Consider the following 128,639-nt stretch of genomic DNA (forward strand, 5'->3'; position numbering starts at 1 on the left):
GAACTTAAACTTTTCCCACGATCCCTCGAAAATCTATTGTTTTGCTGAAATCCCTGAAAAATGCTGAGACATTCTGGAAAGAACATAATTGGAAGACCATAGAAAGACCATCGAAATATCATTTGTCGCTCGAAAGATCTCTGAAAGAACGCCAGTCTGAATTCAACCGGACAAGACAAGTATCAGTCTTTCAGAATTCTCGGAGGGGGGGGGGTCTTGGTCATTTTAAGAGATCTTTATTGACCTTTCAAATATCTCTGACAGTGTGCCACATGATCACTTAACGGTCTTATTGGTCTCACAGTAAAATGTCCGCTGCCTTCGAGGTCCAAATTTGAAAAACTAGGAAAGTTGTTTTTTAGTCTTTCAGTAGTGTTTCAGGGGTTTCCAGAGTCATTCAACATAGACTACAAGTCGATTTTGGAAACTGCTAAAGTTCAAGGCCAATGGTTTGTCTTTCATTGGTCTATATCCATTCTGTGGAATGGGTCTTAAACCACAATTTTTATGGGTTCATGTCATTTTGGTGTAAGAAAACAAACAAACTTACCAACCATGATCGCAAAACCAACCATGCCTTGTAGAACTATCATTCCCAACTGAATCCTGACGAAGCCATCTTTCTCTGACGTGAATACTTTTACACCAGCGGTCAGGTTTTCCCATATGGCGGCACCGATGCCCTGTGACTGATCTTCCTGATGGGGTGTGGTATCCTTGGACTTGTCAGTGGTTGGTTTAGACTCCTTAAGGTGGAAGGTAACCAGGTAGAGCACTACTAACATTAAGATAAAGTCTATGAAATAGGCCGCTGACACCCCGAGTTGTTGGGTAAGGATACCAGAGGAGATAAGCCCTACGATGACACCTAACCCCATGAACGGTAAAGTTTTACTCAGTGTCTCAGTCCGTTGTTCTTCAGGGGTGATGTCCGTGATATAGTTAGTGACTGTGCTCATGAAGGTACCTATTCCACCACTGATACCTAAAGCAACAGAACTGGCCATTATGAAGACTATGGACGTCGTATGTATCATTGAACCTAGTAGCAGGATCACAAGCAGAAGTGTCACGCCCATTATTGGAAGGAGCATGATCCGTTTTCGTCCAACCTTGTCACTTTGCGCCCCTAGAATAAGGGACGCCACTGCTCCAGGAATATCACAGAAGACAGATTGGTATGTCATGATGGTAGAGGCTTGGCCCTGTACAGCGTGTTCAGCGTCCGTGTGATTGCCAAGATCGGAGCAAACATAATCTGAATAGCCCAAGCGATGACAAGCCATGTCAAAGATTAGATGCTGGGTGATGGGCCATTGCATGGCCAGACCACCCATGAAAATGAAAAGGACAACTCGTAAAACAACCCCGGACATCGTATAGCTTCCAATGACTGGCGATTAAATCTTCAGATGCTGTGGGTTAAAATATGAAAATTAAAGAAACAAAAAATGTTTTAGGTCAAAAGGCAATAATAATGCGATAAGATACCTGACCCTATAGCTATTTGGATTTAATACGTTTCACATTTAAAAACCCACCAACGATATGAAATGAGTTAAATACCATGAGCAGGGGCATCTCTAGGAAAATTTGATCGGGAAGGGGGGGGGGTGGGGTGGCTATAGTGATGACTCAAAGTGTCGACATACTTTTCGATGGTACCGAAAGTACATCCATTACATTTTAAGTCTCATATCCCATTCTTATTTGCATCCAAGTTGAATCATTACTACTGCGATAGAATACATTTGGTCATTTTATATTATTTATATGTCTTATTCATGAGTCAGCAAAGTGATCAAGCGAAAACCCGCATTATAATGATGATAATGATGCTATGAAAAAAGTGGGATTTTTAAGAAAAAAAAAATCAAACGACATGGAGGACCTCAGTATTTGGTCACTGCAACTTGTCTATAAACTTTGATTCTGTTTTCGGCTCCTGACTTTTAAAATAGGCCTAACTACTGGATGACTGGAAATTATTTTATTTGGATTTTACGACAAAGTAAAGCCAGTAAAGAAAATTATTCTCCTACACTGTTACCCCCCCCCCCCCGATTTTACAGAAAAAAAGATTTTGCAGAAAGCAATAACAGAATTATTCTTTAAATTCATAAAACAGGAATTTTCCTGCAATTTATCAGAACAGGTCTGCTTAAAGAGGGGAACAGGCTGTTATATTTAAAGGCACTGGCGTAAATCCCGGGGGGGGGATGGCCTGTACAATCATCCCCCCACTTTTTACGAAAGAAATGAGAAAAAAAATCAAAGAGATAATTGTTTTATTGGTGAAAATTCTTCATGAAATACCGCTTAACAAATAAAACAATATTATTGAATCATACAATGCAAATAAAGAGCCAGTTCACCATTTCCAAACGAAATACTTATGTCCTTATTATAACATTGAAGGGAAACCCCATTCATCAATGTTGGGGTCTTTGGGAAGGGATTAAAATGGAATGTCATTTTTTTTTCATGTAATCTCTAATAAAACCATTAAACCATCATGGGGTAAAAAAGACAACAATATTGGAGGGGTATTTGCAATATGGACATACAGTGGCGTAACTACGGGGGGTGGGAGCACGTTCCCCCCCCCCCCAATCGTCTGACACACAAAAAAAAACGGGGAAAAGGAGAAAAGAGGGAGAAAGGAAGAGAAACGTAGTGGGAAAAAAGAAAATATTATTCATTATAATGTTATATTATATTATAATTATGTTATGTTGCATTACATAAGAAACATTTTTATCATAACTTCATGAAACATAATTTGCCCAGGGCCTACGTCTTCATTGTTCCTGGTGCTCGCATTTTCTGTTTACGAGATATATAATCCCGTTGTACTAAAACATCCCGTTTTCAAGTCAATATAAACCAAATATATTTCATATATTTCCTAGCACTTGAGTTATCATTGTTTTATGTAGTGACATACGCTTCTTTTTCATGACTCAAAAAGTGATTGCCCCATGTGAAGATCTTCGTACATGTGAAACATTTCCTGTCCGTGATTACGTTCGCATTAATGGATTGTTGAGATATGTCTGCTCTTCATGAATTCCTAAAATCAGTCCTCAAAATGTCCCTTCTTCTAATCTGAATATAAAAAATTTCAGCTCGCGTTTCGCGCTCGCATCATTTTGTTAATGAAATACGTATGGTCCTAGTTAATTCCTACAAAGAAACCTTAGAATGCTCCACTTCTGGTCTGAATTATCTAAATTTTCAGCTCGCGCTTCGCGCTCGCAATATTTGATTAATGAGATGGTATGATAATCATGATTGCAATGACTACAAAAAGTGTTTCATGTGTTCAGATGTAATTCTAATAACATCAGCAAGCGCTTGGCACTCGCATTAGATGACTATGGTGAGATATGCATACTCTTAATGGATTCCTAAATTATATTCCTTAAAATATCGCTGTTTGGGGTAAAAATATACGAAAACTTCAGCTCGCGCTTCGCGCTCGCATTGTTTCTGTTTCTGTTTAGCGAGACAGGTACCTATCATGATTACACAAATTTGATTATATTGTCCCTTTTCAGGTGTAAATATATAAAAAAATCAGCTCGCGCTTCGCGCTCGCATTATATGATCAGTGAGATGCATATCCCTTTAATGACATTGTCCTTAAAATGTCTCTATTAGGTCAGTATACCTGGCAACTGAGCGCGCTCACTCATGCAGTGATTTAAAAATTTTGTTGGCCCCCCCCCATGCCGTGACCCACGTCGACGGTACGCCACTGTGGACATATCAATGACAATTCCTTGCATATCTAAAAGCATGATTGCAAAAAAAATGCCAAAGTATTTCAGTCATCCCCCACCCATCAACACGGATTTACGCCAGTGTTTAAAGGTCAAGTCCACCTCAGAAAAATGTTGATTTGAATCAATGGAGAAAAATCAGACAAGCACAATGCTGAAAATTTCATCAAAATCGGATGTATAATAAGAAAGTTATGACATTTTAAAGTTTCGCTTATTTTTAACAAATATGAACGAGCCAGTTACATCCAAATGAGAGAGTTGTGACGATTAGGACCTCCTTGCCTGAAGCAAAAAATGTTAAAATAATGGAATTCCACGTGTTCAGGGAGTAATGAAACTTCATTTCACATGACAATGACGAGAAAATAACAATATTTCATATTTCATATAATAAAATACAAAAGAAATAGTGAATGATGTCATCATTAACTAATTTGCATACCGACCGAGATGTGCATATAACTGTTTTGTGAAATGAAGCGAAACTTGAAAATGCCATAACTTTTTTATTTTACATCTGATTTTGATGAAATTTTCAGTGTTATGCTTGTTGAACTTTTCTCTTTTTATTCAAATCAAGTTTTTGTTTGGGTGGACTTGTCCTTTAAGGAAATTTGTAAGATTCCATACACCAAGTTTTCCTGTAAGATGACGCACTCTGGTAAGATTATTGGTGTTTTCGAGACTCTGCTGCAGGAACTTTTTTTATTTTTAGGATAAATTTTCTAACAGTGTAATCACATGAATAAAAGAAGAACTTTTATTCTGTCATCTTATTCACAGACAATATAGACCAGGACAACTAAAAGCATTAAGTATAGATAAGCTCGATCATTTTGCTCACTGGATATGTCTTCTTTACCAGGGGCCACCAGTTTTCAAAGTGGGGGGGGGGGGGCTGACCATGCAAAAAATCACAATCATATATATATGGTCATTTTTTTAAACGTTTTTGTATACTGTTTTGGAACAAAGTGGGAGGGGGTGTTTGGTGCTATAACCCATGCCCCCAAGACATGCACCAAAACCTCTTATTTGTATCCTTTGGGTAAATTATTTTGGCATTGTTGTTATATAATCTAAATTATTGGTAATTAGGACTTAATTCTCATCGCATTCCTTTATGCTCCAAAACAAATTTGTATACAGTATCATGACTTTTGAATGCCACTGCATTCATAAGACACATTGACCCACCCCTTCAATATATTCAGATGTTTATCTATATCTCTTCCGTCTCTCTCTCGACCCCCCCCCCCCCGCCCCTCTCACTCTCTCGATAGCTGCAAGAGCTACTACTACACCAGCTATAAGCAGGCTTCCTGTACCGGCCTTGGAGAGGACTGGTAGACTGGATTGATGAACTGTAGGTGTTTAGAAGAATGTGGAGATAATACTTACCAATCTGCGGGCCAAGTCTTGTTACACGCCCGATGCAAGCCGGGTCGACAGTAATGGTAGCTATATCGGGATGACTGTACTGTGTATCAGGTTGTCAGTGATGCACTGAGCATATAAAGGATCCTGGAATTCGATATTCAACTTCACTTATATGTCAGATAGATGCAAAGCTCACACTCACTTGAACAGCAAGTAATGCAATATATATTCACGTGCAGACGAGACCGTTCGGTGAATACTGTAGTTTCTTCTGTTGATTCAGTTCCCCGGTTCAGTTCAGAGCCGACCACACGATTTGTGTATATTATAGAGGTTGATCCAGGGGGCATAGTCCATTTCAGATCACAATTAGGCCTATCCTTTGTGATATAATATTTCAAAGGATGTCAAAATATCACATATGATGTCGAAATATCACTGACTGGATCATACCAACGAGCTGCATTGCGAGACGGCGTTCATTGTATGATTCCCTTATATATACTAAAAAGCTTTTGAGAGGGTTTACCATGCATGCATGCACTTCAAATGTAATAATTAAGAAGAATAGGCCTACTCGATCGCCACGATAAGATTCGCTTCAGAAGAAGCTAAGAATATATTAATCGCAAACTGATCAAATAAATAATCTAACCACAAGATTGTCCATTCCGATCAACGAACCGAAATTCAGATAAAGCATTTGATTAGAATATGTTTAAAGTATTGGATTGGGACTCAAATTCGCTCAAATTACATTACCCGTGTTATGTCATCTACTCTTGAAAAGGCATTGGAAATTTTACAAATGAAAATCATCAGTGGCGTAACTACGGGGGGCACGTGCCCCCCCCCCCCCAATCGGCTGGCCAAAAAAAAAAAAAACGGGGAAAAGGAGAAAAAGAGGGGAAAAGGAAAAGAAACGTAGTGGAGGAAAGAAGAAATTGTTGTTTATTGTAGTCTTATATTATTTATATTATGTTATATAACCTAAGAAGCATTTTTTCATAACTTTATGAAACATTATTTGCTTAATTGGATCATTGTTGGTGCTCGCATAGATATATAATCCTGCTGTACTAAAGCCTCCCGTTTTCAAATCAATATACAACAAAATAATATATTTCCTCGCCGAGAGTTATTATATTGTCTTAAGTAGTGATATATTCTTTTTCATGACTACTGAAAGCTGTTGCCCTATTTAAAGGTCTTAAAATAAAACATTTCCTGTCCGTGCTAACGTTCGCATTAGTGGATTGGTGAGATTTCTGCTCTTCATGAACTCCTAAAATCAGTCCTTAAAATGTCAATTTTTCTGATCTGAATATCAAAAAAATTCAGCTCGCGCTTCGCGCTCGCATCATTTGGTTAGTCACGGTGAAATACGTGGGGTCTTAGTGAATTCCTACAAACAACCCTTAGAATGCCCCTCTTCATGTCTGAATTTCCTACATTTTCAGCTCGCGCTTCGCGCTCGCAGTATTTCATTAGTGAGATGCGTATGATAATCATGATTACAATGACTTCAAAAAGTGCTCCATGTATTTAGATGTAATTCTAATAAAATCAGCAAGCGCTTGGCACTCGCATTAGATGACTATGGTGAGATATGTATACTCTGACTTAACGAATTCCTAACTATAGTCCTTAAAATATCCATGTTTAGGGTCAATATAAACAAAAATTTCAGCTCGCGCTTCGCGCTCGCATCATTTGGTTAGTCAAATACGTAGGGTCTTAGAGAATTCCCACAAACAACCCGTAGAATGCCCCTCTTCAGGTCTATATTTCCTAAATTTTCAGCTCGCGCTTTTGTGCTTGCAGTATTTGATTAGTAAGATGCGTATGATAATCATGATTACATGACTACAAAAGGTGCTTCATGACTGTGTTTAGATGTAATTCTAACAAATCAGCAAAGGATGGCAACAGCATTAGATGACTATGGTGGATATTTATACTCTTAATGGATTCTAAAATATAATCCTTAATATTTCCTTGTTTAGGGTCAGTATATACAAAAATTTTAGCTCGCGCTTCGCGCTCGCATTGTTTGTTTAGCGAGACAGTTAAGTATCATGATTACAAAACAAGTTGCTTATAATGACCATTTTTAGCCCTCAATATAAAAAAATTTCAGCTCGCGCTTCGTGCTCGCATTATTTAATCAATGAGATACATAGCCGTTTAATGGCACTGCATGCCTTAAAATATTTCTATTAGGTCAGAATACCTGACAACTGAGCGCGCTTCGCGCGCTCCCTACGTCACCCGAATGATTTTTGCTGGTGCCCCCCCAATGCCATGACCCACGGTACGCCACTGAAAATCATTGAGCTAAATAATAGTTTTTCATCATCGACGGAGGTGTCCACTTTTAGAAATTAATTATTTTACATTCATGCAAGCTCACCCTCCGACAATTTTCGCTCCATTATTGAATTTTGATCCTTTCATACGAAAACAAACAAACACCTGATTTAATTACTTGAGAAATGTGACAATTCCCCAAATAAGATTTGTAGGCCTAGTAAAGCAATTTGGGAGTTGTATAAATGTGATATTTGATATCAAACATGTTTGCTGCATTGTCAATGGATGTCCACATCACTATACATATAACTTTTCAGTTCTCAATATTTCTTTAATGTTTCTGTTTTCATGCAAACAAACTAACTTGTTCCCAGAGTTTCATCTTCCTTTAATCTTTAAGCGTGATATTTTGTAACTGTCAGGATGCCATTTCAACAAACTGGAAGTGAATCATTCTTTGTGAAGGCGTCTCAAGGCGTACGATATACTTTTGATTGCGTGTCATCGTATTCGTCGATGCCTTGTTTGATTCCGTGCTTACCAATATGAATTCACCGAGTAAGTACTATTTGCAAATATCATAACCTCCTCTTTAGAAACCGCGTAATTTGATTTGCCCTCCACTCGACGTCATCGTAGATATTCTACTCTTTCTTACCCCTCGATCTTCTTTATTTCCCATAACCTATTCTCTCCCTCCGTTACACATCTCAAGTCTTTATTGGTTTAGCTATCCACATACTATTTTCCTTATCTCCATTCATTCTTGCCATTTTGTCTCTTCCTCACTCCTTCCTCGATATTCTCCATATCCCATCACTCTCTTTCTGTTACCCATCTCACTCCCTCTCTCATTCTGTAACTATCCAGGTCATTCCACCTTCAGTATCTTTTCTCTCATCGGTTTAGCTATCCACACAGTTTTCAATATCTCCACTCTTTTCTTTCAAACATTTGTTTTCTCTTCCTCTTGATGCCCATCCCTCATATTCTTTTAAATCTTTTATTCGTCATGTATCTTAAAATGTTTTGAGCTAATCATCTTAGAAGCATGGAAAGTTGTATAATGTGCACAATTGAATATGCATTATTAAAAAAGAAAAAAAAATATACCTCTCTCAAAAAAAATAGAGAAAACAATGTGGAAATACACCCTACTCCCCTTTTGTCTCCTGCTCCCTGCTTTCTCACTATATATATATATTCCTCCCTGTTTGTTTCCCACCCTCTCTGCCTCTTCTCATCCTCCCTCACACACACACACACACACACACACCCACCCACCCACCCACACCCTCATCATCCTGTTTAGGGGATACAATGTTCAATGCAACCATCAATCAAAATGATAACACGTATGGCATACAAAAGACTTTATTTACAAACTTACAATGGGATATTTAATGATAAACTCGGTATAATCAAATATATATTTTACAAAATGCTACACACAAAGTAGACTTTATTACATTAATAAAACACAATTCATCTGACATGAGCCAGAGTGGCATCCACAAGTAATTCTTTCTCAAAGTGAATCAACAAAAAATAATCTATTGTTAAGGAGTAGAGATTTGTTAAACATAAGAAGCAAAAGTTTCTTATTTATCATGCATTAGATTAGCTTAAATTAGAATAAGAAGATATAAGACATTCAGTTTTACTGCAAAGCATAATTCTTGGTAAAAATATGAACTGAATTATTTGTAGTTTGTTAAAATATAAGTTTTTTACCTCATGATTTGTCATTCATTCTCGGTCATAATCATACCAGTCATTTTCCAATTGTTTGTCACTTTATGCATGACTTTAAAATGACAACATAAAACATTCTCAAGAACGGATTCCAACTTTTTGGTTTAATAGTGCATGAGAAACCAAATATGACTTGATAAGAATAATGTGGACTGAAGAGTCTGAAACTCAATGTATCAATCACATCGATTCAATTTCTATTTGGTGAAATTTTCTCTACCAAGAAATACTGGTAAAGTTAATATTTTTTCATAAATATAAACACTATGCTATACACATTTACACAAAAATGAGATATTGAATAGTTTAGTCAGTATCAAAATAGCAATATCATTGTAATCGACTGTATCAAGGAAATAGAAGCAAAGATTTTTGATGAATAATTCAATACCACTTGTAAATATACCTGGTATAAGACCAAAGTTCCAGGCAAATGTCATACCCCCAATATTATATTTCCCCATTTCCACAAATTGTATGTGAGCACAGCATAACATTGTTTATATTCATTCCTTGGGGACTATATATCACTATATCGTGGTTGTTACAGCTGTAGGTAATTGAATACCTAGATATGCAATATCATGCAGTCATACTAATGTGTAGCAGGTAATTTCCATGTGCCCTAACTTGCTACATCGGAACAATAGGAATTACAGGGCTCTCTTTAAAGTTTTTGCTGGGTTTATAAGGGCATTTAAGAGGTCAACTTCACCCAAGGCGGGCAAATTGTTTCCCTAGGATGTTTTTAAGCTGAGACCTGCTTTGTGAAATAGACCTCTCAAGGACTCCATGTATTAGGGTTAAGATGGCTGTAGAGGTTATATTCACTTGATACGGTAGAGCATCTTTCGTTGCATTCGATACTGGACCTCACCTCTGCGCATCATAAGGTATATCACCTTCTGGATGGAACGTTCCGGGTATTTCTAGGAATGAAATGAACGAATATAAAAAGATGGAAGAAGGTTAACATCCAGGATTTAACCACATTCTTATTACACACTGATATGAAACAACTTTTGGGCTTGAATTCTTTCTATGGTAGGATTCATTTGTTATTTGGACAAGAGTTCATCTAAATTAAAGACTTCTTTTAGACACTGTATGGTATTCGGATTGGTTGTGGGCCATACATGTCGTAAGAATCATTGATGTCAGTTATAAATGGGTTTTAATGGTGACAGCAGTCAGACGGCTAATATTAATGGTAGTAGATTCTATTTTTTCTAATGAGCTCTTTTAAGTATAACATGATTAAAATCTTTGAGATTAATACTCCCTTCATGTAAGAGTTAAGAAGTTTGTGGATTTCTCTTAAATAATATAGAATGTCCTAATGTGAGAAAGTGGATTCTCATTAAAAAGACATCCTGTCACCATTTAAGCAGTCTCACAAACAGTTGTCAATGGAATACAAGGTGTCAAAAAATATCACAAAGGCAACTGACAATTTTTGTCCCAGGGCTGTAAAAAGCTGTGGACTGGCTGCAATCCTCAGTAAATATGTACAAATATGTACAAAATACATCATAAATTGAAACATGAAATAAACTTTTATCAAACAATCATATTTTGAACTTTACCTTTTTCTATGTGTTTATGTTATTAAAGTTAAATTTATTTGTAACTGAATGTTTTCTGTAAAGCAATGAGAGATTGTTTTAATATAAGTGATATATAAGCTTAAAGTGATTGGTTAACATTGGTTTGACTTTTAAAAAATCTGAGCTAGAAGGTCACACTTGTCACCTGTGACTGTGATATGTTACAAAAATGAAGCCCTGAAAAAATTGCGTTCAAAAATGATTTAGTGCTTCAAAAATAGAAATATAAAGTGACCAGAAACACCATCTTAATTTCATCCCATACAATTATGTGTACTATTTATGCGTCTATAAGACGCCTATTTACAAAATCGGGGTTTGCCTTGTAGTTTTAGCTTTTCATTCTCAATAATGGTTGTTTTCAGGGTTTATAAGTTCTAATGCATGCACTTGTACACATGTTTCATCTTGGTTTGAGAATTTTTTAAATCGGCTGGTCACAAAGTTAAACAATACCTTTAACATATTATCATTATTCAATTTCAAGTGTCCAACTAATGGCAAAAATCATACAATAATGTGTGTTCATAAGCACAAGTGTGCCTATTTATATCATTATGTCTGAACAAGCCCCAAGATTGATGGATAAGATCCCTTACCTGTCTAAGGAAGTCTTGGATGATACAATGTTCTGAAACCTGAGAGCCAATGGCAAACCTCCTCTTCAGCTGTCTTTCAATATGATTCAACTCATCTTGATCCTCTTGGGTTGTAAAACCTTCAACACCTACAAATAACACAAATATTTGATTGAAATCATATTCTCAATCATCAAATTGAAAATATAACTCTTTTTAAAAATACAGCATACATACAAAGATTACCAAAGCCACAGAATCACAGTTTCTGGATTAAGATGATGTTGCACTGTGTAAGGGGATATCCACCTGGATTTCTTCGCAATCGTGTGCCGATGTACTGTACATGTGGCTAGCTGCTTTTCCCATATCCCAATTCTTGATATTAAGCAATAAACATTCCATTCTTGACATTTTGTTTACGGTATACTGCACAATATCAAGAACTCAAAATTATTTATACAAAGAAACAAACCCCTCCCAGCTGTGAGATGGGTCCAAATAACCCGGCTCTTTTAGGGTTAAACCTAATTAAAATTAACTAATCACATTCTAGAAATAAAATAAGGGGAAATTAATAACTGATTACTCATCTTGAAAATCATGCCTTGAAAAATATATATGCTATATATACTGGTATATATAAATACAAATATACATAGTACCGATGTTAACCACATTAGCATTTACCCTTAGTGTATCCTCATGATAATGACCAGTGATATCAACAAATATACCAAATTAAAAAGAGGAAAATTTGAAGGCTGACAAGTAGCCAATCAGAGTCAAAATTTCAGTAAAGGCAAGGATACCATGAGAGTAAGTCTGAATGACACTGGACTCATAAGGACCAATTGTTAACTGAAGGGGGTTTCATAGGCTGATGGTGACATTGGTGAAGACAAGAGGAGAATGCTTATTAATAATCAAGGGATGAATAATTACCAGATAGGTTTCCAGTCCTAGCAGCATCTAGTGTAGAAACCTGGAAGAGTCTTAACGCTTCATCTACATCTTCCTCACTGGCAAAAGGTTTCAGCTTCATCTTAGCAAGGGATTCTGATATACGGATGATGGCTTCAAGTTGCCTAGCAACAAATTCAAGTAAACAAAACATTTAAAATCAATGACTGACCATCAATTATAAACTTAAGAATATCTACTTATATGTATTTCCTGAAATACATCAATTATATTTTTGCTTTTACTACAAGACATCAGAAATTCACCAATAAATCTTGTAAAATAAGTAGTTTCTACATTTCCAAATATAAAGGTAGGTTATTATAAAATCTTGTTCATCAGTTTCTATTGGCTTCTGAATTTCAAATCAGCCTGCTTTCCAAAATTCTTTGGTCTGGTCAATGGAAAATGAATTGGAAACTAAATTTTGTATGTTCAACCCTGAAACCAGAGACTGATAATATTAGGAAATTCTCATACACAGAGGGTCAGGCATACATACTTTATGGAAATGTTACTTAATGCATAAAGGAAACAAGTCAGCTAAGATATACCAAATCCCTTAAATGTAAAGGACATATCTTTTATCGAAAATTGAAGAGTTAATGCTCACCTGACAGTGATTGGTATGCTTGTCTTCTTATCAGTCTCCATCTCATGATCTCTAGCTCCACTTCTCATCAAGACGTAACGATTCTTCAGTTTGTCAGCAGCAGCATTAGATATGCGTGGTCCACATTTGCTGCAATGTAAACAGATATTGAACTGCAATTAATTTTGGTGTCTGCACAATTTTAAACTTAAATCAAATTCTTCACACAGCTTTCTATATGAATGCTGATAAATTTATTTGCTACAATCTGGTAAACTGGTTTAGAAAATAGTGCTGTCGACATATCTATAAAACATTAGAGAAACATTTAAAGTCACACTTTCTTTATATTTTAATTGTTCATTAAGTAAAATGCAGCTTTATAAAACTACAGATATGCTTATGAATGCATTTCTTAAGGAAGTTTTTATAATTTTTTCATAAAGTAGAATGCTACTTTCCATATGCTTTATGAAATAAAAATACCAAAGTGCCAATTAATTATCATGATCCATAAAAAAATGACCATGAGACTACATACTTGCGAATGAATCCAATGTATTTCTTGAGGAAATTGAGGCTTAATTCTCCCTCTTGAGCCTGAGCAGTAACCTGTGCATTCATGTGTACACCCATCACATGCTTGGCTAGTCTCTGTTTCAATACAATGATAACAAGTAACATGAACAAGTTAATGTTATTAGAATCATTCTATGCATTGATCAGTGATTTCAAACCATCTTAAAAAGCAAAAGAAAAAAAAAAACGAATTAGGTTTATAACATAGTGACTCCTACAAATTTGCTGAGATCAAGGCTTTAAAAAGAGTGATTTCTTTCTTACCATACATATTCTTTCCAAATGAATTGTCATGACTGGCAAAAATCATTTGAAGGTTGCACTTGTTTTTCATTTAATGTATAGGTCAATGAAACACATTGACATCAGAACATATTAACATAAGCACTCCATATCAACAAATTAACTGGCCTGTAAATATTTCAAAATACAAAAGTAACCACAAACGTACCATATCTCTAGCTTCATCATGCTCATCTTTTACAATGAAGATCATGTCAAAACGAGACAGGATGGTAGGCATGAAGTCTATGTTCTGTAGAGGAAACAATATAAGAATTTGCTTCAAATGAACAAGAATAAATGGATAGGGAAAGCAGTATTATACAGTATTGTCTACCCTCTAGACTTGATTACATTCACATTACTACATCATAAGAGATCCTGGTTAGGTGGTTAATCAATTATCATATATCTATTCAATACTTGACTTGGCTATTTTCAGAAAATACACAAGGATTCATGAAGATTGCCTACACATTTTAAGAACTGCAACATCAATTTCAGAAAAGAACTAGAAAGACAAGACGATACAATGGAAACTATTTCATCAACATACCTCATCCCCTTTAGTATCATCCCATCTTCCAAACACTGAGTTGGCTGCTGCAAGAACCGATGCCCTTGAGTTCAATGTAGTGGTAATCCCTGCCTTGGCAATGGATATAGTTTGTTGTTCCATAGCCTCATGAATAGCTACACGATCATCCTCTCTCATCTTGTCAAACTCGTCAATACAAACGACACCGCCGTCTGCCAACACCATAGCACCACCTTCCATGATGAAGTTTCGCTGATGAATGAAATGATTTATGATATATATCCTTAAAAGAACACTTCTTAATGTGTGACAGGCAAGTGAGATATTACATTTATATGTATCTATCAAAATATCTTCCATTGTACAAAAAGAAACATTGTTATATACTTCTTATGCACCACATTTTTGTTGCCATTTCTTTATGATTTAGTAAAAAAAATATTCCTGATAAACTTCTTATGCTTTTCTCATATTGTTTTTAAATATATTCACTTTTATCAAGAACATTGCATATTAAGATCAGAGCCTGTTTTGAAGGGTTGTAGCCATTGTAACTTTGTCACTATGGCAACTAACCATGGAGACACAGAGCAGCAGGCAATCACAATTGAGGTTTCCATGGTAGTTAAACGATGGAAAAGTTATGAAACGGACCCCATGTATCAAACCAGCAAATACTTGCAATGACAGCTTAATTTAATAATCAAAATCATTTTCCAGGTAAGAATGGTCAAATCATTTAACTCACTGTTGCTGGATCCCTCATAACTGATGCAGTAAGACCAGCAGCACTGCTTCCTTTGCCCGATGTGTAAACCTACATAAAAAATACCACAAACTCTCATCATAAAAGTATTTATCACCTATATGAAACTATATCGCCTGCAGCCAAAGGGCAGAGAGAATAATAAAATGATCCAAATCTGTATTTTTGTTCATTTGTTCCAAAGCAATTTTATGAGTATTTCATTTCATGTCTATTTCGAAAAATAAAATATGGATTTTCATTGGATTTCACCCAAATACAATACACAGAATCTGTTGGACATAGATAGGACCGTATTGAGAATTAGCACCTTGAGCACCCAGTGGATACAAGTGCTGAACTGGTAGCACTAATTATCATGATCATATCCCATATTTCTGATTATTATCAAGTGAAATGGTCAACAAAACGTTTGCATTCCAAGAAATAATCATGAATACATCCTTTTGTGGACAGAATGATTTGAACAGCATGAGATTGGTAGTCCAGCTTCACACAAGGTCTAATATGGTTCATGCTTAATGATTATATATTATTGACTCACCCCAATAGGAGAGACCTTCTCTACAAACTTGAGAAGCTGACTCTTAGCTGTACCAGGGTCACCTAGCAACAGGAGATTGATGTCACCACGGCGTATCAGACCATCAGGAAGACGCTTACGGGATCCGCCAAACAAGAGACACGAGATTGCCTTCTTTACATCTGTGAATGAAAGAAAGTCAGGATTGTAGAGTCAATTGGTGCATACAACAAAAACCATCAACAAGTAAAAAATCTCAGTCTGTCTCGCTACAAATAGGTGAAAAACATGGATCAAAATGCAACTATTTACACTAAAATCATCCATTGTAATTAAATTTTTCTTTGTGTTCAGGCTTAAATTGTCAAAAGACTCTTTCTTGGTATAGAAAAAGCAAAAAACTCAAAGATTATGAGGCGATCTAAAAAGATTTCTTCTAACAAACACAATGACATATCAATAATCTTTATTTTCTCAATTTCCAAGTCTTCTCAATGACTATCACCCACAAACTCTTAAACTTACCTATACTTCCATAGATAGAGGGTGCAATACTACGAGCGATGATGTCATAGATATTAGGATTGGCAGAAAGACGTCTGAACTCTTCTTCTTCTTGAGGAGTAACCTGATGGGCAGCACTAGTCCTTCCTAACCCTTCCTGATCAACTTCAATACCAACAACACGAATGTAAGGGTTACGGATTCCTACTGCTACCTTGTTCTTACGTGTACGCTGTAAATAAAAAAGGAATTTTACATAATAGAAATTTTATATTTTAACTAATTTTCAATAGAATTCATATTTGATCTTCTACACACAGGATATCAGAGTTCAAAAATTCAATTGAGTTTTAACTTCATTGTAAAATGTAAGGTCACATCAAAGTGCTAGTACAAGTATATGCTGGCAGGGCCCTGTTGGAAGATATTTACTATGATGGTAACTCGTCATCCGATCATACCTTCCATGGTAACCTTGGTTTCAATTGGACCTAGAGTATTGTTACCATGGTAATTATCATTGGATGGCAAAGCGACCATCACATCAACAGGGCCCCAGCTCTTTACTTATATTCTGATAATTTATTTCAATACCAGCATGTATTAGCAAAAATCAAAATTTTTGAAATAGCTTTTCAAATGATGTTCATATCTGAATTACCTTGGAAACTGGTCCAGCCTTCTTAATGGAATAGACTCCAATGATGGTCACTCTGTTACCAGGAACGACCTTCTCACACAAATACCTAACAATCATGAAAATGAATAGTGAAACATGCCTATTAGTATTCTATGGCTCAGAAAATTAGGTAATTTTATTCAACTTGGCAGGCAAGCCCATCTAAAAGTTTGATATTTAATTTCCATTGAAACTGGGGGTTTGGATAGTATTACAATACAATATCCCCCCCCTCAATATAAGAATAACCAGGAGCCTCTCCCTACTACATGTACCTCTGTCATTGTAACACAAAGAAAACTGTTTTGGTGTTAGCTGTATGGGTTTTGGTATTACATCATTCAATATCCCATCATTGCAGTGTTTCTTTAAACCACACAAATGCATGTTTTTCATATTCTAACGTAAACTTGTAATTCAGATGATAATCCCTCAAAGCACAACCTTACTATCTGTTTTGAGGAATTACGAGTGAATACCCTAGTTTTGATATACCCACCTGTCACAGAATAGTTGTAAATGTCTTGGCATCTCACCGTTGGGTACATCCTCAGGAGCCTCCTGAAGCTTCAAAATCTGAAAGTCAACACACTTACACTTGTCTGGTACAATAAAGAATGGATCCAATGGGCACTTTGGTCTTCCTGCCTGGTCACTGAAAACAAATAATATGAGAACAAATTTGATAGATCAAACTTTGCTTTGTTTGTTTCACATAAATCAGTTTATCACTTATCAGAATGAATCACAATATTTTGCTTTTCCGAAATGACGCTTTGAATATTGCAAGCAAGTCTTTATCCCAACAATTCTGTTTAATTCAAATTTCATCTTCCAAATGTGGAAATTTGTTTGTTTTGCCTATAAAAAGAATTCAATTTTTTTTCCGAATTCAGATTGTATAATCAAAATTACAAGTCTTTTGCCCCCAAATATGGAAAGGACTAAGTACCACTTAAATTGAATACATCTAGGCATTACATAGGTCTTAAAAATACATAATTTACTTAATAAAAAACAACAACCTTCGTACGAATTTGATAGTTTGTATCGTAACAAAAACTCAAACTCACGTGTTGCATTTACGAGGCATGGTGTAACCCTCTAGCCCGGGCTTTAGAGTTAGATTAGGTACATAGTTCCTGCAGCTACGACACTGGATGGTGATGCGGGTCGCCTTAGCACGTATTGCTGATGCAGCAATTACAATACCTGGAATCTTGATAAGCTTTGAAACCTCTTCAGACTTTTAAAGAAAAAGAGCATTTTACAAGTTATTTTGTACTACATGACATGCAGCTGCTTGCATGTACATCATAAAAGAAAAATGTTCAAGTTTTATTTCTGTTATTCTGTGATGGACTTTCATCAAATCTATAATCTTATTTCTTTGCTGTTCTTAAAAATCAACTTGATAATCATGGTGAACTTCCCCTTCAAAATAAGATATTAAAAGTTTCCAGGCTGTAAGTCCACTAATGAAATTGTCAAATAGCTATATGTTTTGAAAGCACTGTCCCAGGATGTTTTGCCCCCAGAATCTTTGTAAGTCATTTAACACTCACTTTCAGGTTCCTGATTGGGATGGGGTTTGCTTCAGATTTGAGCATGATCTGAATATCTTGGACATCTTCATCTTCTTCAGGCCTGGGTCTTGTCACTTCATCAGCGGTTTCTTTAGCTGCTTCCTCAAACTGTTTGTACAAAGAGAAAATATTAAATGATAAAGATCTAGTCTCTCACTTCAAAAGGTTTCATCTTTAACACTGAAATACAATCTAGCTGATTCAGCCCATCAATGTTTCAGGAGTAGATCTACATCAACAGTAAAAACTATACAATTTACACATAGAGGCTACATTCTATTTTGGAGGAAGATGCACCCAAGCAGCTTGCGCACATAATCTTCTAGATGGCAAATCTCTCACAAATATATAATAGCTACTAACATAATCTATCCACGAGAAAAAGCAAAATGAACATTCCTTCATACAGTGTACATGTATCTTCTATATGGCATGTTCACTTTTTTTTAAAGAAATTTCTTTAGATTTAGGATTTAAAATTACAAAAAAAGAGAAACTCTGTTCTTACCAATGGAAGGTATTCAGCTGGTTGTTTTTGTAATTGGTCAGCCAAATCTTCATCAAAGCTTGCCAAATCATCAAGGCTGATCTCCAAGAAGTAGTGACCCAAGTTGTAATGTCGCTTAAGCTCATCTCTGCAAATCAGGGGAAAGAGTTTGAGTTAAAAGTGCTGATTTTATTTTAAGTGCAAACAGATTCTATAAGGTTTTAGTAGACAGTAGAGCTGGTCAGAAAATTGGGATCGTTCTAGTCTTGAGGACTCTATGTTTTTTAAAAATATTTTGACATATATTTTTTCATCATGGAGTCTTGATTCCCCATCCATCCATAGTTAGAGGGTGAAATCGGTTTGTATTGTCAAATTTTATTTATCTATGAACCTTCAGGCGCCTAATGCGTACAAAGGGATAAAAATTATTTAACTGTAAATGGTAAAAATGAGACGTTTCTTACCAGACTCGATCTCCCGTAGACCTCGATCCGTTTGTCAACAAAGCAAAGACAATAGACCTGACCATTGACTAGCGATGCCGTTTTGAAGAATATGTAGATAAAAATTATTATTTCACAAATACTAAAACTAAATGTGTGATTATAAATAATTAGTAAATTAATATATAGTGAAATTTGAAACTTGATTAGAAATTATTATAATCTATAATCACGTATTAGATTTTATTATTTGTTTAATGATATTTATCAATAAATTGTTCTTTGAAACGGCATTTTGTAACATCGCAAATCAAAGGTATGTCATAACGAAGTGGTTCAAGAGTAAAGCCTATTGTATTTGCTTTGTTGACAAACGGATTGAGGGATCTACACGAGATCGGTCTGGTAAGATACCTCTCATTTTTCAACTTCATAGTGAAATAATTTTTATCCCTTCATAAGCATTAGGCGTATGAAGGGTCATAGATAAATACATATAGGTCTACAAACCTATTCCACCCTCCAGGAAATATGGATTTTCCTAGGGAAATGGATTTAAGGCGTATGGATTTCCTAGGGCTAGGGAAATCCATACGCCATGTCCGGGTGTGTGTAGGTCTCGCTTATGCATCTATGGGAAGAGTTTCAAGGCTTTGTGATAAAAAAGTATAGTCATGTATTGTATTACCGGACACTATCATGAATCCAGACGAGCATATAATTGCCTAAAAAAAAAAACAATTTCCTACCGTAGGACTTCTGCAGTTAAATTTCACAAAGCAATTTATAGAAATTTATATTTATTTTGCATTAACAAACAATTGATATATTTTCTGATGGAAATATGGGCCTGATTTGCAAAATTTCAATCTCCTGCACTCCTTCGATTGAATGTTAAGGTTTGGTGTTGTGGGTGATCCTCGACGACTAGTTCTCCAGGTACCGTGGGCGAGGTTTACCGTGATTAGAGCTGTCGACGGTCGACAGCGCATCGATAGAACTAAATACAACGTGCGTCACAAGCACAATACGAACGAGCATAATATTGGAAAGTGCCATGGAACATGCAGAACTTAAAAAAAAAAATTTAGTTAGCAAACACAAATTTATTACCAAAATCTGCTTAGATTTGATATAAAAAAAGCAAACAAATAACTTACAATTTACTCATGATATGATAAAAAAATTCACACCAATTAATTCTTACTTCATCATAAAAAGAATAGATAGGGCCTAAGGCCTACATGGACAAAAATAATTGTTTTTCGTTGGGGGGTATGCAGCAAGTGAAGTGCGAGGCAAAGAAAACGGTTGGTAAATAGAAAATAATTTTATCATATTCATAATTTTTATATTTGGAATAGCAAGTGCAAATTTTTCTTGATTGAATTTCCTCTAGGCCTAGGCCCTGCCCCTAGTCATTTTTAAAGCACTGAAATAGATCTAAAGGTGTCCGGCAATACAGGATACACTGCCATAAACTGATACAGATGCAAGGGTTCATTACATGCCGCTGCGCACAGAAAAATCAAGCCATATCACAGTTAGAAGTCATGTGTTGTGGACACCAGGATCGCAGCACGTGTGACTCACAGCACTATAGAAATCCACTGCCAATCGCGGCCGGTTCATGGTGCGAGGTTGGCTACATTGATAACCTCGTAATACATGTAACAGTAGAGGCGCACGGCCAATATGGGAGACTCTCCAATGTGGGAGATAATCTCCCATATACTTGCTTTGCTAAAGAACAAAAGAAACACCACCAACAAAAGCATAACTTTTTCCACCCCAAATTTTGTCTCGCTGAGATCAGAAGCCCATTCGTTTTGTGCGTGGATGACAACAAAAATCCTTATCAAAACAAAAGTAGACGGTCAATTTTTAAAGTAGACGGTGAAAAGGGGTAATTTTTCATGAGGAATCTGCTTATCTCAGTTTTATTTGCCGCCACGGTAATCCTTTTAAAGCAAATGTAAACAAAGGAAATTGGTCTCCCAAACTGGAGACCGTCTCTGATTCTGAAATTGGATACCCAGATTCTTTACATACCTTGTAACATACCTTGTTGCGGGCGTAAAGTTTTACCTATGAAAAACTTGTTTGCCCCTCTCCTCCTTCCAATTTCCTGATTTCTTGATTTCATAAAGTCGGTACAGTGGAACAAAACTGAAACTAGTTGTATGGCAATGTGTGGTTTCAGCAAGTTATTAATGAAAACATGGGCATGTAAAAGATAGGTTTGGGTTAAACTTATCCTTATTCGGCTTCCAAGATTTCTGCAAGTTTGATTTGAAGGAGTTTATGGAAGTACTCTTCACTACTTGGCTTGGCAAGTTATTCCACTCGGATACTACTCGATGTGAGAAAGAATTTTGTCTCTTTCGAGTATTTGCTCTAGGTTTCTCGATCTTATATATATGTCCTCTAGTTCTGGAGTCTTCATTGAATTTGAAGAATTTAGAAGTCTCTAAATCGTCAGTCCCTTGAGTTATTCGGAAAACTTGGATAAGATCTGCTCTGTGACGTCGGTAAGATAATGAAGGTAACTTCAATTGGGCCAATCTTTCCGGGTAACTCTTGTCGTGTAAACTCGGAACTGCTTTTGTAGCTCTTCGTTGAACTCTTTCGAGTTTCGTCTGATCCTTCTTTAAGTATGGATGCCAAATCTGAGAACAATACTCCAAAGCAGGTCGAACTATGGACTTATAAAGTAGCTTGAAGCTCTTAGGTTCAAGGAAAGAGAAAGATCTCTTGATAATCCCCATCTTCTTATTTCCTGCCTTTGCTATCTGATCTATATGCTGAGAAAAACTTAGCTGATCGTCGAAAATGACTCCTAGGTCCTTTTCACTGTGGCTCGTTTCGATGGTCGGGCCATTCAAACTTAACTTATAGTCATAGTGCAGGTTCTTTCTGCCATAGTGAAGGACTTTACACTTTCCTGTATTGAAGGGAAGTTGCCATCTGATTGCCCAATTTTGAATCCTCAGTAAATCAGCTTGAAGGAATTCCCATTCTTGATCGTTGTTAACTTCAGCAAATAATTTGGTATCATCAGCAAATAACTTAATAACACTTGCTTGAGAAGTTAGGACATCTGGTAAATCATTTATGAAAATCAGAAATAGCTCAGGACCGATAACACTTCCTTGGGGAATTCCACTACTGACTCCAACAGAATTCGAGAAAACTCCATTAACAACCACCCGTTGCTCTCTGTTCTTTAAGAAGGATCTGATCCAGTTCAAGACACTACCTCTGATTCCATATGAATGAAGCTTAAGCAGAAGTCTTCGATGGGGGACACTATCAAATGCTTTTTTGTAGTCCAAATAGATACAGTCAATTGACTTTCCTTTATCCAAATCCTTAGTCCATTCCTCAATAACTTCCAGAAGTTGAGTAGCACATGATTTACCTTTTCTGAATCCATGTTGATGTGAGCTATACAGCTGGTTTGTAACCATGTGATTAATAATCTTTTCTCGAATAATCTGTTCCATAACTTTGCCAATTGTACTTGTTAAACTCACTGGTCTATAATTGTTGGGATTACGTTTATCTCCTCTTTTAAATAGTGGAGTTACATTCGCCATCTTCCAAGCTACAGGAACGGAACCACTCCTCAAGGATTCATTGAAGAGATCGGCAAGTGGTTGGGCTAATTCATCTGCAAGTTCTTTCAATATCCGATTTGGAATCTCGTCCGGCCCTGGAGACTTAGTTTTGTCCAGCATCAATAATCTTTCCAGAACCATATCTCTTGTAATGACAATATCATTAAGAATAGAGTCAAAGGGTCTCTCAAGAAATGAAGGAAGATTACTGATATCTTCTTGCGTAAATATTGATGCAAAGAAATCATTTAACACCTCAGCTTTATCGAAGTCATCATCTACAGTTGTGCCATCTGGCCGAGTCAACTCTCCTAGACAGGATTTGGATTTTGTCTTATTTTGTACATATTGCCAAAAACTTTTTGGATTTGTTTTGACCTCAGATGCCAGTTTATTTTCAAAGTTCTTTTTAGCCTGCTTGATAATACTTGTAGCTTTATTTCTGGTTTTGTTGTAATCCAATCTATTAGAGATAATTCTATTCTTCTGATAGCGATTCCATGCTTTGTGTTTCTCATGAACTGCCTCACTTGCTTTCCTATCCAACCATGCAGACCTTCTACGTGATGGTTTGATCTTAGGGACGAAGAGATCTGTCACTTCTCTCAAAGCCTGTACTATCTGTACATATCTGGTGTTTACATCAGAGTTAGATGGTACTGCAAAACTATTGTTTTCCTTTACATAACTCTTCATCTCTTCATAATTGCCACGAAAGTATGCATAACGAGGACCTGGTTTAACTCTAACTGGATACATCTCAATTTCAAAAGAAAGTACAAGATGGTCACTTTTTCCAAGTGGAGAACTCAAAATCCAGTATTCAATTATTTCTTCATGGTTTGTAATTACAATAATACAAACATGACAAAAGTCTCTGGTATTGGAGATAATCTCTCTCATGGGAGACAGTCTCCAATATTGGCCGTGCGCCTCTACTGTGTAAGTGTGATACAGATATACGTCAAAATATTCAAAAATATCATCACGAAACTCTCAACTCGAACAAAGGCAATCGGCAAAGTGCGAGAAATTGAAAAAAAAATGTTTAGGGCCTAATAAAAAAATTCCTCAAACTTAAGGCAGACGGCTGCCAGCTGTCTACATGGAGATTAACCTACGTAGTAAATTAATTAATCTCTAACTTAGGAGCCTCCTGGCTACTCCCATCTTCGATCGGCTGGCCATAGGCCTAACGTTATGCTTTTTACCTTTAAAATTTAAATGTCCCCAAAATATGCACAGACACACCGCACGGCCAACCGCACTAGTGCAGTGCAGTGCCCAGTCTCTTTCTTACCGGTATTTGTAGGAAAAGTTTGCATCATGAAACTTTCGAAGAAAGTCTTTGAAACGACGTTGCAAGGCTGCTCGATTAATCCTGCCATCATCAGGTTGATCTTCTGATCCAAAATTGTCAGAGAAAAAGATTCCTGGATCATCAAATCCTGCCATTTTGGAGCACAATCAGTCAGAGAGCATGTATTCTTTATGATCCAAATCCAAATCTTTGTTATGAACTTCGCGGGAAGACTAAACCACGTGCATTAAAGCTGGCGCGAAACTGCGACTTCCGGGATTTGAAGACACAACTCATTTCTTTTTAATAACTTGCGTTTCTCGTTGTTAAAAGTGAAGGAGTATACTGAAAAAACATAGTTTTGTCTTTAACTTCTACTAGGATTGATACATTATCGAGAAGGGAATCATTGTTTCGTGCAAAGAAATATAAATCCCTTTTTTGATAAAAAAATAGACATTCATGTAGTCTCCACAAAGAGGAGATACAACTTATTACAATCTTTGACAAATTAATCCTAGTATTTGAAGAATAATCCAAAGTATATTCCTTGCTTTTAATTTGAGATATTCTTTGTTAGAATCCATTTAATATAATTACCTTCTAATGAAATGGACTTTTCTACTTTGTTTTCATAATCTTCACAAAATTGTTCATTACATCATCACCCCGCATCGCACGTTAGTGGGGTTTGTGGGTTTGTGTGCAGGAAAGATCAAGACTGAGCACTGTAATCTGAGATGTTTAGCTGCCTTCTCCACTGGCCCAGCAAATTACGACACGCCGGTGGAAATTTTGGAAGTGGAACTCGCAGGTGAGCCCATTTAACTCTGATTTCGAAACGTTAATGCAATAATTTACCAATAACAGAGCTAACCATGACAATACGATAGTCCGAAATAAACATTATTAAAGCATCTGCCGATGGCTATGGCCTAAGTTAACGTTAGAAAATTGAGAATATTGGTTGGTCTCTGTCTCTCCTAAGGCTAAGGCTAGCCTAGACAGCTGGCAGCCGTCTGTTTCGAGGAGTTTTTTGACATTTTTTTTATTTCTCCTCGTACACAGACGGCTCGCTATCGTGCAGCCACCATTAGGGGACTTGCAATGCAAAATCCCCCCGTCGGGGCTTTTCAATTTTTGTCTTTAATGAATAAAAATTTCGAAAATTATAGTGACCAGAGAGTGCAAATTTATATTCCCTCTTGGCATCAATTGCCAAAAAACGGAGAAAAATGAAGTTAAAAGGAACAAAAACAGTGACTTACCTCGGCTGTCGCGCAAATTCACTTCCCCGTTTTATCCGATCTTAAGTACATAAACATATGGCCATTGAGTCCCCTGTACAGATCGCGCTAGAACTTCGGTCTCTGTATTTGGTGAATGAAGCCAACGAAGTTCAGCTGAACAACCAACAAAACAGAGAACAAAGATTTTGGTCTAAGGCTAGCCCTAACACAGGGAGCGCCGGAATGGTCCGGCGCCCAGGAGCTTACCGTGTATTAGACAGCTGGCAGCCGTCAGTTTCGAGGAGTTTTTTAACATTTTATTTTTTTTAATTTCTCGCTATCTCGCTATCGTGCAGCCACCATTATTTAGGGGACTTGCAATGCAAAATCCCCCCGGCCCCGTCGGGGCTCTTCAATTTATGTCTTTATAATGAATAAAAATTTTGAAAGTTAACACTACCAAAATCAGAAAATGCAAATTAATACTCCCTCTACATGTTGCTCTTGGCATTAATTGCCAAAAACGGAGAAAAATCAAGTTAAAAGGAACAAAAACAGTGACTTACCTCGGCTGTCGCGCGAATTCACTTCCCCGTTTTATCCGATCTTAAGTAGGCCTGGCCATTGAGTCCCCTGTACAGATCGCGCTAGAGTAGAACTTCGGTCTCTGTAATCCTGTATTTGGTGAGTGAAGCCAACGGAGTTCAGCTGAACAACCAACATAGAGACCAAAGCTTTTGGTCTAACCGTGTATTTACCCATACTCACGGGACAAGGGTAGATTATGGTAAAAATATCTAGAAAGATTAATTGTGAAAAGAGAAATTATGCACTTACCACGATTATATGGATGAAGGTCTAACGAGTGGAAGAATCCTGGCATCGATTTTTTGAGGTTCCAGTCTGTGCTTCGACGTCAGGATTCTACCATTCGTTAGACCTTCTAGAGAGTAACGTAAGCTTACTCTCATACGAAGCCAGGTTTACCTTGCTTCATATTGTTCTTCTCCAACATTACCCGACACACGCATCTGTAACGTTGGCGAAGAACAATAGGAAGCAAGATGGCGGCGTAAACATCGCCATCGGGCAAGTCTCTTCCGTCTTTTCACAATATTTTTCTCATTTTTTTTGATGAATTCTTGTTCAAAAAATAACAACGAGAGTGTTGAAATATCGGACATGAAGTTTTATCCCATGTACATGATTTAGGGCTAGATCTTTTAGAAGGAAAGTAGAAATCTTGGGGGTGAAATTTTCAGGTTTTGGCTTCTGTCGTGTGGGTCAATGACCAGGAAGACCTGGCTTCGTATGAGAGTAAGCTTACGTTAGTATACCCAGTTGTTGTGTATCCGGACGGGTTGTGTGTCCGGATGATCAATTTTAGAATGTCATTTGGAAAATTTTACAAGTGAAGTTTCATCAATTTTTAGTACAAAATGTTAGGAAATATTATAACGAACAAAATAGAAAATGATTACAAGTAATGAATTCATATTTTTAGTGTAATCCACAGACAAAAAAGAAGGCTTCAAATAATTAAAGTGTCCGGACACCCGACCCCCCATCCTAAATGATTTTTACTCTCTAGAAGCCGCCTGGCTGGGGGGGGGGCCTCAACGAGTTGCCTGATATTTTTGCTGCACTGCTCACTGACTTTTTACTTTCAAGTCTTAGCAACTTTTTGAGACAATTTTTGTGTCACCCTGCCCCTGCCGGCCTGCCCTGGTACTTAGTACATGGTTCCGTAATTACGCAGTGTTATGTACCTGTAAATGTAAGTGCATGTCAGACCAAAAATTGGTAAAAAACATGATTTTGTGTACATAGTCCATGTAAATTGTGTTGTCAACCAAAAATCATAAATGTATGAACATTATGATTATTTTTAGTTTTTGCTGGTCTAAATTATTTTATGCTGTTTATGATGTTAGAAGAGTTACCAAAAAAAATTTCATTGAAAAAACAATGAAAAAAAGGGTAACACAACCAAAGAAATGTCATAAGAAATTGCAAAAGACAATATAATACATAAGAAATTGATCTGATATCACATATTTTTCATATAAACTTGCTAAGAATATCACAAAGTGTTTCTGTGCCAAAAATGAGAACATTTGGAGCTATATTAAGGGAGTTAGATGAAAAAGTATGATTTCGCATACTAATTCGCCTAAATTAGCATAATTTCTTAATAACAATTTGCATGAAATAGATTACGGCGATCTCGCAGACGACGGCCAAGATCTCATGGGGGGGGGGGGCTGGGAGTTAATGGTCTGTAATAATTTCCATTGAAAAAAAAAGTTAAAAACAAAAGAAGACATAACAAAGAAATAATTGGCTTTCACAATTTGTATAAAAAGTAATGAAGATGCTGTTTTAAGCTGTGCTTGCATTTTCTGGTGTAGAGAGGGTATTTACCCCCTTTGGACTGGTTCGGTCCAATTTGAGGAACTGTCTTGATACAGTTAATGATGCAAAACTGGTGGTCCTGTTCAAAGCTCTTTTGTCTTAACTTGAAGTTAGGATCAGTTTGTGTGGAAGAATTCTTTAACTCAGACACTTGCATTCTCCACAGAGGAACATTTATTTTTTCAAACCAAGGAATGATGATCATGTAATCATGAATTTTGTTGTTATTGTTATTGAAACCTTTGTTATTTATAAAAGTGGAGTAGGGGTCTGTGTCTTACTGTTTAGGCTACATGTAAATCTTTGGTTTTGCAAAATGGCCTGATTCTATTTGCTTGATTTCAATTCTTCTGAGTTGAACGAAAGAATTCATTCATGTTTTGATTAAAGTTGTTAAAATCTTTCATGAATTTTTATTATTTTATTTTAGTTCTAATCTAAATTATGCAGTACTAATAACAGTTTGAATGCACTATTGCACAAAGCATGTATGAAAAAGGTATGTATATGTACAAGCATTTACGCACAAAGGGTCTATTTGTTTGGACCATAATAGGTCCATGTTTGGACTAAGGATGGTGTGTGCAGAGGAATCTATAGGTGGTTTTGAATTGTATGGTACCTGAATATCTTCTGCACTTAAATATCTGGCTTGCAGAATCAGTGTGTCTTTATGCCTGTCTCTCAACCCCAATTTGTGGTTATATAGTTCCACATGACATAAACAGTTATTGAATCTCTTGATCATGTTGTTACATTTGCAAACTTTTATTCATTGTCATCGATCATTTTTCAGGAATTAGGGAGGGATTGTATTGAGTTGATCATCACCATGTCTGGATCAAGATTTGGTGATGCCGCCAAGGCTGCTAATGGATTTGGACTTTTAGTCAAGAGCTTTGTGGATGGTCAATGCAAAGAAGTAGGCCAGATCTGGGCTAACTCTAGTTTAAGGTCAGCTGTCCAAGGTATCCAGACCAAGACAGAAGAGAGGGTCAGTGATGCATGGATGAATTTAAACAAGGTAGGGATTTTTTAAAAGATTTTTTATTATTATTTATCTATTTCTTTTTGAAGAGACAAATTAAGTGACTGTTTTGACTTATGATGATACCTGTTTTTTACATGAAATTTTGAACATGCTATTCAAAACAAAGGTCTATATGGAAGATGGTTGGCTCTATATCTGATATTGTCCTGTGTAGTCAATATTTTTCATAGAAATTCTTGTTTGAATATTAGATGAAATTTTGTCATATCAGGATATTGAACTGTTGAAGATATTGTCTGAAATGTGTTGGAGTAAATTTTAGAATTAGTATAGCCTTGGAACCTTTGAGTCACATACAGCACATCGAAACATCTATGTTAAAACTATACAATTTTTTCCCCAAAATCTTAGCTGTCTTATTTCTTGTCTTATGCGACTGACAGTCCGACCATCTAATCCAACAATAAGTTTTAGACACATTTATGACAGTATTCTTAGTAAATAATATTTTAAAATAAATTTGAAAACTTACAATTATTCTCAACGCCCTTTTAATTTCTTGACTGCCACTCCCCAATATTTATTCTAACATATGTCTTTCAAAATTTTATTATTTTCCAAAAATCAAAGGCTGAGAAAAATGATGATTGGGGTGACTCCATTGTAACAAGTGATCCTGAAGAATGGGGTGATACCTTTGCTGAGTCAGCTTCTCAGTTTGCTGCTGAAGACTTGACAGCAGCTCATTCTTCCAGAGAAAATGATCCACAGGGAACAGCACCCTCTAGAGGTTACCATACTTTAGCAAGTACTGCTGCTGCTAGGTACCGGTATAGGGTACACAGTGACATTTCTCGCAGATACTTTAACTCCGGAGCTGTTTCAGCTGACGATATCAGGAAGACAAAAAGTTCAGGGCCAAAGATACCTCCTCGTAAGCCTGCTGCTAGACCAAGAACAAAACCAACAGTAAGTGATACAAATGTTGAATTTGGTAACCTGGCTTTGAGAGGATATTCCTTGGCACCTTGAAAGGGTTTGGCTTGTGCTAGGGTATCAGTTTATCCTTTTTTAATAACTCATTTGCAAGTCTTAGGACAATCTTATCAAAGAACCACTTGCTATGTTCAGGAATGACTTAATTTTGTATCCTTGACTTACATTACTTTCTTGCAATTATAACCAATATAATGTGTACATCTACTAACTGCATCTGGTACATTAACTGTATCATCAACATTTTTCTACAGCTCAGTGCCCAAGCTAAAGAGAGAACAGTTCCATCATCAAGAATGAGCAGAGTTCTTAATTTTGGAGGTTAGACAAGTTTTCTATGTTGATCGTTATAATGGTTTTGTGTAATGTGGATACATAAATGTTTGGATCATTAAACATGAATTGAAAATATGTTTCAGCTGACAACATCAGGAAGACAAAAAGTTTAGGGTCAAAGATACCACCTCATAAGCCTGTTGCCGCTAGACCAAGAAAATTATTCAAATCTTGAAAGAATTCTTTGTAAATGGTGATTAGAGTAATAATGATCATTATTTTACCTATTAGAATATTTCATAATAAAATACAAATTTTAGTTTCTATCTTACAAAGTTGTATTTTGATTAATTATTTATAATTTCTTTCAACATTTTCTTCTTACAAAACATCAATTTAAGATTTCTAGTAAGATATTCATTCATATTGAAATCCTGTATTCTATAACCATGTTTCTACTTCATATAACAGTAGCTCCTGTCTGACTGCTTATAATAAGAAGGTTTGAAAGCAATTTTATTTGTGTATCATTATAGGTCTAGCTGCTGGTATTGGAGTTGGAGCTCTAGCAGAAAAAGTTAAAAGAGGTCTTGGGTTAGAAGAAAGTAAGTTGTTTTTTCATTTGAAAGAAAGATTGAATACACATATTTCTAAAAAGTAAAAACTATAAAAAGAAATTCCTTGATAACAAATTTAAAGATTTTTCAACTTTGAGGTGTTGAGTGTGCCAGTATAAAAACATATGCAATTTTGATATTGTGTTATGTGTTATTAATTGTGATATTGTACTGATATTAGTAGTAATTGAGCCTAATATTACAGTTTTTCAAATGAGAATTTTATCACCTTTTCAATATGTAGTTAATGGTATGCTGTTCATCTTTCTTTTAAAGCAGAGATAAAGAGAGAAAAAAATTGAGAATTTGTGAATTATTAGTATTTATTACTGTTCAATAAATCAATTCCATGCTTTGTTATTGAAATATATTTGTAATTGATATTTCATTTTCTTCATCCCATATTAGATGGTAAGATCGACTCGAATATACTGTTGACAGAAGCTAATGCTGAGAGAATAGTAGATACACTGTGCAGAGTAAGAGGTGCTGCTCTTAAACTGGGTCAAATGCTTAGTATTCAAGGTAAGAAACCTGGAAATAAATCCTTTTTGTTTCTTCTATATGTCATGTCCAGTGATGTCCCTTTTGTTGTTGGCACCATCCCACCCCCTCTTCATGTCTAACTTGGACTCAGTGCAATATTTCACTTGCAAGACTGGTACTGATTTCCCAACTTACATAGAAAATATACATGTAAATTATTCTAAATCAACTAGTTTCGTCCTGTCCGAAACTCTGTGGTAAGGTGTCAGCTGATATTTAAACTACCGCTCAAAGTCCCTGGAGGAAACCATGGTTATATTGCATGCAACCCAGGTAAAAACACACAATTTGTATAATGTTCTGAGCCAGTGAATTTATTTGGACTTCAGAAATCATAATAAAAAAGAATTTTGTGAAAGAGTTTATCTTCCTCATTAATTTTTTTTTTCAAATGAAAATTTCAAATTTCAAATTCAAATTCTTACATCCAAACAGGAAGAACAAGCATTTTTGTATAGATAACAAAAGAAACATGAATTGGTGTACATGCATGTTCATTCCAAGTCAATATCATGTCTCATATGAATAACATTGTTTGTAAATACAATTAAATTGATAAGAACTTGATATTACTTTAATAATGGTTTTTCTTTCAGATAATACTCTTATAAGTCCTGAGCTTCAAAAAGTATTTGAGAGAGTAAGGCAGAGTGCAGACTTCATGCCTCTATGGCAAATGGAGGTAAGTCAATGTGTTTGATTATCTTTTTCTCTTTCTCTCATCTGCTTGATTTTGTAGATTTTTACATTACCCAATTTATTAAATTTATCCTTTTTCACTTTTTTAATCTTTGTAAAAAACACAACTGTATAATTCTCAAATGGAAAAGGCAAAAAGGCAATGTTTTAAAAATGGATAATCACACTTCCTATGAGGAATTAAACACTGCAGCATTGGTGAGATTATGTTAAGGGAATGTGTACTACTGAGGTGACAATGACATAGACACAAAGACAAAACATCCTTTTATATATTTTTCTTTAAACATTCATAGAAAGCATTTATAGTTATTGTTCTTGGAGATATCCTATTGTTGATGAGAAGCCATTAGTGAGCAATAGGTTTCCTTTTCATTTAGAAATATATAATGAAATCTTCTATTATGTTTAGCTGTGGTAAATGCTATATGAGTAATGATATATTGTATGTTTATCTCAGAGAGTTCTAAAGCAGGAATTAGGTGATGACTGGAGAAGTAAGGTTGCATCGTTTGAAGACAAACCTTTTGCTGCTGCGTCAATAGGTCAAGTCCATCTAGCAACAATGCATGATGGGACAGAAGTTGCTATGAAAATCCAGGTAAGATTAAAGAATATAACTTATTTAGACTGTTTAGACTGGGGTAATGGTGACGGGGGGAACTCTTTGATTTTTTATCCAGTGCTTGGTGGAACCTCAAACTAGTTGAGATAATTGGAAACACATCTATTCACAAGTCATGGAAGATATTTTGTATTTCGTTTTGCTCTTATATTCATCATTCATAAAGTCATGAATAACTTTACAAACAGCTTATGAAAGAATACACTCGTGTAAGAAGGGCCAAAGGTCAAAGTGGTTAACTTTTTATGTGTATTTTTTTTGCCTTCCAGGCATAGATGACATTTAATGTGACTTAACACAGACTGAAGTAGTGTTCAAATTCAGAAAAGGATAGGATTATGCCTGATCTAAAAGGCTATTACAAAGTCGTAAAAGAAGAATTTTTGCTCTTTATCACTTTTTAACCTGTTTAAAACCCTTTCGAATGAAAGATGAAAATACTTTATAGAGGCAGATTTTGTTCATTTTGTAAAGTTTATGAGATAATACTGACAAATTTATATACATGGACATCTATTTTTCATTTTTTATCTTATTTATGTAGTATCCTGGAGTAGCTCAAGGTATTGAGAGTGATATCAACAATCTTATGATGCTTCTTAAGATGTGGAATGTGTTACCTGAAGGTGAGATCTTACTACCACTTTTGAGAATTTAGATTAAGGAAATCATTTGTTGACATAAAGCTGACTTTGTGTAAATCAGAATAACTGTATATACTGATAATGAGGTGAAAGGAGAGATGGGGAAGGAAAGGGGATGAAAGAAGAATTCTGAGATAGGTGAAAGAGAGCATGAAGGGGGATTGAATAAAAGAAAGGGGAGAGTAGAAGAGAGAGGATGGGGAGAGGGAGAGAAGAGAAGAGGAAAGAAGGAATGGAAGGGGGGGGATAAGGGGGTGAGTGATTTGAAAATAGTATATAGTCAATAAACAAAAGTTGATGTAAAGGAAATTCAGACATGTATATTACTAATTATTAAGAACTTTAGTTGTTTATTGTCTTGTCATTCACAGGTTTATATGCTGAGAGTGCAATAGAAGTTGCCAAGAAGGAGCTAGGATGGGAAGTAGATTATATCAGAGAAGCCGAGTGCTGTGAGAAATTCAGGTGAGAAGAAAATGACTATATGGTAATAATCATAGGTGTTGCCCCCTGCAGTTATAGGTCAACTTCCAGGATATTGGAAATATATGTTATGTTTCTGATACATGATCAGTGACCTTGTAAGTTTAATTATTAAACAAATACAGTTACATTAATTTATTGAATTAATTGAACTTTTATTGAATGAATTGAATTTTTATTGAATTAATCGTACATTTTATACACTCAAATTAATTCACATTTTTTTTCAAAAACCCAACATTGTCTGTATGGAAATGATGCTACAAATTTCAGTGTACTGTCTTGTTTATGAATGATATTTTAACTTATAAGGATTTGGCATTTTAACTTTTTAAGATGACAATTGAAAAAAGATTGACCTCTTCATGTAAAATGGATACCAATTATGACAATTATGTCATTCCCTCAAATGAAAGATTTCATGTGATTCTCAAACTATTCTGATGTGTTTGTAAAAGGCTAAAATGCATTCATAAGATTGATTTACGATGTCAACCATATGATTTATTTTTGCTACTTTATATAGGAAACTGATAGAAGGAGATCCAATCTTTATGGTTCCAAAGGTTATTCCTGAACTTTCAACAAAAGAGGTCATTACAACAGAATTAGTAGATGGAATATCATTAGAGAAAGCTGAAGATTTGAGTCAAGAGCGGAGGAATGAGGTGAGAAAATGTCTTTGAATGGAATGTTTCCTTGTTTTGTTCTTAATGACTATATGACTTGTACTGTTAAATACAATAAGATTTTATTTTTGTTTCCTTGCTTTCTTTCAATAATCAGATCATATGTGAGAATGGAATAGTTGGAAATCGTCAAACATGTATTTAAGTTTGAGTTACTGTTTAATCATCCCCGAAGGTCTATTGATGGTATAACCTTTTTTTTAATTATTGAGTGAATTGTAAACTCTGTTCAATGTGAAATTGTGTTGTAGAGAGTAATAAACCTTTGCACAGATTTTAAGTTTCTTAAAATTTATCCAGCAATTGATACTTTATTCATGTTTTGGGTATTAATATTGCTTAGTTCCATTAGTATTATTGATATTATAACGAGCTGATAGTTTAATATAAAAATACATCATTAATACCATCATCATCAGCTTTAACGTCATTATTATCATCTTCATCAATAATATTGAATATCATTATCATGATCAACATTAAATCATCGTCACCATCTTCATCATTATTATCATCATCATCGTCATCTTAATGAACTGATCAAGATAGAACCTCTTTGGGAGAAAATCTATTAATGATGAAGTTTTTCAGGATGAGTCTCCTAAAATGCATTGTGTTTTTACTAGCAAACATATTCCATGGTTGCCTACATTACAAGTATTTGTATTCAGCTTCCAGTGTATTTCAATACAGTTCAGTCATTTCAGTGTATATGTACATCAGTATGAAAATTTAAAATGGTTGTTCTGTCTCTCTCACCTTCAGATGTGTGTTCATATTTTGAGGTTGTGTTTGATTGAACTGTTTGAGTGGAGATTTATGCAGACTGATCCTAACTGGTCAAACTTCCTCTTCAATGAAGATACAGGAAAGGTAAAAACAAGCAAAAAACTTTAATTAAAATAGGTTCTGTGGAATATTTGGATATGCAATAGTAAAAGAATTGAGGCATTTTGATTACAGCCCTCTTCTAATCCTCTTTTATAGTATAAAAGTAACACAATTTGTGAAAAAAATTATACTAGACATGACTGTGTGAATGATATTTGAAAGTAAATAATATTTTAACCATTCATTTTAAGAAATTATTTTATTCGATTTTCACTAGAGAAGTATTTGTAAGGATATGCATGCTTGTCTTTAATATATTTTTTATTAAATTAAGCATGAGTATTATGTAGATATACTTTAATTCTGATATACTTCCATGAAAGTGATTAGCGTTGGGGCAACAGAGTGCTCAAAATAATTAAAATGTTGGAGGAGAGAGAAGAAAAAAAGGTGTCTGCCATTACACTAGCCAATGGCATTGCCTTCCCTTTGACACAGCTAAAGTTGCTCTTACTGACATAGAACTTAGATTTGGATGTTTCATGAAAGGACTTGTCAGACAGTTTGTCAGACAAAGTCTGTTGTATCTGACTGTTACCATAGTGACAGTGCGTCCCAGCTTAATTTAATTTAAGGGAAGATCCTTGTCGGAGAAAATATTAATGAAATGCTCCCACTTGATGGATTATCTAGTCATGTAAACAGATATCGTCTAAACATGAGGTATGAGGTTTTGTAGCCATTTTGACGGTTAATGATTTTGTTAAATTGTTTTGTAGATAACTCTGCTGGATTTTGGTGCATCAAGATACTATGACAAATCATTTGTGGATACTTACATGAAGGTCAGTGAATTGTATAATCTATTTGTTTGATCTATTCAGAAGTGCTGTTTAACCATTTTACCCATATTGTTAGCTGAAGAATTTTATTTACATTCATTATATCAGACGTTTATCCCAACTGTTAATCTAACAACCCTTATTGTTGGAAAAATAGATCCAAATGTTATTGCATTATTCATGTACTTGTATTAGCCATTGGATCATGGCATGCCAGCACACAATGTATGTACTTTCTCCACTCCCTGGGGAGCATTCCAACAAGAGTTCTAAGACTCAATTGCTAGACATACTATATAGGCTTTCGCATCCTCTCAGGTACCCATTTAGCTCCTGGGTGGAGAGTGGCTAAGTGAGGATTGATGCCTTGCCAAAGGACGCTAGACCATGGTTGGATTCAAACACGTGACCCTCTGAACATAGTAAGAGTGATCACCACTACACCACAGTGCTTCAACTTAAAATTATTTGAGATGAAGAAGATGCTTTATTTAAAAAAAAATCATGATGTTCTGTATTTAATATGCATACATGAAGTGAAAATTCTATTGCTTAAAAATTAATCAGGTTTTAAAGATGTTATGATACACCTTTAGAAGTTATTTGGAGATAACATTTTTGTTATTACTTTATTGATCAGGTGATCCATGGTGCAGCATGTGGGGATAGAGAAGAGGTGTTGGTAAATTCACAAAAGCTTCAATTCTTGACTGGTTATGAATCCAAGGTGAGTCTATCAATAAATATTTTATTATATTAAAAAGAGATTTACTTCCACTAGTAAAAACATTTGTATTGAAGATTTACACAACAATATCAAAATTTTAACAAGTTATGTTTATTGATCAAAAGAGATAATGAAGTCTAAGCAAATTAATCATGAATTTTGATAAACATCACAAAATGTGAAATTATTAACTTAAAATTTGTATTTGTAAGCTTGCTCATTATTCAGCTACTCAGAGCCTTTTATAATGTAAAGCATTGTTAGCATGATGGTTACGGAGGGGCAAATAATTTTTGTATAAAATTGAGCCTACTTTCATTTCCCTTAACAATAACATCTAAAACGTTCTGCCAACATCATATTGTCAATAATTGACTCTCTTATCTGTCTCATACCATTTCCCAGGCTATGGAGAATGCCCATGTAGATGCAGTCATGATCCTTGGTGAGCCATTCAGATCTTCAGAGCCGTTTGATTTCTCCACTCAGGATACAACTAAGCGTATTCATGATCTAGTCCCTGTTATGCTTCGAGGTAGATTGACTCCACCTCCTGAAGAAAGCTACTCACTACATCGAAAGATGGCTGGTTCTTTCCTACTCTGTACCAAACTTAGAGCTAAGATTTCTTGTAAAGACTTGTTTGATGACATCTATAGCAGATACCAGTTTGATAAGGAATGAATGTTTCTGGAATACCAAGAGTGGAAATGTTCAATATAATCTACAAGGAATATATGCAAGTCAACAAAAACTTCATGAATAAGGAAGTTTCTAATACCAAGTAGCACAGGAAGTGCTAGAACTTCTCTGATGATGGTAAATATTGATTAAAAAGAATCTCTGACTCAAGCTCACTAGTCCAGCACTTTATAAAGGAGTCCCAAACCCATCTCATTATTGTGAGAAGTTTCAATGTCAGATGCAGTCCAATAGGATGTGATATTTACTTTTCCCGCAATACTTTGACAGTGAATCAAACTCAAATAAAAGTTGAGAATAGTTTCATTGGAAATAATGAGTGTTTCTTGAATCCTTGTTTTGAACTCTAAAAACAACTGCAGGAACTACATTGAGCTCTTTTGTAGGATAGATTTCAATTTCCCTCTTTTTTTTTCAGTCTTATCTTGGGTTCGCGATCCAGCATTTTATGTGGTACTTATTTATTTTTCCTAACTCAAATGTATTTTCATTTAAGGGTAGCAAGTGTAAGTTGCATTCTTGCCAGGAGGCATTGATGAGATGGGACTTGAATCATTACTCTTTTGATAGGTAATCTGGCAGTGACTTCTCCGGGAGAAGTCATTGACTACGTTTTCCCTGTTACAAAGACTGTCAATTTGTAATGGAAATTGTTGTCATGAATAGTAACTGCAATGGAAAAATTTTCATTTCAGCTTTTGAAGAATTTAACAATAGTTGGTAGATACAATTGATGACAAATTTAATTACTGATTAGTTTTCTGTAAAACAGGGCTGGGGTAAAGGCAAACATTGTAGAATCATTCTTGTATGGTATATATATATCAGTTTAATGAAGTATGAAGTCACTATTTATTCAGTAGATGACTTTAATGTTCAGTATTATTTAGCTCATACCAAAAACACTTGTGACCATTCAGTCTGATATTGATACAGGTTTTACTTGGTTTGTGTAATTTGTAATAGGTCAAATCAAAATTTGAAAGAATGATAAAAATGAGAAAGAATACTTAATATGTAATTACATATACATGTATGTATATCCCTGTATTTTATTGGTTTTTTTTAATATTTTGATACCTGTATATTAACGTATGAAGACTGAATATTTTAGGTCACTAAATTTCATTAATTGTAAAAAAAAAAATTTCAAGTTGATAATGTGTACCAGAATGCTATACAGGTGTAGCATTTGAGAATTGTATACCTTCACTGTGGTGCTTTAGTGCTCACATAATTGAGGTAAATAGAGAAAAATCTATCTTTTCATTATAATGTGAACAAGTGTGTGATTTAAAAGTGTACCTTGGTCGTAATCTGATGAAACAATCATTAACAGTTTCTAGTAGAAGTTAATATCATTATCAAGTGTATATAATAATAATAATAAAAAACATATGTATGAATGCAGATGGTATGGTTTGGATTCATATCCCTGTCAGCATGGTCATTTACTTTGGACCTAGTATAGTGGGTCAACATATTTTAAATGAATCAAGATCTTTAGGAAATACCTTCTGTGATCTTCTCTGTCATCTGCTGGAGAGAGATTAATTAATGGATGTTTGAAAACTATATACAGTTCTGCTAAAAAGTTAGGGACCCTACCACAAAATGGACTTCTTCATGCCGAGTATTGTATGTAGATAACAACACAGTGAGAAACAAACTTTATTGAATGTAATTCACAGTTCATTATCTAAGACATGGGCAGAACTCGAACACTTTTAAATATGTTCATTTTCTAGTGGGTCTCACTAACTTTTGAGCATCACTGTTATGTTAAGCTATGCACTATCAATATGGAATGATATATGAAAATAAGTTTTCAGGGTTATGGAAAGAAGTTGCATGTCTGATATGATGTTAATTTATCTTTCTGCATAATTGTCTATTCCTGTTTTTCACTTACATGTAAATTCTGTTTTTCTAGGCCTAGTTTGGTTACCTCACTTTTTAGACTAAAAGGTATTTTTCTTGGCATTTGTATTGAGCATAATTATTGAGGCCACAAGGTAACTTTGTTCATATTGATGTAGATTTCATCACATATATAATATAAAGTCAATATAGGCAAATTTGAAGTAAATGGTGTTTTTGTTTGAATACTTCATGCTAGAAAGCTTTTTTGCAATGTTTTAGACTAGAGGTCATAGAGTCATAATGTATCTATGAACATAATGCAGGATTATACTGGATTGAAAACATCAAGGACAGAAAATTATTTAGGAATTGTGATTCATCAGATTATGCTCACAATGAGGAGGGAAAATATGAATTGGATGTTTAACATCAAGTCAATAAAAAAAAAGGATTTCTGAACAGAAAAACCATGCAATTTCATGCAATTTCAAGTCACAAGGTTCATATTGATGTAGATGACATTACCTCATACTGGGTTGATCATGTACTGAAATTTGTTCAGAATTTGTGACTTGTCTTATTCTATTTTTGTGAAAATTCAATATACTTGATTTTATGAATTAAATAAATTGTTTTCATTTTTTAAATGTTATGTTAAAATAAACATGTCAATTTATCAGAGATAATGCAATATCAATACGTAAAGAACTGTAAATGTAAAGAATCTTCCATTTATAAGTTATGTAATGCAGATAATGTTTGTTGAAAAGAGGTGAATAAACAGTGTTCCTCCAATGAATTAACTTCTTAATGTTAATAATAAGGCTTTTATTTGTCATATGTCAAATATTATATTCTGTATTATAGAAATATGCATTCCTATAAACCTTTTCCTACCAATAATTACTTTTATTGCACTCAACATATACTTTCTTCATCCCAAAATATTACCACAGCTTAAAGGGATGGTCCGGGCTGAAAATATTTACGGTATATCTTAATACATAGAGTACAATTCACTGAGCTAAATGCTGAAAATTCATCAAAATCAGATAACAAAATAATAAAGTAATTGAAGTTTAGCAATATTTTGTGAAAACAGTCGTCATGAACATTCATTAGGTGGGCTGATGTCACATCCCACTTTCCGTTTTCTCATGTTATTACATAAAGTCATAATTTTTTCATTATTTCATATTTTATTATTTCATTTTTATAATGAAATAAGTTGCGGAATATCTAATGCACTAAATCAATCCAATTTTTCTAGTTCTTGGAGGAAAAAAATTGAATAAACCTAATTTCATATAATAAAATACAAAAGAACAAGTGGGGATGTGAATTTTACTGTATTAAGATATAAATATTTTCAGCCCGGACCATCCTTTTAAACACAGCAGCTTTAAAATACTCATTGTCCTAGTTTAATTACTTGGAGTCCGCACAATATGGATGAAGTAGAATAAAAATCTTTTTATTAAAAGGCAGCAAATAATACAAAATGAAGTTTGAAGACTTGTAGTTACTGAATTTTACAAAATGGATGGAATTGGTTAAAAAAGACAAGAATTTAGCAAAATATACAATAAAATAACAACTCACATTAGTTTCAGCATGTACATGTATCATGAAACTAGACATTCAAGACATTTGAATACAAAGCAAAACTTTCTATGGTATATAACTAAACAATTCACTGTATGAAAAAAAGTTAAATGGCATGCTCCAATATTTATTCTTTTAAGAATGAATTTTCTCTGATATTTTATATCTCCTGTGTATAAAATGCCATTATTGCCTTCTTGAAAATTAAATCCCAAATGCTCAGAAATGAAAAATTACATTTTATTCAAAAAGCACAATTTCCATCAAGTCCACCCCAACAAAAAGTTGATTTCAGATAATGAAGTCAAATATGCATAATACTGAAATTTCAACAATATTAGATGTAAATAATGTCATGACATTCAAAAATTTTGTATATTTTTTCTCACTTATATTTTCAGTTTTATACACGAAATGTGATATTTAATGAGAGTCAATGATGTCATTAACTCACAATTACTTTGGCATTTTAATATTTCATTTTTTTGTTGATTATGACAAAAACTCTAAATCGATTCAGGATAGGTTACAATGATGGCTTTTTCACAATGCCAGGGAGAAATCAAATTTAGTTTCACATTATAACGAGAAAGTTATGATATTCCATTTATATTTTATACAAAGAAAGAGCGGGTATTGCCATTTGTGAAATTAAGTGAAACGTTAAAATGTCATAACTTCCTATTTTACATTTAGATTTGTTAATATTTTTTAGTATTTTCCCCATCTGATTCTTCTCTTTATCCAAATAAACTTATAGTGTTTTTTTTAAACTATGGATGGAGTGTGAATCTATACCATCTTCATGGAACATGCAAAAATATATTGTCTGTCATATACATAGTGTTAAACACAGCACACATATCAAAGAAGCTTCACAAGGAACAATGGCAGCACAGTATAAACAAAAAGTATTCTGCATGCATCTGGCAGGAATGATAATTTTGCGAAGGGGGTATGCACTCATGTATATTGTGATACAAGGGTGTGCCAGGAATAACGTGGTATGGTCGTCAATCAAAAATTCAAGTTGGTCACTTTAATATCAAAGAGCTGTTATCATCAGGGCCGCTTAAGGGGGGGGCACTTTTTCCAAAACAGTGTACAAAAATGTAAAAATTACCATATGATTGGGATTGTTTGCATGGTCAGACCCCCCTTCGGTTCATCCCCCCTTTCCGCAGCACCTGATCATCATCAAATAAAAGAAGAAAGTTGATTCCTCTATTATCCTAAGAAAAATGATCTTCAAGTAACTAAGGAGGGTTCAAGAGCAATGAGCTGTTTCCTCCATCAAATAAAAGGAAGAATGTGGTATGTTGTAATATGGTCTCTGAGCGGTTTATGGTCACAAAATCAGGAGTTTCTAAAAAACATATTCCAATAAAGGACAAATATTAATGCTTATTACTCCATCATCCTATAAAAAAGAGTCTACCAGTAGTTGTGGACAGTTCCAAGAACTGTTTCCTTCATCATCACGAAATAAAAGAAGAATGTTGATTGATCTATCATCAGACTATGAAGGATGGTCTTCCTTTAGCAAAGGGTGGTCACAAATCCATCAACTGTTTCCGCCACCATCAAATAGAGGAAGAAGTTATGTCACATCAAAAACAGTTTTAGGAACTGAAGTGGCTACCCTGGGTAAATATACCGTTACTAGTATTATCAGATATCTTCCGATGGCTGTTCTACCAGTAGCTAAAGATAGTCACTGATCCAGGAGCTTCTGGTGATGCTATTATTATCTTGGTATCACTTGTCCACATCAGATGAAGCAAACTAGGGTTTCTATGGACCACATTAAGAAGTCTTCCATCCTAATTGAATAAACAAACATCATTCCTGAAATAAGTGATTTCTTCATGACTGAACAAAAACAACCGCAAAGTTACTAAAGATAACTTAAAAAAATAAACATAATGGTGAAAACATTGTTTCTCTTTCCCTAAACAGGAGAATTCCCATTCAATATGAGCAGCTGACACATATGTCACTACTTCAGCAAATATCAGGTGACCAAATATGAGTTATCCTCATTTTTAATATTACCTAGTGTGCTCTACGCCAAAATATAATGTTTGTTACTTGCTTCCTTCCAAAGAACAAATTGGATAAGTGAGGTTCATAATCTCTGTAAAAAATGTCACAATTTATAAATTAAATCTCATCTTGACCATCTTATGGCCAACAGCACAACCACCATGAATTAGCTCAATGACATTTTGTCCAGACAACACAATAAATAAGCTGCACTCTGCAACTACGCTCGATGGCCAGCAACTCTCCCAACTCCAATAAAAGTGCATTTCTACAAACTTATGCATGTTAACAAATAAGTTTGCATATTAAAGCAAATGCAATACAGATGCTGTAAATCAAGAGTTATTGACCTGAAAAAATATCAAAGAAACTGTATAAGCATACAGGCCAAAAGATGTTGAGATAATGAATAGCGATGTTCTTATATTTTTTAAAAAATGACCCTCTTATTTTGGCCAATCTTACCTGCGCGTCCCATACAACGATCTTCTTTCTATCTCCTCCTGTTACCAGTCTATTTTCAGACAATCTCAAGCAACGAACAACTCCTATGTGTTCCCTCATTACACTCAAACAAATACCTGAACAGGCAAAAGAGAAAAGGAATAACATTTTGAATGAATTTTGAAGGGAAATGGTCCACAACCACTCAAATTCAACTTAGGCTTGTTTTAAATATTCAGAGAATTAATGGTTTAACACAGGCATTATGTTTCAAAATCTCCCATTCATTATATTTAGAACAAAATTCCATTATAAAATGTGCAATCTAATATGAAGCTACAACATTTTTAGAAGATACTTTATATGCTGGCTTAATCACACAATGATGTCATCACTTGACTTGGTCTAGATTCTGAAAAATAGGTTGAGGTGATTTATCCCTGTTGTAGCTTTGATTGACAGGTTGTAGATATTGTAGATAACAAACAGGAAATACTTTCATGAAATATACAAGGAACAATGTAGAACAATGACATGAACAAGTGTGGAATGAAGATATGAATATGAAATCAACAAGCAAGTAATTTCTTGATAAAATTTGTTAACAGGGCAGAATTTGTAATGTTCATTGACTCTAATAAGCTAGTAGGCATGATGCCTAACCCTTATCATAACTAAAATTATATATCTTATCAACTCACCTTCATAATTCCATAACCTTACTGTACTATCTGCAGAACCTGATGCAATCACATCGCTGTTATAGTCAAGGCAATACTACAACAACAACAAAAAAGAAAAAATAAAATAAGTAGGCCTATTAATCATCAATATCAATATGTGCTTAAGCATTGAGCTTCTTATTATCTTTAACATTGTAATATTCATAATATTCATCTCTTCAAAATACATACAACTATACGAAGAGTCTGTATGAAAAGGTGAGTTTTCAATAAATAGCTAATAAGTATTCACTAATAACAATTACGGAGCGAACTTTTGATAAGGGGAAGATCTGCTATGAAGAAATATTGAATGATAAAAATGCTTCAAAACATTACTCTTTTTTGCTCCTATTTCAAAATCATTTAAATGTACCGTAATATCTTTTTTGCAAGGGTTTTTAATATTCTTTTCTTTCTATTGAATTTAGTATATATTTTAAGGATTAAGAAAAAAGATTTTACTCACCACCTCATCTGAATGACCTTCAAGTGTCTTTGTGCAGACTCCTACGTGTGTGTCCCATATCTTAATATGACCTTCTCCTCCGCCACTTACAATGATCTTATCATCAAACTTACAACACATCACACCTGGAGAGAAAAAGAAAACAATACACGCATATTTGAACCAAAGTTCTCATTCCCACAATTCACAAAACAAAGATTATATTATTTGTTATTTCAAATTCAATTTATAATTTTACTACCAAGCACATTTACACCGATTTGCAATCTTGCAGTACAACTAAACAGTACACTGAACATATATAGACTAACCTTCAGTGTGACCATGAAGAACATGTAGACATATTCCTCTATGGATGTCCCATACTCTTACTGTTGTGTCCCAAGATGTAGTTACAGCTTTCTCTCTGTTCACATCTAAATGCTGTATGGAAGACATATATTTTACAAATCTGAATTTTGTGAGTATTTTCCTTGAACACTGGTCTCACACATTAATATCATGTACTAAAAGAAAACCAGTCAACAAAGAAATCCCACATGTGAAATCATATCTTGAGCAGTCTGCATAGTTTCACTCTACTTGGAATCAAATGATGATCAATAGACAGACATACTATTAGAATATTCTATCCAAAGTTGTTTTGGGGGGTCTTTGTAAAAATATATCCTTCTTTCTAATGCAACACATAATAAATAATCTTGTCAATACGTTATTAGGGAAAACACTTTAGAGGAAAACAGACAACATCAATTCATAGTGTCTGAGACTTAGTATTTTCTAGCTTATATATGAAGTCTGACTATCATCACAATCAAGAAAGGTTCAGACATGACTACACACAGGTCTGATTGAGCAATCTTTAGCCATTATAGTCTTTCCCTTCTCATCCTCCAATATCTCAATACAAAAAATAGGGGATTGGAAAATCTGGTATCTTACTATGCCATGTTTAGGGATTCATGCATCATACTATCTGGAAATACAGTTGATGTTACAATAAGAATTGTGTAGAGACTGAAAGATTTCTAACCTGTATATCATCACTGTGTCCTCTGAGTACATGTCTACAGCAACCATCAGGCCAGGACCATACTCTCACTGATCTACAATCAAACATATACACCAAAAATATGGTAATACTAAGGTGTAATATCCTTTTGAAAGGTGTAAAAAGAAAATATTTTCAATCACATAATTTTCCAATAAAAGCTTAAGTCTCTGAAATGATATTTGACATTGTACATTTCCTATACTTGATAATATGTTTACATTTTTGTGTTAATTCAACCAGATGATTTTTTAAAAACTTTTTTTTAATTTGTCTTGTAATTGATACAAATACTCAAATGCATAACAGGTTTTTCACCCACTATGATACTATAGGACAAACATTACATTAGCTTTTGTTCATATAAACTGATCTTGAAAACCAATATTGTGCATGACATTATTGTTAAATCAGTTTAATAGGCAACAAGATAATTCTGCATAAAATCAGTATTTGGAGCTGGTGCTGGTATCACCAATGTTTAAGATATACAATACTGTAATTACGTTTTCATTCATTTGTTTTGTTATATTGTACTTCATGAATTTTTGTAAATTGACCCTTTCACCATGTGCTGCTGGTCAATGTTTATGTGAATATATAGCAATAAATAAATAAATAAAATACATGTAAATAAATAAATAGTACCAGAGCACAAAACCATATCCCATTAAAACATGCAAACTGCATACACTTTGAATTTTACTGAATTACAAGAGCACAATTTACAGAGATTTTGATTTCATTTTTATTTAATAAATAGTAATAATAACAATTTGTTTATTTATTTTTTTTTTCTATCTATTTATTTACTTATTTATTTATTAATATTTTTTTTTGGGGGGTGTACTAAGAGATAATTACCTATCACTTGATGCACTGATGATAAAGTCATGTTGGAAGCATACATGATCTACTGATCCTGTATGACCTTCAAGTGACTTCAAACACTTCCCTGATCCTATCTCAAACACTCGAAGCAATCTATCAGAACAGCCTGTCACAATCAAACCATTCTGGTGGGGGAATGGGATTTAAGTGGGATAAAGGAAAATGATTGAAAAATAAAATATTTTTTGGCTTCTTGCAGAGTTCTATTGAATGCAAGTTGTTGAATATATATATATATATATATATATATATCTCAAGTGATTGACCTTTAGTTGTTGACAATCTGGCACATGTTTCCAATGACAATATTTTTTTTCCAATCTAGACAGTTATCAATAGAACCGTCTAAGCATCATTTCGTCATCTCTCATACATTGCTCCAAGATCCAAAGAGGCCCTGCATTATATAATTCTAGATCCAGATCCAATGAGAATCAATCAAATTTGTTTCACCTTGTGATAAGCATTACAAACATGAAGAAGAAAAAAATGAAAATACACAAAGTTCTCAGCCCTGCAATTAACAGATATTAACCATTTACATCCTACATTCATTTCAAAGTATAAAAGAGAAACTTGAATTGAAGTAAACTGAATGTTTGTTATAAATTACCTTCATTTTGAGGCAAGTAACGGCACCAGTGTGAGCATCTATGACATTGATACATTCTGATGTACATATATTCCATACTCTTACAGTCCTATCTCTACTACCGCTCACTAGCAAGATACCTGGACAAAAGCGATAAGAAAAGGAGAGGTTTTATAATACATAAATACAAATAATCATGAGAACAGATAATCCATTTTTTAAAGCTCTAGCTCATTACTATTATGAAAGTACTTGCTGTATAACAGAAATAATCATGAGAACAGATAATCCATTTTTAGAGCTCTAGCTCATTACTATTATGAAAGTACTTGCTGTATAACAGAAATAATCATGAGAACAGATAATCCATTTTTAGAGCTCTAGCTCATTACTATTATGAAAGTACTTGCTGTATAACAGAAATAATCATGAGAACAGATAATCCATTTTTAGAGCTCTAGCTCATTACTTTTATGAAAGTACTTGCTGTATAACAGAAATTCTGTGAATTCAGATATGTTAAGATCTTATGTTCAATAATTTGTTTGCACATCTGAAGTTAACATAAGGTCATTAACATGGTTTTGATTCACCGATCTAGAAATGAATAATATAAACATTCCTGTTACTATAAACTACTCGATCAAGTCTTCATAGCCATGTAAATGAATGTAGTATCCATCCAAACATAACCCAATTCACATATCATAACTAATTACCTTCTGCATCCATACAAGTCACTGTCTCTCTATGTCCTCTCAAGGCTGGTAATACCTTGTATCTTCCTAAGGCCCAATTCAGACTTAAATGATAAGCCCTCATATAGATCTCTTTCCATCTACATGTTGACTGAAGGCTACTCTTTTTATCTGAACCACTACCTGTTATTTAAAAAAAGTAGTAAATTTGCATGCGTGCATACATAAATCAATAAATCATAGAATATGGGATCCAAACTGATTTTATGCATGTTTCCAATTCTTTAACATTTATTGTTAGAAATATAGAGATGGAAAATGCTGACAGCTTAAGCTAGTAACACTGCTAGAATGTACAGATTGAATATTCAGCAGCACTGAAAAAGAGAATAAAAGTGTAGAGCTCAAATAATCAAAGAAATTGAAAAAATGCCATCACAATATGCATTGAATGAATGCATTTGATTCTGCTCTGAATGTATTGGACCTCCCCTCTCTTGCAGACAGAAGAAAGGCACTGTGTTTGACTTTTGCCGAAAGACTGATTTCAAATGAGAGGGTATCATATCTTATACCCCCTCTTAAGAACACCAGAACTTTGCGCAAATCAAACACAAGAGAACAATTAAAATGTAGAACTAATAGATTTCGGAACAGTCCCATCCCGTACTTGATTGACCTCCTAAATTCTCAATCATGACTCATAAATAACCCACATCCATAGTATGGTATTTCTCTGACTAAAAACTCTGACTGCTGCGTTTGTCAATGTTTTTTTTTTTTTAAATCATTAGTATGTCACATTATTTATATAATATGTTCTCTATTTCTACTTGGAATTACGAACATTAGTCAGTTATTTTCACCACTTGTACATGTATACAATCATTATGTTTTTAAGTATTGTAGATAACATAAATATACTGTTTGAAATGCTTTAGAATTAGCAAATTTATACATAATTATCACTTAAAAATGTATGATCTTTGAAAGTCAGGTATTATTGTATTGCACAAGAATTGAAAGTTTTTTAAAACTATTTAAAGGTAATTTTTCTTCCGCATATGTACATGTGCGGATATAAATCCATAACTCTTAAATTTGACACTTTCATTCCAATATACTTACCAAATGATCTACTCGCATGATCTCTATGTTGTATTCCTTTCCTTTCCTTGCGACTCTTTTCTTCCTGTTGTTTGTCTTTCTCTATCCATATTTCTCCCTCTCTTTTTTATCCATCCCTCTTCCTCTCTTTCTTCGAAATGTTGAATTGTAAATACTACTGCTTTTAATGTACAATTCGGTAAATGATAATGGACCACTATACCAATACGTGTTTAGGATAATATTTTACTTTCGAATTCTTCTAACTTTGTTTATTCTTACGTACAGCCTTATAACTTCATGTCTTTACCTCTTTCATAATGTTTGTACCTTCTTTTCTTCTGACTTCCTACTCTACTCTTCCCTTCACCCCTTCTCTCTCTCCCCCCCCCCTCTCTCTCTCTATCCCCATCCACCCCCCTCTCTCTCTATCTGCCTCTCCTCCTTCCCAAGTCTCTCTTACCTTTCCAAATTCCACAATACCATACTTTATCCTATTATTTATTTTGTAATTATCTGCGTTATTGTTTGAATATTTTTTGTGTCTTTATTACCTTGTAAATACATCGCAATTCGGCCTTAGCCGCGATGATGTCTTGATTTTTATTAATAAACCATTTATCTATCTATCTATTTTTTTTAAACAATGAAAAAATGAATTAAAAAGAAAAACAAATAATCTTCAAACAATTAATAAAATTTTGAAAAAGTGAATATAACCATCACCACCACCACCACCACCATCATAATCATCATCATCATCATCACCATCATTATCACCATCACCACCACAATGATCATCATCATCATCATTATCATAACAATCATTGTCATCCAACATCATCAGAATCATCAGAATCATTTTCATCATCATCATCATCACATTCTAACCACCACAATCAACATCACGTAGACAAACTTTCTGTGAGTTTAAGCATTTTACCTCCACCTGTGATGCCAGCTCCATTGATAATTGAATCAAACGTGAATGTTGGGGAAGTGTTGGCAATACTCTTCTGGTTAGGGCTAAAAGGACGTTCTTGACACAAATCATGGATGGTACCATAATGAAGCCATCCTCTTCTCTGACATTGATAGAACCTGAATGAAAGATACACAAAGAAAAAAAGAAGAGATTTGTGCACTTAACTGTCATATTGAAACCACATATAAACATATCACCTTTAAAAACAAAACATATTTGGGATCACTTACACAAAGACTTTCAGTTTTGCATTACAGTACCCCAAAATATGGATTAGGGCATTCTTAATTCAGTCCAACCTTTAATGTTCACATTTGTGAGATTTCAAAGGAAAAATAAAAATATTAAAAAATGATAAAAAGCAAATAAAGATACAGGGAAGGAAATGGCTGCTTTCATAGATATTCCCAAGCTCAATATTTCTTACCATAGTATATCACTGTTTGCACATTCTCTCCATCTAGCATTGCACTTAGCAACCTCACAAAGGTCTGTGACTGAGAGGTAGTTGAATATACGATCAATTAATTCTGGTGGAAGACAAGCAGTGACATCAACAGCAAGCAGTGGTTCTAGGTCGGCACACACTTTACGAATCTGTAAAGGCTGATAACACAGTATGAATCAAAAGATAATATTACTTTTATAAGTGTGAAACTATCATATAATATCTTAGATACACACCTTACAAGATTGTTATTTATCATTGTCATCTTCTTTCATCATTATCATCAATCATCATTATCATCATTTTCACTATCAATATCATGTTATGAACTCCCATCGCCCAAAATGAAAAAATGTCTATCCTGGGTTCTCCAAACCCGTATTGAAAACTGTCCATTGCAGTGTATGCCTGTTAAGTGTAAGTGCATGGGGAGGTTAAGAACTGATCCTGAGGTCTGTGGCTTGAATACCAAGACTGCTGAAAACAATCAACTTCATACACTACATAAAAAATTGTATTGGTAAATAGTCTAGTCAAGTTTTGACTGATCAGATACAATCACAAAACCGAAAACAATAGCAAATTCTAGTTAAGCAAGGTCCCGAGTCAAGACTTATGATTAGTTATTAAAAAAAATCATGTAATGCAAGTGTTTCCACAGATCCAAAACAAATTTCCCGAACCTGAATCTCAAATTTCTAAAATTCATATACATTTCTGGAATTATCCAATTTTACTTTTTAACAAAAATCAGATATAACAAAGTGAGCCTAAACTTGGCCCAAGTGACCAAAATCAAGGAATTGGATCTAAACCTTTTCTGCTGAATGCACTTTTTAAAAATGGCAAAATGCAAACCTAGAGAATGAGCAGAAAATTTTGAACAACATGTACGAGGCAATGTGAATATTGAAAATTGCTATAGTTGCTATGTTTAATTGTAATTTTTTTATTTCCCGGAATATTCCTGGATTTTTTTTCATTTCCCAAAAATTACCAGAAAATGATCAGGACTTCCCGGAAATCAGGAAATTTCCTACAAAGTGGAAACATATTGATGCAATGTTTAAAGGCCAGTCCTTTCTCGCCATTATTAAAAATCAGGGCCCTGTCTTACAATTAAGAGTTACGATTGATCCAATCAACATCAACTATGGAAAGCAAGCATCCTCAACCAGGCTGTCCTCAATATCTAAAATGCATATATCTAAAAATGTTTTTTTTCTAAATATAAATGCATGCATGCATTATCTTATACCAAAAAATCAGTCTCTCATTGGTTGTTCTGCTGGACTACACTGGTTACGCTGTCATAATAAAATTTCAGAAAATTGTAAAATAAATTGCCAGGAAAGATGGTTATAATATTATCTTGACAATTCTGTTTGCTCCTTTTTGTTTCTATTTAAGTTGCAAGTGTCATTATGCCCACTGCATGAAAAGTTATAACATTGATCATGTTGATACTAGATTTCTATCAAGTTTATTTGAGGTTGTGTTGGATAAAAAATCATCATCATCTTACTAGGTAGTGAGGTAATGTTGACCTCAAATCAATCAGAATCAATGCACTTCATCTATAATGGGGCCTTGTTTTTACTTGATGCAATGATCACAAAGTAATGAATACATAGGCCTAGATCGATCCTGCCTGGACTCTGGTAAGCTGTTCGTAAGTTAAGAGTGACTTTTAAGAATGACTGCATGGTGAACCTTTATTTGTGCTTAATGTTAATCGCCAATGCACATTCAACATTGGTGAATAACATTTACCACAAAAAAGAATCACCAGTTGTTCTTAAACTAGGTCATTTTAACTTACAAACAGCCTGATAGCTTTAACAAACAGCCTGACCCCTTTTATTTTTATCATTTGATTTTTCATAAATTACTCTCATCTGGGCGCTGATTATTAATCTGAGTCTGGTGAGAGAGAGGTGGAGAACCACTTTACTAGTGTCTTTACCTTGCACTTTGAAAATAACAGCTTCAGAATTTGATTCTGCTGTTCTTGTGAGCATTCATCAAACCAGGAAGCAAGCTTCAGTAGTTGATCTTCAAAACTCACCATGTTGATCCAACAAGTAAATGAACAACATTTAACAATGTGTCGATCGAGGAATTGTTGACATTCACCTTCTCTTCGAATTCGAGTGTTGCGCAACAGCGAAAACCGCAGCTTGTCAGGTGACCTCGCCGAGCGCGCCCCTCGAAATTATGCCTTGTCAGCTAGCTATATGCCCGGGAAAATGTCTGCGCCCATCCCACTCCATGTCAGATTTATTTATCACGACTACCAGATGAAAAACATTTAAAATGGCAGGTTGGCCATCTGTTCTCGTAGCAATCGGCGTTGCTTTGGCAGTTATAGTTGTTAACGAAGAGAGCATGTACAACCGACGTAGAAATCGCAGTGGAAATTCAGGTATTTATAGTTTTGTACTTGTAGTCGAATCCAAGCCTGCCAGCCAGCTCATCACACGCCTGGATCCACGTCAGCACACGGTTCGGTCCCACATATGCGTGTTTGTGTTGGGCTGTTACTAGTGTTGACAGCTTACTCAGTAGGAATACATAATCATAACTTGATAAGTGAAGGATAACAATATAGCTATTTCGAGCACATTTGTAAAATAATTATGAAAGCAATATTCCAACTAAAATTTGGGAATTTGAATTTGACTATTTATCGGGTCACCAACTATTAGCTACGTCTCTACTCGCCTTTTATTTTTGCTCCTAAAAAAAATTTAAAGACAAAGTTTTAATAAAAAATATTGCATCTCTGATTTTTTTAAAGTCATGAAGAACTTACTGGGGCTTACATTTCATGAAATAATGTCTATTGCAAGGTCAAAACTTTGGTCAAAGTGTCAAAACACCTCAATTAGTCAATATGTTCCAATTTTAAAGTGATAGCAGATTTGGAATCATTATTATTTAAACTGAATTGAGTGAGAGTGAAAATACACTTATTTATTTTTTCCAATAATATATAGGCCTACATGTAAAATTACATTTGAACATAAATATACAAATATAATCATGAAATATTAAAATGAGATTTAAAGGAAAATAATGAAAGACAAAGGTATTGAAAATGGAACAAAGAATAAAACATCACTAATTGTAGAAAATGATTCGCAAATAGAACAGAGTACTGGAATGCGTCTCCACAACAGTAACAACAGTAATTATCATACCCAGAGCTGGATACATGTATAAAGTAAAAGACTAGTTTGATTTCGATGATCGGCGAGCATGTCATAAGTACTTTCTTTCAAACCAAAACACTGATGACATGCCAGCCCGTCCAACAATTTTGTGAAGATTAGCCCAGTGGTGTTTGAGATAGGAGTGTTCAAAGATAGGCAGCCACGTCCATTTTTACCGAAATCTTGAAATTCAACGGACTGTATCTCGTGAACCCCTGACCCAATTGACCGAAAATTTTAAATTTAGTACTGTGGGATCACATCAAACAAGTATACCAATTTTGATCAAAATGAAAAATGGTTCAAGGGTTAAAATTTTCAAGTTATTGGGGCGATTTGACATGGAATGACCACTAGTTCTCAATACCTCAGATCCGGCTCAGCCTCGGTGTCTTGATCTGTGTGTGTGTGTGCATATTTGTGCATGCACACAATTAAATATTTTGTACAAGGACCAAGGCTTACTATTACAAATACAACACAAGCCAATTATAATGGTCTAGAGCAAGAGCTCAGAGGGTTCGTCATTGTATGTAGGGGAGTAATGAAGGAAGAAATTAATATAGTTAATCTTGTTTTATATTTCTGATTCCAACAGTATATAGTTAAAAAAATATTAGCAAACCATATGAAATCTAACCAGTTATATTTTAGGTTGTGTTAAATATAGTTTTTGTTGAACATTTATATGATGTCAGCCAGTGGTATGTTCATAGGTCTGACTGTTGGTAATGAATGAAGATGAGAATTGTATCATTTCTATTTTTCTTTCATTTCCTTTTTTCTTTTCTGTTCTTACTTTTCTTGTTTCATTTGATCTTTCTTTTATTCCTTTATTTTCATATCTTTTTTGTTTATTCTTCTGTTCTTCTTGCAAGAGTATTTTTTCCTACCTCTTGTATTGTATCTCCTTTTTTTTCCATCTTTTTTTTTCTTTCTCTTCATTTTCCCTTCTCTGGTGTGTTATTACGTCAAGTTAGGGGCATAATTTTATATCCTGTTGCTTTGTGACCACTTTGGTTCACTTTGCTTTTGTTTATATATTTACACTCAATATTGTCATTCCTTCCATGAAGGGCTATGCAAAAAAAATCAGAAAATTTTACCTCCACAGTCTTTGTGGTTGTTTTATTTCTTATTAGACCATATCTCGAACAGAAAACTTTTATTTATTGTTATATAGCTACATTAAGTTTTATTCTGCTGTATATCCATTTTATTGCATTAGGAAAACATAATCATCAGGCAAAGTGTGATATATTCATTGGAATCTTATCTGCAAGGGATCATTTTGAGCACAGAAAGGCCATACGTGAGACATGGCTTGGATATATACACACTCACCCTAGGTGGAAGAGAAGGTAAGTAGAAGGAGAATCTCTGAATAACTGATCTGTCTTCTCTGATGTATATCATGATCATTTCCCTTGGCAACTAATTTGTTCCTTGTTGTAAGCACTAATATATAAATTTATTACCATCCTTGTTGGCATATAAGACTAGATGATTAGAAGGTTGCATTCTGAATAACAAATGTAGAACAGGATGAGTGGATCTGGGTCTATTTCATAAGAACAATATACATACATTGTACCTACCTAAGTGCTTACAGATTTATTAGTACCTCAGGTTCTCAGTCATTGTATCCAATCAGTCATTCCCTCACACAATATCCTGCAATCCCTGGCCAGCCAACATGTTAGGCATTCACAATGCTGGACAAGCTACAACAACTTCCACAACCTTCCACAAATCTTCCACAACCCATTTAGCACCTGGGAGGAGAGTTACAAGTGTGGATTGACACTACGTTAACGAGCACTAGGCTTAAATGTAACTTTGTCATTCTAAACTACCATAGGAACCTTGATTGTGATTGGCTTCTAAGTCTTGATACCAAATTATATTAGTTACCATAATAGCAAAGTTACCTTTGTCTTAAATCTCTATGAAGCTGGCTCCAGGACGGGCTATTGTATTCTCTTTGTTAGATTCTACACAAATGGTTGGATAAATGATAATTTCTACCACTGATTTTCCTCAAAGTGTAGTAAAATTGTAGATTTGTAGATTGTATGGAAAAAAGGAAAGTAAAAAAACATCCACCAAGTACATCTGTATTGAATTTGTCACTTGAAAAAAAGGTGTAAAGCTCTGTCTATAGCCTGCTATGTATCCTGATAAATTTGTTTGACTTCCTTGAATGGATCAAATGTGATACATGTAAGCTGAGATATGATTTCTTATAAATCCAAGATGTTTTATGTAGAAAGTGATGTCATTGTGTCTTTACACTGACATTAATGTTATTGATATTTCAATTCATATTGATTGATTGATAGATTTTATTTCTCATGATATTTGTGATTTTGAAAACACCACCCTGAAATGAAATGCATGCCTAGCAGGATGTCTTGCCATTCTCTCAAACATGGATATCACATATTTAAATACTAGTACTCTAATTTGCACCAACACTAAATTTGATATCATGTCTATGATTTCAGGATTTGCAGCAAATTTGTTGTTGGTAACCACTCCTGCCACTTACCTCCTGAATACAGAAGAGATCCATACTCATGTACACCACTCAACATTTCAAAAACAGGTAAAGAAGATCAATTTCAATCATGTATTATCAGCTTAGATTTGGAAGGTCTGTTATTTTTTGTACGAATAAACACATTATTTTAAAATCTTAAAGCCTTTCTGTTGTTCAATGGCAATATTTTGTTGTGAATTATAAAGATGTGATATATTGCTAGAATGTGCAGCTATATAACACTATTCTGAAAATATACCTGTTGAAGTGTTGGAAAGATGTTTGGGAGGGGTTTGATCTGTGAAATATTTTGGAAAGATTTCTGCAGCTGCTAGTAATATGTTGACTGTACTTGGAGTAGTCTTCTAAGCAGTGCATCTGTGCATTACAACTATGATCAATCAACACTGTCCCACTATATGATTCTCTCTTGAATGAGCTTCTTTGAACCCTCAAATTTATTTCCTTTTGAATCTTCGTAGGGAAGCCCAAGGACATTGTAGCAATGACAGTCATCAATGATACAGGGATATACAGACTGACTTCAGGTCCAATTGGATTTGATTTCAAGGTGAGAATCAATAATGGATTTTAGGTCTTGTTGCAAATATCTAAATATTCAGTGATTTTTTTCTAATATAACTACATGAAAATTAAGAATATTTCCTCTGTGTAAGTTTGAATGGTGTATGTATAGGAATCAGCACAAGGTTTTCCGGTTTGTGGGGGGGGGGGGGGGGAGTCTATTTAAAATCTTGCGGATTGAACTAATTTTTCACTCCAGGTTTTCAGTTTTTGCTGAATTCTTAAGAGACTTCACACAAACTCAGTGAGGATGTGCAAGACATATTTTTGTAAATGTGTTTGGTATCACATTGCTTTGAAAACGATATTTCTGGGAAAACTTCTGGAGTCAAGTTACTCACTCAGTTCTTGTCTAATCCTCCTGATACTTAGTTTGCATATTGGTTTTGGATACTACATTGCCTACTACATTGCCAAGGAATAACACATAATATAGAAGGGGTCCAAATCACCTGTAGTGATATTTCTAGTTTAACTGTTATTTGGTTTCTTTGGTAACGTGTGTATTTCTGTTTTATTCATTTATTTTTAGTGTCTGGTGTTTTTATTTCATCTGCTGATATGGTATCTTGTTTATTGATTTACTAGGTTCATTATCCTATCATCCTTCACAAGCTGGGTGTCTTTGATTCTTCTGCTGATGGCATCAAACATCCTCTCACAGTTTCTCTCTTTGATACTTGGAGGCAGGTCAGAATTCATGTGCTTGTAATATGATTTCATAATTGATCTAAAATGAGTGTCAGTCTTCAGGGTTAATGCAGCCCCCATTTATTCAACATCATCTCAAAACATATACAAAGTTTTCTTTAAGGATAGCCATCATACTCCTCTTGAATGATTGCTTGTCAAAGTAGGATAAAATGCATTACTGAATGAAATATTGCGAAAACTGTATATTATCCTTTTCATCAATAAATTTCTAGGCTAGATGTGTCTAATGTTTGCTTGTACTTCAGAATAATACCCATTCTTATTCAAATACACCCTTGGTCTTTTAAAATGATGCAATTCTTTATGAGATCCGCTTGATTTAAGTATTAGTTAAGAATAGAATTGAGGTGTTCCATTGATGATGTGTGGATCATAGAAGTGCAAATGCATTTGGCATTTTAATAATAATATAGGTATGTTTACCCAGGGAAGCCACTTCAGTTTCAAAAACTTCTCCCAGTGGGCCCTGCTATTATTATTACCCCGGCTTTAGCTGGGCTGCCTAGGCATTCAAGGAATTTCTTCCTACCGGGTACCCATTCACCTCACCTGGGTCGAGTGCAGCACAGTGTGGATAAATTTCTTGCTGAAGGAAATTACGCCATGGCTGGGATTTGAACCCCCGACCCACTGTTTCAAAGTCAGAAGACTAATCCACAGGGCCACAACACTCCACATTTTCATTATATCAGTCTAAATTCCCCAGTTCTAAATGTATGCCTAAACAATGAAGTATAACAATTATTTTTCATTCACTATTTCACATATTTTTCTACCTATAATTACAAAGTTTTTTTATTTTAACTGTGTTTACTTTGGAGATATTAGATGATGGTGTATAATTGGATACAAATATTTTCATACAATTTTTTTTACAGGAAAAAGTAGTTAGTGCTCGTTTTAGCCCAGAACAGCCCGGTGTGTTTATTGAAGGTTATAGATTCAGAGCAGTGGAGCCATATCTTCTTCCAAAGGTAAGCAAAGATGTGACATTTTTTACAGAATAAAAATAGAAATTTAGAACTGAAGTGATAAATGCAATTTTTCTTCTTTCATTATTCCCTTGTACAATGTTGATATATCTAGCTTCTATGAATGGGTCTGATATAAAAGAATAGTTATTTATAAAGTTCATTGACACATGGTCAGTGAATAAAGCACTAGATAGAGAAACTAAACAGGGTGTATATCACTCAATCATTCACTCGATGTCAGTTGAAGATCATCATCAAGATATCCAGCCAAAACAATAACAGTTACTCCTGTCTTAATTTCTTATAAAATAAAATAAATGTTTTCATTGATATGGTATGATAACCCTTTCATAAACCCAATTATGTGGATAATAGCCACATAATTTGATCTTAAAATTGGAGGAGGACCAGAGTTATCCGCATTATTTTGATGCTGCTATTATCCGCATAATAGCAGTATCGGGACCAGATTTTGACTTTATGAACGCATTTCCAAAGTAATGCGGATAATTGCCATGGTGAGGGCACAAGGTCACCCTTTTCCAACGCAACCCCATCGGAGGGGGCGTGTGCAGTTGCCATGACAATTATCCGCCTTTTTCAGGTCGGGTGCTCGTAAAAAAAAAGTGCAGATTATTTTGTGAGTTTGTGAATGCAATTTTTACTGAATTATCCACATTACTCTTAGGCGGATAATTGGGGGATGGGTTTATGAAAGGGGTATTAGTTTTAATGTGTCTTCATGGTTTCCTTTTCCATGCAGGGCTTTGAAGGAACGATAGTTGTGAACAGTTTCAATAAAGATGATCCTTCCACTACACTCTACCTCAGCAAAGATGCTACTAATAATGGAGGGGGTGTTATAGAATTACAACAGGTAAAGATTAGTGAATCTTACATTATCCAATAAAAAGGGGGTGTTATAGAACTACAACAGGTAAAGCTTGGCGAATCTTACATTATCCAAATGAATAGAAAGGCAAAGGACCCGTAAAACAAAGCTTGATAATTGATTTTACAGTTGATTTATGCTTGATTGCTCATATTGATCAGTATAATCAAGTACTAAGTATTTGAGTGTCTATCATATAGAGGTCTGTGAAGTGTATTTGTTTGCTTTAATAGAGAATTGTTTTTATGTTAGGTAAAATGCATCATTGAAGCATTAGTAGAAATAAAGGAATGTATTTTATGCGTTATTCTGAGCAGAGAAAAATCATTATTTTCTATCTTCAACATGGGATATTCATCATGCTCTATCACATCAATTCATCAGGGTTTTTTGTGGATACTATCCTTATGGATCTCATTGAGTCATGGGAAAAATGTACCAGTAGGAATGATACTGTTATGCATTGTGTAATTCTATGATAATTATAGATAGCTAGAAAGCATCTCTTGGGTCCATGCGTATTATTGATTAAATTTATTGCTCTTTTTTCCTCTTGTTTTTCATTGCAGTGCATATTTAAACAGTATATGATCATTGAAGTATATCTGTCAAAAGAAATCAGGAACTTGCAAAGTTTCAATATCATACAGAGGTATGATGCGTAAAATTGTGCAAGTTAGAGAAATATATCAAGGCAATAAATTATTATTTGCCGTAAGATAACACCTCCTCTTTTCCTATTTTCAATAATGAAAAACCATTGTCATATTGTTTTCTTGTGAATTCAGTATAGCAGATATAGCGAGGACAATTCAGATTTTCCAGAGAAAGTTGAAAAACTTGATAGAGGCACAGAAGCTTTGGTTTCAGGCAACTTTATTTACAATATTCATGGTAAGTAAAATAATTTAAAGTATAACTATATAGTCCCTTTTAATAACCATTCTTCAATCCATGATCAGTTTTTAAAAAATGGAGTAAATATTTTCTGTCACGTTTAAAAAATGATTGTATTTCATTTGTTATTGCATGATATTGATCATGTAAGACCCCTTGTCACCTTGCAGACATTTTCTGAATTATTGTCAGTTGTTAGTAATGAAAAGAACATATACTTATTTAAAATCTTCCCTCTTTCCTTTCTTCAGAACCTGATAAACTCTCTGTTTGGATGAATGTAAGTGAAGAACAATCTTCAAAATGGCATTCTAAGATTGTCAACGAGACGAAAGCTCTCCAAGCCGAGGCTGAGGATCAGAATGATATTCTCCTTCTGGATGTTGTAGATACTTACAGAAATATTCCTGCAAAAATGCTGCAATTTTATGAATGGTAGGATGTTGTTTGGTGTAGAAAAATAGTCTTGGTAATCAATAATATCTGAACACTTTTATCCATATTCTAAACTAAGGATTTATCTAATAGCAATGCGTTTAGTTCAAACTGGTTTTAAATGAAAATTATATGCACCCCAACATGAAACAACCTGCTATAAGGTGATGTTTGATTTATCAGAATTTGGATGCTTCAACTACTGTATTGAAAATAGAGGAGTGGTTAGTAGAATATATTTGTGTGATTATTTAAATTCAAACCCAAGACTGGAATTTGCAGTAAACAAGAGAAATCTAGAAAGCATAAACAAGTTCAACATATTTTATCTTTAATTTAACAAGGTTTTATCCTTTTTATGCAAAATATATGCTGGAATTAATATATTTTTGTTCTAAATCACTAAGTGAAACTCCAAATATACTACTTTGTATTCTGACTACTCTTTGCAGCACTCTTACCAAAATTACTTGAGAATATTGTGGTTTCAATATTTTTTCTTATGTATTTTGTTTCTCCCTTTCATTTTGCAGGGTATTATTTTTTAAGGCATCTTGCTTTACATACAGCAAAACCTGTACATAGTGACCACCCATGAGAGAAAAAAATGTAGCCCTTATAAACAGGTGGTTGCTATAGAGAGGTGGCTACTAATGTAAGTTTTGATTGTAGTCATCACACAAGATGTTGGGTAATGCTAATATAACAGTGTGAAATGTTGCATTGTGGGTAATTCATATATTTTTTGTTAATTACAGGGTGGTGCAATCAAGCAATATCCAATATGTAATCAAAACTGATGATGATGTTTACATGAATCTGGATAATATTATGCAGGTGAGTCACTTCATTTTTCATTCTTATTTTAATCTATAAATTACAGACTGGAAAATACACCAAACTTTTCTCCAAGTAGATATCTATTCTTACCTGGTCTTCTGATCCGTATAGATAACTGACATCAACCAGTTTAAGCCATTTATCAATATTGATTCTTTTTGGTTACCTGTGTAGCTACTAATTAAATATTTGAGCTTATTATTGCCTGTGAAAAGACCAAACAATTGGGTACTTGACATGTAAAGAAGAAAAATTATGGAAAATTTGATGGTTGATAAATTGAAATGTATTATGATCTATCACAATATTGATAAACAATGAGGTTGGATAGTTTGTACTCTCATCATTAGGCTACGTACTGACTATACCCCTTAACTGTCCTCATTTTGATGATGTATTGTATGTTTCATTTGACCATAATTTTGCAGTATTTGTACATGCATATGTCAGTTGCTAATGAGTTGGTAAGGAATACAATGAGTTTGCATAAGTCTATTGTAAAAAACCGTTTCCCAATTTAAAGCTATTTTCAGACTAGATTACACATGAGCAAAATACATTACACGTAATTTACTTCTAAATCTCAATTTTCCAAAGTTGGGCAGATTTTTTTGTTGCTTGAAAAAAAAATTGACTTGAGCATAGTTATGTTTATAAATTAATCAATATTCAGTATTTGCTACATTGTCAATTCTAATCTTCTGTATAAAGAGCTTTGGAAATGAGGAGTATCCAGCATCTAAACTTTGGTGGGGTCAATTCAGATTTGGCTGGTCTGTAGAACATCATGGGAAGTGGGCGGAGCATGACTACCAATCACCAGTTTACCCATCATTTGCATGTGGATCAGGTAGTCTAATGACAAGGGATCTATTTCAATGGATAGCTACTAATTCAAGGTATTTGGCATTCTATTTCTGCAGCAGGGTTATTCTTGCCTTAAGATTCTTTCACATTTTTTTTCAATGCAGATACATGTAACTTTTAAGGAGAAATAAGGGCATATTTATTAAAACTCTCCATAAACTGTGCCTCATGAGAGATGTATTGATGCTGATAACTGTTCCATATGTACCATCTAAACAAACTTTCTTTTAGGTGATTAGTTTATCATTTACAGTTATTAATATAAGGAGAATATATATATCATGAATGTTCGATTCCATTGTAATAACAGAATTTATGCAATATATATCCTAATATAAATTTAGGTTACAAAAGATTTTGTTACGGAAGTTAAATGTTATTGGTATTATGCTTGCAATTTTCAAGCTAAAGCATCACTGGCCACCAAACACACACAAGGTCCAATCGCCCTCCAATCATTTAACAAAAATAAAAAATAGTAATCATGAAAGATTGCAAGGCTACAGTCCAAAAGATGGTGAGGAGATTGGATCATGATATTTTCTGAGAAAACTCATCAAAACCCTTCAGGCATGATGCAAAACTTGTTTTTTAACCTGTCTTTAAAAGGGTCAATTTTTATTTCTCTCCTATAATCTTGCACAGAAATCTATTCAAGTTTCAAGGAGAAGATGTATCCTTGGGTATATGGTTAGCTGCTCTTCAACCAAATTACCATGACGACCCGAGGTGGCACTGTGACAATGCATGTTCATCTTCAATGTATGTATCTGCAGAATTAACTCCAGATGAAATCCGAAGTAGATGGCATCATAGAAAACAATGTGGAGACCCATGTGGCTGTGGATGACGTTAGTTTACATTATTTTGTTTTATTTTTTGTAGAAAATAGTTTATATAATTCTCCTGCTTCTTTTTCTTCTTTTTATGAGAAAGGGATAGAGAGAGATAGAGAGTGAAAGAGACAGAATGGGGGAATGAAAGAGAGACAAAAAGCAGAAGGGGGTCACAGTTAATTTGAAATTTGGTAATATGAATTATGAAATCTTTATATCTAAGGTGTACATCTTCTTTTGGAATTACTAACCTGTGCAATGTGTGCCTATTGATTCCTACTTCAAACCATGATTGATTGAATCTTGTAGTTAGTACATTTTTTTTAGATAACTTTGGAATGTAATAATTACAATCATTCATTTCTTTTATTATGCCTATCACGTAACATTTAGCATATCTTTGTACTTTTTAATGAAAAAGGAAGAGAAGCTGGAGAATTCATTGTTGTCCACAAGTTGGAATTGTTACCTCTTTCTCTTTTTGTGAAGTGATTGTGACTGATTCATTCTTGTGATGTTTAGTTACCATTATAAATGTTAAAACTTGCCTTACTATTTGTGGTAAAATTGAAGAGTCTAAAGAAATTATATACTATACAAATGATGCATGCACATGAGTTCATTTTGTGATCTATCCTCACTCTAGTTGAGGCTCTGTTCAATCCATTGCAAGAGGTCGTTAGGCTGAGTACAATGGGATGAACACAGTCTCATCGAGAGTGGATAGGTTGCATAATGGATGAATGAAGACATGCATCATTTGGTTTATACAAATGGATCAAATATTTAATGGCTTTAAAGTCATCAAATCACAAGAATCTTAGTATTAATATAAATCCAAACAATGTTCATTCTCCTTTTGGCAATCATATGAACCCATGTGCTAATTGTTAATGATGAATCAATATTATGATGTAATGCACTCAGTCTGGTGTAAAGACATTTTTCTTAACTGAATTTCCTTGATAACTCATTTAAAAGTTATCAATAGCTTAGGACTTTAAAAATAATAAAATCACATCGTCGCAAGCACTTCATGAGAAAAGGAAATACTTATTCCAAACCATTGGATAACAATGTATGATTTATGTTTTGTTAATTTGCAAACTGGTGCTATGTTTTTGTCTTCACAATGTACTATAAAATTGGACCATGTGAATATGAGATATTACAGTATTATTTTTTATCTGAGTGAATGTTAATAGGTTTTGTATTATTGATGTAAGATATTTATATGCTTGGCAAAAGTCAATGATTTATGCCTAAATAAATTTGTAGAATCTTGGAATATTGTCTCCAACTGTTGTCTGAACAAAGTAAAGGGCTCTGGAAATGACTCTTAATTATTCTTTTCCATCTGTATAGGAAAAGACCCATTTCTGATTGAGATTGTATAACAGGGTTTTTGTTTTCCATGTCTGCCCTGAATATCAATGTTTACAATATTACACAACTGTTATGTACTTTGTTAAAAGTAATTTCTAAATGTCTCCAATACAGTGTTCAATAATTTTTGCACAGATATTTGTATCTGCATTGTATCCTTGCAATAAATGGCTGGAATACTTGGCAGAAAAATGAACATGCACTTAAGTTGTATACAGGTTACCGGAACTCAAATTTGATGAAATCGGTAATAATATCAAAGCAGACCTACATTTTCCTTTGCCATTACTTTTTTAAAAATCACTCTCACGTTGCTCAGCAAAATATACATCTGCACATCTTTAACTCATTGATGGGGATATTGCAGTAATGGTGATTGAAGTCCAGTCACCAAAATAGGCATTTGGATTGGTTTGATAAGTACTGTAAAGTGCCCAGACATTGTCAATAATTGAACTATATGTATAAACTAAAACCTTTTTAACATCAACTGCCTATTCATATTCCATGGAAGCAACTTAAAATTGTCATTTGAATGAGTCTAATTAATTACAGGTATATTAACAAGGGGGTATATAATCATGTTGCTGGTATTGTGAAAATCGTAGTCTTGCCATGCCAAATCTTGCATACAGTTAGTTTGTTTGATTGTTCTTGTTTAAAGAATGCAAGATATTCTGAAGTGGAATTTTGTCAGTGGTACAATTTTCTTTAATCATCTTTGAATCAATTTAAAGTATTCTGAAGTCCAGTTTGACATAGGCCATGATCTCTTAGTTAAAATTTTGGGAAGCCAATGGGTTTAACATGAGCCATGATCTCTTAGTTAAAATTATGGAAAGCCAACCGGTTTAACATAGGCCATGATCTCATAGTTAAAATTATGGTAAGCCAAGCCTTTCAGAATTGAAGTTGAATTATGTTTCTTATCATTACTAGGCTCTTTCCTCAAGTTTAATGAGCACTATTTCAGTAATTTATAATTTTTCAGTCACTTGTGAATGATTTGAGTGTCGATTGAGCTGATAAATAGAACTTGTTAGAGAAACCGGTCACATTTGGCTGTCCCTAGTTGAATCACACTTTAAACCAGAGTTGAAAATACAGGCCAATTGATATATAGTTCTTCCATGTTGCCTTGATTATCAATCAGTACATGAGAGATATTAAGTGTGGTCACATGGTGCCTGAATTTGTATCAAAAGCAAAATACATTCATGAATTAGAGAGGATTAGTAGATAAAACAAAATCAAGTGTGAATTAGATTGTAAATAGACTTGAGTATGCATGTAGAATGAAGAAGATTTATATCGTTTTATAATCGTTCTAAATGAAATAATTATTAGTCACCAAGACACCAGAGGCACAATGATTTGCTATTTGTCCTGACATTATTTCGGTTGCACTGAAAAATACCCCCCAAAAAGAGAGAATTTGACCTGGGAAAGTCCTGAATTTTTAAAAATATTTTACAAAATAATGTTGAAACTGATATTGATTGCTATTAAGATACAAGATACTAGCTTATACATTGGACAGGCTCCATGTGATATGAAATTGTTATATTCCAAACATGTTCCCTTTTCTATAAAATGAGCATGATTATGCATTGTTTGTATAAAGTATAAATAATCTACATGTTTTTACAAATTTTGATGTTTTTAACTAAATTGGTATCCTGTAAATTACTACATATTTATTCTCTTGATCAGAATACAACTGAGTTGAAACCAAAAAAAAAGACAGAAAAATTCCAAGCAACACTCGCTTCACCAAGTATCCTCTTTTCTCAAAGCTCCTTATAAAAATATCCAAAATTTAGCTCTAACAATGGAATTTCACTTTGTGCTACTTAAAACTAATTCCAAAGAAATAATATTTGCTGAGCATTACATTATATCCGTCCCCATTTAGCAGTACTTACTTTATTGCATTTACACAGATATCTGTCATGTGTTACATAACCTCATAATCATTGATAATTTCTTGCCATAAATATATATCCTTGTTACCATTTGCAAATGTTTTAGATTTGCAAACAGTGTGACAGCTATCATATTTATCAATCATATATAGTCATAAGTGGTATTGATATGTTTGAATTATTGGAAGATACAGCTGTATTTGGTATACATGTATGAAAATTGATGTTGGCCCTTTGTAGTTTTTAAACAAATTAATGTTTGCATTTGTCATAATTATCTTTGAAATTTAACCAAGTCTAACCAACTGACTGTTCTCCACATGGACATGATAAAAATGAAGAGTGACCTGAAATGCCCTTATTCGCAAAGTTTGTTTTGGAAACCATCAGTTGAACCCATGGTTTATGCAGATTTTCTGCTTATTTACATGTAAACTGAAAAGTGTCCAATGCTGATGCGTGCTTTTGTCACAGTGCATCAAATCGACGTCTGTTGCCATGGTTAAGTACTCTATTTTATTTATCGTTTTGAAGAGTGGACTCATTAATTTCAAACAATGGAATCATGAATAAAATAGCATACTAAACCATGGCAACAGGCATCAGTTTTACGCACTGTGACAAAAACATTGGACATTTTTTTATATAGGTAGAAAATTAGACATAATTTACACATGAAATCTGCATAAACCACGGGTTCAACAGATGTTTTCAAAAACAACCTTTGTGAATTCTGGCCATTGGGTATTCCTTTGTATGTAAAGTTCTATGTGAATCCATTCAGGTTTGAAATGCTGCACTGACAATATAGTCAAATAATGTGAATTGAAACTTTAAAAACAAATCAGTATTCTTTCATCCTTGCCAATCGTCCTGAAGTATGTGTGACTTTCTTAAGGCTATATTACTGTTGAATTGCTTCTGATTATTATGTACTTACAATTAATGGTGAAATGTTCACTGGTATAGATGAAATTAATCTAGTTTGTCATATGGAGTAATAGAGAAAAAAAAACATTGAAACTTTACACTTTAAAATTTGAATTTTGATAAGAGTCCTTGTCATGAAGATGAAGCTATTATTATATGTCCGCAAAGAATATTTTCTCTTATATGATTTGATACCATTTTTATGTGGTATATATTTATACTTGGATAATCTTGACAGATGTATTCTTTATTGTGATGTAAAATGTGATTTGCCAAAATGAGGTACATTGTATGCCTACAGTAAATGAAATGAATTCAGAGACTGTCTACATGTATATAGTCATAATCCTACACAAGTTGCAGTATAAAACTTCATTGGAAGATAACATTTTCATTAAGTTAATAATGAGGATTCAAACTGAAGACAAAAAAGTGTTTATTTAACAATTCTCATGTCAGTTATGGTTCTAACAATGAATCTTAATGCAATTCCTGTAGGATTACGAACATGGACATCTGGACTCATTCAATGCATTTATGCTGTACCTTTTTCGTCAAATCACAAACTTCTTCCTTTTTTTTAACTCACCCAGTATATCTTGTGTAGATAGGAGCCATGAAAAAAATGTTAACATGTTTTTTTTTTTTTTCAAAATACTAAAAAGTGATGTTTATTCACTTTGCTTCAATTTGAATGTACATATCAATTTTATGTACCATACAGAAGTGTGTGTTTCTATTTTATAAAATATTGGTGCTGACTAAGTGCTCTGTTCTTTGCAAACTTAAAAGATAAAATCAAGAGACTGATGCTATATTTTTGTATAACTTTGATATATATGTATGAAAGGGAGCACCTTATTGGAAAATATAAAATATTGTCTGTGCAGTTGAATATGTGGAATTGGTATGTTATGGATGACAACAGAATTGCATAAAATCTCATTAGCTTGTATTGAATAAAGAAACTGAACAGTAAGATGAGTGTAACTTCCTGCATGATATAATCTTTTATTTATCTATATTACCGTTCTCATTACACTTTCTAAAACTAGTTTACTGGAAACCGGTTCAGGAAACCAGTTTGGAAGATTGCTTTGCTAGTGTTCCCACTTTAAAGTGGTTTTAAAAATCACTCAGTGGGGTGACACGTTTCACTCAAATTTGAAACCACAGCGTTGGCATTATACACCTGTTGTGTGGAGTAGCGCACTCAAAATGTGTGAAGATCAATTCCCGAAGAACACTTGTCTTCACTTACACTTAAACCAGTTTAATGAGGCATAGCGATCTTGAAAACTACATCATAAGGTGGTTTACCAAACTGGTTTGGAAGATCGCTTCCAAGACCACTTCGACCGTCCTCACTACGCATTAAACTAATTTCCACCAAACTAGTTTCCAGTAAACTAGTTTTAAGACAGTAGTGAGAACAGTGTCTGTGAATAACAACATACATTCCATTGCTTTGATCCTCAAATGAACAAAATTTTCATTTAATCTGATAGACCATACAGCTGCTGCATCCCCCTTGTTCGCATCACATAATATGAATATTAACTTTAAGGGATGAAACAACAAAACCGAGCGTGATTTCTTGCAGTGTTTGGACTTGAGAAATGACGAGATAAATCACAATTAGGCATGACACACTTCAACTTCTAACACATAACATATGGTTCAGATTTAGATTTTGTGAATCACAGAATGTGATGCCATAGGTATGTTGTGTTTTTTTTTTCAAGGCTTATTTTCCACTATTGAATTTTTCAAAATGACTTCAATTGGCAGGTTTATAAATTGACGTGCTGGGGGTGACCATGTGATATGCAAGTCATTTTAGTTGATTTTGCAAAATATTGAAATTTGTTAAGCTTTCTTGCTGTGCTTTGATACAATGTACACCACACAATACATACACCTCAACTATCATCTTCAGTTTAATACCCAACTATTTATTATTATACTCATAATTTTGAACCATTTTACACAAAAATTTATCAAATTCTATTACACTATTTAGTTTTCCATAACTGGTCTGAAAGATTAGTTTTCAATATCCATTATATTTACAGTGGAAATCTTATTTGATGGTTCTTTATGTCCATATGTCAGCTTCTAATTAATTTAAATTTTACTTTACTTTTTCACAGGAGGAATAGATTATTAAGAACAAGGTTATGAATATTGCTTTCATAACGGTTCACTAGACGTAATTATGTTGCCCCAGTGCTTGAAAACAACAATATATCATGGCATTGGTATATCATGGTTTACAATTCCCCGGTAAAAGTACACTTACATGAAAAGTTTTGTTTTATATACATTCATATATGTACATCTATATATTTCATATTGATAGTAGTAATTAGTAGTAATAGTAATTCTTTTTGTGAAGGTAAAAAATGAGAGAGAAAGCCAACACATTTACATTTCAAATATTTACACTTGAATACATATGTACACTATGTATATTGACAGAAATTCAATGAAATCTAATGAAATATTTGAAGAGAATGAGACAATGAATTTGAAACTAATGTAATTGACCATTACATGTTGTTTTATACTGGGAAAAAAATCAAATGGCCACAGAATGACGCCATATATCGTATTGCATTGCATAGTAGATATTGCAACACGTACTTTAACTTCGTAAAAAAAAATTGAAGTTCTGCAATTACAGAAATGCATACTAATTGACCTGTAACTCCTTCAAAACATGTTCATTAACTTTTTAAAGACTAGAATAACGCTCAGATCCTCTGAAATGAAAAAGGCTCTGTTCTGATAAATCCAGGAAATTATATTGCAGTATGTAGGACTCTTTATACAGAATTCTGATGATAAAGTAAGTGATAAGCACTACACATTCAACTTTAAAACCCCTTTTTCGATACCAGAAAACTTTGTATTAATGTTTGCTTGCCAGCATGCAATATAATTATACCTAATTCTGCGCTGCCATCGTCCAACTCAAATGCACAAAATAGACAAGTACAGTGTGCATAGATCAGAACAATCTTTTGAGACCTTCAGATAAAATTTACAATTCTGGTTCTAAAGAGTTTTTTTTTCTTGTTGATGTTCAGTTTTTATTGACTTGTATTCAATATGAAATTTCTAACAGAGACAAGCTTTGCATATGACCTATGCTAACTTGTCAAATGTCATTGCTAAAACTTTGATTATGCAAGTAATGAAACAATATCAATCATAAAGTAGAATGATTCTATGAGAAATTCTGTCAACTTGATCTTCATAATACAAAATGCATTTTTTTTTAAACAGTTGAATTATTAAAGAGAATGAATATAAAAACAACCAATGTGTATTGTTGGACTAATAAATCAAATAAAAATCTTATCAACACCATGGTTACAACAAGTGGAATGCCTCTGGCCGTCTCACCTGCATCACGCAGTTCAATATAGCAGCAGTGCTGACTTTGAATACTACTCTAACTCGCACAAGATGTTCAGTGATACATGGTTACTCTTATGTCCACTTTTTATGAACTAGACCAATAAACTAACAGAGATATGATGGTTATTCAACAGATACACCCAATTCGGCCAAAGTTCATTGACCTTTGACCTTGGTCACGTGACCTGAAACACGCACAGGATGTTCAGTGATACTTGATTACTCTAATGTCCAAGTTTAACGAACTAGACCAATAAACTTTCAAAGTTATGATGGTAATTCAACAGATACCCCCGATTCGGCCAAAGTTCATTGACCCTAAATGACCTTTGACCTTGATCATATGACCTGAAACTCGAACAGGATGTTCAGTGATACTTGATTACTCTTATGTACAAGTTTCATGAATCAGATCCATAAACTTTCAAAGTTATGATGGTAATTCAACAGATACACCCAATTCGGCCAAAGTTCATTGACCTTTGACCTTGGTCATGTGACCTGAAACGCGCACAGGATGTTCAGTGATACTTGATTACTCTAATGTCCAAGTTTAACGAACTAGACCAATAAACTTTCAAAGTTATGATGGTAATTCAACAGATACCCCCGATTCGGCCAAAGTTCATTGACCCTAAATGACCTTTGACCTTAATCATGAGACCTGAAACTTGCACAAAATTTTCAGTGATGCTTGATTACTATTATGTCTAAGTTTCATGAATCAGATTCATAAACTTTCAAAGTTATGATGGGAATTCAACAGATATCCCCAATTCGGCCAAAGTTCATTGACCCTAAATGACCTTTGACCTTGGTCATGTGACGTGAAACTCATGCAGGATGTTTAGTGATACTTGATTAACCTTATGTCCAAGTTTCATGAACTAGGTCCATATATTTTCTAAGTTATGATGACATTTCAAAAACTTAACCTCAGGTTAAGATTTCGATGTTGAATCCTCCAACATGGTCTAAGTCCATTGACCCTAAATGACCTTTGACCTTGGTCATGTGACATGAAACTCTAATAGGATGTTCAGTAATACTTGATTAACCTTATGGCCAAGTTTTATTAACTAGGTCGATATACTTTCTAAGTTATGACGTCATTTCAAAAACTTAACCTCAGGTTAAGATTTGATGTTGACGCCGCCGCCGTCGCCGTCGGAAAAGCGGCGCCTATAGTCTCACTTTGCTTCGCAGGTGAGACAAACACTAAAGTAAAATTCAAATTCATGATGATTTTTAGTCAATTATCCTCCATTCTTCATACGTTTGATAGGTTTGCTTTCCTATCCCTTTAGGAGTTGAGCTCACTGACTTGATTTATTTGATTAAACAATGATCTTAAAGAATTGTTCCATTATGCAAAACTTACAAGTTAATCTTTGACTTTGTTTTCTTGTGCCGAAGGTTCCATGCGCAAGCTCTTTTTCTAGGATACAAGTAAAAGGAAGACAAATACAGGGAAAGTAATCACAACATATGTGAAGTAAAGTTCAAATCTGTATATTAAAGTCAAACTTTTATCAATTGAACAATCACCCAAGTCAAATACTAGTACATTTTTCAGACCTCATTATACTACTCGTGTGTTGTCACTTCTTGTCGATTTTGCCAGAGGGGACAAATTCCTGTGGTCCAACAAGATTCAAGTTAGATTCAAATTTGGTCTCAAAAGGTGTGCGCAAGACTTTACAGTGCAAACTTTTCACATTATTGAAAATGTGTGGGTCAGTTTCTTTTTTCCTTGTATCACATTCAATAATGCAAAATGAGAAGATCTATCTAAAACGTATGAAGATATACTTTCTGAAACTCTATGTTTGGGAAAAACTGAGACATTATCAATAAAAGCAAGAGCAGCATTCTTTCATAAACATGTATATGAATGTGATAATTATTCTGTTTGTTAATTCCTGTCTTACCCGTAGAGCTGTTTGTAGTGGTCAGGTATTTCATTCCATGCTTGTCCAATAAGTCTGTTGATTTCTTTACTTGTCAGTGCAGGCCAACCACTATGATGAAATGAAATATATATGTAGCAGTTTGTTAAAAAGGAGAACTGTAAAGACCATATTGGAAGTCAAAATGATTACCGGTATGCATTGTTTAAAAGATGTGAGTAGCAGTTGCAGAATACATTGCAGGTTTTTATACATTTTAATTGCTTACCAGCTGACTATTATGCTTTGCAAATTTGCAATCCTAAAAGATTGGCTACATTGTATTTGTGTATGTAGATTTGTATGCAATGAATCAAAATACAAATATTTAAAACACAAAGGTCAAGTCCACCTCAGAAAAATGTTGATTTGAATCAATAGAGAAAAATCAGACAAGCACAATGCTGAAAATTTCATCAAAATCGGATGTAAAATAAGAAAGTTATGACATTTCAAAGTTTCGCCTATTTTTAACAAAATAGTTATATGAACGAGCCAGTTACATCCAAATGAGAGAGTTGATGAAGTCACTCACTATTTCTTTTTTTTTATTGTTTGAATTATGTAATATTTCAATTTTTACGAATTTGACGATTCGGACCTCCTTGCCTGAAGCGCAAAATGTTAAAATAATGGAATTCCATGTGTTCAGGGAGGAATGAAACTTCATTTCACATGATGACGAGAAAAATAGAAAAAATTCATATTTCATATAATAAAATACAAAAGAGATAATGAGTGAGTGATGTCATCAACTCGCTCATTTGGATGTAACTGGCTCGTTCATATAACTATTTTGCTGAAAATAGCAAAACTTTAAAATGCCATAACTTTCTTATTTTACATCCGATTTTGATGAAATTTTCAGTGTTATGCTTGTTGAATTTTTCTCTTTTTATTCAAATCAAGTTTTTGTTGGGGTGGACTTGTCCTTTAAAGAATATCTAAATAGTTTTCCTGACTGCAAGATTTGATCCACACATGTATTTTCATTCTATCTTTTATTTTCAATCTAGTATGCATCATCCAATTGTCTAGATGCATTGATCTACTGAAGATATGAACATTGTAATCTACAGTACTTTGGTTTTATTCAATTTATCAGTCAATTTGTACAAATTGAATTATCTGTATCTATATCTTAATACTTTAATTATATATTTAAACACTTACTCTTGGAATCTCTTAATATTGACCTTCGTGAATAATTCGAAACCATCTATCCCAGACCTCTTAGAAAAAATCTTCTCTCCAAGAAAGGACTTCATCACCAATGGATCATCTCCAACATCTAAGATAATTTCAACAGTTTGCTTCAAGGGTTGAAACAGTGAGGACTGTTTGTGATACACCTCAAATGGATGGACACTGGTGCAGGACATGCCAAGGTTTGGACCAGTGAATTTGTCATCTAAGCAATTGCTCAAGGTACAGTTAATATATCCGATGGTTGGGTTAGGATCAGCAGTAGGGACAAGGTTTCTGTTGAGGATATTCTGTTGGGCCAACACAGGGACAGTGCTGTGTGAAAGAGGTTTTATTGGAGAAATCAGGGGAACAGGGTTCTGCTGGGTGTGACCATACTGACTACATGAACTTGGTTGAAAGAGAACAGTTTGAGTATGAGCAATGTTATCAGATGACATGCAACTGCTTTTCTTTAGTGGCAAGAAATTGGATGAATCAGCCTGATTGTACACCTCATTGCCATCTCCGTGGCAAAGGAAGGGTGCTTGCTTGTCTTTGGTCCTGTTGGTAGGAATAGATAGCTGGTCAGAAGAGAATGTGGGAACTTGGAGAACCACTTGTTGCAAAGATGTCTTCTGACTCAATTGGTTTGGAATGTGTTTGCTCTTTTGATTGACCTCAGAGAGAGTTGGGATGTATTTCACTCCTGTGTCGCTTCTAATAAGATCTGCCAGAGAATCTCCCCTTTGTGGCCTATCATGGCTAGAGATGGAACTAGTGCTTCCCTGTGTAGATTCCTGATCAGCGGTCTTGCTGCTGCTAAAACCATCATCAAGGGACCCTGTACCCCAGGTAGAGCTGACAGGAGAGTTCATCTGGTTTGATTGAGAAACATCTGTTTCAATTGAACTCTCAGAGCACATCATTCCACTCATGGAACTGCTTGCTAGCAGACTATCCTGAGTGTTTACTGTACTGAGGGACTCTTCATCATCTTCTTTGATGTCATTTTCTTGGAGATACTCATCGCCAATTTCTGTCACTTTGGGGCCATCTTGATGGATGATCTTTATTTTCTTCTTACGTGTAGCTTTCATGGATCTTGGTTTACCCTTGATTGAATTTTTCTTGGTTGTCAAACTTGTCAAAGACTTATCAACTTGACAGTCAAGGCTGGTTAACAAATCTTGTATGGATTCCAAAGAAATTGGTGTATCAGCAGGAATCTCTTTCTGAATTCCATCTGTAATTTGAAAGAGAATAAAAAGTTATTGAAGTTGAGATGATGAAAAATCATGCAATCCTAAGTCAATTGGGAAGCAGTTGTCTTTCTGAACTAACACTGATTAAGATTGCATACTGTGTGGAGTCAAACAGAAGATACTTTTCGGTGACACGACATTAGCTCCAGCAACAACTGCTCTGGAGTTTACTTGGTCTATAGGATCCGATTAGGCTTAGGGTTGCAATATGGTTTTATGTTAGGTTCAGGATAGGGTATAGTCCTTAATCCGTGGCTGAAGTTAGTTATTCCATCAGTGTGTGGAAATTACAGCATAGCAATTGTCGCTGGAGCAAATGTCATGGAACAAGTTTTTCAAATTGCCTGAAAGCAAATAACTTATCATATATTTTTCTCTACATGAAATCTTTTGAAATAAATGCTACATATTTTGGAAAAGAAGGTAGGAAGGTAGAATTAATGAATTAATTTTCAAGCTGATTCTATTGCCACTGAAAACAGATGAAATTGATAGCTCAAATTCAGGATTGTAGCAAATGAACATTTCATGAATCTGATAATCAGAAAAATGCAGAACTTTTATCAACATAGAGTCAATGGGATTTTTTTTTTTGAAGATGGTCATTAACTCATGTGGTTTTCATTACACTGGGTACTATTTAATTTAATCAGAAAGAAAAGTACACTCTGTAGAGACATACTTTTCCTTGATATGATTATTTACATCAACCGCTTATATCTTTAAAAATGATTCCTAGTCTAATAATGCTGTAAAAGTCAGTCTTTCTTAAGATTTAATCATAAGCAGATGACAGTTTTCAGACACCAGACTTTGTAAAAAGCAGTATAAATCCCTGTAATATAAATGAATCTTTGGGGCTCAGCCAATTAAAGTGTACTTTTGACTATAATTGCAGGCATTGCCATGCTTGTAAAGGCTAATATCAGCATGAAGCTAGTGAAATAATGACTTCACCATGTGAGATAAAAAAATACTCTGCAATTATATAGCACCTTTGGGTCAATAAACTTAATTCTACTTGGGTTAAACAGGTACACATGTTAAGGGTACATACACTCTAGATGTCAAATGTCTAATGAAAACTGATGTCAAGAGTTAAGATACTGAATGCTATCAATTGTTACAATTATTCTGTTTTTAAATGTCAAATAAGAAGCTAAACTTGAATTTTGTTTCTTGTAATTTATGCTAAAAAAGTACCAATACTTGATAAAGACATTTTAAAAAGTATAAATACTCATTGAAGTTTAAACTGAGAAGCTTCATGTAATACTTGAACTGGGTGACACCAGGATCTTGCATGTCTTTTCTACTTCTACTTACCCATCAAAGTATATAATGAAGAACTGAATGAAAGATCTCCACAATTATTTGTTTGCTCTATATCCAAATCCAAGCATAGGGCACTTATCTTTTCTTCTAAGAACTGAATATAATCACTTGTCTTCCTCAACACATAGTGCTGTAAAGTTGAATTCAGGAGAAAGAGAAAGACAATAGTCAATCAAGAGAATTCATTCTTTTATTTTTAGTGTTTTTTTTTTACTATTTTGTATCAAAGTACCTTTAATATATTCAGAAATTTATTTTGGGGGATGTGTAGGCTACATATGTACATTTAAAAAAAAAAAGGCAGCAATCTTTTCATATTGTTAAAAAGATTGCTAATAAACCATTCCATAATTACCCATTCATATTATTCAACAATATTTCATACTGAATATACAAATTTGATATGTCTACCATATCTCTATCAGAAATTCAGAACCTTTTGATAATCATTTACATGCTATACAGCGTATGCCTAAAGTTTACTTCACTTACGTATTGAAGGCAGATAGTGACGCTATCATTCATCAAAACAAGTGAGTAAAAAACTTTGCAACTAAAAATTTGGCAATTATAATAAAAATCCTTGCCATGAACATGTCTCTACTCCCTCTTTCCCCCCAAATAATTTGATACTGTTTTCACATGGTATATATTTACGCTTGGATAATCATGAAGGATTCTTTGCTGTGATTTATGTTTATTGAATTCCCAATTTTTTTTTAGTGCAAATATTTTGTTACTCCCTCAGTAGAAACAATTTATTATCTCTATTGCAATCAATTGTCTCATTAAAAAATCCAATATATTCATGCAATGGGTGGATACACATATTCTCCAAGATCTTTCAAGAGCAAGTAAACAGACCGAAATCATAATTGTTTTGGGGTACATTGGAGTAAGAGATATTTCATTATCGGTTCTTTCTTCTTTTCTTACTGTCTCCCTCTCTCTCTGTCTTCCTTTCTTTATCTCTCTCTTTCTTTCTTTCATTCTCTTTGTTTGTCTGACAGGATGCCTTTAAGGTGACCGCACACCTTACGATTGGTCTGCGACCCGATTTCAGAATAAAATGTGGTAGAATTTGATGCTAATATTGAGACTTGGAATATCTTACTGTGTAATGCTCGAAATCATCACATGAATATCTGTGTTCAAATCTGTGACTATGCTATCATCCTTCTTAGAATAAAAACAAATCTAATATCTAGTCATAATGACGTCATAACAGTCTTATGGTTGGCTACGATTTGAAACTAATTTGGCCTTTACTAAAAAATAATGGCTTGCAATCTTTCAAAATGGTTATATTAGTATTATTTCAATTAATCTTAACCTCAAATAAAATTATATGTTCCATTCACATTTTCATAAAATGAGCAAAATGTGATTTGTTCCAAAATCGGATCCCGAACAGTTGTAAGGTGTGCGGTGGCCTTTACACATTTAGGCTTACTGGGAATGATGTTTATTGTCATTATTGAGAATCATATTTGCATTATAAACATTACAGACCATTAAAATACCAAACTTACCTTTGTTTCTGGTTCAGTTGCCTCACAAGAAGGAAGTTTGTTGATTATTTTTCTAATCGCCTGGTTCAGACTATAATGTCTCCGCCTGCATAATGATATCAATGGATTATATAGAAAGGGTAAGTTTATAATAAGATTGAAGTAGATCTATCTGAATGAAAAGAAAATTATCCAAACAGCATTTTACCTCTACTTTGCAATACAGTAAGTCAAAGTTGTGTGTTGAATAGTTGAAGAAACTCTCTGAAGGTCATTGTCAAATATTATTTATGGTAATGGTAATTGTTATTTCTTTATAGTATTATTATCAGACTGACTTAAAGGACAAGTCCATTCCAACCAAAATTTGATTAAAATAAAAAGAGAAAAATCCAGTAAGTATAACACTAAAAATTTAATCAAAATTGGATGTAAAATGAGAAAGTTACATTTTAAATTTTCCTTAATTTCACAAGAGTTATGCAGATGAGGAGACATGACGTCATCCACTCACTATTTTTTTTTATTATATGTAATATTCTAATTTTGTCCTCAATGTCAAGTGAAACGATTAATTCTTTCCTGAACATGTGGAATTAATATTGTTTAATACTATGTGGTTCAGTCAAGTTGGTCCTTATTGTCAAATCTGTAAAAAAATGAACTATTGAACAATTCAAACAATAAAAACCAAGGAAACAGTAAGCGAGGGACATCAATGAATGTCTTATTTCCATGTCAATGAGTTGTGCATATCACTGTCTTGAGAAAAAAATCTAAAATGTCACAACTTTCTTATTTTACGTCCGATTTTGATGAAATTTTCAGCATTAGGCTAGTTTGATTTTTCTCTATTCACTCGAACCAACATGTTTTTGGGGTGGGCTTGTCCTTTAAAGGACAAGTCCACCCCAACAAAAACTTGATTTGAATAAAAAGAGAAAAATTCAACAAGCATAACACTCAAAATTTCATCGAAATTGGATGTCAAATAAGAAAGTTATGACATTTTAAAGTTTCGCTTATTTTTAACAAAACAGTGATATGAACGAGCCAGTTACATCCAAATGAGAGAGTTGATGTCACTCACTATTTTTTTTTCTTATTGTTTGAAATATGAAATATTTTATCTTGTCATTGTCATGTGAAATGAAGTTTCATTCCTCCATAAACACATGGAATTCCATTATTTTAACATTTTGTGCGGCAGGCAAGGAGGTCCTAATCATCAAATTCCTAAAAATTGAAATATTGTATAATTCAACAATAAAAAACAAAAGAAATAGTGAGTGAGTGACATCATTGACTCTCTCATTTGGATGTAACTGGCTCGTTCATATAACTATTTTGTTAAAAATAAGCGAAACTTTGAAATGTCATAGCTTTCTTATTTTACACCCGATTTTGATGAAATCTTCAGCATTGTGCTTGTCTGATTTTTCTCTATTGATTAAAATCAACATTTTTCTGAGGTGGACTTGACCTTTAAATATGAATTTTAATGAGTGTGCAATAATTATACCAGTATAGAGAGAATTATGGGACAATTTGTGGGCCTGACCATCTTGGCCACTTTTGGTATTAATATGAATGTGGGCTAAGAAAGCATCTGAACAGCTATCTTTCGCAAGAGATAATTATTTGTCATATTGTTCCTAAATAGAAAGAAATGGAAAATCCCCAAAATCTAAATTTTAGTTACAACTTTCCTAAAAAAATCTCTTATGATTGTGATTATTTTTGTGTGTGACTGAGTCGATGAAAAGTAATTATTAAAGATTATATCAACAAATGATATTGTTCCAAAATGTGGACAGAAATAATATAACCGGTACATGATTATTTCCATCTTTCCCACAACTGCCTCTTTATTAATCAACGATTTTGATTTGATCAATAGAACATCTTAAGGATGTTCCACAGTTAAAGTGAAATCCATGTCATTTTCACCGAACATTGCACATAAATAATTAGCACCTGAATATTCCAAATATGTAAAAATTAACAACGGTCCATGTGCTTTATTTTTTGCTATAGAGCTTCAAAGTTCCCTCAAATGGATGTTGTTAAGTATTGCGCATTCAAAAGAATTTGACACTTTTAGATTTCATGAGATCGCTACAATGAGTTTAATCATCTATTACTCAAATCTATGATAATTTCATCAAATTTTGCATAACAGTTAATAATTGTATCTATTTATATTGCTATTTGTTTGCTCTCTTAAGTCTACCAGCACTGTCAGTTCTTAAATGATGTGAGAGATAACTAAAACCCAATCTCAAAAATGTGAAATTTCAAATTTCAACAAATTTGAGAAGTCCAAGAAATGCTGCACTTTATTCAAAACCATGTCATTTTCACCAAACTTTGCAAAGTTGTAAAGAAATGTATATCAAAGAGGTGCAAACATTGAAAAATAGGTGTTCATGTGCTTGTTTTCAAACTATCAGCACTTTTATTACAGCAAATGTGGTTTGTAAAACACCAAAAAATGTGCCAAATGATTTGTATCTATGTGATTGTGAGGAAAAACTTTAAACCACTCTACCATGTATTCAACTCGGGGTCATATCTGTCATTCTTTGCAGCACTGCAGAGTAAAGTATTTTGAAATTTTAGAGGTATTTTTTTTTAAAGTGGAATGGTCTATGAAATAATTCCAGTTTATCAGTCTCATAGAATAACGCAAAGGATCTGCAGTTAGAGTGCAGATAATGAAAAAATATCAGCTCATACCTACACCTGATTAATCACCTGTTTATCCATTGTGACGTCAGCATGTGGAGTGTAAAATATGCGCAGATCACGGTGCGCACAAACATAACCATGGAACGTCCTTAAGTTGATTCTAGGCCAAGATCCAACTTTTTAATGTCAAGGTTAGATCAAGACAAACCTTGACCAAAATTTTCTGCATTAGCACTAGCAGGCCTTACTAGCCCATAGCCCAGGCCAAGGGCGGAAATCTCTCCCCAAAGGTAGGGGGAGGGGGAGGTGGACCAACCAGTGGCTGAAAATTTTGACAAGCCCCCCCCCCAAAAAAAAAAAAAATTAGGTTATCACCCCAAATATAAGGTTATTTTGACCAAAATAAATTTGCGAAGTAAAAAAAGAAAGAAGAAGAAAAAAAAGGTTATCACCCCAAAAGGTAGGTCATCTCGTCCAAATGACATTCTTTATTTCGATTATAATGGGGGGAACATTTGATATTGTGTCCCCCCTACAATTTTGGGTAGGGGGGACAGGTCCCCCCTGGGATTTCCGCCAATGGCCCAGGCCACAGAGATAGGGTTGACACAATTACCTTAATGATATTATGACTATTAACTTTGATTTTACATACTTTCTTAACAAATCAGTGTTTACTGCAGATCTTTCTTTTAGACATATTTTAAATCATGCATTGAAATAGATTTCGATGAAAATTGTTGAATCAAAAATGTAAAATTTGAAGCACCCTTTTTTGTGTGTAGATTACAAAAATATGGAATTTAATCATCGTTGTAATCATCTTAATTTTGTTCTCTACAAATGCACTTTGTACTATGATGAAACTTTACTTAACTTTTCCAAATGGCCGTTTAAAATGGATTGTCCGAACATGTAACCTGTCTGGGCACAAAACTGGGTATACTAGATCTACAGGTAAAAATCAATAGGCCCAATTGTTTTTCGGGGCATAGGTTTCCTTAGTCTGGCTAGCTGTACTTTCAGAGGAGTTTTTCAGTTCCGCAAAGCCAAAGCCAGACAAATGTCAAAACTCAGCAAAGAATATGAGTTTTACCTATTATTATGACCAAAATAGACTGATATTTTCATGACGAAAATCTCCCTTTTAGAGCAGCTATACCCCAGTTTCCCTTATCAATTCTCTTCTCCAAGTACTACAAACCATAATTGCCCCAAGCATGAAATATAAGTATAGAAACACCTGTTTCTTGACCTCGGTCCGAAGATAACACATCCCAGCATATACAGTCACAGAAGGGGGCCTCACACAATGGATTGCAATGTGTGTAGTTCTAGAGCCTACTATGGAGTTCCATGTATACACGCGGTGAAAGTGCAACTTTTTTTTCTTTCTTTCTTCCTTTCTTTCTCTCTTTCTTTCTTTCCTTCTTTCTTTCTGTCTGGCTGTCTTATTTTTTTCTTTCTACACTTATTTTTCTTCATCCACCCCCTTTCTACACCTCTGAAGAACCTGCATTTGCCAAATAAAAAAAAATAATGATTTCATATTTGTTTGCATATCAGCTGCATGATTATTATACTTTGTATGTTGGTATGCCATTACTTCTTTTTTTCAAACGTTAGGACTGTATCATTTCGCGAGTGAATGGCATACATCCCATATTTTCTTGCTGGACGGACAGAAACTGGGATGCATCGCGGTCCCTACATGCTAAGCATACCGGAATTTTTATTCGCTTACTTTCCTTATTTCGAGGTCGATTTTCTTCGTCCGAAATTGAAAGTGGACTAATATTGGATGTCTGAATGTAATATGCCTTTGAAGATGTGATTAATAGTGAATACAATAATTTCATTCCGAAGGTCCTTCTACAGGCAGACAAGTCTTACGTAATAGCACAGCTGTTGTTTATCATTTCGTCCTTGGCTCAACGCTCACCACCACGGCCTGTGGTGGTGAAACTGAAACTTAGGTTCCTTTTACAGAGTACAACATTAGGCCTAACAGTTTCTAGTAGGCCAAGTTAACTAACTTAAGTTCGAGTCTGTTTAGACCTAACACCGTAATGGTAACATTAGACTTGCCGGCCTTGCCCTGCCGCCTTGTTGAGGCGTGAAGTTGAAGTTAAATTTGTTCAGTTTGGTTTTGCTCTCCCCATTTTTACTTTGTTAAATTTGCTGTCTTTGCTAAATATTCCTGTTAAGTTTGACAGTTTAATTAAAGTTACACCTTTGAAATGTACTACTGCCCCGGCCCAATTTGCAGGAGGAAAACCCGGGGCAAAACCCCGGGGGGGCCACTTACATTGACGAGTGGATACCATGCGCGACCAAAAAAACACGTAAAAAGGATGTCTTTTTCACGATAGGGCACGTTACGTACGTAATGTGATAAGGGTGTCAAAAACACAAAAATAATGAAAAAAGGGTATCTATTTCGCTAGGAAAATTACGTGTTTAGGGTCGAATTTGCGGGGATGATAAAACAAAAATTAAATGTTTTATAAAGGATGTCCTTTTTGCCCCAACACTACGTGTTTAGAGTCCGATTTGCGCGAGGTGTAGAAGGTGGGGTCGTACTAAACCAAAAAAGGTAAAGCCGACGACCGAAGGACCCGTGACAATAAAACATTCCTGTACTTGTTTAGGGGTTCATTTCAGGGAATATTTGCCAAGAGTATCGTTTTGTTTCCAATACTTGTTAAGGGTAGGGTTTCACACGCCAATACTTGTTGAGGGGTGCATTTTCAGAATATGGAAATTACGTGTTTAGGGTGCTTTTCGAGACCCCATGGTCGCGCATGGTATCCACTCGTGAATGGAAGTGGCCCCCCCGGGGGCAAAACATCACCAACCCCCGGCCCCGTACGCGTACCGGTACCAACCTCTCATGGATTCGATGCATCTCCCGTTTCTCCAAATGATCGTCGGGTGATGGTCCCCGTACGGATTGACTCTTCCTCTTCGACTTCGTCACTTTCTTTTTCACCACTGTTTTCACATTTTCAGTGCGTTTCTTACTCCTCAAGCGAGGTCCATTGGCATTTACAGATTTCGGGGATGTCTTGGTAGTAGATTTTGATCTTCTTGACTTTATTTTCCGCATCGCGATATGATGTTCAAACGAGCAGGCGACCAGGCGATAAGACGCGGGAAGGGCCTAGGGCACAGGCTAGGCTAGGCCTTAGTCAGCGTAACACCGGCACCGCATAGGCCAGGCTAGCTAGCCAGGAGGGCGCCGGGCCGGCCAGGCGCTAGGCAGGCGCACCGGTCATCAACGTCGATTTGTGTGCAGTCACATCGCATCAATTTGATTGGTTAAAAGTTTTTGATAGCCTTGTTAAAAGACTTGACTATTTTTGTGCATTCTATTTCATGAGCCTCTTATTTACGTTTACTTTTACATCATAATAATAATAAGAAAGAAAATCGACACAGAGCAGCTATATACTCTACTCAATTGAAGACAAAATAGTGCAGGATTTACTTGAGGAGGAGGGGGGGGGGGGGGAGAGAGAAGGGGTATAGGGCATTTCCTAGTCATTCAAATTAATTCCCCTCCCTAGGACAAGTCTATACTCCAACAAAAAGTTGATTTGAATAAAAGGAGAAAAACCATGCAGCAAGCATAATAATTATGAAAATGTAAACAAAGTATGATGTCATCAAAGAGTTTATGCACATCTGTAATGCAAATGAGGGGGGGGGGACTGATGACATCACCCACTCACCAGTGGCATAATGAGTCGAAAATTTTGAGGGGGCTTGAGATATATGAGGCAAAATTTACATGTCAAAAAGAGTGCGAGCGAAGCAAGCCAGCAACATTTTTTTTTAAGAACAATTTTCATTACAAAAATCCAACATTCGGATTATCTCCTACCTTTTCTCTCTCTTTTTTTTTGGGGGGGGGGGGTGGCCGGGGGAGGACTTCAATCCCCCAGCCCATCTGTTGGCAACTTTCACTAGTTTCTTTTGTATTTCACGGTATGAATTTTTTCCCCCTCATTTCCATTTGAAACAAATTTACCTTCCTGAACATGTGGAATGCCATTGACTAACATTTTTTTTTGTTCTGACAGTGGTCATTTTTTGTGAAATCTGTAAAAATTGAAATATTTTATATTCAATTAATAGTGAGTGAGGTCAGTGCAGGGACTCTCAATTGCATATTATCACTTTGCATTGTTTTGTGAAAAATAAGCGAAATTTACATCCAAAATTTCCAGCGTTGTGCTTGTTTATTTTCTATCTATTGATTCATATCATCAACGTTCTGGGTGAACTTCATAGAGATATATTGCATTTTTAGTATATCTCTATGGTGGACTTAACTCACTATAGGCCCTGTAGTACATGTAAATTCAAGTCTTGTCTATTTGTTCATTGTGCAGATTTCCTGCAGTTTAATTTTTACTTCCTTGATTTTTTAAATCTCCCAAGGGAAAGCAAGAAATTCCTCCAACTGAGTTTATTAAAGGGGAATGAAACCTTTGGAACAAATAGGTTTGTGTAGAAACAGAAAAATCAAAGAATAAGAATAAAGAAAGTTTGAGAAAATGATCGGACAAATGAGTAAGAAAGTTATGAGCATTTGAATATTGCAATCACTAATGCTATATGGAGATCTTCATATTGGCAATGCGACAAGGATGTGTGATGTCACTGATGAACAACTTTCCCTTTGGTGGACTATAAAATACCCTCAAAATGTCTCTTTGTGCTTTTTCTTATGATGATACAAACTCTTTATCCATTATTCTTAAGAAATATGTATTACATGCCCTCATGTAGAAAGAAAGTATGATTTATGGATAGATGTGATAAAAGAGGCAATTCAAGTGAAATATATACTAAAGTAATTGGGAGAGTTGTTGACAAGTGACATCACACATCTTTGTCGCATTGCCAATTTGCCATCTCCATAGCATTAGTGATCGCAATATTCAAATGCTCATAACTTTCTCATTATTTGTCCGATTTTTCTCAAACTTTCGTTGATCTGTTTCTTTGATTTTTCTGATTTCACACAAGCCATCTTGTTCCAATGGTTTCATTCTCCCTTACTCAGAGGGATATTGTAAAAGATCATATTGCTTGAATTTATGCATTATAAAGGCTGGGCATACGTCTTTGCCCTTTTGTTGGAGCCAGTTGAATAGCGTCATATCAGCTAGAGGTCCATCTATTTCATTATTTCATTTTTTTCTGGTATGTAAAAAAAATCTTCTGGGTGAACTTATATCCCTTTAAAACAGCGGTTCTTGTACAAAGACTAGCAAAAAGAAAGGATTCTGCTGCCCTGGTTATTCGCGATTTTGGTTTTGGAAAATGGCGAGAAATTCCGATCAAGACGCTAGTTCACTATGTCATATCGGTGAAGAGAATGAAGAAGATGGTATCCTCCGTTGTCAGTTGAATATATCGAGAACAAATATTAAAGTCCTTGGTGAAAGCATCGTCAATTTATCACAGGTGAAATTGCTTTGCCCCACACATTTAAAACTGTGTTATGTTTCATGTTAAAACTCGAGCATCCCCGCGCCCGTGGGCGTGGCCGTGCATTTGCCAAAGGCAAAGGGTCAAACCAAGGTAGTAGTCGTAGCTACTCCCTGGCCATGGCATGGGCGTTAGATCGTGCTGTTGGGCATGTGCACAAATAGTCAATGCATGAGTTGGCCCCAACTAAGTCAAGCGTTCTTGCATATTTTGAGTGGTTCATTTAGTTCTGTTTAGCGGTATCTACTATCTTGAATCTTCACATTTTCTGCCAGCCGAGTTGATGCCATGATGATCTACCGGTATCAGTGAGCCTGTGACATGTTTCCATGCCACAGGCACAGCTCCTCTGCTCCGGGAAGCTAAAGTTAACACCGTGACAGTCCGGAGTCCCAGGCCAAGGCAGTATCACTAACCTCACAACAACTCATGTCTAGTGGAGCTTTGTCTCGCAGATTTGTAACATTTTTTTATAAATTGCTAGTACAAAATCTGATGAGAAAATATCTTGTTTACAACACATGTATTTAGATGTGAAATATGTTATAGACAGGATATAACTTTGAGTAAATTCCAGTTGATTTTAGTGTCATGCTTGAAACCTTGAATATTTTATTTGGGGCTTGAATGGTGTATGATGTAGCTCTGTTACTTCTGACAAAATTGTGGTGTGGCAAGTAATAATGAAAATTTTCATCATTTTCTTTCTTCATCATTTTACAGGAGGTAGAAAATGCACTCTTGAGAAGTAAATGGTCAACTCAGTTGAAGGTTGATGAAGGAATAGGCAAAGAACAGATCCAGTCACCTATAGAAGATACAATATCAATATGCACAGAACTGAATACTTCTTCAGAATGCTTTGAAGGTGAGAAGAGTTGCACCTAATTCATTTAAAATTAGGAGAAGCACTAGACCAAAAGCTTCAGTCTCTGTATTTTGGTTGTTCCGCTGAACTTCATTGGCTCCATGCGGATTATAGTAAAATATCAGAAATTGTTGAATAAATCCCCAGAAACGTTTATTCCTGTCTAGAGAAGCACTGGCATATTAGTTATAGTCATTTGTAAAAGTTGCACAAAGATCATACACCAATGCTGTTGTAGTTTATTTACTTCAGTGAAGGAGAAGTTGTCAAGGGCATGATTAATCATCAATACTTGTGATGTTAAAATGTACAGCATGAATTTAGTTACAACAGCTGATGGTATTGGTGAATGGTAGACATTTTGGTTTGTCTACCAATCTTATCTGGAAATTGGATTTTCAAATGAAAGTCTTTTATGTTTTTGTAAAACTTTCTCTTCAATTCTTTTTTTCCCCAAAGTGATGAAGGGGGAGGGGGTGACTGTGGGCACATCATGGTCTAGTGGTTCTGACTCTCGCCTTACAAAAAGAGGGTCGTGGGTTTGAATCCTAGCCGTGGCGTGTTTTCCTTTAGCAAGAAATCTATCTACACTGTGCTGCACTCAACCCAGGTGAGGTATATGGGTACCAGCAGGAAATAATTCCTCAAAAAGCTCTGTGCACCTGAATCGGTAGCCTAGCTTAGCCAGGGAATGATAATAGCAGGGCCCGCTGGGAGAACAGTTTTTGGAACTGAAGTGGCTACCCTGGGTAAATTTGTCATTATTATTAATTTATTATTATTATCTCTTGTACTATACTACAATAATTACATCATGGATTTTCTGGATGCAATTCACCATCTGTCAACTTTCAATTCATTTCAAAATTAGTAATCAATATTTTCTCTTAATTAAACAGATGTTTCTGCAGCACTCAAACAAAGAGAGTCATCCCTTCAAGAAACTGTCAAAGCTTTAACCAAAGAGATCGCTGACCTGAAAGACACTTGACAGACTTCAGTGGTCAGCTAAGGATTCACCAGAATACATGAACAACATTTGGAGTAGGACAGATCAATAAAGGATAAAGATATTGTCTTTGTATGTTTTGGCAATCTGGACTTTCCGATGGCTGAAAGAATTTAGAGTGTAAAATCAACCTCTAAATGGAGACTGGAATAGGATTGCGAACCAAAACTGGGGAACCTGTTTTGTAGGCAGTTACCTACGTTTGAAAGAAATACTAATAGCAATTGGTGTTGATTTAGGTATTTGTATTATAGTTCATTGCAATAAGCCAACAACATATATGAAGTAAAAAATGAATTAGCTTCTAAACTTTTTGCACATATGTTGAATCTAACCTCACAGTTCACACAAGAGAACTCCCCCTGAACTTGCAATTGATTGCAAGTTTCTTGCAACACCCTATGAAAGTGCTTTTCAAATAGGATTTTTAAATGTTATAACAATTGAATTGGCTAACTTTTTAACAAAAGTTTTATCAAAATTACTTGGGAGAAGAAAAGTATTGCTACACTTCTGTGTAAAAATGAAATATTCATCAAATTATCCACGAGTTAGCACACAGGCAAAATTGTCGCCTTTCAAAGTTTACATGAGAAATTTTAATAATTCATTTTATCTAATTCTTCTGGTTTGATGAACATGATTTGGAGGAAAATTTCTGATCCTAAGTTCCTCTGAAACATCCATCCAGATCATTGAAGACAAAAAAGAGACTGAAATCATATTTTGCTAATTGTACAAACAAAAGGGTAATTTTGGTATCATGATTGACTGAGCTAACATTGAAATAAATAATTTCTGAAATTCACTTATGTTTGTTCACTCATGCATGTCTTGATAGATCAATTTCACTTTTACACAAAAGTTAATCAAGTTTAAGAACACCTTCCACCAATTTAGTTTGCTCAAAACGTTTAAAGTTGTGCCATTTTTATTTTATTTTATACTTTGTGTATAAGCCAGTTCGTAGTTCCTTTCTGCGCATGATCAAAAGATTCTATGCATGATCAGAAGGTCATTTGTACTAAAGTGACATGTTGCTTTAAAATCTAATGAGATAAGCACCAACTTTGATGTCTTGATTATTCATATATTCTTTTGAATTGTCGTTTTCATTTACATCCACAAAAAAACAATGCTTCCACGAACGACTGGTATTTCACAGTTTGTCAAATACATTGTGCAACATGCTAAGATATGCATTCAAAGTAGTAGGAGTGCAACAAATACCTTCATTAAGTGTTCATTTGTGTGCTATTCTAGTCACCTGGTCTATTCAATTTCTTCATCCTGCTATGTAAGGCAAGCTTACGTAATATCATGCTTTGAAATCTGCCTATCATGATGAAAGAAATGAAAGGTCATTTGACCAAAATTGTCCATGAAGTAACTGCTGCAGCTGAAGCCCATTTACTACCAACTGTACAGATAAAGTGATATCAAGTGTACGAGAAGTGGGATAATTTTCAAAGACTCTGTCACGATTTGGACAATTGATTGGCTGTTGAGCATTGTTACTATGGGCAGTTACCTTGGATCACGCCCCTAGATCAGAGCTGCCAACCTTAACAAGAAAATTTCAGTATTATAAAAGCTGAAAATCACAATATTTTCGAAGAAATACCATAGGGCAACATAAAACTGAATCTTTAGAAATAAGTGACTTAATGTCAAAACAAAAGTCAAGAAAGAAATTGCATACCTGTGAGTGTGGTAAAATTATATTTATTATATTACATTTCTAGATACAAATTATATCATATATTATGATCAAGAAAATCTTACCTTCAACATCATATATGTACCTATTCTTTAATAAGCACATCACACTTAAGTGCTTATAATAGAAACACTTTCAGTACTGAATAAATGAATATAATTTTCTCCTTCACACCCCTACTTTCTTTTATATGAGCTGTTTAATAATACATGCATATTCATCAGTATTCATTACTGTAATGATATGGAAAAATTGAACTATATTCACAATTCACATGGTATCGTTAACCATATCAGTCCATACATGTTGATGTATAGTAGAGCAACATCACCATTTTATGTAAATTACTTGAAAAGTATTGAAAATGCACAGTATACATGACATGTTGGCAAATTCATATTAAGCCTAAATTCATTGCCAAGTTTCTTTTTCTATATATACTGCATTGTATAATAAAATCTGAAATACACAGGTGAAGATTATGCTTTGTCAGATTCATATTCTCATTGGTCATTCTGCTATGTTGTCAATTTCAATCAGCTATAAAAGCATGGATGCTGTAATATCTTGATAAATGTATACTAGTTATACATATACTTAACCAATAGGAATAAAGCCTGTCTTTAACTTTGATAAAGAGTCAGTATTATGTACTATACTCGAGTATCATTGAACATTACAATGTTACAAAAGCGTAGTAGTCATTGAATGCATCTTTTACCAATTAGAATGTCCCTTTTTCTGATTGTTAAGATTCAAATTTAAATATAGTGCCCTCTGTTATTTCAATTTAAAATGGACCTTAAATATTCAGTAATTGGATATTAAAGAGCTACTGACAAATATTATATCCTGATAGTTTCAGCCCATTCTATGTTTAGGAAGGCATTTTATATAAACAATAAATATACGCAGATGTTCTATTTTTATCAGGGCAGCTTGATTGAAAATCTGATTTATAAAAGAAAATTTATCAAATGAAACATATTTTAGTTTGAACCCTTCACACCACAAGCATTTTGGAGCACATAAACTAATATGATCTAGTAATGAAAATTAATATTGACATGCTTTTTTTTGGGGGGGGGGATTTACAAAACTAAAGATGATCTTTATTATCATCTACATAGAGCATTTTAGCCATACATTAAAAATGCGTATTTTGGTCTGCATCAATTGCCTGTGCAGTATCAGAGCATATCCCTAAAATCCCCAAAATCTAGAATATCCCATAGGCTCCTGTATAAAATTTGCTGTTGAATATGAGAGCATATTCAACAGTAGTGCGCATGGGCGAATGTGTGAAATATACAACACATACAACAATGAAAGCAATGCAGTGCGCAGCATAAGGGCACAACGACACTCAATTAAGTCATAATGAACTACATATAAGTCCCATGTCAACGACTGAATTTGATGATGCCATTATGTGATAAGTGATATGACTTTGTTTAATCAAATTTCTCCCTCTTTTTGATTGCTAAAGGTGGGATAGATGATAATAAGTATTGGATGGCTTTCTTTCATGGAATACCAGAACTATATCACTTGTTATGGCCAGTATTCCACTCATCTGTGGTTCATGGAATATTTGCCCAAACTCTTGGAATATATCTGTTATTCCATTCTGAGCCATCCAATAAAGTATAAATATTCATTTTTTTTGTAACTCAATGGCCAGAATTCCCAAAGGTGGTTTCAATTGTACTGAGGAACAAAACCATGGACAATGCAGATTTTATGTACGCATTAACACTTATTGCATCACAAACAATAGGAAGTTTAATTATAAATGCACACTTCTGGCAAAGGATGAAGCTCCGCAATACTAGAAAATTGTATCGTCCATGGTTTCAATCCCAAGAAAGTGGAAATTCGCCCTGAAAAGATTAAACATACAAATATTACCAACATGATCCTAAAATTAAATGAATAAATGGCTTTGAAATTGCTTTTGTTTTGTAATTGTAAGGGCTAATTTGACAATGTGTTATAATTAGCACTATATATTTGAAGAAAAAAGCAAAGATAAATCCAAATATATAATGGTAATTAGCTAGATAGTACAGTTATTGATATTGATACAAAATTATCACATATAAGAAATTGGAAATGATATATATTAAATTCAATACAATTCATTAATTACATATTGAATAAAAATGTTCATTAAAGTACATCCATAACTGCCCAAAAGGAGATCTTAACACTCAATTTCATAAATAGTATATTCTACTTCTGCAAAGATATATGAGTACAATCTTCCTTGGGTGAGCAATCTTGGTGATAATTATATGTGGTGACATCCATAACTCATTTGAAACAACAGATTTTTTAAAGTCTTGTTTGATGAGGGCACTATTTGATGAAGCTTATAACACTGATAAGTTATCATTTTTGACAGTTACCACAGTAATAGAACCCAATGCTCCTTAGCCAATCAGAACCTCAGATTTCTCTGAAGCAGAGCTGACAATTTACTCAGTGATGAAAAGATTCATGAGATGTCCAGCTTTTATTCTTCAAATAAGAAAATGGTAATATGATTATTTTTCTTTTACTATTGAAATATCCTATTCCTAGCTCAAATGTTCATGTATCAGAAAAAAAAAGATTTAGAGAATTTATTTTCTGTGAATATTTTCCTCATAACATTTTTTTAGAAAGGTACTTTAATACGCAATATAAACAGGCACAGTATATCATAGAATTTTCTGACTTTCTTCTAATGTAGTTTGTATGACTGGGCTCAGCAACAAAGTTATTGGGTTCAATAGCAGAATGTGATTACTTTGTTCAGAGTCCATCGGTGTATAACAAGCTAAACTCCTCCCAATAATATTAACATTAAGTTAAATATACCAGATTTGTACTATAATGAAATCATATGACTGACCAGAAGGTTCACTGAGTGTAAACTTTAGTTTCCTAGGTTTGTTGGTTTCATGTAGAAAGACTTCTTCACTGTAAATCATTGCAGTAATGTTGTGACTATGTTATCAATTAGAACCAATCAGTCTCTAACATCCACAATAGAAACAGACTTTCTTATTTCATTACAACTTGATGGACATGGAGAATTTGGTACTTGTTTATTCTTATTACTCAATAGACTCACTCTTGCCACCTGTACCTTGAAGAAAAATCTATATGCCACTGAAAGGATTGGTAAGGGAAATACAGCTACACATACTGTCAATTATTTTTAAATAAGAGTACAGTAAGGTATGATTCTTGATCCTGTGACAGCATGACAGTCAAAGTTTCACTTGAACTTTCTGTAAGGCAAGACATTCACAGCCCAAACTTATAAAACCTATTCTAAGCTGCCTCAATTATTACAAGTCGATGCCATAATCAGTTCTCCTCTGTGTCTTTGGCATACATATTCAAGAAGACAACGAATTATGGCACTGCATGCTTTCCATAATTGAAATTTCTAAGAGTCAATTATTATTTTATAAGTGTCCCAACATTTAATCATAAAATGTTGATATGCTTTAAAAAAGGAATGGGAATTATGAGTAATCTCAATCTTTTTTGACACCTAGTCTGGTTGGTCCTGCTGCTTTCTTAGCTGCTCTCTTCTCTTGAAGTTCTTTCTCTCTTTGTAATCTCCTTTCTTCTCTCTTTTTCTTGGCAAGCTCTGCTTTACTAAGTCCTGAAAGACAAGATGGGACTACAATGAACATTTTTGCACTCACTTAAATGAAGGCAAAAAAAGGCAGAGAAAATTGAAACTAAAACAGTGCTTCTATAAAAGAAGCAATATTTCATTTTACTTAGTAAAATACTAATGTTTTCACTTAATTGTAGTGTATAAAAATTGAAAATGTAAAAAAAGTGCAAAATCGATTCTTCCAGTGAAATCTGTAAAATATATATATATATGCACTATAGGCCTATAAAAGTGAATTATTATCATCACTACCGGTAAATATTATAAAAAGATGTGACATTGGAACAGATCAGAATTAAGGATTTGGAGAAGACAATAAATTATTGACCAAGACTAACACTAATGAGCACAAAATCTGAAGATGAAATTCTAATTGTTCCAGTTCTAATTCATGACCAAAATAACAGACTACATCAATTCCCACATTCCACCTGTAGAAGGACAAGAGAAATACAATCATACAAGAATACCAGAACAAAATACTAACCACTATCACTGCCTCCTCCTCCTCCTTCATTACCAAATGAACCCCATCCATCATCATCCCATCCAGAGTCTTGATTACCCCAACCTGATGCATCCGATGATGTCTTCTGTTTGCTTGGAGATGATGATGGCTTCTTGAATGTCTGCAGTGATTTCTTATTGCTGGTGGTCTATGAATGATATCCGAGAAAGACAAAATTTAATTGAATAAATAGGGGAGGAAGTAGGACTTCTTAAATACAGTTAAACTCTATTGAGTTGTGCCTGCTGGGACTGGCAAATAGACTCAGTCTGACATACAGCTTTGAAATGTTTAGGCCTATCCAACATGTTATAATCAAAGATTTAAAAATTCCATTCGAAACAAAGTTTTGACTTATCATGCAGGATGCAGACTTATGTGAGGTTAACTATCTGGAATGAATCAAATTTACATGAAATTAAAATTCAGCATTAATCATTTCTTCAAGTCAAACTGACGCATCAATTTGTAATTTGGAAATCAAAAATTTTATGAGACTTTGCATGACTAGATAATCTGTGATGAAATTAATTTCTATGTTCTATCGTAATCTGTAGCTGAATTCTACATTAATATGAAAAGGCTGATTTGGATAGAACATGTTTTTTTTCCTTTAATAGTTTTGTAATGTACCCTGTTTAGATAAATGTTTTTCATGTATGATGTATTTATTGGCTATGTCACGGTGCACTGATCACAAGCTGTGCTTTTTTAGTTGCTACCTCCAATGTTTTGTTCAAGTTCATAAAAACGTATCAATGCTTTTATCGTTGGAAATAAATGTACTTTCTTTCATTCATTCATTCATTCATTCATAATTCACCTCTGGCTTGGTTGTAGCACCAAAGAAGTCTTCATCTGCATTAGAATCTTGTCCCCAGTTGTAAGTGCTTGCTGGAGTGTGGCTCTTGTCCTCTTCAAAGTCTAGGCTATCTCCCCATCCTGGAGGGGGCTTGGAGGTTGGCTGCAAGTGAAAAACAACAACAATGTCAACACGTCTACCTTCAATCAGAACATCATCTACTGAGCATGAGGTCAGGCTGCTACTGCTGAATCGGAATGCATGAGGCATGAATCACAGTCATATCTGTATTTAACTAAAAATAATAGAAAATTAGGACAGGTAACTTCACCTCATACGTGATAAATGTATAATTTGATCAACAAATTATTTTGACTTTGGCCATTAATCGACATCAGGAAGGTCAAACTGCTACCAATATCCAAAACCAAAGCAAACTTGAAATGACAAGACTTTCAAAAACAGTAATTCCTGAATTTTAAACTGCACTGGAACATACAACCCGAGTATCTATGCTTGAAGTCAACTTCAAATATGCCAAATGGAACAACATTCCATGTATCCACCATTCCTACCTTTGATTTCTGAGCAGGTTTGGTAGGTGACACTGACAAGTCTTCCATAGCACCCCAGTCATCATCATCTCCCCATCCTCCACCATCTCCATCATCATCTGCTACTGCATCCATGCTTCCCCATCCACCAGCATCATCACCATCATCCCATCCTCCTAGGTCAGCATCGTGCCTCATTGCCTTCTTTGGACTACCCTTTGGAGTTGACTTCCCTGAACCTGACTGACTCTTGGACAGCTTAGAACTAGTCTTGATGGGTTTCTTATCTACCATAGGTTCATCTAAACCCCAATCACCAAAGTCCATGTCTTGTGTCTTCTTGGTTCCTCCTAGTTTTAATGCAGATGATTTTGACTTTGCTGTTGATGATGAAAGAGATGATTTACTAGTTCTTGTAGCAGGTGTTTCAAGACTGTCCCAATTGTTATCATCATCAACATCATCATCACCCCATCCTTGAGAGTCCCATTCATTTGTATTCTGTGTATCTTGAGTTGTAGTTGTGTCTTCCTCCTCTTCATCCTTGAATTATTACAGAAACAGACAGAAAAAGATGAGAAAAACAAGAAAACTACAGAAGAAAACATTGTAGAAATTTCAATGCTTTATTACAGCTTGGAATACAGGGATGCCTTTACACTTCCCCCAAATAATAATAATAATGATAAAACAGATATGATTTTCCTTTTTTCTATAACCAATTTTGTCAAGTCATAAATGTTATATAATGTTTCAGGTGCTGCTTTAATAATTTTACAATAACTGGTCAGTTGTCATGATTTTGTAGAGATTCAGGGTTCAGTGTAAAAACTTCAGGTGGAAATTATATTACAACAAAGAACAAAGGATTCATGCAACATATAAAAGGTATGAGAGGACTTCCATGTGAATTATCTGAACACACAACAAAATAAATGTTAGGGTGTTAACTCATGCTGTCATTTTCTACATCAGGTTAACATTTCTTATGATTTTAAAACAAAGCAAATTATGTAATAATTATTTCTGACAAAGGGAATAAGAAATCATGCAGAGAACAAAGTACAAAATAATATAGACCAGCATGCATGCATCAATATATGACACGCCAAGGTCAGCTTACCTATGAAACAAGAAGTGCCTTTATGATACTAATGCTTGGAATCATGACTGCAAAGATGTCGGATACTTCAATAAAACTTTTGTATATATGTTCACGCTAAGCTCTCTAACCGGTCTTCAATACTATCAAACCAAAATTTATGTTTGATTTTAATAAATTCAGCATACCTCCATATTGCCCCAGTTATCATTGTCATTCCATCCATCATCATTGCCTCCTTCATTTCCATAATCTGAATCAGAGTCTCTACCTCTGCTACCATCAACCCTCGTCATTGGAGATGGCCTTTCATCTTTACCTTCATCAGGTTTGGTTGCTCTTGTGTCTGACTTGGCTGCAAATCAAATAGAACATGTAAAAGTTCAGATTTTCCTTGTGGCCTATTTCAGTATGGATATGGGAAGACTTAAATTTAATTCCAGTATATGATAAAGATGTGTTCTATGATTTTGTACTTGGTAGACAAGGACTTCATTTCTTGTTGCAGAAATTCATAAAATCAAGAACCCCAACTTCCTGTAAAGATACAGCCTGCAATCTTGGGATGCACCTATCATCATCATCAGCAACAAATCCAGAATTTCAATGCAATGTGAAGATAAAATCTATGAAGTTATAACTTCATATAATTTGAACTCAGAGTGAAAAAATAACCATCATGCTTTTAATTGATAATCTATGCATTATTTCATTACTACAAATATGCATAGCATTGATGTAATGATTGTTAAAATAAGAAACAAGTGGAATGCCTCTGGCCGTCTCACCTGCATCACGCGGTTCAATATAGCAGCAGTGCTGACTTTGAATACTACTCTAACTTGCACAAGATGTTCAGTGATACATGGTTACTCTTATGTCCACTTTTTATGAAATAGACAAATAAACTTACGGAGATATGGTTATTCAACAAAAAACCCCAACATGGCCAAAGTTCATTGACCTTACATGACCTTTGACCTTGATCATGTGACCTGAAACTCGAACAGGATGTTTAGTGATACTTGATTACTCTTATGTACAAGTTTCATGAATCAGATCCATAAACTTTCAAAGTTATGATGGTAATTCAACAGATACACCCAATTCGGCCAAAGTTCATTGACCTTTGACCTTGGTCATGTGACCTGAAACTCAAACAGGATGTTCAGTGATACTTGATTACTCTAATGTCCAAGTTTAATGAACTAGACCAATAAACTTTCAAAGTTATGATGGTAATTCAACAGATACTCCCGATTCGGCCAAAGTTCATTGACCCTAAATGACCTTTGACCTTGGTCATGTGACGTGAAACTCATGCAGGATGTTCAGTGATACTTGATTAACCTTATGTCCAAGTTTCATGAACTAGGTCCATATATTTTCTAAGTTATGATGACATTTCAAAAACTTAACCTCAGGTTAAGATTTCGATTCCTCCAACATGGTCTAAGTTCATTGACCCTAAATGACCTTTGACCTTGGTCATGTGACATGAAACTATAATAGGATGTTCAGTAGTACTTGATTAACCTTATGGCCAAGTTTTATTAACTAGGTCCATATACTTTCTAAGTTATGACGTCATTTCAAAAACTTAACCTCGGGTTAAGATTTGATGTTGACGCCGCCGCCGCCGCCGTCGGAAAAGCGGCGCCTATAGTCTCACTCTGCTTCGCAGGTGAGACAAAAAAATTGGTCACTTTTTCAATTTTACTGATTACTGGAACACTTACCTTGTTGAGGGCCACCTGATCCTGGTGCTGATGGTTTACTACCAGCTCCCCTATATAACCTTGATGTAAGAGATGTCATAGCCCATCCTGTCCAACTTGATGGGTTCTGAGATGATACACCTGCTTTGTTTACATCAGCCTCTGTGTGATTAGAACATTGCATTTAGTATAAAGATTATCAATATGATTTACGTTTAGTACTTTTTTTAAACTTTAGACTTTTTTCTATTTCAAACCCATATTAAAGTCCACCCCAACAAAAACTTGATTGGAATAAAAAGAGAAAAATTCAACAAGCACAAAACTGAAAATTTCATCAAAATCGGATGTAAAATAAGAAAGTTATGGCATTTTAAAGTTTCGCTTATTTTCAACAAAATAGTTAAAAGAACGAGCCAGTTACATGCAAATGAGAGAGCTGATGACATCACTCACTCACTATTTCTTTTGTATTTTATTATATGAAATATGAAATATTTTGATTTTTCGTCATTGTCATGTAAAATGAAGTTTCATTCCTCCCTAAACACATGGAATTCCATTATTTTAGCATTTTGTACTTCAGGCAAGTAGGTCCTAATTCTCAAATTCGTAAAAATTGAAATATTGTATAATTCAAACAATAAAAAAAAAAGAAAAAGTGAGTGAGTGACATCATCGACTCTCTCATTTGGATGAAACTGGCTCGTTCATATAAATAAGCGAAATTTGAAATGTCATAACTTTCTTATTTTATATCTGATTTTGATGAAATTTTCAGCATTGTACGTGTCTGATTTTTCTCTATTGATTCAAATCAACATTTTTCTGAGGTGGACTTGACCTTTAACAATAATAATGACAAGGATGACAACGATTATAAAGGCAACAATGATAATGAGATCAATTCTACCAACCAAAATGACAATGACATTGAAAACGATAATTATCAAAATGACAATGGTGGCTTGTTATGAGATTTATCCCAACAATGTGTGGGGTTTTTATCTGGGGGGGCGGGGATTTTTTTGGGGGAAAGTGATCCAGACGATTTCTTACCCATTTCTTCAAGCAGTTCTGGATTCTCTGAGACCTTCTCCAGTTTGTCTAGGAAGATCTTAATGGCCTTGAAGGCATTCTGTCTGACACCCAGATCAGGATCCACAGTGAGTGTGCAGAGGGTTGGTAGAACCCTTAGAGCACAGTCTTTGAGAGAATAGTAGCTCTGAGTGGCAAGCATGGAGAGGACACCAGCTGTCCTGGCAGGTGGGAAGGGGTCCTTCATGGCTCTTACAAATGCAGATGACAGTACCTTCTGTCTTGTCTGAATAAAGAACATAATACAGCATAATATTTGAGTGGTAATACAGTTCCTGAGTCCAATTGTAGGATATCCGTAAATAATCAACCTTTCTTCATGTCGTACCCCAATCTTTTTCTCTATTCTTCATTCTCAAGCTCTGATAATTTGAGAACATTACAACTTGTTATATAAATTAGAAAACAGAGACCAACATTACACGAAGGTCTCTTAATATGGGGGATAGAAGTACACACTTCATAGAATTGTCAAATTAGTACATTATTTGATGAAAATAATGCATATTTTGTGTTGATATCTTAGATATAAGGGATAAGATATATGACTTACCGCAGGGTTGAGATAGCCAGCAAGTTTGCCAAGGCATATTGTTGTATTTGTTCTAATTCCTCCCTGAAACATAAAAGAAAAATGCTAATGATATAAGCACAATCATCAATTCCATCACTCTGAACTCTGTTACATCTCCCAAAATGGGCAACCTATGGAACTAAACATTCGCACAAGTTAAATAAATCAGAATACAATAAAATTCTGCAAATGACATTATTAGATTTTTTTCAGGAAACCTTTTTACTTTCAACTACCAATTCATAGGCCAACAAGAACATCATATGTTATTACCCTTCTATACAGTATGACCAAGACCATGTAAATGTATGCTCAACCCTTTTCAGGTGGTTTTACACATGCAAATTTCTTACAAATTAAACCACATATATTTTACATCCTACTAGAAAAAAAAATCTGTTTAAATTATAGATAATTAGAATTCAACAAAGTAAACTATGAAGATAAAAAAATAAGTTGTATGTATTGTACCGAATTTTACATCATCAAACATATACTGTGCATAGTGTTTGCGATGACAAACAAAGAGAGGGGGAAAAGCAAGAAAGAGAGGTGAAAATGAACAAGTGGCCGTCTCACCTGCATCACGCAGTTCAACATAGCAGCAGTGCTGACTTTGAAAACTACTATAACTTGCACAAGATGTTTTTGGTTACTCTTATTTCCACGTTTTATGAACTAGACCAATACACTTACAGAGATAGGATGGTAATTCAACAAATACCCCCAATGTGGCCAAAGTTCATTGACCTCACATGACCTTCGACCTTGATCATGTGACCTGAAACTTGCGCAGGATATTCAGTGATACTTGATTACTCTTATGTCCAAGTTTCAAAAGTCAGATCAATAAACTTGCAAAGTTGTGATGGTAATTCAACAGATACCCCCATTATGGCCAAAGTTCATTGACCTTTGACCTTGGTCATGTGACCTAAAATGCGCACAGGATGTTCAGTGATACTTGATTACTCTTATGTCCAAGTTTTATGAACTAGACCAACATACTTTCAAAGTTATGATGGTAATTCAACAAATACCCCCACTTCGCCCAAAGTTCATTGACCCTAAATGACCTTTGACCTTGATCATGTGACCTGAAACTTGCACAGGATGTTCAGTGATACTTGATTACTATTATGTCCAAGTTTCATGAATCAGATCCAAAAACTTTTAAAGTTTTGATTGTAATTCAACAGATACACCCAAATCGGCCAAAGTTCATTGACCCTAAATGACCTTTGACCTTGGTCATGTGACGTGAAACTCATGCAAGATGTTTGGTGATACTTGATTAAGCTTATGTCCAAGTTTAATGAACTAGGTCCATATATTTTCTAAGTTATGATGACATTTCAAAACCTTAACCTCAGGTTAAGATTTCGATGTTGATTCCCCCAACATGGTCTAAGTTCATTGACCCTAAATGACCTTTGACCTTGGTCATGTGACATGAAACTCTATTAGGATGTTTGGTGATACTTGATTAACTTTATGTCCAAGTTTAATGAACTAGGTTCAAATACTTTCGAAGTTATGATGACATTTCAAAACCTTAACCTCAGGTTAAGATTTTGATGCTGATTCCCCCATTATGGTCTAAGTTTATTGACCCTAAATGACCTTTGACCTTGGTCATGTGACATGAAACTATAATAGGAAGTTCAGTAATACTTGATTAAACCTTATGGCCAAGTTTCATGAACTAGGTCCATATACTTTCCAAGTTATGATGTCATTTCAAAAACTTAACCTCAGGTTAAGATTTGATGTTGACGCCGCCGCCGTCGGAAAAGCGGCGCCTATTGTCTCACTCTGCTTTGCAGGTGAGACAAAAATATACAGAAAAGAAGGTGATAATCAGAAGGAAAAGGAATAATAAGTTAAAGAGATACAAGGTAAAAAGAAAGGAGATAATAGAATGAGATGATGAAGAAGTAGTAGAAAAGAATAGGAAAAGATGAAAATGGGGAGGGGAGGAAGCAGAAAGAGAATACAGGGAAAGGGAGAGAAATAGAAAAGGTGATAAGAAGTCAAGGTGGAGTCAAAAGAGAAGGTAGGAAGGAACAGGAATCAAGGTACATTTGGATAATTAGTCCATCTGTTTAAAAAACCGCTTCCCTTTTCATCACTCTAAACAGAAAAAAAGTCGCACTTTAGTGATCTACATCGGGAAAACAATTCAAAAATTAAAAAAAAAAACAATTTTTCTGTTCCACTGCCCCCATCAGTTTCATATGCTCCCCTCTTCCATCCATAAATTGAAAATCAGAATAACCCTTAATTGGGTGTTTGGTGTGACTCTGCAAGGGAATGAACCAAGGAGTAAGGACCTCCTGTAGAGGCTGCCACTTTACAACCTGACCTAACATGTTCTTACCTGCTCATCTTTGGCTTGTAACCTTGCAAAGTGTTTAAGGACTTCCATATTGAGGTTCTTGTCGTTCAGCTTGGAAGCTAGTAGAAGCATGGCCTAATAGAATAACATCAATAAAGCGAGAATGAGAAGATGATTTAAAAAAGTTGTGCATGTGTGTTAGTTTAATTAACTGTCAAGAAAGCAAATAGGCGATTGTATTTTTTTTTTTTTGGGGGGGGGGAAGGGGGGCGATCTTCATTTTCATAATTTGTAAATATACTATTCAAACCCCATCCCATGTAGGTGCTTCATATAGCTCTTCATAAAGATATGAATGACTTTCTGCATGATTAGTAACCCTTTCTCATGCTACATGATATAATGATACATCCCTATGTAGCTGACTTCACACAAGAACACGTTCCAGTAGTGCATAAAATCATGTTTAATTTAACAAACAGCTTTATGATACACCAACCTGGCCCAGATAGGTTCTCAGAAAAAGTGCCGTGTGGTCCAGGGTAAATCCCACTCTGGCACTTGTGTAAGATATCAGTCTTGTTTTGACACTCTACACTCCGGTGTAAATGGGTACCAGAAGGAATTAGATGCTTTGAATAATGGGAGCATTGTTATTGAAAACCCAGCACTGGGGAGTGTTTCAAGAAAGAACTTGTCCAGCGTTTTATCTCACAAGTCCTGTTTTATCAGACAGTTACCATTGAATCAGTGCCTCTCAGCCAATCAAATCCAAGGAAAGATATCAGATCTGACAACTTGTCAGACAAAAATATTGTTGAAACACTCCCCAGCTCTAGTAAGGTAGGAGCGCCTTATGCACTTTGTTTGACGGAACGGTACTGGTATGCTATGTAAATATCTAAATTATCAAAATCTAAAACTTCAAAGAAAATACAAAAGTTGCTATCACCTGACAGCCACTCTAATTAATGTTGGGCAATCTAAAACAAAAGGTCTAAAACCATGAAAGGCATCAACGGTCTTACCTTAACTGTGTTTTCTCTTATAACAGGCACTGTATCATTGAAACCATGACATATGTGAGGGAAGATCTGATCATTGACAACAGCTGGTTGGAGATGCTCTATAAACTGATCCATCTGAATGAAAACACATATATTGCATAAATAATGAATGTTGAAACCCTTCCTGCACTCTCGATCTCTCTCTCTCACACACAACAATCCCAGTCTTTTTTCCCCCTAATTTCTCCCTAATCCCCTTTGAAACACACAAAAACATAAATGTAAGCATAACAATACTGATTAAGCACATCCCTTCTCTATCAATGTGATATAGATGCTGTTAACCCCTGTATTTTTTTATCAGTGGCCTTAGCAACCGATGAAAGAATTCATTAGGGCTGGGACTAAAACCCGGGTACCCGGGTCCCGCCCGGAAGCCTCGGGTACCCGGGTAGAAAAATCAATACCCGATACCCGAAAATTGCTCACCAGTATAACGTACATTTGATTTGTATTGCGTAGTGTAAGACATGATTGTAAACTCATCACAAAAGTACACAAGTCTCATTTTGAATCTCACCAATTACCCTCGAAATATCTACTAGTTTTTCAAGTGATGATGTGACTGAGATCGTTCAATCGTCGCCATGTTTCTTTTGTAGCGCAGTGACGTCATCCAGCCACTGCGACGCAAGCCAATTTATGAATGAAAATATAGTAAGCATGCGCATTGCAAGCCTCAGCCCCACGCAGTATTCCGTCAAAACAAGTCTGCAATACTCTTTCACCTCGTACCAAAATCGACCTAGAATTCCACTTTCCTTTATTTCATATGAATTATAAAAGGTATTCTCAGAGGATCTATTTTCTCACCGATAGCGCACAGGTAAGCAAATTTTTATTACTTCTTGCTTTTCCGTCAAAATCTTACGAAGTAGCGTCGATGTTGCATCGTGTTTGTGAGTTTGTAGAATCTATCGCTACGTGAACAAAGTCAACTGATTTCCGGGTTTCGGAGCATACGAGGCGCCAGCCAATCACGTTCTTGATACCATTTTCAGTCCATCATAAACCGAAAATGGTAACACGATCGTGATTGGCTGGCGCATTTGACGCTCCGAAACCCGGAAATCAGTTGACTTTGTTCACGTAGCGATAGATTCTACAAACTCACGAACACGATGTAATATCGACGCTACTTCGTACGATTTTGACGGAAAAGCAAGAAGTAATAAAAATTTGCTTACCTGTGCGCTATCGGTGAGAAAATAGATCCTCTGAGAATACCTTTCATAATTCATATAAAATATAGAAAAGTGGAATTCTAGGTCGATTTTGGTACGAGGTGACAGAGTATTGCAGACTTGTTTCGATGGAATAATGCGTGGCGCACGGGAGCCTTGCAATGCGCATGCTTACTATATTTTCATTCATAAATTGGCTTGCATCGCATTGGCTTGATGACGTCACCAATGGGGTTTTTCCACCAGTCATATTTCGAGCGACATGATTTTCGGGTACCCGGGTACCCGCCCGAAAATGTCCATGGGTACCCGAAGAGAAAAAAACCCGAAAGTCCCAGGCATTAGCAACCGATGAAAGAATTCATACTGATGAAACAACTGTCAGATTGTTGCATGATCAACAATATCTCAATTTCTTGGGCATATTCTCAGTTTTTAACCTTGCATCAATTGTATCTGAAATTCACAAAAAAGTGACATGTTTTGTTATTTATTAAAAAAAAAATATTCACCAGAGTTATGAATATCTTACCTGCTGTAATAGTTTAACTCTTGTATTCCTATCTGTTGATGAGAAGAGTTTGACTACAATAGGCACTATCCTCTTCTGGTATTCATCGGCATCTAGTAGTTTACCCAACTATGATAAGGTAAAAGTACATTTTAAAAAAATTACAAACAGAAAAACAGCACACTTGTTGAACTTGGATTAAGAATATTCTCTGATTGTCTTTTACATTTCAATTCATCTTTTCTAGTACAATTTGGAGAACAAATAGCATTTAGTACAATTTTTTTAGATAGGCCATGAATTGACAGTGAGCTAAAAAAGAGTACTATAAATAACATATGAGCCAAGTCTTCACTCCTCAGAAAATGTAAAGTAAAATGCTAAGTAATCTAATTAGTCAATCGAATACAAGTGAATACAGGCCTTGGTGTACACTGCAATACATGCAATTTTACAGATTTTAAACACGTCAACCTCCAGCAATGAGCATTATATACCTCATATTTCATAGTTGAAATGATCAGTGAAAATTCAAAAATAAAAATGATTGACTTTAAACTTTACAACATATTACAAATAGATTTATAATGTTATCAGTAGAATAATATTCACATTTTGACTAAAGGTAATTATGTAGTCTTTCGCATGAAGTTTACACCATAAGCCAGAAATCTAGTACTTGAACATCTATATAATATTTCATTCACTATTTGGCTTCCTATAATACAATTATTTTCTTGGATCACATAAGCGCACGTGGGACAATGTATAATTATTGCTTTGAATGTCGGGCCGATGATCTATCCGAATCCTGTACTTTTTTGCTGATTTCTCAGCAATTACACAATTTCTTCCAAAATCCTTTGGCACATACGTTTTATTTATACAAACAGACACTTTGGTGGTCATTTCATTGGATTCTGTACGAACTCATTTTGATATCGTTACCAAAACTAGCATTTACCTTTAATGAAAAGATAACTGATTAATGATTTAAGTGATGTATAATCCAAATCTCAACTCTAAATATAAAATGAAGCTATTATACCATGTCAAAGTGACAACTTTTTTTACAGTGTTAAAGAAACCATAGTTTTTTGCACTTGGACATTCCACTTTTTGAATAACATGGTTTTGTTATCCCAGCAGTGATATATAAACTGTATTAATAGGTATCAAACCTTGAGGAGTGGAGTAAGGATAGCCGAACCAGCATTTCCAAACTCAAAGGCTTGTAGCAGGAGAGGAAGGATACGATGACGACAAAACTCCTCAGGAAAGTCATCAATGGCAGCGCTCAAACCACTCAAGAAATTTGTCTTTTCTGTCTGATCTTTGATCTGAAAGATGTGCATTAAAACCTTTTCAATCAGAGAACTGTTATAATCTTTTACAGCTTATTTTAAAGTGACATAAAACATATACTTCTGACCCATGAGACTGAATCAATTTTATATGTCAATGTCCAAAATGATAATTATCTGCTTCAAACGACTATACTATATGTGCTATTTATCATTTATCACAATCCATTTAGTATGTTCATTCACTATAAACAATCTTCTCCTCCCTCCACACACTTTGAAATCAGTTACTATTATTGCTAAGATGTAGTGAAGGATGATGGAAGAATAACAACTTATCTGCAGTTTCCTTTCATAAAATCCAAAATATGATATTGAAGGTTCTTCAAAGCTCACACTCTACAACAAATGAAAATCATTTTGAAATGTATCTTGAATAATGAAGTGGAATGAAATATAATGTGGATATCTAACCTGTATTTCTTCGAGAAAGAGATTAGTATCAACAAAGCTGTTCTTCATAAAGCCACCTGAATTCCTACAGGAATCAATGAACTTTGCTGGGTTTGGTCTAGATACTGGGTTTGCTCCAACCAACTCACAGTAGTTAGGTACAAGAGGTTTGGGTATCTACATAATGTATACATTGGGATGAACATTACATGAAGAAATGTATTCTTCCTATTGATTGTAAGTCTTACCAGCATTTTGGAGATGACATATTTAGTACCAAGATTCAATTACATTTTATTTCATAAGATGCAAATCTGCATATTCACAGAAAAATAGATGTTTCAAGCTTCAAGCTCTTCTTTTCATAAACATGATACATTTTTAGAACAAAATATTCAAGGTAACACGTCATCTACTCCTGTACAGATTGTCAAACTTTTCTTTAATGCACATTCTGATATTACTACACAGCTTTGTTCCATAAAAAACAAACCTATATGACAAAATAATGTTAATGACTACATATTATCCTGAAACAGGAATAAGAAGTTTCAAATAAGCAATCCTCAAGATTAAAGATTGAAGAATTAAAAAGCATTAATTGAAAAATGACAAATCATTGTAAGTACAAAGTTCCATTTACCTTTCCCAGCGCCTTTAGAGAAGATGTTCTCGGAAGTGTTCCATTGAAGACCTCCCATATCAAGCAACCAAGACCCCACATATCAGCGGCCCTAGGGATAGAATCACATATTTTACATGGTCACTTTTGATAAACATGTATTGTTATATAGTATTTTTTGTCCTTTTTTTACTCAATTGACAAAATGGGACTAAATGCACCAGTTACAACCCCAATATTCTGTATCATAGTACTCATGAGTAATTTGTGAGTGTAAATAGCAAGCCACAATCACCATCATTTATTAATCTGTAATTTCATTTTAGTAAAGTTATTTTTCAAACACATGAATATATGTACACAATGTAAATCATCAATATTTCAAGATATAAACAAATCCCTGCTTAATTCAGATAACAAATAAAAGTGAATTCAAGCAAACAAACATTTTGAAATTCTTTAACTTGGAAATGGCAAATGCTAAACTTACCAAGGGCATGGCCTCTTTTTAGCTCTCATGTCAGTCATTTCTGGTGGGTTGTATTTTTCTAATGACTTCAGTCCCTTATCTGGAATGGTGCTGCCTTCCCCTTCAGATGGAGTGATGTAGTCCACTGCACCAAGCTTCCATTCCCCAGCCCGATTCACAAATACACAGCTTAGGTTTACATTGTTGTGTTTTAGTTTGCAGTCATTGTGCAAGAAACTCAGTCCTTTCTGTCAATTTGTGAGATGTAAATGAAAAGTTTGTAGACAAATTGGCATGAACACAAATTGCAGCAGTTACTTTTATCTGCTCCAAATATTATCAACCATAATACCAAGGTAAGTTATTCTTACTCTATAGAGTACATGTATATCCACTTTAAAGAATTCATCATCCCGGGGAGCATTTCATAAAACCACTTGTCTAACGTTTTATCTGACAATAACAGTGTTTCTCAGGCAATCAAATTCAAGGAAATTTGTCAGATCTGACAACTTTTTGGGCAAAAATGTTGATGGAACGCTCTCCAGGAGCAACACTTACCACTACTTGATATAATCCCCAAGATATTGTTGATTCTTTTGGTGCATTAGTCTTCAAGAAAGTAGCCAATGGTGTCACTTCCTCAGTCACAACATAGATGACATTGTCCGTCTCTAGCCCATCTACATAGAGGAGTACATTTGGATGTCGTAGTGTCTTGAGTCGCTTGTGAGCACTCTTAGCTAACTGGGCTATGGATTCGGAATGGCTTTTGAGATCCACTATAAAGACAGATACTGGTTCTCCATTGGCCTGACGGGAAACAATAGAACATAGAAAAATGATTAATAGTATCAAATTATCAGTGGGCTTATACCATGGTTAAAATATCAACATGAAATGACAAAATATCTGGTCTGGGTCCAAGAAAAAAGGTGTGCCAGCCCAAAATCCAAGGCAAGAGTCATTTTGCCAGGTAATTACATAACTTTGTCATTTTATGGAATTGCCAGAAAGCATATTAACTTGCTGGCCATAAAATACTCTAACCATGTGGAAAAAACACAGGGTGGAGAATGCAACATTGGGGAAAGTCAATGCACAGTTCTCGCAAAGTGAATGAAGTTCCAGTGAGAAGAAATCTTGTTTAAGCAAAAGAAACCAATTACTTGTTTGCCATAACACTGACCCTAAGAAAACCTACAGACTATATTTAATTTCAATTAAATTTTGACCCCCAAAATTGAAATTCTGGTGACCAACTCTATTTTCATACAAATTTCAACAATCAATGAAAAAGATGCCTCTGGTAGTCTTGCCTGGATTACGCAATATAGCAAGTAAACAAGTTGTAAATTGACAGTCCAATTTCTATAGACTCAACCTGATGGTTCATGTAGTGTAGTGCAAAGTTCCACGCTAACTTTTTTTCTTGATGGCCCAATCATTCCACAAAAATCGTTAATTTCATATTTTTGGTAGCCCGCAAAGCAAATGTGGTTGCCCTAAAACAATATTAGAAAACATTACAATTTATCAATAACTTTGGTAGCCAAATTGGGCAACCAAGTCTGGGCTTTTACAGAATTTAGGTGGCCTCTCTTTTGGTTGCCCTGGACCACCGGGCCACTGCTAATGTCGAGCCCTGGTGTAGTGTACATAAACCATCACCTCCGGCAACACGGCTTGTCGCAAAAGTTGAGCAAGTTCTGGACAAAAAGGCTTCAATACCCCTAAGAAAAGACCAGGAGAGTACTATTCATACATTATACTCCATAAGTAGTATCTAGGGTCTAATGTTAAAGTAACTTTCATCAAGGAGCTCCATGGTGAGATCTAGTAATTTACGTCCAACTTTTATTTGTGTGCACTCACTTTTTCATCACGGAAAAGGATGAGCGTGGTGCCTTAAAAAAGTAAATATTCTCGTAACTGGAGAAGGTAAATTAAAACAAGTCAAGAGCTTGTTTATTTCCTTTAACTTGTGTTTTCTTCAGCTGTTTTACATTTCTGTTCCGTATAGACTTGAGATCATTTGCATTTATTTTCAGCACTGCCGTTGCTGTCTGAACTTAGGTTATTTGAGTTTAATGATATTCAGTTGTCATTCATTCTACTCTGAATGCCATTCCTCTGATTCTCTTTTGTCATCTTTCCTTCTCTATTCTCTCTTCAGGTGTTCCACTCATTCCATCCCTCACCTGACTCCTTAGTTTCTACTTCCATTATTACATAATCACCCAGACATATCCTTTATCATCTTCATCTCATTCCTTATTGGTTTATCTCATGAATTGGATTCTTACATTTTAGTTCGATCCTTACCATTTATTTTGATTGGTTGACTGTACTTGATCTAAATATTTATGTAAATTATTATGTGATACCAAGCTTAGCTTGTGGAGCGTTGTGGCCCAGGCAGTGAATTAGTCTTTGGACTTTGAAACTGAGGGTCGTGGGTTCAAATCCCAGCCATGGCATAATTTCCTTCAGCAAGAAACTGATCCACAATGTGCTGCACTCAACCCAGGTGAGGTAAATAGGTACCAGTAGGAAGTAGAAGCAGTGTGCTCTGAACGCCTAGCTTAGCTGGGTAATTAAGGAGCGCCTGGCTTGAGCACCTAAACAAGGTGGATATGTGCGCAAAATAAATGCCCTATATTATTAGCTGAGGTAAAGTAGCCCAGAGATTAAAAGAGTGCACTACCACTACCAGACTCCTTCAGTTGCAGTTCTGTTTATTTGCGTCTCTACTTTAGTTTCACTTAATTCCTAATCCCATTTGACTTGTTAGTTTGGGTTGATGATTGATTTGAGTTGCTGCTTTCAGTAGAGGCGCTGGTCAGAAAATTGGGATCGTCCCAGTTTACAGGGACTGTCTCAGTTTATAAGGATTTCTTCACACAAGAAATCTAGGAAAGTTCATTCACCTATCAAGTGCCGACACCAATCAAGTGTGCTAGTCAATGTAAACATATCAGGTTTCATAACAAGATTATTGGAAGACGGTAAGTCATGAAAAATAGACGGTGAACTGGGGGGAATTGAGGTCACTGAATCTATTTTTAGCACTCTCAATTTCTGTAATTGCTGTCTTTGTCCCATAGGGGGAAGTGAAAAAAACGTCCCCATAAACAAGGACAGACTCAATTTATCAAGACATGATTTGTCTTGGTTTATGAGGATATCCTTGTTTTCTGAGACAATCCAAATCCCAATTTTTGGACCAGCGCCTCTACTGGCTTTACCTAAATATAATTTCTCTCAATCTTCCAATACATTCAATCAAAGTATTTTGAAATTAATATAAATATGTGCCGCACCAGCTAAGAAACATCGAATCAGAAATAAAGTATCCCCTTGGATGACAGCTGCATTAATGAATTTGATTAAGACTAAAGAGACGGGAATATCCGGAATGAAATGAAACATGAAACACTGCGTGTGGGACTGTGTTGGTAGGCGCATAGTCATTCATTTACCTTTCGTTTTCCGTGATGCAAAGTCCAAATTGATTTATCTTCTAAGCCATCCACCTTCTCTCCTATTTCAAAAGGAAAGCTCCTCGTTGGATCTCTCGATAAAAATGACCACATCGTCGAAACTTCTTGTTTTCCTTTCCCTCAATCAGTTCTCGCCTCGGTGTAGATCAACACGTCAATTACACGTCACAAACCGAAGTCCGTATACCGTTACCGTATAGCCGTATGCACACTTCTTGCCGCAGCACCAAAATATTAACTGCGGCGCACGCTTCCACTTTTCAAAACGAAAGCTCCTGGAATTTACTCTGAAAGTTCCTGCAATTTTACGAAATATCTCGGAATTATGCAAATGTTCTCCAGTCTTTCTATACTTCTCTTCTAGTCACAAAATAGATGAAATATAGGGCCCAGTGCCGTAATGAGCTAAAAAAATTTGAGGGGGATATGGTAAAAGAATTGGACATTTTCATTACAGCAATCCAATTTCGAGATAGATATTGACATAATATTCAGAAAATAATATGATTCCTGTAAATGATACCTTCCCGGAATTTCTCACTACCCGAAATGATCTTGTTGGAAAACAGAAAACTTCCTGAAAAGCATGTTGCATCTCGACACAAATGATAACCACAGACTTACCCCCCCCCCTCCTCCAGGAACTGTATGGTTATAAATAATGCACACACGATTTTATTTTGTGTTTTTTGTTCTTACTAATATTATGCTTTCTTGATTAGAAAGTGGTTACTTGAAATCTGCTATGGCAGATCATGTTTTTCACGACAGTTTCAGAAACAGATTTTGATTGAATTCTCTTTTTTGTCACATCATGAGCACTGGCAAAGATTGTGAATTTACCGTTCATTTTTGAGGGCTACGCTCCTTTTAAAATCTATCAATTTCTATGGCATCAACAAAATACATGTAAATATGTATCTCCATACTTAAAAGAGTATGAAGTTAATCTATCAAAATGTGGTGTATCATGCATAATTAATAAAAAATTTGCGAGCAACATCTCTATTACACAAATCCAGTTTGTGATAGATTTTGACATATTTCACCCTCATCCCTTTTCTTATCTCTTGTTTTTTCTTGGTCATGAAAAATTTTGGCAAGAGTCCCCCCCCCCTCTGTATGCCGGTGGTCAATGGTCCTTGAGTTATAGAGAGAATGGAAACAGGATGGGTAATAATAATAATCATTAGATGGTCAGATGGATGGAGGCATGAACATCCAAGTTTATTTACTCTGATGGAGTTTTGGAACCTCTTCACTTAAAAAAAAATCATTTCTCCCATTTCATGCTTTAGTCAAAACAAACTTGACATAAGGAAAAACTGTTGGTTACAACAAGAAATTCCCCCAAAAGGGAGTCAATTCATAAAGACTTACTTCTATGGTAACTATATATTGTAGAAACTTGATTTTGACTTGATGACTGCTGAGCACTGCCACTGTTACTATGGCAATGACCCTAGCAGACCAAAGTGTGGACAAATTCAAACTCAAATTGGCAACTATGAAGCATGCCATATTTTTGGTATATTTTCAGTGGTAAATGATTTTGTTTTCATAAAATCCAACCTAATATATAAGTTTTATACAAAAAAATAAGAATAAAAAAGGAATAGAAAGAAATATATAAGGATATGAAAAGGTTGCTCTACATGTGTTGGTCACATTGATTCTCAAAAACTTAATACAATATCAAAGTGGATTTCTTCACTTGAGAATATAATTTACTAAATAAAACATATTTCCATGAAATAAAGGACCAAAAGTCAAATGATTGTTTCTTTGAATTCATATTGTATTCTAAGAAAGATATAATAAACAATTCCAACAAATGACTACTATTTATATTGCCCCAGAAACCTTCCCTTTTCCTTTTGTAGGAAACAGTAATTATCATAAAACTTTCAATATTTAAAGGACAAGTCCACCCCAACAAAAATTTGATTTGAATAAAAAGAGAAAATTCCAAAAAGCATAACAATGAAAATTTCATTAAAATCGGATGTAAAATAAGGAAGTTATGTCCTTTCAAATTTTCGTTGATTTCACAAAATAATTCTACATGTATTCACTTCCTGGTGGGTTTGCAAATGTGGAGACTGATGACGTCATCCACTGACTATTTCTTTTGTATTTTATTGTATGAAATATGAAATATTCTAATTTTATCCTCATTGTCCAGTGAAACAATTAATTCCTCCCTGAATATGTGTAGCTAGCATTATTTAATACTACTAGTATGTTTCAGTCAAGTTGGTCCTTAATTTCAAATCTGTAAAAATGAAATATGAATAGTGATGGACACCATCGACTGGCTCATTTGCATGTCACTGAGTTGTGCACATCACTGTTTTGTGAAAAATAATTGAAACTTTAAAATTCCATAACTATCTTATTTCACATCCGATTTTGATGAAATTTTCAGCATTATGCTAGTTTGATTTTTCTCTATTTATTCAAATCAACAATTTTCTGGGGTGGACTTGACCTTTAAGACAGCCGCCCATCCATCCTGTAAGTAGTTTAGTTTTGAAAAAAAGACAATTGAGTCATTACTTATGTAGTGATCTTTTAGTATATCTTTAGATTTGTATGCATAAAAGGTGTAATGCAAGAAACTCTTCAATCAATAACAAGTCAATTTTAGGTCCCCATTTTGAAAAAAAAAAGGAAAAGGAAATATATTACTGGTCCGTTTCTTAGAAAATAATTATTACAAATGGATCTGATCAGGGATGTGAGAGGGAGACCCTGATGATGTTGATCTGATTAAGCAAATTGACATTTTGAAATTAATTACAAATATTACCATTTTATGAAAGATACCTTAATTATGGGACTCACCTGATTAAAATTTGTTAAGCAAAGGCAAAGTACAGGTTACTTCATATGCTTCTGGAAGTGGTTTAATTTGACTGTTCAAGAGAATATTTCCTACTTAATAACAAGAATTCCACGAAATTGATTCTATATTCTGAATAGGACTTCAATAGTTGACAATAGTTCAATAGCAGAAGGTCACCCTGAATAAAAGTTTGTTATCAAAATTGCAGAAAAAATGATAAAAGAATATTGGTGAAGATTTGAGGAAAATCTGCTGAAGTTTAAGAAAGTTATTAGAATTTTAATTTTTGGATTTGTGATGTCATAAACGAGCAGCAGCCCCATTTGTTATGTAATATAAAATGCATTAATTTTATTTTGTAATAGTTCCTAATGACTTATGTTTCTTTTCTTTTCATGGTTCAGTGTGAAATGATTTGTCTATTAATATACAAAAGATACAGTGAATACCATTTTCAATTTTCTGAGAAAATTATTTTTTACTGATTTTTTACCAGTTGCTGTGTAAAAATGCTGCTCGCATATGACATCACAAATCAAATAATTAAACTTTATCATTAGTTTTTAATTATTTGATGGATTCTTCTCAAACCTTCAGCAATATTTTTTCATCATTTTTTTCTTTTTTACAATAAACTTTTTGTGAGGGTGAACTTCCCCTTTAATTATGAAAGACTTAAACTACATATTTTGGAGAAATCAACATATCCAATTGAACTGCACTTTTCAAGAAATATTTATCAGCATAATTATACTCTACCGTGATAAAGCTATACACTTTCATCAGAAGCAAGCATGGATTCATATGAACAAATCATATTTATTCTTTCACCTATATATGGCTGACTTTATGTCTCTTGTGTTTTTGTTCTTCAATTCTATTTTTAAGAAATGTTAAATACATAAGATAATTTGTGATGAATATATTCAATGTTAAGCGATAATTGTAAAATGTTTATCATTTGCTTTGTTTTGTAATTACCAGTACTAAAAACAAATTACTGTACATTTAAGTCTGCACAAGTCAACTTTCTCTATTAAAGTAAAATAAATCACTTATGTCAAAACAATATTTCAGACCAGGGAAGGGGGGGGGGTGTTTCACAAAGATTGTAGAATGGTCAAATCCTGCTTAGAGGACGTGTACTGCTGTGTAGTCATCAATGAGATTACACATTAGATACACAATGCACAATGCCATTTAAGCACACCTTTAAGCCACACTAAACTCTTTGTGATAAGGAGATTATGAAAGCATGTGGTCTGATTTTGCCTAAGTCAAACACATATATATGATTAAAAAGATTCCATTTAGGCAGATTCGGCTGTAATTGCAAATATGATGTAGCATAATATACCAGTAATTGTTCCAATGTATCTTTCAATACATTAACTGAATAGCAGATGCATGCACGTCAGATTAGTCTAGAACTAAACACACAATCCCACTATCTAATCAATATTCAGACATCATCAATATATCAAATGGACTGTATACATTTCCTTGTTATAAATAATATTGGCTGTTACACACCTTTTATTGAAATCTGAATGCATATTAAAAAGTGATTCCTTTTATAGTATGAAAAAAAAGAACCATCATACACATAATTAATATTACAATAAGAGCAACTGTTTGAAGATAAATCCATTGCATCATTGTCTTTGTTTTAATTCATGATCATCAATCGCCTTTATCATTTAGTGTAACTTGTACCATAGAGGCAAACAGTAAAGTAAATCACATGATGTCGTCAGACTTTCTTCCGAAGATGTCATACTCTGGATTGTGGAAGTGGACTACTACACAAAAAGATTTTGACACTCCTCCAAAATCAATCTGAGTTTTTGTCACTTTATTGAAACCTGCATCCACAAAGCATAGCAAATTAAGACAAAACACATCATCGTCTACAAAATATGAATCTCAAATATCCATCTGAATAAGCTTTGAATCCTTGAAATTCTTTGTTTCAGCGCATCCTTCTATCTTCATCAACTAATCTCCCCAGTGTCAGAGTCTATTACCACTTAACTGTTCCCTTCAAGAGCAGTCTTAGAATCCTTTCTCAATAAGCCACTGCTTGACTTGGTCTTCATAGAGTCCTTTGTAACGAATTTTCATGGTGACTTCATTGACTGTTACTGGTATATCTTTTCCTTGTTGTTTCTCTAAGTGCTCTTTAAGGGCTTCAGCCAAAAACTGTGGTAAAAGGATAGGGAGAAAGTACAAGCATATATGATATAAAATTCAGAGTAATAAGATTTCTCCAAGAGGGGAGGGGGGGGGGGGAATAGAAAATCAGTGAGATTATCCATGTTATTAATTGACAAACAAAATAAAGAATCACAAATCTGGGGAACTGGGGCATCAAGAGGCTGAGGGGGTTACTGGATAAAAATAATAATGATAATAATAATATGCAACATTTATATAGCGCTTAATACAGATGTTTCTAAGCGCTGCATACTATTACCCTGGCTTTAGCATGGCTGCCCTGATCGGGCGCATCAAGCATTCAAGGAATTCCTTCCTATTGGGTATCCATTTACTACACCTTGGCTCGAGAGTGGCAAATGTAGATAAACGCCTAGACACAACTAGGCAACCTAGACACAATACACAACTATACCGAGGTACCAAGTCAAGAGAGAAAGGGACAGAACAACACAGATAACTCTTACCCAAATATCTCCCTTGATGTTCTTGACCAGTGTCCAGTGTTGTGTAGTTTTCTTAGTTTCTGTGAAAACAGGTATCTGATGATACCGTGTCCTGCTAATACTGTATGGTACATCTGATGCTGGACCTAAAGAAACAGAGGAAAGATGATTATTAAAATGTTTTGTCTCCAACACTGTCACTATAACAGACTAAAAATTGAAATGCCTCTGACAAGTGACAACACAAACATTCAAAATGACACATTTTTTGTTGATGTGCAATGTATCCATTTACTAGTACTTGTACTACCATTCATTGTCATCACCATCCACTATCATTTTATACAACTGAGTACAACCCACTGATTTCTACTTCAGAATATTCATAAAGACACATTTACATATATCCAATAAATATTCTGTTTCTGGTGAACTACAATGTCTGACATGGTCCAAAACTACAATACCACTAATAGACCTTTTATTACTAATGAATAAAATATGTCATTGTAGTGAATGACATTTAGAGCATTTTCATGGAGAGTGATGTACATCCTCTATAGCATGGTCGATACATTTGTTCTTCCATTTGGGTTACATTGGCGGTTTAGTTGTATGTATCCTGTAAGCGTTTCAGAAAAAAGTTCAGTTAAGTACAACTGATGTGATCTTCTGAACAAGAACTACCATGTGCATTACTAATACCAGACCATTACAAGAATCATCACCAATATACAAGAGCTTAAGCTTTTGTATCTCCATCTTCAGTAAAAAGAGATAAACAGTTTAAATCTTTTTATCATAATATCATTTTATTAACTGTTCTGTATGTGTTGAAGAAATTGATAGGATTACCTGATGGTGGTGACCAGCCTGAAGGAGTAGGATATTGTGAATGATTGGGAACAGCAGGGATCTGCATTGAAGGAAGTAATCTTTCTACAAATTTAAAATCTTCCTTTGATTCAATGAGCTCTGTCCTTGGTTCATCTCGCACTGGATCATCTTTGGGATAGGCAGGTATGTAGTAATAATTCCTATCTGCTCGACACATTGATGTGTGCAGAGTTCTACTCTCTCTAACCTGCATGTGATTTAGACAATAAAAGGAATGAGAGATGTAATCATACATGTATTACTAATTGCTGCTAAAAATCAAACCAAATCAAATACATCACTGGTGGACTTAGTGAGGGGTGGGGGGGTCGGCCCATGGCTCCCCCCCCCTTGGAGAGGCACAATTTTTTAATGTAAAAATGCTGTTACAATAGAAGTGTGCCCCCCCCCCCCTTTTTAAAGTGAAGACCTTTTTTTTGTCTAACTTTTTCGAGGAAGAAATGTCCTTAAATTTTGGTTAAAAAGTTTTTTTCTTGTTCTTTTATGCTTAGTTAATTTTCCCTCAGGGAATGTGCCTTTTGTATTTGCTTTGCTGACAAGATCGAGGGATCTACTTGAGATTGGTCTGGTAAGACACTTCAAATTTTTGCCATTTATAGTGAAATAATTTTTTTCCCTTTATACGCAGTAGGCATATGAAATGAAGGTTCATAACTGTTAATGTAAAATCACCCGTACAAACCGATTCACCCTCGATTTCCTAGGCCAGGGAAATCCATCCTTTATTACCTTTTATTACGGAATCTACTGGAAAAAAGCAAAATATATACAAACAAAAGATATTCAAACTATATGCAAATTATTATCTAGGCTTGAGTGCATCAACTTAACATTATAACCAATCAGAGGAGAGAGGTGGAAGGAGAGGGAGAGTGAGAGAGAGAGGAGTGAAGAAAGCTGTATGGAGGATGGTGGAGTGAATAATACAAAAGAACCTTGTGTGAGGAGTGTACAGCAGTTAGTGTATAAGAGAGTGCTGTACATAAAGAATAGAAATTTAGGATGAAAAGGGTGAATATAAATGAGGGGTGTTCTATTAGAAAAAAGGGATGATTCATGAATAAGAGTGGAAAGAAATAAAAGTACAAAATCAATCCCTACAAGAGCAAGGATCCGTCACTCGTCTTCATGCATATTCATTAATCTCTCTGAAAGCCTGAATATTCATGTTTGCTGCGCCGACACCGCGCATGCGCAGTCTATTTTCGACTTTCCAAGATGGCTGCTACAACATGGGAACATTTTGACAGCACTGGATAATCACGTTTTTTTTTCTCAAAATAATTTTCAAATCAGGATTCTACAGGGTTTGCTGGTTGTCCAGGAAGTTCGTGAGTATATATGAGTAGAAATTTTTAACTTTCAAAGCATTATGTCCAAAATAAGTGAACCAAACTGACAGTTTGCGGCGCTGTCAATAGTTGAGCGTAAGCCGTAGCCGGCGTAGGGTTAGCTTACAACTAGACCAAAAGCTTCAGTCTCTGTATTTTGGTTGTTCCGCTGAACTGCGTTGGCTCCACTCACCATACATAGACTGAAGTGGTTGGGGGTCCGTGGCTACAGACAAAGTATAGTGAACTAGCGTTTTATAGATCGCGATTTAAAACTGTTTTTTGAGCGAAATTTAATGATGAAATTCAGGGAAATACAAATAATTTAAGTAATTGCATACCTTGGACCGGATTTATTGATAAAAAAATTAACTGGATGATTGAGAAATCTGTCATCTTAGCCATTTTCTCCTGACCTGACGGTTTATCTTGCAAGTTGCCATCTTGAATGACATCATTATCGTTAATGTCTCGATATACCGCGGCTGATCGCGATTATAACTATTATCGTTTGTCTTCGTGAGTGTATCGTATCGTATTATTGCCTTGTAGGTGTGCTGGTGGAATGCAATATCGATATCACATTCGTACATTGTTGACGCCCTCTCCGCGTTCGTTTGTAAATATTTCATAGTTTGGCTGCCATTTTGACCTGTTTTCCTGTGTCGTACCCAACTAAACATCAGTAAAGTATAATTTTCATGCATTTTCATCTATATCGTTTAAATTTTTGTAAAATTGAATATTTAAATATTAAGAATGTTTAGTTTAAATATCCTTAGACTGTAACCTCGATGTGTAAAAGAACCTCAAACTTTGGACTCTGGTCGGACAAAGGTGCTGGGGTTATAACAAATGGGAGCCCACACGGACACTGTTAAAATAAGTCTAGAAACGTGTACTATTTGTCGTTGTTGTTGTCAATGGCAAATGCGTACATTTCCACGTCCGCGCAAGCGATTTGTTATGTACGTATTTGCCATTAACAATAACACAGAAAAGTGTTATTTCCAATGGCAAATTAGTACAAAACAAGTCGCACGCGCAGACATGGTAAAGTAATGATCTACTCTCCGTTCACTCACTTCACTTACCATCTTGTTTGAGATTGTTTGACCGATGATTCTGGCAGGAAATCGAGCCAATAATCTACAATGTGAGATGATTTGGGAAGGCATTTTCTTGCACCAGGTTCGGCGAAAAGGGGGCGAAACAGATTCACAGACGAACTGCACAAATACGGTACTACTACTAGTACAAGCGCTGCCTAACGTTCCGGCTGATCGTACCAGTGTGGCCAGCGCTCAAAATGAAATTATGCTAGGGAGGACCGCAAAATTATGCTAAAATTATGCCAAATGAAATAACAACATGGAGCAGCAAAAAATACTAAATTACGCTAAAATTTTTGCAAAAATGGGTGAGATAACTTAACAATTTTTTGAAATCAAATGAAATAAATAAATATGTCTATATAAATAAAATAAAAACTATTAAAAAAACAAAAAATTGAAAAATAAAATTTGATTTTTTTTTGAAAATTATAAAATCAAATATAAAAAAATAATTAAAAAAAAATGACAATTTATTTACAATAATCAATTTGCTCAGTAGATGCAAAAATGCAATGACTTGCACGGTTCTCATGCACTGTGAGAAGCCTGAAAGAAGGGGCGGTGGGTATGAAAACCTGTATGTATCTTGTCCAGATTGTGAAGACTTAAAAAAAACATAAACAAAATATTGGCCTGAGCCCCCCCCCCCCCCACAAACAAAATGCATCCTGCCTTGCATCGCCACTCACACCCTGCCTGTCTTTATTCTAATCTTTAATAAACAAAATAGTCAAGCTTGCTGAAAAGGGGTATAGTTCTATATTCAAAATAAGTTTTTTAGATCCTGCATGGGAATACTTGGTTGACATAGTAACCGAGGGGGAAACTTTCTTGTCGTAAGCAATACATGTTATATCTTTTTTTCTGTATGATGCTGCAGGAATTGCTTCAAATCTATAAAAGACGATTAACAACATTATTGAATATTTCTGTCTCAAATTTTGTGACTGCTTAAAATAAAATTTAAAAATGGTATATTTTTTTCTCAACCCATTTGTTCTTTAACTGCGATTATTACATCATGAAACAACATCTGTCATGCGCTATGCACAACTGAATTACAACCAGAGAAAGAACAACACAAAATGACGCATATAGATGTCTGGTATAATTATTGGCATCTGCAGCTTATTTGTGAGGTATTTTCACAGAGACCCTGAGTCAACACAAGTATTTTGATATTATCTATAATGTGTGCATGCACAAAATGAAATACCTCAGACTTCTGACCTTTAAACTCATGACTTAATATCAAATCTATATACAAGCATAACAATGCATCTACCAACATGTATAACAATTACATAGCTACCAAAATTCAGAAGCAGATAACAGTCTTACTTCATGAAAACAGGAGTACACATGTACTTGCCAACTGCATACATTTTACATGGGAATTGACCGACATATAAGCTAGATTCTGCAATTCGCACACTAACGGGAGGGAGTACCTCTTTTTGGTTTTGAATAGAATTGGTTGTAAGGCTATGCAGTTACTTAATAAGGTATAACAAGGCATGTATATTTGTTAGTTGTCAAAGTTTGCAAAGCATATGAAAATAACTACAAAAGTAAAGTTTGAGGTATAACAAGTCATCAAGTTTGAGGTATGGCAAGGCATCTCATAGTAAAATTCAAGTGTAATGTATAAAAAAGACAAGTGGAAAGACAGCAGCAAGTTTCATGTATGTACCCGGTATATCAAGGTATCTGAACACACGAGTTTCAAGTTTAATGTATAAAATAGCATGTGGAAAGTGAAAACACAGAAGTCAAGTCAAAGGTCCAAGGCATCTGATGACACATGTACCTAAACCATTCAAGTTTATAAGGTATATCAAGGCATCTGAAAACACCTACAACATTCAAGTTTAAGGTTTAACAAGACATCTGGAAAAAAAAGTTTAAACAAATTTCGAACATCAATTCTAAAAACAGATAATTAGACTTGCCAGTGGCGTACCGTGGGTCACGGCATTGGGGGGGGCACCAGCAAAAATCTCGGGTCACTTAGGCCGGAGCGCGCGAAGCGCGCTCAGTTGTCAGGTATACTGACCTAATAGAGATATTTTAAGGACATGCAGTGCCATCAAACGAATATGTATCTCTCTGATTAAATAATGCGAGCGTGAGCTGAAAATTTTTGATATTGAGGGCTAAAAATTGACATTATAAGCGAATTGTTTTGTAATCATGATACTTAACTGTCTCGTTAAACAAACAATGCGAGCGCGAAGCGCGAGCTAAAATTTTTGTATATACTGACCCTAAACAAGGAAATTTTAAGGATTATATGTTAGAATCCATTAAGAGTATAAATATCTCACCATAGTCATCTAATGCTATAGTGCCATCCTTTGCTGATTTAAATTGTTAGAATTACATCTAAACACAGTCATGAAGCACCTTTTGTAGTCATGTAATCATGATTATCATACGTATCTTACTAATCAAATACTGCAAGCGCGAAAGTGCGAGCTGAAAATTTAGGAAATATAGACCTGAAGAGGGGCATTCTAAGGGTTGTTTGTAGGAATTCTCTAAGACCCTACGTATTTGACTAACCAAATGATGCGAGCGCGAAGCGCGAGCTGAAATTTTTGTATATATTGACCCCAAACATGGATATTTTAAGGACTATAGTTACGAATCCATTTAGTCAGAGTATACATATCTCACCATAGTAATCTAATGCAAGTGCCAAGCGCTTGCTGATTTTGTTAGAATTATATCTAAACACATAGAGCACTTTTTGAAGTCATTGTAATCATGATTATCATACGCATCTCACTAATGAAATACTGCGAGGGCGAAGCGCGAGCTAAAATTTTTTGATATTCAGATCAGAAAAATCTACATTTTAAGGACTGATTTTAGGAGTTCATGAAGTGCAGAAATCTCACCAATCCACTAATGCGAACGTTAGCACGGACAGGAAATGTTTTATATTAAGACCTTAAAATAGGGCAATAACTTTCAGTAGTCATAAAAAAAGAATATATTACTACTTAAAATAATAATAACTCTAATTGAGAGGAAATGTATTATTTTGTTGTACATTGATGTGAAAACGGGAGGCTTTAGTACAGCAGTTTTATATATCTCGTTAAAAAGTCTATGTGAGCGCCAGGAACAATGAAGACACAATTAAGCAAAAACGTAAAGTTGTGAAAAAATGCTTCTTATGTATAATATAATACTATGATAAACAATTTCTTCTTTCCCCCACTACGTTTCTCTTCCTTTTTACCTCTTTTTCTCCTTTTCCCCGTTTTTTTTTGGCCAGCCGATGGGGGGGGGGGCACGTGCCCCCACATGTCCCCACATGGTTTTGCCAAAAAAAAGTCCAAATTATGCTAAAATTATGCTAAATTTTGTCAAATTATGCCAAGCATAATGCCAGATGCTGAAGCGGTCCAAATTATGCCAAAAAGCATAATTATGCCAACTCTGGCAACTATGGATCGTACATGTGTCGAGCGCGCTCGTGTGATAAAATTGCACCGCGTAAGCCATCAAAAAAATATTCCCGGCAGTAAAATTGATAAAATCTTGTTCGAATACCGTATCGGCCTTTCAATAACAGTGGGCGTATGGCGTAAAATTAATTTTGAAAAAAAAAATGCAATCGAGCATAAATTTTGACCATATTACAAAATTCCAAGTTTAAAGATAAATTCCAGTTTTGGTAACGATCTCAAAATGACTTTTTACAGAATCTAATATAATAACCACCCAAGTGTCTGTTTGTATGAATAAAAAATATGTGCCAAAGGATTCTGGAAGAAATTGTGTAATTGCTGAGAAATACTGGTAAGCAAAATAAGCGCGGATTCGGTCACTTCCGTCGGGTCTTTATTCCAGCAATAATAATACACTGTCGTCTGTTCCACGTGTGCCTATCTGTGTTGGTGATCTTCAGTGTGAACATTTTTCAGCGTAGATTTCAAGATTTCACAAAGTTCATTTTTAACTGCATCAGAAAGATCCTCGATGATATGACAATTCAGTCTGGTTTTACAGTCTTTCTCATGAAATCAGTGTTTACTGCAACTACTGGCATTTCTCTTTAATTTTGACAGATTAATATTCCGAGGATATAACATCATATTTCACCCGTACCCATTACTTTTCTTGGTCGTGAATGGGGGGAGAACAAGGGCCCCCATCTGTATACCAGTGGGCTACGGTGATTGATGGATGGTTGGACGATTGATTGATTGATTGATTAGATGATCGATCGATTTATATTGATTAATTAAACAAAAAAGTGCACACCGTCTAGTTACCAATAATGCATGCATATAGCATTTCCAATTATTTAAAAGCAGGATAAATTAAAAGAGCATTGTAGATTAAATGCCTTGTTCACGCGCATAAGTGCCGCGGCCGGGGATCATATCGAAACCTTAGACCACTCGGCCACGGCACCTCCATAGTTACTTGATAAGATGATCTATCAATTTATTAGATGATCAAACGATTGATTGGATGATTTAGATTGATGGTTGGACAATATTGATTGATAAAATTGATATGATTAGCCTTTAATTGGCAATTCGGGGGGGGGGGGGGGTAAGTTGCGTGTGACTCACTGAGAGATGTATTTCAGGGAAGATCTTAGACTACCAAATAGCCTACCAAGTCACTTTCCCATTTTCCAATGTAAATTATAATACCGCCAAGATCAAAGCAAAGTTTTCAACATTCTATGTTAATGTTGGAGTTTGGCAAGGAATGGAAGAATAATAATCTCATCATCAGTAATAATAACAACGACAACAACAATGATAATAACAATAATTAAAATAGTAATAATAATAATGATAACAATAATAGCGATAATAATGGATGGTGCTTGATAACATGAAATATTAGGCACTATATACTTCATTCTCAAAGTTTGTACGTGGAAATGCAATTATCTAATTACTGGAAATAGAAGACATAAGCACCTTGCTTTGAACCCGATATTTTACAGAAATTCGCAATCAATGAGAATTGTATGATGGGCTCACCTCAAAAAGCTACCTTTAATTAACCATGCCCCTACTAAAAATAAATGAGCCCCCTGGTTGCACCATTACTTTTATACTTTATTGGATTAAATGAAATCGAAAAAATATATATAAGTATCAATTTAAGTAGAGTTATAGATCTATGAATTTATCACAGATCCGACTTTATATAGTTTCTCTTCGCTCAGAAATTTCCAACCTCTTCTTTTATAATATAGATGTTTTTCAGTTGTGTATATGAATAGTCTATAATCAGTTTTTTAATCACGTTATCATAAATTAAAAACAGAGAGGGAGAGAGAGAAATCTGCCATTAGCGCACGTTCGAGTAATTATACATTTTTACTTTAATTACTATTAAAGTCATTATACTATTAAAGTGTATGAAATCTTTTTTGTTTTGAATAAATTTTTAACATTTAATCTGCAATAAATGAAACAGTTTTGTTCAAAGTGTTAAACAAGTACTGAAAGGTTTATTTAATAGTAAACAGCGTTGCATAACATTTTGAACAGCTTTTCGCTGTGTAAGGACTAAAAATATACTTTGGTATCAAAATACGCATTTCGTTGATTTAATGTAATATGAAAAGAACAAAGTATGTACATGTAGAACGCCGAGCTCATCAAGGGCTTTAATTACCATAGGCCTATCTGGATTCGAAGCCCAATCTTTCATGCCTGCAATCTGCCTTAGACCAGTCAGTATAGGCAGGTCCCAATAAAGTGGCTTCTTTCATCCAAGTTCATGACTAGAGAGGTTTTGCATATTTAATGAGCTTGATATACGGACCGAAACACCTTTTTTTTATTTCGGTCATTGTTGCTCTAATTGTGCATCTAATTTCATGATTTTGGTATCTTTGTAAACTGAAGAAGAATCATTCTTCCACGTCAATTTATTTAATGATTTTATAATAATCGGTAGGTGAAACTTTTGATCTGAAATATGCTACAAAATGAATTATTTTCACCTGACAAAAATTGCTATTTTTACACTTTATTCTTTTCAAGATCGAGCCCAAATGATTTTAGATCATGAAAAAGCTGATTATCTACGCTTTAAAATGGCATGTATGTATGTATGTATGTATGTATTTATTTCCATATAAAAAGATAAAATATATACATGATCTATTTAACATAACATACAGATGGAGGATGGCCCATTTCAGCGGTATCAATAAGATACCACTGTTCTTCCATGGGGTCCTTAAAACATAAATACATGCATATAAAACAAATATACAAAATATACACAAAACTTAATCGAATGCATGAAAAGAATGAAAAATCACTACCCACCCCCCCCCCCAAAAAAGAAAATGCAACAACAGGCAAATCATTATGGAAAACCGAGATACAATTGAATATTTGATTTAAATGACTGTATAGTTGAACTAGACGATAGATGAATTGGTAATTTATTATAGTGTAGCCCCCCTATACAAAAATGTCCGTTTACAGCTTTTTGACTTTGGTTTTGGGAGACTGATGTGATTTTCTGTACGGAGAGAGTAAGGGTATGATTTACGAGAAAATTGTGTTTTCATATAATCAGGTGCGAAATTATTCAAAATTTTAAACATCATTACGTACATATGTTCCTTTTGCCGGGTATTTAAAGTCTTCCATTTCAAGATGTCATGGATGTATGAGGATGAAGTATGCAAATATGGATCGATTTTTAGAATAATTCTTCCTGCACGATTTTGTAGTTTTTGCAATAAATCCAAATATTTTTTAGATGCAGATTGCCAAACAATATCAGCATAATCAAAGTGTGGAAGGATAACCGAAGAATATATTAAATTTAAACTAGATTCATTAACAAATCGCCTAAGTCTACCAAGGAAACCAATCATTTTACCAATTTTTGAACACATGTGATCAAAATGAACATTCCATTTAAGTTCCCTATCAATAAAAACTCCAAGATATTTAACACTTTCTACCATTTGAATATCTGTTTCGCGAATGCGTAAGTGAAGATTTTTGTGTCTTGCCAACATATGCCGAGTACCTAAAAACATACTTACGGTTTTATTACAATTAAGTTTTAATCTATTTTTGCTCATCCAATTTGCAACATTTTTCAGTTCATTATTAAGTGTTCTTTCAACTACAAGTGGATTTTTATCCGAGAAATATAAAACAGAGTCATCGGCATATAAATGAAAAGAACATTTATGAAGAGAGTATGACAAATATCATTTATGAATATAACAAAGAGAAGCGGACCCAATATAGACCCCTGGGGTACACCATTTGAAATTACATATTCATAAGAATAGACATTATTCAAACAAGTTTTAATTTTACGATCGGAAAGATAGCTTAAGAACCAATCGAGTGATTTACCAGTAACTCCAAGAACAGATAGTTTAGATAAAAGTATTTGGTGATTGACTAGGTCAAAGGCTTTTTGTAAATCTAAAAAGACGGCTCCCGTATAATCCCCATTATCCATGGCAAGAAGCCATTCATCAGTAACCTTTGATAGGGCTGTCGTAGTTGAGTGTTTAGGTCTAAAACCTGATTGTTCAGAAATGAGGATTTGGTTTTTATTCAGATAATGCAATAGCTGTTTTTGAATGACCCTTTCAAGTAACTTAGAAACACATGGGAGTAATGAAATTGGTCTGAAATTATCAGGATTCGATTTGTCCCCCTTTTTGTGTAAAGGTATTATCTTGGCAACTTTCATTTTACTTGGTACTTTTCCGTCAACAATAGATCTATTTATTAAATAGGTTATTGAAGGGACTAATTCATTTGCACAAGTCTTTAGAATAAATGTAGATATACCATCAACTCCAACAGACTTTTTGTTTTTAAGTGCATTGATTTCTTTTAAAATGTCACTTTCTTGTATCTTTTTTAAAGTAAATATATCATCAATATCAAGTACTTGAGGAAAATCTGTTAAACCTTGCGTTTCATCAATAGATACGTTGTTAGCAACACTTGCAAAATGTAGATTGAATTTATTAGCAGTTTCAAAAGCGTCACCAGTGCATGAATGGTTAGCAGATGATACATTACGATTTGATATAAATGATTTTAGTACTTTCCAAGACTCATATCTAGTTTGATTATGACATAATTTTTCATAATAATATTTCTTTTTTTCTTTTTTAATTTCATAGGTGACTTTATTTCTTAAGCGCCTATACTCTACCCATAACCTTTCCTCTTGTTTTGATTTAGCTTTACATTTCATTCGATCTCTCTGTTTCATTAAGTTGAAGAGATGTTCA

The 128,639-nt window shown here is 34.6% G+C and overlaps 9 protein-coding genes across 11 annotated transcripts in view; 3 read left to right on the forward strand and 6 right to left on the reverse strand.

Annotated features, from left to right (window-relative positions):
* The window catches only part of LOC121419281 (proton-coupled folate transporter-like), a 9,421-nt gene extending 3,698 nt beyond the window's left edge, over positions 1-5,723 (reverse strand). Inside the window, exons 1-2 of the mRNA XM_041613673.1 lie at positions 5,190-5,723; positions 551-1,415 (exon numbers count right to left, since the gene is read on the reverse strand). Of these exons, the coding sequence (XP_041469607.1) occupies positions 551-1,376 (826 nt within the window). The 5' untranslated portion in view covers positions 1,377-1,415; positions 5,190-5,723. The remainder of the gene's footprint in view (positions 1-550; positions 1,416-5,189) is intronic.
* A 3,188-nt stretch (positions 5,724-8,911) lies between these two features.
* Positions 8,912-24,514, reverse strand: LOC121419282 (DNA replication licensing factor mcm5-like). The gene is made up of 16 exons (XM_041613674.1): positions 24,287-24,514; positions 18,942-19,068; positions 18,413-18,541; positions 17,921-18,093; positions 17,347-17,502; positions 16,830-16,914; positions 16,190-16,400; positions 15,686-15,846; positions 15,124-15,192; positions 14,394-14,627; positions 14,007-14,090; positions 13,518-13,630; positions 12,998-13,126; positions 12,367-12,509; positions 11,443-11,570; positions 8,912-10,165 (listed from the first exon to the last, which is right to left on the reverse strand). Exons 1-16 carry the CDS (start codon positions 24,439-24,441, stop codon positions 10,064-10,066), a joined length of 2,199 nt encoding a protein of 732 aa, XP_041469608.1. The 5' UTR covers positions 24,442-24,514; the 3' UTR covers positions 8,912-10,063.
* A 100-nt stretch (positions 24,515-24,614) lies between these two features.
* LOC121419283 (atypical kinase COQ8B, mitochondrial-like) lies at positions 24,615-40,264 on the forward strand. The gene is made up of 15 exons (XM_041613675.1): positions 24,615-25,100; positions 28,727-28,954; positions 29,552-29,890; positions 30,172-30,238; positions 30,730-30,798; positions 31,219-31,335; positions 31,953-32,038; positions 32,516-32,656; positions 33,225-33,306; positions 33,696-33,789; positions 34,334-34,475; positions 35,262-35,369; positions 36,107-36,172; positions 36,810-36,896; positions 37,302-40,264. The coding sequence occupies exons 2-15, from the start codon at positions 28,763-28,765 to the stop codon at positions 37,578-37,580; spliced, it is 1,869 nt and encodes a 622-aa protein (XP_041469609.1). The 5' UTR covers positions 24,615-25,100; positions 28,727-28,762; the 3' UTR covers positions 37,581-40,264.
* Positions 40,265-40,916: 652 nt separating this feature from the next.
* On the reverse strand, positions 40,917-52,672 carry LOC121419284 (F-box/WD repeat-containing protein 7-like). 2 transcript variants are annotated; one of them, XM_041613677.1, is made up of 12 exons: positions 52,486-52,672; positions 50,499-50,677; positions 50,030-50,187; positions 48,001-48,162; positions 47,303-47,421; positions 46,663-46,814; positions 45,781-45,853; positions 45,059-45,170; positions 44,748-44,872; positions 44,258-44,333; positions 43,578-43,693; positions 40,917-42,889 (listed from the first exon to the last, which is right to left on the reverse strand). In XM_041613677.1, the coding sequence occupies exons 1-12, from the start codon at positions 52,588-52,590 to the stop codon at positions 42,761-42,763; spliced, it is 1,506 nt and encodes a 501-aa protein (XP_041469611.1). In that variant the 5' UTR covers positions 52,591-52,672; the 3' UTR covers positions 40,917-42,760. The 2 variants fall into 2 exon arrangements, with proteins under 2 accessions (XP_041469611.1, XP_041469612.1); XM_041613678.1 differs by having other exon boundaries at positions 52,588-52,656.
* A 155-nt stretch (positions 52,673-52,827) lies between these two features.
* LOC121419285 (UDP-GalNAc:beta-1,3-N-acetylgalactosaminyltransferase 2-like) lies at positions 52,828-67,074 on the forward strand. Its single transcript, XM_041613679.1, has 12 exons — positions 52,828-52,944; positions 54,963-55,095; positions 56,242-56,342; positions 56,759-56,847; positions 57,450-57,551; positions 58,454-58,549; positions 59,313-59,426; positions 60,230-60,335; positions 60,590-60,773; positions 61,532-61,610; positions 62,325-62,512; positions 63,126-67,074. The coding sequence occupies exons 1-12, from the start codon at positions 52,836-52,838 to the stop codon at positions 63,328-63,330; spliced, it is 1,506 nt and encodes a 501-aa protein (XP_041469613.1). The 5' UTR covers positions 52,828-52,835; the 3' UTR covers positions 63,331-67,074.
* A 5,135-nt stretch (positions 67,075-72,209) lies between these two features.
* On the reverse strand, positions 72,210-84,051 carry LOC121418021. Its single transcript, XM_041611723.1, has 6 exons — positions 83,808-84,051; positions 78,250-78,334; positions 76,709-76,847; positions 74,106-75,363; positions 72,915-73,004; positions 72,210-72,421 (listed from the first exon to the last, which is right to left on the reverse strand). Exons 1-6 carry the CDS (start codon positions 84,026-84,028, stop codon positions 72,361-72,363), a joined length of 1,854 nt encoding a protein of 617 aa, XP_041467657.1. The 5' UTR covers positions 84,029-84,051; the 3' UTR covers positions 72,210-72,360.
* Positions 84,052-86,174: 2,123 nt separating this feature from the next.
* LOC121418022 lies at positions 86,175-88,824 on the forward strand. Its single transcript, XM_041611725.1, has 3 exons — positions 86,175-86,397; positions 87,145-87,289; positions 88,189-88,824. The coding sequence occupies exons 1-3, from the start codon at positions 86,254-86,256 to the stop codon at positions 88,278-88,280; spliced, it is 381 nt and encodes a 126-aa protein (XP_041467659.1). The 5' UTR covers positions 86,175-86,253; the 3' UTR covers positions 88,281-88,824.
* A 4,461-nt stretch (positions 88,825-93,285) lies between these two features.
* On the reverse strand, positions 93,286-111,674 carry LOC121419286 (N-terminal kinase-like protein). Its single transcript, XM_041613680.1, has 17 exons — positions 111,487-111,674; positions 108,566-108,817; positions 108,026-108,252; positions 107,557-107,647; positions 106,935-107,090; positions 106,338-106,496; positions 105,178-105,285; positions 103,423-103,536; positions 102,437-102,529; positions 100,036-100,098; positions 99,444-99,708; positions 98,406-98,546; positions 96,855-97,021; positions 95,586-96,107; positions 95,032-95,172; positions 94,188-94,356; positions 93,286-93,682 (listed from the first exon to the last, which is right to left on the reverse strand). Exons 1-17 carry the CDS (start codon positions 111,598-111,600, stop codon positions 93,552-93,554), a joined length of 2,913 nt encoding a protein of 970 aa, XP_041469614.1. The 5' UTR covers positions 111,601-111,674; the 3' UTR covers positions 93,286-93,551.
* Positions 111,675-115,154: 3,480 nt separating this feature from the next.
* Positions 115,155-120,529, reverse strand: LOC121419287 (39S ribosomal protein L49, mitochondrial-like). 2 transcript variants are annotated; one of them, XM_041613682.1, is made up of 4 exons: positions 120,341-120,529; positions 117,874-118,102; positions 117,040-117,164; positions 115,155-116,557 (listed from the first exon to the last, which is right to left on the reverse strand). In XM_041613682.1, the coding sequence occupies exons 1-4, from the start codon at positions 120,422-120,424 to the stop codon at positions 116,411-116,413; spliced, it is 585 nt and encodes a 194-aa protein (XP_041469616.1). In that variant the 5' UTR covers positions 120,425-120,529; the 3' UTR covers positions 115,155-116,410. The 2 variants fall into 2 exon arrangements, with proteins under 2 accessions (XP_041469616.1, XP_041469615.1); XM_041613681.1 differs by having other exon boundaries at positions 120,332-120,529.
* Between the last annotated feature and the right edge of the window lie 8,110 nt (positions 120,530-128,639).

The sequence above is a fragment of the Lytechinus variegatus genome, chromosome 7, assembly GCF_018143015.1.
Source record: "Lytechinus variegatus isolate NC3 chromosome 7, Lvar_3.0, whole genome shotgun sequence".
Taxonomy (NCBI): Eukaryota; Metazoa; Echinodermata; class Echinoidea; order Temnopleuroida; family Toxopneustidae; genus Lytechinus; species Lytechinus variegatus.

What these genes read in the sequence shown, in the direction of transcription:
- LOC121418022 (XM_041611725.1), top strand. Translation starts at nt 86,254, where the DNA reads ATGGCGAGAAATTCCGATCAAGACGCTAGTTCACTATGTCATATCGGT. An exon ending in GCATCGTCAATTTATCACAG is followed by an intron (nt 86,398 to 87,144) that starts GTGAAATTGCTT and finishes ATCATTTTACAG; the next exon opens with GAGGTAGAAAATGCACTCTT. An exon ending in TTCTTCAGAATGCTTTGAAG is followed by an intron (nt 87,290 to 88,188) that starts GTGAGAAGAGTT and finishes TTAATTAAACAG; the next exon opens with ATGTTTCTGCAGCACTCAAA.
- LOC121419286 (XM_041613680.1), bottom strand. Translation starts at nt 111,600, where the DNA reads ATGTGGTCATTTTTATCGAGAGATCCAACGAGGAGCTTTCCTTTTGAA. An exon ending in TCCTTACTCCACTCCTCAAG is followed by an intron (nt 105,286 to 106,337) that starts GTTTGATACCTA and finishes ACCTTATCATAG; the next exon opens with TTGGGTAAACTACTAGATGC. An exon ending in ATCAGGTGGCCCTCAACAAG is followed by an intron (nt 97,022 to 98,405) that starts GTAAGTGTTCCA and finishes TTTGATTTGCAG; the next exon opens with CCAAGTCAGACACAAGAGCA.
- LOC121419283 (XM_041613675.1), top strand. Translation starts at nt 28,763, where the DNA reads ATGTCTGGATCAAGATTTGGTGATGCCGCCAAGGCTGCTAATGGATTT. An exon ending in TGCCTCTATGGCAAATGGAG is followed by an intron (nt 32,039 to 32,515) that starts GTAAGTCAATGT and finishes TGTTTATCTCAG; the next exon opens with AGAGTTCTAAAGCAGGAATT. An exon ending in GTCAAGAGCGGAGGAATGAG is followed by an intron (nt 34,476 to 35,261) that starts GTGAGAAAATGT and finishes TCTCACCTTCAG; the next exon opens with ATGTGTGTTCATATTTTGAG.
- LOC121419282 (XM_041613674.1), bottom strand. Translation starts at nt 24,441, where the DNA reads ATGGCAGGATTTGATGATCCAGGAATCTTTTTCTCTGACAATTTTGGA. An exon ending in ATGCCTCGTAAATGCAACAC is followed by an intron (nt 17,503 to 17,920) that starts GTGAGTTTGAGT and finishes ATTTGTTTTCAG; the next exon opens with TGACCAGGCAGGAAGACCAA. An exon ending in ATGATGAAGCTAGAGATATG is followed by an intron (nt 13,631 to 14,006) that starts GTACGTTTGTGG and finishes GTATTGAAACAG; the next exon opens with AGACTAGCCAAGCATGTGAT.
- LOC121419285 (XM_041613679.1), top strand. Translation starts at nt 52,836, where the DNA reads ATGGCAGGTTGGCCATCTGTTCTCGTAGCAATCGGCGTTGCTTTGGCA. An exon ending in AGCCATATCTTCTTCCAAAG is followed by an intron (nt 58,550 to 59,312) that starts GTAAGCAAAGAT and finishes TTTTCCATGCAG; the next exon opens with GGCTTTGAAGGAACGATAGT. An exon ending in TGGATAGCTACTAATTCAAG is followed by an intron (nt 62,513 to 63,125) that starts GTATTTGGCATT and finishes AATCTTGCACAG; the next exon opens with AAATCTATTCAAGTTTCAAG.
- LOC121419284 (XM_041613677.1), bottom strand. Translation starts at nt 52,590, where the DNA reads ATGGTGAGTTTTGAAGATCAACTACTGAAGCTTGCTTCCTGGTTTGAT. An exon ending in AAGGTCATTCAGATGAGGTG is followed by an intron (nt 44,334 to 44,747) that starts GTGAGTAAAATC and finishes TTGTTGTTGTAG; the next exon opens with TATTGCCTTGACTATAACAG. An exon ending in AAGGTTATGGAATTATGAAG is followed by an intron (nt 43,694 to 44,257) that starts GTGAGTTGATAA and finishes TTGCCTGTTCAG; the next exon opens with GTATTTGTTTGAGTGTAATG.
- LOC121419287 (XM_041613681.1), bottom strand. Translation starts at nt 120,424, where the DNA reads ATGCCTTCCCAAATCATCTCACATTGTAGATTATTGGCTCGATTTCCT. An exon ending in CAAACAAGATGGTAAGTGAA is followed by an intron (nt 118,103 to 120,331) that starts GTGAGTGAACGG and finishes AATCACATGCAG; the next exon opens with GTTAGAGAGAGTAGAACTCT. An exon ending in AGGCTGGTCACCACCATCAG is followed by an intron (nt 117,165 to 117,873) that starts GTAATCCTATCA and finishes CTGTTTCTTTAG; the next exon opens with GTCCAGCATCAGATGTACCA.
- LOC121418021 (XM_041611723.1), bottom strand. Translation starts at nt 84,028, where the DNA reads ATGCGGAAAATAAAGTCAAGAAGATCAAAATCTACTACCAAGACATCC. An exon ending in AATATTAAGAGATTCCAAGA is followed by an intron (nt 73,005 to 74,105) that starts GTAAGTGTTTAA and finishes ATTTCATCATAG; the next exon opens with TGGTTGGCCTGCACTGACAA. An exon ending in CACTACAAACAGCTCTACGG is followed by an intron (nt 72,422 to 72,914) that starts GTAAGACAGGAA and finishes CTTGTATCCTAG; the next exon opens with AAAAAGAGCTTGCGCATGGA.